Source organism: Leuciscus leuciscus (genome assembly GCF_965113295.1).
Source record: "Leuciscus leuciscus genome assembly, chromosome: 6".
Lineage (NCBI taxonomy): Eukaryota > Metazoa > Chordata > Actinopteri > Cypriniformes > Leuciscidae > Leuciscus > Leuciscus leuciscus.
This window is the reverse complement of record NC_138730.1, coordinates 27,257,880-27,402,058: the sequence shown is the minus strand read 5'-3', so window position 1 is coordinate 27,402,058 and position 144,179 is coordinate 27,257,880. Positions and strand designations below refer to the sequence as shown.

Genomic DNA, 144,179 nt, shown 5'->3' with positions numbered 1-144,179 from the left:
TTAAAGTCGCATCTCTTCAGCCAGGCATTCTTATAATCCTACAGTTCAAACAATGTTTGAGACGTTTTTGGGAGATTGGTCTGGCCTCGGCAGGACTCAAACTCTCCCTCTTTCTACCCATGAGCCAGAGGGGGGCGTATGTTTTGCAGGGGAGCATACATACAGTGGACTCAAAACCAACGGAGCAAGCTCTCAATGAGAAAAAATCACGCGGGCCGGTCCATTTGGTGCATAAGCACAGGAGGAAAAAAAGTATCTCTCTGTAAAATGTGAGTCACGCGGGGGCGGGGCCGGCATGGGCTCACCTGTTTTTGAACGCTCAATAATACTCGAACACCGCCGTTGTGAACAGAAGGGCGCGAGGGGCGGGGTCGCTTTCTGTACGTAAGGAAGCTGGCCGCGAGCGCAGTGAAGAACAGCATAATTGTCACCTGCTGCCAGAGCCGGGATTCGAACACGGGTCTTTGACGCAAAAGCCTTAAGATTCCACCACTGAGCCACAGGGGGGGAATGACGTAAGATAATTAGTGCGAGCAGAGAAGAGAGCTGCATGTTTTGTATCCACTGTAAAAATGGCGTTTGTTTGCAGGTGTGCATGTTATATAACAGGCTTGTTTGCTGCAATATTGACATTTCCAGCCACCTTAACTGAAGAGGGGAGTGGGAAATGTGTGAGAAATAGAGGTTGGTCCGGCCTTGAGTGAGCATCGTGAACTCACTCAAGTGTCCGTCTGGGTCATGCAGAGAGCTCTTCTCCCCGAGAAACGGGGGCGCGAGGGTGGGGTAGCTCTCCGAACGCAGAGAGAGCTAGCCGCGGGCGCGAGGGGACGAGCGGCATCATTCGCAGGCCACTCGTTCCGTTGAAAGGCTATGTCATCATCCCGTCGTAGTCAGGGCAGCCGCCCTTGGCGAGTGTTTGTAACACTCCTCAGAATTTGCAACAACGCCTCAGAAACTCACTCTTTAAGAAGCGCGTCGCAGTGGCGAACACACTATATTAGCTTTTTGAAAAGGATATATAGCGCGCCGAATGGCACAGCAGGACAGCGAGCTGAAGGCGGCATCCAGGAAAACGGATGCCGGCGTCCTCAGAACTGCAAGGCAGGTGGCTTGTCCCGCTGAAGGCTTTTCTACGGCGGCGAGAGGGCTTCTCATCCGGAGGTCAGCGAAGTGGTGAGTTCGCTGAAGGAGATAAAATCTGTGTCTCCTAGGCTAGAAATGGGTTATTTATAGGCAAAAGCCGCACCCATTTTGGCGGGCTCTGACGTGCCAGGGCGGGAAATGCACTGATTGGTTCACGCGTCTGAGCCGCCTCGCCATAGGTTCGTGCAGTTGCCGCAGCACAGCCAATGACTGCGTTGACGCTCATCTGTGTCTGCTGTTCAGCTGCACTGCGTTTTAAAGATTTTGCTTCAATATTCTCGAGAAAAGGAGTTTTCCCATAGCGTAAGCTAGCCTTACGCAATAAGAGAGACCTCTTGAAAGGGAACAATTTAGTTTCATATTTATGTTTAAATAAAAAATAAAAAAAAATAAAAAATTCATCTATGTTGATTATATGAAAAGTGAAAAGCATGAGTAAGATCATAAGATGCGCAATATATCGGGAGACAAATGGAGTGGGCAGACATGATTTTGACCACTTCATTAAGTTTGTTTTTGTAGAAAGCCTTTCTTTAAAGTGAATTTCGTTTTGTATTAATTGTATCTTAATTTTAATCAATGTTTCATTGCCTGGATTTAATAAATAAGAAGTTAATATAGCAGGCAATATAATCAGGACACGGAGGCGCCAGCGCGTGAACTGGAGCTCGTCTCATAAATGAACCGAAACTCAGCGTATAAGCTACTTGCCTCACAGACCTGAGAAATAGATCTATAGAAAGCTTGAAATGTGTACTTTTAAACAAAACAATTCAAAACGAAAGACAACAGACTGTTCTCTGCTTATGTAGGCTAATCCGTATGAAATGTGCATTTCTCTCTGGCGCGTTCACTACTGCGAAGATCGCGAGCAGCATCGTCAACTTTATCTTTGCAGTCGACACTGACACAGAAAACACTTGTTTATTAATAAACAATTGAAATGTCTCCTTGCTATATTTGACATATTCATAATCATTACTTTTGCCGGTTCTTTGTGACAGCTTTTAGGTGCGTTATTGGCAGAGCCACCCTTACATGTTACATGAATGCGTCACCATTGCTCAATATTTAATATTGTTCTTTGGTGTTCAGTTTATACAGTTTTTTTCAAATGTTACTTAATAAAAAATAAATTATTTCTCAAAATCTCTCTTTTTTCTCACGACACCGCTTTAACTTGGCACGTCACGATATGCAAATTTGTTTAAATTCATACCTACATAATCACCATGACCAAAATTGTAAATTTTTTCTTTTTTTACACTGAATCTTAAAAAAAAAATATAGACCCTTTTTTTTTTTTTCTGTTACTGCAAACCAAAATATTTTTAAGGATGGCCTCATGTACAAAAATCCCACACCAAAATGCAGGCCCTGCTTGTTATGTACTTTTTTCACTTCTACATCTTTCCTGATGGATTCCCCTATTGGTCACAGGTCCATCTGCATTGCCTATTCTTTATATACCCCGTATTTTTGTCCCTGAGGGCAAGCATGAGTGATGCTTCAATATTTCCCTTCACCATCTCCTCAGAATGTTTCCACCTCATTGGTGCTTATCGGCTCTGACTTAGTGACAGTGAATTTAAAAGAGAACACAGGAACTGCACATTAAAAACCTTGCTCGCTATTCACTCTTTCAAACTAATTTCCTTATTTCTTTCATTTCCGAAACCTCAAAACCTGATTTGACATACCTATCAAGATCACAGAAGTCCCTTTGGCTATTGCATTAGCTCCAGGGGTTCCTACCAGGGGTCCCTGAAGGTACTCCAGAGGGGCCATGGAGAAGATATCATTTTTAAAACTGTTGAATTTCATAGCATTTTGAACTTATGATCCTCTAAGCTTTATATAATGTAGTAATGGTAGTTTATGAATGAAAGTTATTATAAAGTGTTAGCAAATTCAGTTGGGTAAGGGGCTCTTTGGGTTTGTAAAAGTTGAAATCTTGTCCATTAGTCAGATGAATAACACACAGATTGAGGACCTGTCTTAAAAAAAAAAAGATAAAATATCATAACAATATTCAATACCAGGGTGGTAATCCTGTATTCTGGTCTTTTAATAGGAAGAGCTTAGAATGGCATACAAAGCCCCACCATCTGCTCGGCAATGGCGGGTGACTTCGCTAGACTATAATCCACAGATCAGCTGCACACAGAAATTAGGGACATAAAGCACAGTAGAATGGACTTCTCTCTCGCGTCGTTTGATGGAAATGAAGCTGAGAGCTTATCAGCTGTGGTGGCGTCTTAGGTGAAGATTGCAGTGCAGCAAAGCCGAGCTAAGTTCTCAGAGGAGTTCAGCAGTTCAGTCTGTGAGAGGGGAATCTTTTTAATTGGAGATCGGGAGATGGTGACCCCCCACCACGAAATCCATCGAGCCTTGACAAGCTGATGAATATAGTTCCGTGTATTCACACTGGTAGGCTTTGAAATTCAAATGAAGTCAGGGAAGGTACTGATGATGTCACAGTTTGAGTCTTCGAGAAGGCTTGACGGATCTTCTTTGTGTGCTCAAAATCAGCGGTGGAATGATCAATTCTCCTGAGTCCTATAATGGCAGTGATTTTCCAATCTCTGCACAATAATTTGGATTGTATGGGTGTTGTAATGTCATAATGATCACCATGGGAAACAGAGCTGAGGGGAAAATCAACATAATCACTTTCAGTGCTTTTGTACCTCATGCAAAATGCTCAAAAACCAGGTGTTGTTTTGAAGAGCGAGCTCCGTTGAATCCCATCATCGTCCAGACGGTTTCTTTCAAATCCCAACAGCATTCGTAAAAGCACAGCGAGACGCCGGCGCTCTGTTTAAGTGATCCAAGTGGGACGTTGATAGAGCGCAGTGTCGCTGTGGAGTGGTAATGTGGCCACTGCCTAGCCACTGAGCGATGGCTGCTCCTGTTGTCAGCGCTCCCTGCGCTGGCCTGATAGATGCGTTCCCGCAGGGCAAGAAGAAAGCCTTATCTGCACAGATAAAGCCTGCTTTCTCCGGGGGCTCTTAGTTTAAAGGTCGCATTACGTCGGCACCAGTAAGACCAGGGCCTTTGGAGTGTACGCAGCATATCCACAGTATCTATATATGAGTCACAAGCGTGGCAGGAGATGGCAAAGGCACCCTTTGTGGCTGGCCCTGAATAGCATTTCAATATCAACCTGTGCCTGCAGGCTGTGCTCAAACCCTTTGGTGTCAACAGAACATCATATTAGCTTATCAAGCCCGGTTGGGGGTCAGAGATGGAGAGACAGGTTGACACTGCTTGCTACTAAAACTGTTCCACGCAGTCAGGGAGGATGACAAAAGTGTCAGGGAAGAGGGAGGCGGAAGGAGGGAGGTATCGGAACGTCACATCTCTCCCTCGGTCACGGATGCGCGGGCCACAGTAAGCCACCGCTATCGGGAAAGGTATTCCAAGCCAGTTCTCCATAGGATGACTTTTCTGCTTATTATTCATAGAGGCTGAAGGTGGAGAGATAAAGTGTGCATTGCTGCCACTGTGTCCTGTTAGCATGGGTAGCTGCTATGAGGAAAGGCCATCTGTGGAGATGAATTTGAAAGAGCATGAGAATAAAGGTGGGCACGCACTCTCACGCTGGGTACGGCCATCGCTGCCAAATGCCAACTTGTTATGATACAAAATATGGTGGGCCATGGCCAACAAAACCTGAAGGAAAAGGTTTTTTTTGAAGAGAGCGGTGCTAACACCCGCTGGCGTGCACGGGAATGATTGATCTTATCTTCTGCTTCTTGAACAGATTGGAGTGTCGAGTAAGAGGTGTGATGCCTTTGTAAACTGATGTGACACAAATAAATAAATAAATAAATATATAACGGGTTCTGTGGAAAGAATGTTAAAGCAGTGGTTGCGCCTTTTCCCATGTGCATTACGTTCCATCTGGTCCATACAGCCGACAGATGAAAGTGCTCTCGCAGCTCAGCTTGGGCCTCAACAAGCAGATGTTTCACCCTCTGTCTAGCTATAAACACAGTTAGCCAATGCACACAGAAACATTTTCTCTCTGGCCCACATAAACTTCTAGACTACTGAAGGCCAAGCGTAGCCTAAAGACTCTGAGGCTGCAGGAATGTGTCAGAGCGAGTGATGAGTAATGATGGGCCACCTCAGGGAACACTACTGCTTCCCTTTCCCTTTTACAAGGTTATTACAGTTTTGCATTTAAAATTTTGTGTTCATTTTTAAAAGCATTTTTAATTTTAGTTTTGTTTTAATATGTTTTAGTTTTGATTAATTATACTAGAGCAATGCATTAAGTTGATAATCATTTCTATGTGATAACTGATTAACCGATGACTTTAAAAAACAATACTATTTTGTTTAAAACACAGTAAAATCAATCGTTTTTGTCAATGTCAAATAAATGTTGTGATGCTTAAGTGAATTTAAGCATTATTATATACAGTATAAAATGTAGCTTTTCATTTTGAGCTTAAGAAAATGAAAAGGTCATTATAGGCTCTTTAAGAAATAGTTTGCTTAAAGAGTTTCATATTTGTCATAAATTATCACTATCCTTTTTAGTTGAGAGCAAAAGATTGTATAACACATTTAAATATGCAAAAACAGTATATCAGTTATCCATGATTAAATATCTTATATATATATATATATATATATATATATATATATATATATATATATATATATATATATATATATATATATATACGTATATATATCCTATAATTCTGTATTATACATTTTAAGGCCAGACAAGTAGTTTGTTGAGGGTTGGTTTGTAGGGAAGGACTACACTACACGCCTGCGCACATATATTCAAACGTGCATACCTATAGACTGAACTCGTAATACGCATTTGCACGCCATCAGCGTTCTCACAGGTTCGCGTTTTTAAAGTTTGCGCAGAAAGAACTTAAGAGTTTTCTGTTAGAACGGTGCCGTGTTAGCGGCCCCTAAGTTAATAACTAATGATCGTTGCGACGGAAGTGAATCAATCAAAACTAACTTTAGCTGGACAATAACTTTATTCTAGAGCTGCTATAAAGCCAAAACAATCTATGTTACTTTAATTTCCTATTATCAATGTAAAGCCGCTTTGGAACAATCTACATTGTTAAAAGTGCTATATAAATGATGATGACTTGACTTGACTTGACTAGCAGCTTTAGCCAATCTTAACAAGGGATAGTTCACACCAAATTGAACATTCTCCCATAATTTACTCACCCTCTATCTATAGATAGATAGATAGATCTATCTATATATCCTTGAGACTGAACTGTACACATACTGCATGGATATAGAGGCAAATTCTGAAACCATAAGAGGAGATTTGGATTGAGTTGGACCACAGCATGCTCTCTCCTTGTGTGGTTGAACCCCCCTCTGTTTGAAGCTCTGTTGGAGAGCTCATTAAAAATATGATGGACACTGTCCTCTGCTGGTGAGACAGTGAAAGTCTGCTTTTATAGCAAATATACTACACTCTGATCTACATGTGTGCTACAAAACCAAACATAAGATATGCCATATATCAGCTATAATCATCATGTGCATCGTCCACAAAGCCATTTGGCAAATTAGTGTTACTAATCATGTAGCCTTGGCAAACATGGTGAGTTTTAAAAAAGGCTACAAGCTTGCAGTAAAATTCAGCCCTCAGATACCCTTAACTCTGAGACAAACTTTACGATTGTCAAGTTATGAGTCTGTAACTGACATACAATAAGTTTGAGATATCCACCACCATCAAAGTTCAATGGATACACACAGAATCTAAGATAACAGCTTTATTAAATCCTGAACAGGAGAAGGAGGAAAACGGGCAAAGGAATAGAGATTTAGATGTTCTTGAAATGAAAAGGCCAAATCAGACGAATCAGTTAAGAAAACAATTGCTGCCCTCATAAGACTTGGATTTCTGTACTCTTACATTTCTCATCATCTCTTACTTTCCTCGTCTTATTCATTTTAAGCAGATTTTTGTATTAAAACTGACTACTAATCTAGCCGTACATACTTTTTTTTTTGCATACTGATGCTGTAAAGGTATCAGTCCATTTTCTCCAAAGCTGACATTTTTTGAGAGATTACCATCAATAGATTAGTCAATTATGTGTTTAAACATTATAGATTAAGGCAATAGGTTGATCTGCAAGGTGGTCCGAGGTGTTTGTGAGGAATAAATGGGAATTAAATATTGGGCAGGCAGCCTCACTCCTCCTTTATTTTCCATAAGTCATCCACCCGCTCGACAAAGCGACATCTAATACCGCAAAACAATTTTATGATATCTAAACAATCAAGCATACATCACAATGTCATATCAGCCAGTTACATATTTTATACATTCACCACCACATTTCAGATAGGTGGCATAATCAAACCAAAACAATAGAGCTATTTTTTTGACAAAAACCCAATCGTCATTTCGATTTTTCCAGCTAAACAGATGGTTTCAGCAAGGATAGATATCAAACCGTCATGTCTTCTAGCAGCTGACTATGGGATTTCCAAATCTCTCTCAACAAAAATATGAAAAGATCCTCTTTTGTAGTGGTATGAGATCTTCACATGATAAAGTTGTACAGCTGAATTATTCAGGCTCTCTGGGATGTCTCTGCCCCTGTCTAAGCAGAAACTTGAGTAAGTACAAGCTAATACAGAGAAAGATAGGGAAAAGCACTAATCTTGGCATAAGATTTCCTTTTTAACAACTCTGCACACAATAATACTGCCAAGTCTGCTTCTTTATAGCATCGGAAACACAACGTGGATAAAAAAATATGCCTATGTTGAGACTATAATTTTTATGCATTATTTTTGTTTTGGGCTTTTCCGTCACTTTTATTCTTATGGATTAGGGATGAAGGACAACGGGCTTGAAATGATGGAGAGAAGAGGAAAATAAACAGAAAATATTGCAAGCTAGAATCAAACTTGCAGCGTTCACAGCTACAACACATCTCCGACAGCGCCAGCTAATCTCGGCGCTGTTCTTTCTCCTAAAGCAGTGGTACATTATGCACTGAAATACATCAAATCCAATAAGCTAGCTAGCATTAGCCTCCATATACTATGTGCATTTGGGTGATGGGCTGCAGGAAGACAGATTTGACAGGACTGCAGGTTACCATAGTGAAACATTCACAAGAATCACTGTGATTACTGTGTCTCGGGAAGAGAAAAAGTGTTGAAGCCCACTTCAAAAATTCTCTTGGACTCAGTTGTGGAGCCCCAGCATTTGAGCACAGTCTTGGTGCTGTCTGTCGCACTCCCTCCAGTCAAACCGCCACCCACTCACCTACACTGGACTCTTTGAAACTTCAGCCAATCAGGATGCCCCAGGAGGCATGTGTCCTCAGTGGTGGCGGATGTGACAGGGGCATTCATGCGATATGGGAAGAGCTGTAAAGCAGAAAATAGACAGAGGGAGAGGGAACGAGAGAGACACAGAATAAAAAAGAGAGGGAGAGATAGCATAAAAAGAAATAGCAAAAAAAAGCAGTTAAAGAAGGGAGCGAGCATGGCTGTGAAAGAGGGAACGAGCAATGAAAAAAAGGAGGAAGGAGAAAGGGGGAAGGGATGGGAGATAGACAGAGAGAAAGAATGGGAACATTCTTCCTTCAACACCTCACCGTGTTTCTAAAAATAGAACAAACCTGCAAAGATTCTGGGACCTTCTTGACATTGATAAATTTTCCCTGCTCTTCAAAAGGGCACAATTTGCCCGTGCAGTGGGCCATGATGTAGTCTACTACTCAAAGCCTATAGAAACAGCCCATTAAAATGTACAAAAATTTCGTTCTTTCATAAAACAAATCAAATGTGCTATGATTAACAGTAAGATTGATGAGACCTACAGAAAACAGAATGCTCATAATGATTGTAAAATATAGCATGGGGGGAGTTTGCGATTACGTTTGAACCCAGCCAAAACGTTTTAATGGCGTTTTCAAACATTTAATTTAATATAAATGTTAAAGGGATAGTTCACTTTGAAATAAATTTTTGGTATGTTTTAGCTTACCTGATCTGATCTGACGTGTGCGCAGACTGGTGCATAGATATATACACTAGATGTCGCCTTAAAGACATTCGTTCCAATGAACTGCCGTAGACAAGGCGACATCTAGTGTGTATATATCTATGCACCAGTCTGCGCACACGTCAGATCAGATCACTCGGACATGGCTGTGTATAAGAGGTAAAAACTATATAAATACTGTTCGTTTTCTCACACAAACCGCTCGTTTCGTGTCTTAGGCCATCAATGTGTACTTACGATGGGGAATTGTTTAGTTTGGACGACGGGGAATTGTTTTAATTTGGACTCTGTGCTTGTGTTTTGAGACCGTGACCATAGACCTGCATTATATGACTGACAGACAAGAACGGTTTGACCTAAAAATATCAAAATTGAAACTACTGCGGAAAAAAAGACACCTACATCTTGGATGCCCTTGAGGTAAGCTAAAACATACCAAAAATGTATTTCAAAGTGAACTATCCCTTTAAATTATAAGTTAGCACATATTTTCAAATAGACGCAAAACATTAATATGTTCATATGAGGAGGTTACCATAGCAACAGTACACTGCTCCGATGGCAAATCAATAGTTACAGTTGTAGTTTCTTACTTCATAATAGATTTACAAATCAGACAACATTTAGGATAGGACCTAAAAAGCTATTTGGGTTGTTCGAGACAATGTGAACAGAATGTGATCGAAAAATAAACGGTGCAGTGCAGTGTTTTTTTTGTTTTGTTTTTTAATGATTAAAAAGGCTTTACATAGGAATATTACAAATCTGACCAATAACAATAAGCTGATAATTATTTACATGTTATGACTGATAACCGATAAATGGACAATATTTAAATTCTGTAACTTTTCCTAAAAAAAAATAAAAAAAATGCAACCCTTCAATGTAAATTAAAAACACAAAAAAGTGCATCACAACATTATAATGTATGAAAAATGTATATTCATTTTTACATTTTTAAAATTGAAACGGTTAAATTATCAGTGTTTTTAAAAATGATTTTTACATGAAGGTAAGGAAATGAGAATGCATAATTATATCCAACATTGAACAATACTGATCAATTATAAAATCTATAATATCAGCGATAATCACTGTAGTCGTGCATCCCTAGTTTTACAGAGAAAGAAATATGCTTACTATCATCTCATAAACCCCCTGTTATTGCACTGTTTTGCAATAATGACTCACTTCGAATAGCACGTTTCTACAAAAGCATCAGTAACTGAATGTTTGTTTTTGCATAATGCTATCTATGCCACTAGGTGTCAGTTTAAGCCTAAAATGAATCAAGCTGTATAGGGCAACAACAAAAAAAGCATTACCAAGTACACCTTCCAACCGGTTGACCGCCCAGAAAAGTCATTATATTATACATTCTTCAGCAGAAGACGACACAATGTACATCGCAAATTGAAGCCTTTGGCGAGGCAACACAAAACAGCAAGATGATGGAAAACGCCTCAAGGACCAGCTCACATGCAATGTATAGAGAAAGAGAGAGAGATAAGAGAGAATAAGGGAGAGGCCAAGAGAGACAGCTGGAACGAACAGGAAGAGAGCATGGAAATCCATCAGCCCATCATTATTTATTCAGCAGAGCCCTGACAGAGAGTCAGAGCTAATAATCCAGCTGAAGTGAATTGAGCACCGTGTGTCCTAAAGAGCAGCGAGCAGCACTGCACCGCTTCACTCGGCAAATCAGAGTGGCACAGATCATGGTGCTGAGTTGCACTGACTGACTGACTGCACAAAGTTTCCACCTTCTTCTCTCCACCTGCCTCACCTACTGTGAACTTCCAGGCAAAAGTTTGAGAGAAAGCCATATAACCCGAGGAATAATTCAATAAAAGAGCTCTCCACAGCGCCTTCCGCTCCAGAGTGAGCTTTCCACTAACAAACCCTCTGCAGCTGACGTGAACCCAGGGCCAGCAGACGGGCTGCCCCCGGACGTGGGGAGGGATGAGTGGCGGCGGGCCCAGCGTGCAAGACCTACCGCCTTCATCATTAGATTGGGTCAAAGCCAAAGGCCTCTGCATTAATCATGGAGGAGATTGAGCACTGCATCTAGCAACACGTGTGCGTCGATATATTCCAATGATGTGAACCCTACAGCATTTCTCACAGCTCCCAATTAGTCGGTTTGGTGCCGTACCATGTGATATATGTTGTACAAGTGCTAACAGGTTACAGTCTAATTAAAGAGTCAAGGCTATGCATCAGCGCTCATCAATAATTTCAATGAGAGTGAAGCTAACTTCCCCAACATGGTAGAGGAGACCAAACGTACATTAATAACTGAGAGTATTAGAGTATAGGTTACAGCATTTGCAATCAAAAAACAAATCAAGGACAGCATTACATTACATTTAAAATGTAATTTTTTACATTCTAAGCAAAACATTTCAGTGGTATCGTCTGTGTAAAACGGCCACAATGCTTTGGCGTTTTGGTTGGTTGACAGGGTGTTGCTATGGAGTTTCTACTGCGTTCTTAGTGCATTTAACATTTATAACTTTTTTTTTTTTGTTGAGTCACCGACCTTCTGGTGAAATTACAGACTTTTCTCCAGTTGAGTATGCCAGACTTCTTCAGTCATTTAGTCTACTTAAACCCCGCCCCTTTCTTACAATCACAAATCTGCCATTATCCAATCACTGACTTTGGATGTGCATCACAATATGAAAGAAAAGATCTGTTGCTACTTTTGTTACATAGCGACTTTACGTGTTTGTCAACCAATTGGGATATTTTGGCAGATATCTGGCACAGATTAGTATGTGTCTAAACACCAAGAACCCATTAGATTATACATTTTTTTGCATACAATCTGATTCCCTTTTTAAATGCACTTCTAAATTCAAGACATATTCTTATTTCACAATTTTATGTCAATTATTTTTTAATAACCAATGTAACTATATCATTAAAATGTAATTATGTCGGTGCATGTCTAAATCTATGTTATAATATGTAAAGCAACTGTGAAATGTATTTTGCAGCAAGGAGATGGCAAAGATATACCACATTAAAAACAATTAGCATAAACCAATATGTGCACATTGAGTCTTTGATACACTTAAGGCAGGTTTTGTGAGCACATATTTGAACATTATGTGAAGGCCATGAGAATTATTTCATTAAACTGCTGTGCAAAATCGAAATACAGCATAAGAAATGGTATGAGCAACAATCTCCAGTATTTCCAGAGGAGAAGTGCAGGAAAAGAACGAGCAAGTTTATTCAAAAACTTCGAGAAGCATTTGAACCATTTTTAACCTCTCCAACTGCATAAATCGCAGCCTAAACAACCTACCTATGCAGCTGCAAAGGCTTTACATGAGCAGGTAACTACAGCAGACCACAGGGACACATGCTTCCCCCTCCTGTATTCACTTACGAATAACCGTGCTTTCCTATAATGCATCAGTGAAATTGCTAAGAGTGAAATTTCAGAAGAAGCCTCCCTGGACTTATCTCTGGGGTGATGATGCAATAGGGCCAAGAGACTCAAGCAATGCAGCATTGGTAATTTACTTCAGCACACATCCCTTATCATTCCCCTCCCTGGAAATAAAAGATCACTCGTCAACAAGGCTACATACGTTTAAATTCCCGGGCATTATTAGTTCCAAAGCTCTCAAATGGTACAATAAACAACATTTCCATTGCCAAAAGAGAGAAAAGCAGGAAAGCACCTAAGAATATTTCCCCTAAGACACATTCATCCTCTTTAACAATATACCAAGAAAATCCATTAGCCTTATTACTCACTGTCTTTACTGGGCTGTACCTGCCAATTCCAAGAGCAAACTGCAATGTATTCAGACCAACACCTCACGTGCATTTCAGTAATGATCTGCAAGACTTTTTGGTTTGGAAGCATGCAGTCTAGATCATTGCTGAAGCCTTACACAATGCCCCTAGTTTAGATTTTAAAAATACTTCCTCCAAAACAGGTAAATTGTAAAATTGCCAGTAAGAACTGAAACAGCGTGTCCCTGAACACTTTCTGACAATGTGGTTTATAGTGCACTCATGCCATGAGAGATTGAATTTTATTCATTACAGTAACAAGAACAATCTCTCATATTGTGCGGGTCCTAATAATATGCTTTCGGTGATGAGAGAAAGCTTGTTAATGCTACAGAATTATGTGTAGTGCTGCATTAATTCAGTCTAAAGCATGACCGTATCCGCAAGCAAGCTGTATCAACATATTAGGAGCATACACTTTCACATACTTTAGTGTTTGAAAACACCAATTCTATACTTGTTAGAAAAATATACAGTACAAATCTGGAGACTTTGTGAAAAAGAAGTACAATTTAGTACACCTTTTTTTTAAGATATTACTAAAATGATACTTTTAAAGAATATTTTACTTTAAAATAATAACGTGAACTGAATGCACTTGATCGCATGTTAATTGCAATGAAATGAAAATGTGTTATAATTTAAGTTTATTATAGTTTAGTTTACTTTAATGTGATTTCTATTGAAACTTGCATGTCATGTTTTAAAATTTGGGGACTGATTTGTAGTTTGTACCACCAAAGTTGAGTTTTCGTATTTTTCGTATTTCCCAGTCATTTCCTATGTGGGTCATTTTTGACAACGAAGGAGCCAAAATGCAAACATATCCGAGTCATGTCCATGATTTTTTGTGTGTGTGTGTTCACATAGCTAAGACAAAAGTCACCAAGTGTCATCCCATTCCGATGAAGCAAAAAAATAATAATTTCAAAACGTACAATTTTTCTGTCATTTCTGACCGAAGAGGCCCAGCTGGTTAAGAAATCTATTCTCTTAAAGTATACACACGTGGACTTTTATTTCATTTATATTATGGTATCTACAAAGAACAGGACATTTATTTTTTTTTTTTTTTTTTTTTTAGTTTTAAAGTACACTACAAGTGTATGTTCAATAAAATTAAGTGTACTTCTTTTTCTCGAGAAAATAGTACCTCCAGGTACATTGATTTTGATATTGATTTTAAGCAAACAAATGCTTTCTTTGCAAGCATTTGTTAATAAGAGATATTGGTCAATTTCCCATTAAAAAAACAATTTTTGTTTTGCAATATCTGCTTCCCAAAAATCAGGCATATCCGATGGGAGGAGGCAAAACTGCTTGACATCACCATTAAGTCTAAGATTTACTTACTGGCTTTAAATGTATTCACACATTGATTGCTTCTTGTTTTGTAGCTAAAGCATTTGTAAATTGGATTCCTTTCGCTCCTGTAAAAGCAATTTTGTATAGTACTCATAAATTATGTAGAAAATCTGAAAATTACTTATGGATTATATGTGTTTACGCAACAAGATACATCTGTGTTTATTCTGAATGTGCTTATGTTTAATTGCTTAATTGCATATCACTGTCTTTCAAAAAACACTTAAACAAGAGATCAGTCTGGCTGTCAGTCAAGAAACTGCCTATGGAAAATAAGCAACTGTACATGAAGGGCAATTAACACAAGTGACCAGGAGACAATCTACGACACCAGCCATTGAGTAAGGCATAAGACGTGCCTGGAGTCTGCTAGAAGCCATGACAATGATGGGTCCGTTAAAACAATGTAATTGTGACTGTTGTTGTCCTATTGGTTATATTTCTCCATTTAATTTTCTGTCTTGTATGTATCTCCCAAAACCATTTCTATTTTGGAAATGGCCTAATTGGTTCCCAACCCTACAAAGACGTTATGCCTTCCTATAATAAATATAAGTCTCACAGTATAGTCAAAATTAAGGTCAGATGTTATTAAATGCAAACTTTTAATAGAAAATTGAGTTCCCTTAAAAGTTAATCTACATGTTTATCCATGTTTATAGATAGAAGATGTGTGTGCTTTCTATTCAGATGGAGAGGTCTGGTTTTGTTACGTCATAGATGGGGTTTTGTTGCGCAGCAGGCTAAAACAAAACCTGAAACTCTTGTAATAAAACTGGCATCTGATGAAACCTGAGTCAAGATGATGTGCCTTTAGCATATTCTATTCAAGAGACATGCATTGAATGGCCTCAATTTGACTTGGCATACTTTACTCAAAAACATTTGCATATTTATATTTTCCACAACCCTTTGTTAAATTTATTCAACGCATGCAGCACATCCATGTTAATTAATTATTGTATTTCATTATTTTGTTATTTCTCACATTAATCGACTGTGGCTGCTATGACTTCAAAGGCACTCAAAGGCGAACTGTACAGTACAGTGGGATTTGCGAAGACTTGATTTGACTGCCTTGACTGACATGCTCAAGGTGACATGTTTTGGGTTTATAATCTAAATGTTGAATGATTGTGTTATTCAGGGAAGAAAAAACACTTCAGGGGTATACAATTGAGAGATATACCCAGAACAATATGTGAAAACTCAAGGGAGTGAACTGAATACTTCCTGAAGGCACTATACATTTCATAAATGTTAAACTTCAGCTCAAGGACAGCCAGTTCACTCTTCTGGAGTAAAATTTGCCAATGCAATATTGATATATATAACTGACAGACCAATGCAAGAGCTGTCTGTAGATCCGTATAGATGCTTCTTCACTTGAGTTTTTGTGACCTATAGACCTATCTATGCTTTTTTCTTGGCATAGTTTTATTTGGATAACCACATAATAGCAATGGCACTGCTGAATCTCCTCTATTTGTACACTAGCCTATATGCCTAAGCCTAATTATATATAATAACTCAAAAGTGATTCACATTGACTGAGGCATTCAACTCAAAGGTTACTTTAATTAACATGGATGACTGAATATATTGTCAGAAAAAGGGTGCATAGTAGCTTATATGATACATATTAGTACCCAGCCACAAGCTGTTGTATACCAATAAAATACTTCTTAATTTTTTCTAATAGTGAAGTTATGCTTGGGTTAATCTCTTTAACAAAACCCTGTTTTTATTTTATCCTCAGTATCCATTACTGCGATGTAAATGAAAAGTGATTTTTTCTTTGAAAGGTTTTATGATTCAGTTTTCTGCCATAAGGTATAGGGTAAGATTGGGGAAGACACCCCCCTTAATAACAATGCGGATTTACTTTTAAACTTTTACTTTTAATCGTTTAAACATATTTAGATATACGTTTAGCATACAGGATGATGATGCATCAGCCAATGTGTTTGCTAATTTAGTTGTTATACCACAAAATGGAAAATATTAAAAGAGGAGTAAGAAGCCCCCCTACATAAACTTTTACAGAATTAATAAATTGATATAATTCTTATTAATATATATATATATATATATATATATATATATATATATATATATATATATATATATATATTTAAGTAATTAATGTCATTAATGTAGAATACTAGGCTAAATAAACTATTGCATTTAAAATTTTATATTGACAATTTAGTTAATAATAATTGAATAACCGATGACAGACAAAGCACAGTAATTATTCTTTGACTTATATACAGGCATATAAATATTTACTTATTTAATTGGCCATATTTTAATTGAAGATTGTCATAATAGCAACACTATGAATGCAAATTTAATGATTTCACTCAACTAACCTATAGGTTTTAATGAAAGCAAATATGTCTGAAATCAAATGTAGATATAATTCATCGAAATACTGAATAGTAACCTCATTAATTACAATAATTATTCATTATTAACATAACTTTAACTTTTACATTGTTTCCTCAAATCCATTATTAACACAAACAAAAAACACTTTGATATTCAACATAATATGTCATATATCACTATTTTCCAGAGACACAAAATTGGATAAATTTTGAAACCTCAAAACTGTTTCGACTGACTAAATCTCACAAATGTTGATATTCAGATGAAATGCAAAATTAAAAAATTGCGTAGCCACTGGATAATATTCTGATTTACAACAGTATCAACCCCATGCTGTTCCATACATGCGTTACTTCCTTTCCTCTGTGGAACACAGATGTTTGCCATTTTATCGCCGCCACATCATTCAAATCAGAAACATTTATCTGAATATATTCAGCTATATTACCTGTCTCAGGCTGGCTTGTTGTAGGAATTCAAAAATTGCTCGAGTTGTTTCCACCCGGTCGAAAAACAAGGACGCACAGTGCACCACTTGCAGCGGCATATCATAACCCTAATTAATCTTACAAATACTGTTATAGTTTAAAACAAGACAGGAATTAATAACCACTCTTGGGGGGAAAAATGAGCTCTCCTCCGCAGAAACGCGTGTATCCTAAACTACCCGTGTGGATTGTGGAGGATCATCATGAGGTAGACAGGACATAACTTCAGTCCTTGCTGATTTGGGGCTTTAACTTAAGTCTAACTCCAACTAGCAGCTAACGTTACTGTAAATGACTGCATATAAACAATAAAAGAAAATAAGACGGAGGTTTTGAATGATATGTCAGCTACTAAACGTGTAAAGCAATTATGAAAGACAAAAATAGTTATTGATATGTAAGTTAACGTTAATTTTTCCACCTGCTTTAGGTTGTACAACACATATATCGTGCCATCGGCTCTAAACATATTCCTATGAAGGACATTAAAATGGTCCATTTGGACTCACATCCTGATCTCCTCATCCCTGTGAATATGCCTGCTGATACGGTGTATGACAAAGAGACTCTGCTCAGGTGAGTTTATAAGGGTTTTTCATCAACTTTGGATGCTTTTATAGATCAGATGAGATGGGTTTTGTTTTTAATTAAAACGGATTGAATTATTTTACATTAATCTTGGAAACATTTTACTGAGATCATAATGTGTTTGTGCTACTTTTTAATTTGTAAAATACATTTTATGTACAGATTTTGTTTTTTTATATATAAATAGGATATAAAAAAATATTTTTATATATATTTGTGTTATTCATCATTTCCAATCAAGTTATACTTTTGTCGAATTATCCTCCCTCAAAAATGAAAATAAATATTTAATTGATTGTATTATGCTAGCTAAGCATAATGATTTAGCAGGAGAAAGAAGTCATCCATTTTATTCCAAAAACATTTAAAAAGTATTTTTAACCAGATAGTGCTGTACGTCATTTGAGATGTGGTGGGAATGGTCATGATCTTTAGAGAAATTACAAAGCTTTGTTATTTTAGTTTTTATAAAAAAAAAATATTAGTTTTTATTTTTGTATTTTCCATTGAAATTTTCATTTTAGTTAGTTTTAGTATTGTGTTGTGTGTTTTTGTATATATTTTTTTTTTTTTTTTGTACGTCTATATAGTTTTTATTATCGGAAATGTTGCCTTGGAACTAGAAGAAATTAATTAAATTCAAATTTTTTACGTTTATTTTATTTCAAGTAATGAAAATGTTTGTTTATGGTTTTTATTTGAGTTGTTACAAAGTTAACAAATCAGTAGACACCGAATGGTCCGCTGTTGTGCTTTATTTGTCAAAGTCACCATGAAATCAAAATTGACAATTCTTATTATGTTTTGGAATATTGTTGTTATTATGATAAATTATTTATCTGTGCACATCATTATGTTTATTTATTTATTTTTTCATTTCATCTGCCCTCATAATCTTTAATCAAAATAACTTCCCCTCCCTCTTGCATCGACTCTTCTTCTCTGATGGCTTGTTTACTGGCGCGAGGGCGGGACAAACCTGTCACTCACATGAGATCACAGCAATAGCAAACCACAACGATCCAATCCATTTCCAATGGACAAAATCAAGTTCCACCCTACATTTTTTTCTTAGTTAAGATGCTGGATATCTGGTTATGGACTTGGATATGTCACAATAGTGAAGAAAAGACTACTGCAACTTCTGCTTCATGTCAGTGTATACAAAGCCAAATGTGCTCATAGTTAAAGAGACAGCCATAAATGCCTGTACAAACGAATAAAAAGCATGAATATTCCTCCGTCTATTAGAATCAGAGAAACTTTAAAAAGGCAGTTCATGCTGTTGAGACTAAACCCCACTGGTATGTGTTCACATTATTAGTTGCAACAGTGAATATACAGATTGACATGTTTTTGTTTGCTCTTGCAGTGAGCTGAGCATAGAGAATTGGATTATGCCAATGGTCTATGCTGGACACGTATCCCATGTAGCTTGGTTGCATCCGTACTGGGCTCAGCAGATCAAAGAAGGGGAGCACTCCATGTGTGTGGGGAGAGATTCATCCACGACCACCATCAGGTCAGGTGCAGCAGATCAGCATGTAGCCATGAGATGGCAGCAGACCTTCATTTACTATTAATAAGAATGAGACCTCCTCCCTGTCAGGAAAAATTGTACTGTTAGAATCGTGTTTAAAAAAAATATATTCATAAGAAATCTCTTTCTCTTTGCAGGGTGACAAGCAGAGACGATTACTTTTTGAGTGACGCTCTTTACGTTCCGCTGGATCAGCTGGAAAACCCCCAAAAATTACATTTAGATGTCATTCGAGTGGATCCTGCCAACAGTTTGCAGAAAAGAAAGCATAAAAATGGACAAAGCGGTGCTAAAATACCCAAAGCAGCTGTAAAGGAAGACGGCGATGTGCCGTTCAAAAGGGACACCCCATGCACTTCCTCTTCTCAACCGCTTGATGGCAGCACAGCATCAGGAGACGTCATTGACACGGTCATGAAGGCTGATGAGGGCTCAACCAGCTACATCACTGACAAGCTTTTAGCAGTTATAGAGAAAACTGACCCTTTCATACTTGACATTGACTTGGATTTTTTCTCCTGTAAGAACCCTTTCAAGGAGATGTATACACAGGTAGAGTGAGTCAGGCACACAAATCTGTATAGTCTTTTTTGTTGTTCCTCAAGCGATAACATTTAACTTTCCGTACATTCTCACACCTACACACTGATATAGAAAAAACTTTATAGACAAATGGAAGGTATTGATTCCACAGTTTAAATGGAAATGGTTTCTTCACGACTCATATGGAGTCAATATCTTTATATGTCTATTTATATCTATATTCAATGTCTTTTTTCCACTGTTGTCATCTTACAGGAAGAGTTTGATCTTCTTCAAGAGTTATACAGCTTTAGCAGGCCACAGCAGGATCCAAGTGAGGTAATGAAGATTCTTAATCAAATGTACCATAACTAATCATGAGGCATTCGTTCAGTCGTGACTCGTGAGGCTTTAGAAATTCCTAGACACCTTCAGGGAGTGAAGCTAAATCTCTCTCGTTTTTTTTACTTTTATAAAACGGGCGGCAACCACAATAATGTTTTGACAACTCCTTATTTTTCCTATGTTTTATGTCTCTTGATTTGTTATATTTGTATTATATGCTTTATACATATGTATTTTATGTCTTTTATTTATTTTTCTTTCCAGCACTTTGGTCCACTTCGGTTGTTTTAAAGTGCTTTATAAATAAAGTTTGATTGATTGAACTCTCTAAGTTAATGTTTAATTCAACTGATGTGTGGTAAAAATTGTGTATATATTAGCTGTTACAACAGCTTTTATCAAAATCATTGAGAATTGTTTTAATCATTTGTGCTTGAATTGTTGAAATCTTATTATCTTATCACATTTGAATGCTGACAAATACTTGGGAAAATGCATCTGTTTTGCATTTTTCTAGTTTAAAACTATTTTAATTGCAAATTATATTATCGGAATGACAATGAGAGAGTTGATTCAGAGGTAAACTTAAATTACTTAATGTTGTCACAATCACAAATGTACAGTAAGCCTACACTACCATTCAAACGTTTGGGGTTGGTAATATTTTTTAAACAGTGTCCAAAATCTTACTGATCCCAAACAGTAATGTACTTAATTTTGATTAGTCGCATAGAAAGTGTAGAATCTTAAACATTTATTTTTCATGCAGGTTTATTTCTTGGTATAAATGCTATCCTCTATGTTCAATGTGGTCTCTGGCTTTTGGACCTCATTGTATTATGGCGAATACAGGACAAGAAGGCACATTTTCCAAGCTGGCAAATACAGGTACTACCAAGGTGGTCTTTACATTTCCATTTGTTGGTTTTCAGGAGGAGCTTTTAGATTGTGTAGAGAGACGCACACACCAGCTCGAAGACCTTGAGGCTGCATTTGCTGACCTGGTGGAGGATGACAGCCAGGAAACTGTTGAACGTTTAGCAGCAAACCCAAGGTATGCATTACTGATCTCATTGAGAATGTAGAGCCACAGGCTCTGTGCTTTTTGATTATAGCCCCATATCAGCACACCATTGGACTCGATTGATTGGTATATGGTCGATGTGTATTTGATCAAGCAGGAGATGACAGCCTCGTGCATTGATTTTTCCCCCCACTTTTCTTTCTTTGCAGAATGCAATCTCTAGTCAGACTTGTACACAGCCTTAAGAATCGGACACAGTCACCGGACTATGAAATGGTGAAGAGTGTGTGTGTGTGTGCGTGTGCGTGTGCGTGTGCGTGTGCGTGTGCGTGTGTGTGTGTGTGTGTGTGTGTGTTTTAATCATGTTTGAAATGTCTGTAATTCCAGATATCTCAAATAGTTCTTAAGATTTCAGAGACTACACTGATGTATGTCTAAAAATGGAATTAGTTTCCTCTTATTTGACCTTCATATTTTTTTTAAAGTTCCTCTGGCATAATTGTAACCCAGTTGGCAGATGAGATCCATCTATTTTACTGTAGAGCATGCATGCAGTTTTCAGAAATGTGGCTCATATCCATTCTAGTCACGTTGTTTCTGTTTGGGGTCAAGTTGAAATTGAACAATGTTAAAAAATAAATAAATAAAAATAATAAGCTGTCATATGAGACCCCAAACATAAACAGTGCAAAATATTTTGATGGAAGATGTTTGAGGTATATTGTCAAGTGAAACATCTATAAAGCCTCCTTTTCAATTTAGATGACAAGAAAAATATAATATATATAGTTTATGATAAAACCTTAAGAAAAATAAATGTAATTCAAGATATACTTTACTTTCTTAAAACAAGTAAATATCTTAGGTAAATATATCTTGTTTCAAAGATGTTTCGATATTTTTTATGAAAAATAAGATGCACAATACTGATTAAATTATTTTTTGCAGTGATGAGGAGAAATAATGAAGTATCAGCCTGATATTTAATTGTTAAGTATGTTTTTGAGCTATTGACAGGGTTCCTACGCAGTTTTATCATACAAGCAGAATGTTTTTATGGCAAAAATTTTGTGATTGTTTAGTAATTGTCAAACACGACTGAATGAATTCAAGGCACACATTTTCATTATGCAAAACTGCGAGTCGCTTTTGAACTTCACTGAACGAATGTGCCACTCAAACAAGCAACAAATAAAGGAACAAACAATCATCTAAATCCGACTGTACTTTGCTGTCTGGTGATCGTGCAACATCAAACCGCATTTTACAATATAAAAGTGATGTGAATATGTGGATGCTATAAAGCGTTTTAGATTTGTTTTGATCATGGAAGTGCATTCATGTTCATCACTTCAAGAAAACCAATGGAAAAAATATAAATGTTGTATGGACTGTTTTTGTTAAATATGGTCCAAAAAAAAGTCTACAGAGGTTCGTAAATTTGAGTCTGGAAACATTTTGAAATGGAAAATGTGTAGGAACCCTGTGTTGAGGGTCCCAAATAGAACATGAATGATAACAAATTTGTTTCATTTGGTTTGTAGTGCTGAGGCACGTTGCCAGCGCCACAGACTGATATAATTTATGCCTGTGGTGTTGAATCTAGGTGCATCAAGCAGGCTTGACCTGTGATTTCTCTGAGCTCCCTCACCACATCAGCAGTGAGGAGGAGATCCAGCAAATGATCACGGCCGTGCAGCTCTTCCTGGAAGCTCTGCCCAAGCCCACCATTGTCACTGTATCACGGTACATTAGTCATTAGAGCTCATAGCTGTCTGTTCTGTGTCTCCTTTTGAAAAGTACATTGGGTCCTTTAATCTTTCACTAATGATTTGTAACATCCTCTAGGGTTAACAGCATTTGGTTTTGTTTTTCCCCCTCAGAGAAGCATCAGAAAATCATATTTCTTGTTTTCTTTTCAGTCTGCATTAATTAGCATTGAAATGTATGATTTGATGAATGTTCTTTGGCCCCAAAAGCAGATGCTTGTATCTGTGCAGTTGAGACAGATGGTGTTATGTGAGACTTGTGTCTCAGTGATCTGTTAGTGTGTTTTTTAATGAGAATAGACTCAACATTACACTCATCAATCACACTCTTATCTCTGTCAGTCAGAGGGAGCTCAACCCTTCATGGTCCATGAGAATATTTTTCATTATCTTTTAATACCCAGTTCTCTGACTGATGGTGCATCACCATGGCCGACATGCACCATTCTTTTTATTTATTTAGTTATTTTTTTGAGTGGCCACTAGTGATGGTCCTAACCATAATGCAAGAGGACCTGTGTTAAAATTATATTAATATATATATTAGTAACATTTTATAATATTTTAATATGTATTTATTATACACTTCAAAAGTCTGAGGATTTTTAAATGTTTTTGAAAACAGACTCTTATGCTTACAGAGGCTGCATTTATTTGATCAAAATACACTAAAAACTGTAATATTGTCAATTAAATATTATTGCGATTTAAAATAACGGTTTTCTATTTTAATACATTTTAAAATGTAATTTATTCCTGGTATGCTAAAGCTGAATTACTCCAGTCTTTAGTGTCACGTGATCCTTCAGAAATCACTGTAATTGTTAAAAACAGTTGAGCTGCTTAATATTTTTGTGGATGCCATGATACTTTTTTCAGGATTCTTTAATGAATAGAAAATTCTAAAGAACAAGAATGTATTCTTATTATTATAAAAGTTTTTAGTGTCCATTTTGATCAATTTAATGTCCTTGATGAATAAAAGTATTTATTTCTTCAACAAAAAAAAAAAAAAAAACTGGCCAAAAACTTTTGAACAATAGTGTATGTACATGTATTATTGTTTATTTATATATGTGTGTGTGTATATATATATATATATATATATATATATAGTGTGTGTGTGTGTGTGTGTGTAATCAGCTGATATAATTTCCATCTTGTAATATACAATAAGATTTAAATGTTTCTTCAATTTCTTGTCAGATCCAGTTTGGATGAGTATTGCCCAGCAGAACAAGTGGATTCCATCCAGAACAGTGTACTGAACATTCTAGAGTCCCTCTTCGGCTGTTTAGATGTTCACAGAGAGTATGAATCAATATCATCAGAGAGCACATCACAAACCCCATGAAGACAACAACAGCTGCGGCACATTCTTTATCAAAGGCTTTTTTGAGATTGGCTGTGTACTCATTAGTATTGTCTGCATCGAGTACATGTGTAATAAGGTTAAGATGTATGGATGCAATAAGGAATGTAAATTAGCTTCCAGCTGGGAAATGGGTTTTTAATTTAAGAGGTTTGTAGTATATATTTGAAGTGCATTGTTGTCGGTCGGTCGGTCGGTCGGTCGGTCGGTCGGTCGGTCGGTCGGTCGGTCGGTCGGTCGGTCGGTCGGTCGGTCGGTCGGTCGGTCGGTCGGTCGGTCGGTCGGTCGGTCGGTCGGTCGGTCGGTCGGTCGGTCGGTCGGTCGGTCGGTCGGTCGGTCGGTCGGTCGGTCGGTCGGTCGGTCGGTCGGTCGGTCGGTCGGTCGGTCGGTCGGTCGGTCGGTCGGTCGGTCGGTCGGTCGGTCGGTCGGTCGGTCGGTCGGTCGGTCGGTCGGTCGGTCGGTCGGTCGGTCGGTCGGTCGGTCGGTCGGTCGGTCGGTCGGTCGGTCGGTCGGTCGGTCGGTCGGTCGGTCGGTCGGTCGGTCGGTCGGTCGGTCGGTCGGTCGGTCGGTCGGTCGGTCGGTCGGTCGGTCGGCGCGCTCTGTGCTCCGTGCGCGTGCGTGTGTGTGTGTGTCGGCTCGCTCTGTCGTTAATGGCCCAGCAGCGGCGAGCTCTCCGTTCCGTGTGTGTGTGTGTCGGCGGCTCTGTCGTTAACGGCCCAAAGGCTTCAATCATGTACTAAGCACTGGAAAAGTAAAGTCCACTCAAGTAACGTGAAATTTCTCTGTTGACTTCTATTTGCTGAGCTGGTATAGCCATGCTGGGCAACAATGGTAAAATGACCTGCTCTGATCACATGCTCTGGTAATAATAGCTTTGTAGGACTATATTTTGTTTTAATAATTAATAAAATAATAATAATAATAATAATCTGTTAAATTGATTATGTTGATTGATTATTGAAAAAGAATAATATATTGATATATTTGTAACCAGAATGAGTATGCTATGCCTTTAAGTGGGCAGGTGGGGTGATTGGGTCGGCCGCATTTAAAGTCTCGCGGGTGTCAATGAAAGAGCGTTTGTTCTCATTCTCCGCTTAATGCACGAGTGTGCGTGGTCTCTCCTTTTACTGGCGCGTTGGAAGAACTGCTTGTGTGTTAATGCTGTACTTGAATTCAATGTGAGTAAACAAGTTTTTTTTATGAGTTGATCTTAATAGGAGATAAGTTAGTATAATGTGCCTGCAAATGTGTCTTAGGATTATTCCTGCGTTGAAGACCTGTTGATCGGAGAATGCAGTGTGCGTGTCACCCTGCGTCTGGGCTTGGCTACCTGTGAATGTATTTTTAGGATCATTCCTGTGCCGATGACTTGTTGATCTGAGAACGCTCGACGTGAGTGCATGGTTAAGTTTATTAATGATTTATGTAAAGGGTGGTGCTAAAGACCTAGAATGTGTATTTTTAGGATCATTGGTGTCTATACTCGGCTGAGTTACGAGTGCCAGCATTGACGGACGTTTGTAAGGAATAGACTGCGTTACAACTCACTCTTGCCGCTTATTGAGACTCTTATGTCTCAGCCAACCAAGTGAACTATAGTGTATTGAGTAGGCCTACGTGAGTATTTTACACGTTTGTTTTAAGGTAGAATATGTTGATTTTTATGTGTAATAAAATGTGAATTGGTTTTAATTACAGGTTTCGAAACCTTCTTTGGGCGGTGGTCATCGTTTCTTTTCCCACTGAAATTTTGATTTATTTTGTTTTCTTTCGTTAATTGGATAATCATGTCATCGTTGTAGCGTTTTATGGTATTCATTTTTTTGAAATCTTTCTGTCTTATTTACTGGTGTACCACTGTATGGGAGGCTTTATTGGTTTGTGTGTTTGATATATGGTTTGATTGGTTTTGATTTTTATTGGGTTTTGATTTTTGTTTCCTCCCATGTGGTGTGTTTTCCAGTTTATGATTTCAGTTTGATTTGTTTATTTTGAGTGCCATATCTCTCATTGTCTTCTGTTATATAATTTAATTTGCATTATAATTTTCCAGTTTATGATTTCAGTTTGATTTGTTTATTTTGAGTGCCATATCTCTCATTGTCTTCTGTTATATAATTTAATTTGCATTATAATTGTCCAGCTTAATTAATTCAAAGGTTAGATTCATCATTTGTTTTCTTTAATTTATCATTTTTCTTAAGTACTTTAATTCTGATAGTTTGGTGCATTGTTTTCATTTGTTTTGTTTTCTTTGTTTGATGTTTTCTTAAATTGAGTGGGGTTGTTGTGGTATCTGTTTTTGGTTCTTTTGAGGTTTTGGTTTGTTTTATTCTCGTAAGTTTGTGAAACATTTTCTGAACAACAGTGCTACCAATCAGGTTATTTCAACCACCATATCTGTGAAGGATTGTATCTGTCATTTTAATAAAGCATCAACTTTTTGCACTCTGACTTCTGGTTCATTCATTTGAACTGCCTGTGTTAAAGTCATCATTGTTAGGGTCCCCCATCCCATAAGTGGGGGTGGCGTAGTCAATTTGGTCAAGGTCACACTTGGCGTAGTCGGCAGGGTTATATATTAAAGAAGGCTGAGTGCAAATGGTTGTGTTGTTTTAAAGTGTGTATTTTGTGGGGTGGGGAAAGAAACGGTGGTTGCAAAAGACCGAAAAAAATTATTTTGTTACGAGCAGTGATCCTCATCCATCGTCAGTTGTTTTCTGGGTTGCTTTTGTGTGTATGTTACAGATCACTATGGAGGAACAACTTAAAGTCTTGACTGAATTGGTACAACAATTGCAGACAGATAACCAGCAACTTCGACAAGAACTCGTAAGGAGGCCCGTGGAGGTTGTTGGTGAGGCTCAATCTGCTAGTCCTAGACGTGATGTTGGTGCCCGTCCATCTGCTAACATTCCGGTATCTGAACGTTATGTTTGTGTTCCACGTGAAAGAAAGTGTCCCAGGTTTTCTGGGAGGAGGTCTATTGATTTATTGACGGTGGAAGATTGGGTTTAAGAAGTACGTCGGTCTTTGATAGTTCGTCCAGTCCCTGTGGCCGAGAAAGCTTTGTTCGTCTATGATCTTTTAGATGGAGAAGCTAAGGCTGAAGTAAAGTTTCACCCTTCTAGTGATAGGGATGATCCTGAAAAAATCTTTACAATCTTGCTTGATATGTATGGTTGTTCTCAGTCTTTGGTTGGTTTGCAGAAGCAGTTTTTTCAACGCCGCCAGCTGGAGGGAGAGTCGCTCCGTGAATACTCGCACGCTCTCATGGCTCTAATGGAGGCAATGAAACGTAAGAACTTGACAGGTATTTGTAACCCAGACCACACATTACGTGATCAGTTTATTGAACATATGCGTGATAATACCCTTCGTAGGGAGCTGAAACGACAGGTGCGGTTAAATGCTGAGATGTCATTTCTGGAGGTTCGTGCTGAGGCTATACGGTGGGCAGACGAGGGAGACACCCCTAGTGTAAGATCTCGAGCTCATTCTTGCGCTGCAGACGTTCAGGTGGTGGAGACGTATAGGTCAAATCGATTTTCCTCCGAATCCACTAATGAATTGGGCGAGCTTAAAGATTGTCTCCGTAAACAACAGGCGCAGCTGGATGCTATTTTGAAGCACTTGAGTATAAATCCATCAAATCCTGTAGGGGGTGCTGTTGGCTCCCGGCTGGGTTCTGCCCGTTTCCAAGCCGATGGTAAGCCGATCTGCATGCGTTGCAATAAAGCTGGTCATATTGCAAGGTTTTGCAGATCTGACTTAGCAGGCATGCACGTGAGTGTGAGAGAGGGGGTAGGAATTGGCCAGGGACAGTCATCTCAGGTGCGAGATCAAACAGTTGTACAGGAAACCCCAGTGCAGCCGGGAAACTAGCACCCTCTGGTGTTGGGAGCTTGGCACCAGAGGGGGGTCCTTTTGGCTCTAAAGGGGTATTTGAGGAAGATGTGGTCCAACTTATTGGGCAGTGCCCTATAGTGGAAGTTTGTTTTGGGGGTGTGAAAACTCCCTGCTTACTGGACCCTGGATCTATGGTGTCAATGGTCACAGAGAGCTTCTTTGAGTCTGCATTTCCATTGCATATCAGGGAATGTTTGAAACCTTGTAGCTGGTTACGGTTGAAGGCTGCTAATGGGCTGGACATTCCCTATTGTGGCTACTTGGAGCTGGAAGTCGAGGTTTTGGGTAAAATTCTACCTAAAATGGGGATACTAATTATGAGAGATCCACTAGATCCTCTTATACGGCAACAAAAGCTTGCAGTCCCAGGTCTCTTGGGCATGAATGTTTTGAACTGTTGCTATCAAGAGCTTTTCTGCCAATATGAAGAGCGTTTATTTTCCTCCCTCACGGTTAAGCAAGCAGGGAAGGAGTGGAAGCAGGCCCTTTTGGAGTGCCAAAGTTTAGCTCTGACTGCTGAGTCTGGGTTCTTGGGGAAGGCAGTTGTAAGGGCAGGACCGGCTATACGAGTGCCAGCGGGTTCCCTTCAATGGGTTCCTATAAATGGTTGTCAAGGTATGGCACGTGTTATTACTTCTGTATTCTTGGAGCCCCCAATAGGTGAGGAAGGGGCACTACCTGCGAATATCCTTATCTCAAAGAGTTTATTACCAGTAGAGCAGGGTGTAGTTCATGTTCCTGTAGTAAATTTGGGAGAGAAGGACCAATGGCTTAGGCCAAAAACTCTTTTAGGCCAGCTGTATATGGTCAATCTGCAGTCAGTTCTGGAACCGGAGTTGGAGGAGAGTGTGAATAGTCAGGACATGGTGAGTTGTAATCAGGTCATGGAGGCAGGTAGCGGGTTATCCTTGGATTTTAATGAGGCGTCATGGCCTTCGTTATCCACTGCTCAGTCTCAGCAGGCTAAATGCCTTTTGACCCGTTTTAGTTCCGTGTTTAGTAAAAAAGAGGGTGACTTGGGGTGTACTCACCTAGTCCAACATGAGATTCCAGTGCTAGACAATGCTCCTGTTCGGCAGCGGTATCGTCGGTTGCCTCCCTCTCAGTATGAGCAAGTTAAAACTCATATTAGTGAGCTGCTTGAACAGGGTGTAGTTCGGCCTAGTTGTAGCCCCTACTCATCACCTATTGTGATTGTGCAAAAAAAAGATGGGAGTATCCGTCTTTGTGTTGATTACCGCCAACTCAATGCAAAAACACGGAAAGATGCTTACCCACTTCCAAGGATTGAGGAATCGCTTGATGCGCTAACAGGTTCTAAGTGGTTTTCTACTCTTGACTTGGCGAGTGGGTACAACCAAGTTCCAGTGATTGAACGGGATAAGGAGAAGACCGCTTTCTGCACTCCATTTGGGCTTTTTGAATACAATCGAATGCCTTTTGGTTTGTGCAATGCACCCAGTACTTTCCAGAGGCTTATGGAGAGGATTTTTGGTGATCAACGGTTCCAGTCACTTTTGCTATATTTGGATGACATCGTCATCTTTTCTGGTTCCTTTGAACAACATCTTCAGCGGTTGGAGATGGTTTTGGGACGTCTTCAACAAAATAATCTAAAATTGAAGTTCCAGAAATGCCATTTTTTCCAAAAAAGGGTTAGGTACCTTGGCCACATAATTTCCTCCCAGGGAGTGTCTACTGACCCAGAGAAGATCAGCGCTGTAGCCAACTGGAAGCGGCCCAGTAATCTTTTGGAGTTACGCTCCTTTTTGGGTTTTGCATCATACTACAGAAGGTTTGTAGAGGGTTTTGCTCAATTAGCAGCACCTCTACATCGATTAGTAGGGGAGCTCCAAGGTAAGGGAAAGAAGCGAGGTTCAGGTACTAATACTCTGTTGGAAGGACGGTGGACCGAAGTTGTGGAGAATGCCTTTGTGGCTTTGAAGAAGTCGCTGGTAGAGGCCCCAGTTTTAGGCTATGCTGATTTCACTAAGCCATTTGTGTTAGAGATAGACGCTAGCCAGGTCGGCCTTGGTGCCGTATTGTCTCAAGAACAGGAGGGGCAGCGGAGGCCTATCGCTTACGCCAGTCGGGGTCTGCGCCCTGCAGAAAGAAATATGTTAAACTACAGTTCAATGAAATTGGAGCTCTTGGCCCTTAAGTGGGCCGTCTCCGAGAAGTTTCGGGAATACTTGCTTGGTGTCAAGTTTGTGGTGTTTACAGATAACAATCCTTTGAGTTATCTGCAGACTGCCAAGTTGGCTGCCGTAGAGCAGCGGTGGGCCTCACAGTTGGCGTTGTTTGATTTTGAGCTGAAATATCGTCCTGGTACAGCCAATCGCAATGCGGATGCACTCTCCCGCCTGCCTGTGAATCCAGCTTCTGAAAGGGTCAGGGAAATTGCTTCTGGTATAACCGTACCCCACGAGCTTTCATTAGTTCAGTGTTTAAGCTCTGCTTTGGACTGTACCTTAGCCTCAGAAATAGCAGTTCTGCCCTCTCGTGAGAAGGCAGATATGCAAGCTCTTCAGGCGGCAGACATGCATATTTCTGCATTTTTGAAATATTGGCGAAGAGGAGTGGTCCCTACTCGTTATGAAAGAGCTAGGGAGTCTAGGGAAGTAATGGAGCTTGTTCGCCAGTGGAAACGTGTTCGACAGGTAGATGGAGTTTTGTATAGGGAAGTTTTTTTGGCTCCAGGAAAGGTTAGAGTGCTTCAGGTGGTGTTGCCTGGGGTTTTACGGAAGGAAGTGTTGGAGGGCCTTCATGACCATCACGGGCATCAAGGTATAGAGAGGACAACCACTCTGGTGAGAGAGAGATGTTTCTGGCCCAATCTGCGTCACGATGTTGAGCAATGGTGTATCAAATGTGAGCGCTGTGTGGTCGCTAAGGCTTTACGCCCTAAAGTTCGGACAACTATGGGACATTTGATGGCTTCAAAGCCTTTGGAAATTCTCGCGATTGACTTTACACTCTTGGAGCGGGCAAGTAATGGATGTGAGAATGTGCTCGTAGTTACTGACGTGTTTTCTAAGTTTACCCAAGCTTATCCAACTCGAGACCAAAAGGCAAGCACTGTGGTCCGTATCCTGACTGAGAGGTGGTTCTATGTTTATGGGGTGCCAAAACGCATTCATTCAGATCAGGGGCGGAATTTTGAGGGAGAATTGCTTAAGCGACTGTGTCATCTATACGGGGTCCAGAAGAGTAGGACTACAGCATATCATCCTGAAGGGAAATGGGCAGTGCGAAAGGTTTAATCGCACTTTGCATGATCTATTGCGCACTTTGCCCATTGAAAAGAAAAGGGTATGGCCTCAGTCTTTACCACAGTTACTTTTTGCCTACAATACCTGCGCCCATCAATCCACCGGCTACTCTCCCTACGAGCTTATGTTTGGCCTGAAGCCAAAGCTTCCCGTGGATGCCCTTTTAGGGATAGAGGACGGGAGTACACCAGTGACTGTCCAAGACTGGGTGGCGAGTCATCGGGACCATTTGGCCTCTGTGTACGTTAAGGCTAGGCAGCAGCTGGGGGTGGCAGCAGCCCAGCGAGCACGTCACCATCCAGAATCTGTGCCTCTTTTGCCAGTTGGTACTCGGGTTCTTTGTAAGAATCATTTCCCAGGCCGGCATAAGATTCAGGATGTGTGGGGCGCGAAGGTGTATGAGGTAGTAGAGTGTTTGGATGGGGTGGGCACTGTGTATAAGGTAAGACCGCAAGACACCGTGGGGTACGTGAAGAATGTCCACCGCTCGGAATTGCGAGAGCTTCCTGATGGGTATGTACCCTTGGATGAATGTGAGGTTGAGGCAAATTGTCCCCCAGCAGGATTGCTGTCGCCGGAGCATGGTCATTGGAGGCAATTAGCTGAGGAGGATGAAATGTCAGAGGAGGAGACTACGGTTCTACGTGTAGCCCAGGAGGGAGGTCCAGCAGTAGTTGGGCAAGATGTGGGTGAGCGGGAGTTGGGCAGGTGTTTAACTGAACAAGTCATTGATCCCCCAGATTTCCAGTGTCCAGTGGAACAGGTACTTGATTCTCCAGACTCCCTAGAGCCAGTTCCTGGACTTTACGATCATTTAGAACGGGAACCTGAGCCGGGGCGGGCAGAACTTGGTTTACGTCGGTCGGTTAGAACGAGGGCTGGCCAGCATACAAATCCATTTAATCTGCCAAGGCCGGTACAACCCTTGGAAGATCAAGCCCCCCAAAGTTCAGCCTCCGTAAGTTGCCTATATGTCCCTTTTAGACCTTGGGACTAGGATGGGTATGATGGGGATAAGCGCTGTCACCGGGACGGCGACTTTTGAAAGAGGGGGTGGATGTAACCAGAATGAGTATGCTATGCCTTTAAGTGGGCAGGTGGGGTGATTGGGTCGGCCGCATTTAAAGTCTCGCGGGTGTCAATGAAAGAGCGTTTGTTCTCATTCTCCGCTTAATGCACGAGTGTGCGTGGTCTCTCCTTTTACTGGCGCGTTGGAAGAACTGCTTGTGTGTTAATGCTGTACTTGAATTCAATGTGAGTAAACAAGTTTTTTTTATGAGTTGATCTTAATAGGAGATAAGTTAGTATAATGTGCCTGCAAATGTGTCTTAGGATTATTCCTGCGCTGAAGACCTGTTGATCGGAGAATGCAGTGTGCGTGTCACCCTGCGTCTGGGCTTGGCTACCTGTGAATGTATTTTTAGGATCATTCCTGTGCCGATGACTTGTTGATCTGAGAACGCTCGACGTGAGTGCATGGTTAAGTTTATTAATGATTTATGTAAAGGGTGGTGCTAAAGACCTAGAATGTGTATTTTTAGGATCATTGGTGTCTATACTCGGCTGAGTTACGAGTGCCAGCATTGACGGACGTTTGTAAGGAATAGACTGCGTTACAACTCACTCTTGCCGCTTATTGAGACTCTTATGTCTCAGCCAACCAAGTGAACTATAGTGTATTGAGTAGGCCTACGTGAGTATTTTACACGTTTGTTTTAAGGTAGAATATGTTGATTTTTATGTGTAATAAAATGTGAATTGGTTTTAATTACAGGTTTCGAAACCTTCTTTGGGCGGTGGTCATCGTTTCTTTTCCCACTGAAATTTTGATTTATTTTGTTTTCTTTCGTTAATTGGATAATCATGTCATCGTTGTAGCGTTTTATGGTATTCATTTTTTTGAAATCTTTCTGTCTTATTTACTGGTGTACCACTGTATGGGAGGCTTTATTGGTTTGTGTGTTTGATATATGGTTTGATTGGTTTTGATTTTTATTGGGTTTTGATTTTTGTTTCCTCCCATGTGGTGTGTTTTCCAGTTTATGATTTCAGTTTGATTTGTTTATTTTGAGTGCCATATCTCTCATTGTCTTCTGTTATATAATTTAATTTGCATTATAATTTTCCAGTTTATGATTTCAGTTTGATTTGTTTATTTTGAGTGCCATATCTCTCATTGTCTTCTGTTATATAATTTAATTTGCATTATAATTGTCCAGCTTAATTAATTCAAAGGTTAGATTCATCATTTGTTTTCTTTAATTTATCATTTTTCTTAAGTACTTTAATTCTGATAGTTTGGTGCATTGTTTTCATTTGTTTTGTTTTCTTTGTTTGATGTTTTCTTAAATTGAGTGGGGTTGTTGTGGTATCTGTTTTTGGTTCTTTTGAGGTTTTGGTTTGTTTTATTCTCGTAAGTTTGTGAAACATTTTCTGAACAACAGTGCTACCAATCAGGTTATTTCAACCACCATATCTGTGAAGGATTGTATCTGTCATTTTAATAAAGCATCAACTTTTTGCACTCTGACTTCTGGTTCATTCATTTGAACTGCCTGTGTTAAAGTCATCATTGTTAGGGTCCCCCATCCCATAAGTGGGGGTGGCGTAGTCAATTTGGTCAAGGTCACATATTGATGTTTAATATTTTAATATAGGGCTATTTTCTGTTCCCTTTTTTTCCTGTGTTGTTTAGGTGATTCTAAGTTTAAATATTGATGATTACAAGCTTGGGGGAAGCGCAATTAATTGCAATTAATTACAGAAATTGTGCAATTAATTAGTTAATTTTTTTTAATCGATTCCCAGCCCTAATAATTATATAAATATTTTATTTATATTCAGAATACTAATCTAAGAGGTCAGCCTAATGGCAAACCGGCCAGTAAGAATATGCAAATGAAAACCGGCCAGTAAGAATATGCAAATGATTCACAGTCATTTGTTTCTGTCAAAAATGTATTAATAAAACCGCATGTCTCCTGTAAAGGAACTCTGTGATAAATAAGGATGTCCAAGATGATGAAAAGGAGAACTACTTCAACAATAGTCCAAAACACAAGTGCCAAATTCTTGAAATTCTTTGTGTTCCTGGTAGTTTCATACATTTTTAAATCAATAAAAATAATAATGTTTTAAATAAAGTATGATCTTTGCACTTTGAGTGCACAGGAGTATACACAACTTGTTTTTGATATATATTATATTTGAAAATATGATATATTAATATATATATATATATATATATACATATATATCAAATTTTTTTTTTCAAGGTAGTTTGTTTTTTACATGTATCATAACATCATGTTCCTGTTTACTTTAATCTGTATAGAATGTGCTTTTTCATTGAAAAGAATAAATACTATACCGTATGTGATTATATTTGAAAACTCAGTGACCTTGACTCATCAGTCCTCTCTCGTTTATGGTTTTCCTGTGACATGATATATTAAAGTGGCTTCCTGCATGTTATGCCACACTGACATTGATTTGGAGGTCAAATAGTTTTCAAGTATTTATAATATTTTAAAATGATATTGCTTCTTCTCTCTTTTTTTTTAAGATGATGATTTTTGCCAAAAAAAATCAGCTTTTTAACTTGACTTTTTTTTCTTGTTTGAACTTTTATACAGCACCTAGGCATTTTTAAATGTAAGCATCTTAAAAATGATCAGACTTTTAATTCAGAAATTGAAAATATGTTCATCATAGAAGTGGTATTCAAGTCATTTTCATTGTCACTAAATGTATTTTTTTATCTATTTGAATAATAATAATAATAAAAAATTTGTGTGACATCAATTGCAAACAATTATCAAATATTTTTACCTGAGGCAGAGCCAACAATAAAATTCACATATGCTGCGTCCGAAATCGAATACTTCCCTACTATATAGTAGGGAAAAAAGTACACCAACAATGTAGTCCAATACACATAGTATTTGAAAAACAGTAGGCAAAAAGTATCCGGATTAATACTTCCGCCGATATTCTGAAGTGTGCATTCAATGGACAGTTTACTATCCCATGAGGCCACGAGAGGATTTGTGAATTGACGCAAATGACTGCATGTCAAATGACAGTGATTGACGTAGTACTGTATGTCCAAATTTTATTACAGATAATACTTTTTTCAAACCACACAGTGATAGTCTGGGACATGTTTTATGGATGAGCCTCCCATAGTGGCCCCTCCCCCCATCCAGGCCCCGGGAAAAATCTCATTCACAATGACAGCTGTGGTCCGTGATTAATGGCACTGCATGATTTGTTCGATCAATTTCAAATGTTTACAAGTGCTGGGTTGGTAATCAGAAAGATTATAACGTGTCATTAATAATCAAGGCTATTTCAAGCTTTCAGAGAGTGCATGTAAGCATAATTATCAGCTAAATGACATGATGGAAAACATACTACAATATTTTATTCATGCAATGTATGGAGAGCAGGTTTGATCAGTATTAATTTACACTCCAGCCAGCCTGGAACATTTATAAGTATTCATTTGGCATACACTTTTATCCAAAGCAACATAAAGTTGCTTAAAGTCCATTTTATGAATGTGTAGGCTATAACCTATTCCCTGAGAAATTGGGAATCAAATCTCTTAACGTTGTTTAATGCCGGGGACACACTTAACGACTTGCTGAAACACTGAATTGAACATACAGACTGTTTCCACGACTGCAGCAAATTTTAAAGGGATACTTCACCGTTTTTTCATATTAAACTATGTTATTCCCTTAACTAAAACGAGTTGATACATACCTCTCTCGTCTCAGTGCGTGCACTAAATCGCTCTGTCTTGCGGCGAAACTTTGTTAGCACTTAGCTTAGTCCAGTTCATTCAATATGGGCCAAGCAGAGAAGCTACCAAACATCTCCACGTTTTCCCTATTTAAATACAGTTACTCGCTTAGTGTAACTCGACCTAGGACGGTGACACAAAACAAAACGTTGCGCTTTTCTAAGCGTGTAAAATGGATAACTATATTGTATGGCGGAATACCATAGCAAGTGCTTGGAAGCACTTCGACTTCGGCGCAGTAATATCTTCACTAGAGGGAGCGGGGGCCGGTGAGAGGATTTTTCACGAGTGAAGATATTACTGCGCCGAAGTCGAAGTGCTTCCAAGCACTTGCTATGGTATTCCGCCATACAATATAGTTATCCATTTTACACGCTTAGAAAAGCGCAATGTTTTGTTTTGTGTCACCGTCCTAGGTCGAGTTACACTACGCGAGTAACTGTATTTAAATAGGGAAAACGTGGAGGTGTTTGGTAGCTTCTCTGCTTGGCCCATATTGAATGAACTGGACTAAGCTAAGTGCTAACAAAGTTTCGCCGCAAGACAGCGATTTAGTGCACGCACTGAGACGAGAGAGGTATGTATCAACTCGTTTTAGTTAAGGGAATAACATAGTTTAATATGAAAAACCGGTGAAGTAACCCTTTAAACACCAACTGTGAACACCGACTGAACGCGACTCAGCACGTTTGGGCATGATCAGTTGTACTGTAAGTATCAAATTACATTCATAATCGGCCTTACAGTTGTTAAGTGTGTCCCGGCTTAAGGGCCCTGATGATGGTTGTCAATCAAAATCCAAGTCATTTAAAATGTGCGATGTAAAGCAATTGTATATAGGCTACATGAGACTAAATGTCATTTGGAAACTCCATCTCAGAGGTGTGTCAGACATTATGTCTAAGGGGGTGTTGTGCCAGTATTTGAATGTTCTCATCTGTACTAAATATCACTGCGATGAGATGCAGGCAGGCATCTCAGAGAACACCATTCCCACAGCGTTTAAACTCCCTAATGGATACATTTTATTCACAGCCATTCCCTTTTCCTACAAAGTAATAATGTAAGGCAGAAATAGACTTTCCTCAGCGGCTCACCGTGATTGTGAATATCATCTTACGGCATTAGCCTAGTTATCTTGCAGGGGTAATTGAAATTGGTTCTCACTTTCATGGTTCATTTTGTTTAGAAAAATAATTAAATAATTTTTTGCCATTTTTCTTTCATTCACCTTCGGAATGTCTCTTAAATATTAATTTCAATTGGAGTTTCCTTCCAAAGCTAATATTATAATATTCCACATTATGCTAATGTTGTAAAGAGCATGTTGAATGTTTTGCATTACTTTGGCCTATTTATTATTGTAAGGAGGCAAGGAAGGCAGGCAGACGAGGAACTAAGTGCAGGTATTTCGATTAAAAAACAGGAAACATGAAGGGTAGGAATACAAGCAACAATAATATGAGAAACAACTTACAAACTAATAACAAGGCACAGGTGCAAACAATCAAGGGAAACCAAAAGAACTACAAAAAGACTACAAAACTAAAAACGGGAAACGGAAACAAACTAAACATAAAAGTCCACACAAGAAACAATTAACATAAAATGCACAACAAAAATGTCCTGCAAACTCACTGCTTCAGGACTCAGAAAGGCTAACAGGCAAAATATTAATTAAATATATTTATGATATATAATATCTGATATTAATATTTTGGGTTCCCTTTGTCTATACTAAAACGAAAATACTTTAGGTCAAAATGATTAAACATTGATCAATCTTATATAATATATAGTAAAAAAAGTTGTTTTTTTCATTCATAAATTGAACTAAATAAAACAATAAACTGATACACACATCTGCCTTTACCAATATTAGTTATTCTGTCACAGCGCAGTCATCAGCATATGGAGTGATGGTGTCAGTTGGCTCAGTGGTTGCATGTCATCATGCTGAACAGCTCAGCTGAGCCCAGATGGATGATGCTGTTATCACAGAAGTCCACATTCATCAAATGTATGTAAAAATCAATCCATTAAGGAGATGTATGCTCTATACTCAGCAGAATTTAATGGAGTATCTTGTCAGGTATTCAGATAGCTCTTAGTGACTCCATTTATTGAGCTGGTTTGGTTCTTTGAGCATAAAAGCGCATGCATTTATTTTGGTTTTGCAGTGCCATTTGCTTTAAAATAGACAAAAAGCCTCACAAATCACAAACTCATAATCAGAAAAAGCTTTATTATGTGTTAGCACACACAATTTTGTTTTGGTGACATCCGAAAAAGCTTCCAGTACAAAGAGACAACAACAGTACACAGATAGTATAAAAAATATAGGTAACACTTTATTTGGATGGTCCCTTTAGAACATTCAGTTAACTATGAGTAACTTTGCAGCTACATGTCAACTAACTCTCACTAGAGGATTAGTGGAATATCTGCTTAATATCTGCAAACTCTTTTTTTTGATGGTCCTCCACTGACACTGTACTGACTATAAGTAACTTTGCAACTACATGTCAACTTAGTCTAACCCTAACCCTACTAGTCTACTCATACTCTACTAATACTCTAATGAGAGTTAGTAGACATGTAGGTGCAATGTTTGTTAGGATAGGACAATATTTGGCCGAGATACAACTATTTGAAAATCTGGAATCTGAGGGTACAGAAAAATCAAAATATTGAGAAAATCGCCTTTAAAGTTGTCCATTTCTATTGGCGATAGTGCTGCATCCATTCACAAAAATAAATGTTTTATATATTTAAGGTGGGAAATTTACAAAATATCTTCATGGAACATGATCTTTACTTAATATCCTAATGATTTTTGGCATAAAAGAAAAATCTATTATTTTGACCCATACAATGTTTTGTTGGCTATTGCCACAAATATACCCGTGCAACATAAGACTGGTTTTGTGATCCAAGGTCACATATATTTAAATAAAAAAGAGAAATTTGTATGTACAGGTGTGCTATATACAAATAATGGAATAAGAAGAAGTAGGGTATTGTCAAATAAATATAAGTGATATTGATCTTTGCACAGTGTTCAAATCCAGTGAGGGATCCAGGGTGATTTTCTTAGCCCTTTTTCTCACTCTGGATGTTATTGGAGCACTAAAAATCCTCTTAGCAGTCTGAACCGTCCTCTGTAGTCTTCTGATGTCTGATTTTGTAGCTGAGCCAAACTAGACAGTTATTGAAGTGCAGAGGACAGACTCAATGACGGCTGAGTAGAACTACATCAGCAGTGCCTGTGGCAAGTTGAACTTCCTCAGCTAGTGAAGGAAGTACAACCTCTGCTGGGCCTTTTTCACAATGGAGTCAATGTGATTGTCCCACTTCAGGTCCTGAGAGATGGAAGAGCCCAGGAAGCTGAATAACTGCTGCCACAGCGCTGTTCATGATGGTGAGAAAGCTCGTAACTCGACTGGATCCTCAAACTGTCAGCAAAACCTCATTCAGTAGCTCCACCCGCCTCAACCGTGCATTTTGGACACTGTCTCTGCTTGTTTGCAATGCAAGCAAGGGTAAATAAAAAAACTGGTTCTTTGAATAAATACAGCATTTTTTTTATTCAAAACACAGTGTGTGTGTAAGTCATAGCCAGCCATGCAAAGCACTTCATCTTTTATTACACAACATTTTGGCCTACATTTAAACGACAGGAAAAACTGAGCACCCACATAGCTACAATAACCTTTTTAACCTGTAAGTTGATCAAACTTGATACGATGCACTTACTGCCTCAAAAGCGAGTCATATAAAAAATAAATAAAAATCCTGAATAGTGGTGGTTCTACACAAACCTGCAATTGTCGCGGCTTTCAAAAATACACCTGCCACATATCAACATATTAGCTAATGCCAGCACCTTTGCGACTAGGATGACAGACGTGACAACTGACATTTCACTCACGTTGGATGTGCCAATATTTGTGTTATATTTCCATAGGCCGTATTATATTTGAATTCATGATTGGTTGACTGCAAAATTAAAATCTTAAACAAAAAGATAAAATAACGTTACTAGCCGATGCTAATTTCAAATAAGCATTTCTGTTCAGAACGTTTAAACTTGATTTCGTTTTTGTTAATTCTCCTGTTAAAATTTCGTTTGTTTTTGTTTTTGTTCTTTGAGCCGGTTCAGAGCCCTGATTTGAACTTAACAGATATCCCAATGTAACAAAGCACACATACGTTGTACATTTACTTTAGACATTTACTTTTACCTTAGCTTTCTTTTCCTATATTGACAGTCCTCACTTTTGTATGAAAATAGTTAGCTCGTGTTTGAACAAGGTCCAGCTTATACTTAGAAGGAACATTATTCTCCATTATGGTCACTTTAAATTAAAGCACCTTCCAATAATTTAACAGAACAGTAAACATTCTTTTAATTACCAATTATTTACAGTCACTTAGCCTTCATTATCTGCCCCGCTGAGAATAAAATGAATAAAAGAGTTTAGACACTCCACCAAAACAATGCACAAATTCACTGACAAGACTATAGCTTAAACAGTTAAGTTCTTCTGATTAATGTACATTTATTGAAAGCATGAAGAATATATTTAGCCTATATCAAAAGTGCTCGCTGTCATTTAACAAAATGAATAACATCTTCATCATAAGAGCTATAAGAACAAATTAACAAAGGGTCAGTGCAGGGCAGGCTTTATTGTCAAGACCAATCATGATGCTCTAAGGCTCATTGCTGTATCTTCCCCTTCTTTCTTTACCAAATAAATGACTAAAATTATACTTCTAAAGTCAAGCTTAAATTGCTAATAAAAGGAGCCTTTCACAAATAATTTCAGGTATTTCTGAGGAAGCCTCATTTACTGAGACATGGCCAATGCAGAGCTAATATGTGAATGACCATGCTCAATTATAGGCAATCAATTCCAGTGACCAAATAGGAGAAATACAGATAAACCCCTTGTGCATCTCCTTCCCTGTACAGGATAAAATTGTCTCCATTTTACATTTGCATTTTTATTTTTAAGATATCTTTTCATGCAGACCTAGAAAGCATTTCATGCTGTGTAAATCTACCGTGTGCGTTGCAGAAGCATTTATCATGTCACGTGTTCAGAGAAGGTGTTTTATTCAGTGATGAAAATGTGAACTGCGACCAAAGAGATGATTGTTAAGGCACTTATGAAGCAGCAATCTGATACACTCAATCTTGAAATTTAATGAGACTTATACATGTAAATGGATTGTAATCACTATCAGGAGAAAGGAAGCTCAAAGAAGGGCTTTGTGTCACACACAAACTGATCAGTATTACTCAGAGGTGATCTGATGATGAATCTGTTTTTACCAAATGTAATGGAGCAACAGTCAAGGATATAGTCTCTAAATAACTTTTATGAGTTGTGTAACATAAAAAACAAAGATAATGAGCACTATAGACATTGCTATATCTTATTACATTTATTTTAAAAAAAGTACATTTTAATTGATTGATTGCACATGCTAATGTGTGGCCAATACAAACTGAACACCAATCTACATGAATAGATGTGTTGCAGGGGTGAGAAGCATTTAATTTCCAGTGAAGACTGAAAAAAGAACTTTGTTACAATAGGATATATAGGTTTCCATCAGACTGTCAGGCTGTTTTCCTAATTTTCCAAATATATATACATATTATGACATGTCACAACTAGTGAAGGGTTGGTGTCACCAGCTTGTAGTGCCATTAGCTAATTGGTTTTGTCATGTCATCTTCAATATGGCTCCAGAGAGATTCGCCAGACAGCCTAGGTTGGCTCAAAACCACATGCAATTAGGAAAAAGTGTCCATGGTCAAAGACGACAGAATTGAAATTGTGTATTTACAGAGGGTCAGGCACCAGCTGAGCCATTAGGCGGAGCGTGTGTGTAAATTAACGGGGGCTTTGGCCAAAAATGCAACAGCACATTTAAAGGACAAGTTCGGTATTTTACACTTAAAGCCCTGTTTACAGATCGTATCTGATGAAATAGAACGGTTAAGATTAAAATTTGGACACATGCTCCTGTCCCGAGAATTTTAGGTTTATTTCGCTTTTGTGGACCTATTTTGCCAAACGCGTCACACCCGTGATTCTTCCGTTGAGAGCTTGAATAATAGACACTCCAGCCCAGTTGGTGGCGATAATGCACCTTTGCCAATTGCAAGCAAACCACGGGCATTTCATTGAATACACAGAAGAAGCAGAAGAAGAAGCGGCGGAGTAATATCGTAAAGGTGCTACGGTCTCACAGCACGTCCTATTAAGTCAATGGAGCTGGACAAAAACTACGATAAAACCTGTTGGAATGCATCTTTTTCAGCGGTTTTTGATGGAACATATCAGTGAACACCCCCTGACCACTCGGTGAGTTTCACGTCTTTGTAAACGAAAGTTTAATGTGTTTTTAGGACGGAATCTTCCAGTGCATATAGACAACCATTGTGGGGGTGGTGGGGGGAAGCGAAATAAACCTAAAATTCTCTGGACAGCAGCATGTGTCCAAATTTTAATCTTAACCGTTCTATTTCATCAGATACGATCTCTAAACAGGGATTTAAGTGTAAAATACCGAACTTGTCCTTTAAACTAAATCTAGTAATAAAGTTAAAGGGATGGTTCGGAGTAATTTCAACCTAGGGTCCTTTGCACCATGACATCAAGCCAAAGTCCTTTGTATTAAAAGTGTCGATTGGGGCATTCAGTTTAGATCTGCTCATGTTGTATCATTATTTTCTAGCGTTTTACAGTGTTGCGCACTATAACCAATCACACACACGACTCTGTTGAGTTTATGAATGCAATGGCCAATCAGAGATGTTAAGATTAGTAATCGCTGAAACACTGGATGTTGTATTCAGTGCGCGAGCTAAACTCTGAAGCCAATCACAAACATTTCTGATGATTTCTTGAATGCAATGGCCAATCAGATGTGTTTAAGTTGGAACCCCGTACCACTCAAAATGCCGAAAAAAGTTTTCGTTCAGTGCTTAGATCTGCACACTCAAATCCTTATGCTTGCACTCACACTCATATGCTTGCATGTACAAATCATAGTGGTTTGCGAACATAACCACTTTAATAACAAGAGCGTTTATGCTGTGATGTGTAGGTTGTTGATAGGCAACACGTAACTATTTCATGAGATTCTATTTAAATGTGTTTATAAGGAGGAATCGCATCTAGCCTTACCCTAGAGTTGGTTTACCCTCCGCCTATGCTAACAGGAATGCCAAATGATGGCTTTATCCAGGTAGGCTAGTATAGACCTCAGCATGCTGAGAGAAATAATCATAATATTTTTTTACGTACATTCAGTGGATTTGGCTTTTAAAGGTCAAGTAATATTATTGAAAGAGAGGAAAAACATGGCTATAAATGAGAGCATGTGAATGTGCAAACATATGCAGTTGCACGAGATGAGAGACTATGCAGCACAATAGGTTAACCTTTAAAAAAGACTAACAAAATAAATAGCTTCTAAGACCCTGTAGGCAATCATCTACTAGATGATATGGAGATTTACCTTTTGAGCTCCATGACACTGACACAGAGGAAAGAAAAGAAAATGTAAACCAAGACAGTGTAATATGAGTGAAATCCACAAGAAAATTGATGAGGCATAATTGCTCATTTTTATGTTTTTTTTAATTGCACAATCAGATGGCGTTGCAAAAAAAAATAATGATCTTAACTTACAAAATATAAAAATAAATGCAGTCTGAAACACATGTATCAAGCTGCAATGGTCCTTGGGCTGGATAATAAAGGACCAACCTGCTAACAGAACATAATCACAGTTGCCAAGCACATTGTGCATGTGCTTGAGTCACTGAATCACAACACACAGCATAAATTTCATAATGCTTTAAATATTGGCACTTTTGATGTCTTATTCAGCAGATAAAATGAACAAGTCTGGTATATATATATATATATATATATATATATATATATATAAACACCAAAACAATATGTAAATTAATTACAAATATTTGAACCGAATCCTTGAGTCATTAAAATTAGCTCATCTCGATGAGGTTTCTTTTTTATGTTCAGCACAGCCATAGTATCAGCTTTCTCTGGGCATCAAATAAATGTGCACAGCTATGCAGTGTAATTAGATCTCCTACATTCTCAGCATCATCCACTTGTTGTCTTGTGCTATCTTGTAAGCCAACGTCTCACAATCAGTATCTTAACGTCAAACAGAAAACCTTATGCACACAGAGAGGTTAGTCCATACCAGCAGCAGCAGATTTCCTTGAAGGTCTTCCTCATCTCTTGGCTCCTGAAGGCATAGATGAGAGGGTCTATGACTGAGTTACACATAATGAGGATCAGATACATGTTGAAGTGAGACATGAAGCAGACGCAATAGGGGTTCCGGGGGCAGGAGATCATGAGGATGAGGTGCAAGAAAAACGGAGCCCAGCACACTACGAATACCCCCAGCAGGATAGTGATGGTGATGGCCCCCTTCATATTTGCTGCCTGCCAGATAGGGCCATTGCCAGGGAGAGCAGCAATGCGCTTCATGTGCAGCCGGGCTAGAAGAAACATGTGGACGTAGAGCGAGGCCATGAGCGCCAACATGGTGAAGAACATGCTGATAAGGCAGATGAGAACGGTGGTGCTCTCCGAGTACACGATGAAGAGCACGCCGGAGACCGTGCAGAAGGTCCAGATGCAGGTTATGATGGTGCCCGCCCGCCGCTGGGTCATGATGTTGTGGTAGCGCAAGGCGTAGAAGATCGTGATGTAACGGTCCACCGCGATGGCCAACAAACTCCAAATGGAGGCTAACAGCGAGCTGCAGATCATTGAGTCAAAAATGTTGTCCATGTTTTTGATAATGCTTTCGCGGTTGGTCAGGTTGCCCCCAGTGATGAGCGCTATCACGACCGTTTCTGAAGCATTGGAGACACTGACCAACAAGTCTGCTACGGCTAAACTGCAGATAAAGAAATACATGGGAGAATGAAGGTTCTTGTTCTTGACAATAGCCGCAATCACCAGAATGTTCTCCAGGAGACTGACGAGCCCGAGCGCGAGGAAGACCTCTGTGGAGATGAGCAGCTGCTCATAGCATCCTGAGGCTGATCCTCTCTCGCCCTGACCAGGCTTTCCCACCGGCAGAGCTCCCTGGCTGTGATTCCGGTATGAATGATGCAGTCCATGATGATGTGAGGTGTTCATTTCCCTGAATATCTGTGGTCAGTGGTTTGACCAAAAGAAAGCAAGCAGATAGTGAACAAGCATCCGTCACCTCCCCTCTGTGATAACTCTTCCTCTAAAGCAGCAAAAACATCCAACAAAGGGCTGCAAGAGCCTCCTACATAAGAGCACAAGATAAAAAATAGTGATAAAAACATGCAGACAGAGAATTAGACAGCGACAGCAATATCTGACTGAATCTGTAAACACTGACTCTGTTGAAGTGCACACATGCAATATGCAGTATTCAAAGTGAGGCATTCAGCCTCCAGAGTGCTCCGGGCACTTGGCAGGCAGGCGAGTGAGATACTCTTGCTCCCACAGCCACGGTCTGGCTTGCTGAGTGTAGGCCCCTCCCCTAGCTTTCTCCACCAATCAGCAATGATGAGTGAAGGCAAGTATGAATGGTGTTGCCTCTATCTAACAGATAAAATACTCTAAAGAGGTTGTTTTCTAAGAGCATTTTGGTGGCATGTCGTTTAAATAATGAAGTGACTCAAGTAACAAGCATTCAGTTTACCTTGTGAGCATGTTTGTGTTTAAGCATTTGAATTTGAATTTATTTATTTTAAAAGGGACAATGCACATTAATTAACATGAACACTCAAGTCCATTGTGTAAATGTGCCAGATTTAGCCATACAGGCTATTTTTCATCTGTAGTCCCTGGCAGGTTGATGGTAAAATCCACAAGTCCACAAAACATATAAAAACCATATAAAAACACATTCCAACAAACATGACCATAATCAAAGCATATTAATACAAATACAGAATGACTTTAAATGTAAGGAGACAAAAACAAGCCACTACTCCAAATTATGAAAATATGATTGATTATCCAATAAGCACTGTTTTATGGATGCAGAAAAAGAAGTAAAAGATGTCATATCTCTTAATTTTGTGGGTATATTCCAGCATGTGCAGCTCTATAAGAAAAATCTGACTGACCAAGCACTCCTTCTATGTGGTATTATACAATCCCCTCTAGTAGGCTAGTGGCTCTAGTAGATGAGTTAGGCCTATGATTTTGTCTAATAAACTCATTAAGTGGAGATGGGGCCATACCATGCAAAATTTTATACACAAGTAAAATTTTCGCAAATTTAATAATATTTTCCCTATTTAAAAAATCATGTTTAGTTAAAATTTTACAATGATGATATAAATTAGACATTTTATCCAATATTTTCAAAGCCTGCTTATAGAGTCTTTCTTTTGATTGTAATGTAGTCGCCCCCTGTCTGTGTGTCCAACTGGTAAGGCAATAATTCATATGTGAAAAGATCATGGCAATAATATAAAACTTTGAAGCTTCAGAGGTTAAATTATTTATAATGTGTCTAAAATTGACCAGATTAAATTAAATTTTATTCCCAAATTTTTTACTTGTTTTTTTAAATGCAAGTTGTGAATCTATTATTATGCCTAAATACTTGTACTCATGGACTACTGATAATTTTATTCCTGATACTATGACATCTGAATCTGGATCTCTATTTGCAGACTTTGATAAGAACATGAATACAGTTTAACATTAAGATGTAAAACATGAATTTAACCAATTAGAGACATTGAACATTGCAGCTGATAATTGTTCTGCAGCTTGCTTTTTGCTTTTAGCATGCACATACTGTATATAACCGTATCATCAGCATACATCTGACAGTTAACAGTAGATGCACAAACGTCCGGCAGGTCATTAATGTACAAACTGAACAACAACGGTCCCAAGATTGCACCTTGGGGTACACCAGAATTAACAACTATTTGTGAAGTCTTATTGCTTACCCGGACACACTGTTTTCTATCAACAAGGTATGATCTTATCCATTTAATTACCTCTGGTGAGAAATTATAATTTGATAACTTATTAATTAAAATCTCATGATTTACTGTATCAAAAGCTCTCTTTAAATCTAGTTACAAACAGCAAAGCAGTGTTACTCGTCTCCAAGTAACACACAGTGGTATTTCGTTACTGAATTAATCAATGTTTTGAATGAATTGGTTAAATAAATGATTCAGAGTCACTCATAAAGGCAGTCACTTGATTCGTTTCTGAATGAATCAGTGTTTTGAATGTATCGGTTAGGCTATTTGAATGATTTAATTATTCACTCATTAAAGGGTTAGTTCACCCATGCAAAAAAGAAGTTTCTGTCAATAATTACTCACCCTCATGTCATTCCAAACCTGCAAAACCTGAATAAAGTCTTTATTTTTGTTTGTTTTTTTGTGCACAAAAAGTATTCTCGTTACTTCATAACTTTAAGGTTGAACCACTGTATTCACATGGACTATTTTAACAATGTCTTTACTACCCTTCTGGACCTTGAAAGTTGCAATGACGTTGCTGCCTATGTGGGGTCAAAAAGCTCTTGGATTTCATCAAAAATACCTTAGTTTGTGTTCCGAAGATGAAGGTCTTTTATGACAGATTTTTTTTTCCTTTTATTTTACTTTTATGAGTAATTTATGACAGAAATTTCATTTTTGGGTAAACGAACCCTTTAAGACAGTCACTTGTTTCGATTCTGAATTAAGTAATGTTGTTGCTGAACAAATTGAATGAGTGGCTGGTTCGCAGTGCTGTCAGAACTGAATATACACTGCTCAACCAATCAAATTCTATAGGACCAGAACTAACTGTTGTATAATATGCAATATTGCCTGTAGTTTTATTTACAGGTTTGACAGCATCTAACAAATCACCTCATTTGCATTTTACGGATGCTTAATGAGGCTCATGAATCAGAGCTGACTCCTCTCTCTTTAGCCTTTTGATCATTCAGTTTTATGTCCAAACGTAGAAAATCAATTACAGTCAGAAGAGCCTGATTAAAGGGATTGACCCTTTCTGTGATCACTACATGGGAAAAGACACTACGAATACTGCACAAACAACAGCTAATCCTGCTTCGTGAAGAGGAAATACAAACAGTTTTTCAATGAGCAAAAAAGAGAAACAGGAATAGAACAAACTGAACGGAATTTGCTGAGATAACAGTTCATTACATTACACAGAACCAATAACAAAATAATCTGTATAGCCTATTGCCTAAGTAATGATCCTAAAGTGAATGAATAAAATATCCACACTTTTAATCGAGCCTATTAATATAAAAAAAAAAATTGGTCACACTTTAGATTAGGGCCTCAATAAACTCCTAATTACTGCTTATTAATACAGTAGTTAGTTAGGTAGTTGTTAAGTTTGGGTATGGGGTAGGATTAAGGGATGCAAGTACTAATAAACAGCTGATATCAAAGTAATATGCATACTAATAAGCAAGTAGTTAATAGTGAGAATTGGACCCTAAACTAAAGTGTTAGCAAAAAAAATATTGAGCCTATATTAATATAAAGAAAAAAAATCCTAATTATATGTTTAATCAAAACTCATTAAGGCTAAATGAACTATTTTCTTTCAAATGCATTTGATGTAGTAAATAAGTAGTGCATGGTTAAGCGCTAATGCAAAGTAGCGAAATGATAATGGCACATTTACAATTGTATGTGCAAAAATCATCATCATCATAATCATCTTCTTCCACTTATCCGGGGCCGGGTCGCGGGGGCAGCAGTCTAAGCAGAGATGCCCAGACTTCCCTCTCCCCAGACACTTCCTCCAGCTCTTCCGGGGGGAACACCAAGGTGTTCCCAGGCCAGCCGGGAGACATAATCCCTCCAGCGTGTCCTAGGTCTTCCCTGGGGTCTCCTCCCAGTAGGATGCGCCCGGAACACTTTCCCGGGAAGGTGTCCAGGAGGCATCCGGAACAGATGCCTGAGCCACCTCAGCTGGCCCCTCTCGATGTGGAGGAGCAGCGGCTCTACTCTGAGCTCCTCCCAAATGACCAAGCTCCTCACCCCATCTCTAAGGGATCGCCCAGCCACCCTGCGGAGAAAGCTCATTTCGGCCACCTGTATCCGGGATCGTGTCCTTTCGGTCATGACCTATGCTCATGACCATAGGTGAGAGTAAGAACGTAGATTGACCGGTAAATCGAGAGCTTCGCCTTACAGCTCAGCTCCTTCTTCACCATGACAGACCGGTACATCGACCGCATTACTGCAGGTGCTGCACCGATCCTTCTGTCAATCTCCTGTTCCATCCTTCCCTCACTCGTGAACAAGACCCCAAGATACTTGAACTCCTCCACTTGAGGCAGGAACTCTCCGCCAACCTGAGAACCATGGCCTCAGATTTGGAGGTGCTGATTCTCATCCCAGCCGCTTCACACTCGGCTGCAAACCGTCCCAGTGCATGCTGAAGGTCCTGGTCTGATGGGGCCAGCACGACAACATCATCTGCAAAAAGCAGAGACGAAATCGTGTGGTCCCCAAACCTGATACCCTCCGGCCCCTGGCTGCACCTAGAAATTCGGTCCATAAAAATTATGAACAGAACCGGTGACAAAGGGCAGCCCTGCCGGAATCCAACATGCACCGGGAGCAAGTCGGACTTACTGCCGGCAATGCGAACCAAGCTCCTACTCCGGTCGTACAGGGACCGGACAGCCTTTGGCAAAGGGCCCCGGACCCCATACTCACAGAGTACCCTCCACAGGATGCCACGAGGGACAAAGTCAAATGCCTTCTCCAAATCCACAAAGCACATGTGGATTGGTTGGGCAAACTCCCATGAATCCTCCAGCACCCTGGAGAGGGTATAGAGCTGGTCCAGTGTTCCACGACCGGGACGAAAACCGCACTGTTCCTCCTGAATCCGAGGTTCTACTATCGGCCGAATTCTCCTCTCCAGTACCCGGACGTAGACTTTCCCAGGGAGGCTGAGAAGTGTGATCCCCCTGTAGTTGGAACACACCCTCCGGTCCCCCTTCTTAAAAAGAGGACCGACGACCGCCATGCAATGTTGCAGAGGTGTGTCAGCCAAGACAGCCCCACAACATCCAGAGATTTGAGATACTCAGGGCGGATCTCATCCACCCCCGGTGCCTTGCTACCGAGGAGCTTCTTGACTACCTTGGTGACTTCAGCTTGGGTGATGGACGAGTCCCCCTCCGAACCCTCAGCCTCTGCTTCCTCAATGGAAGACACAGTGGGATTGAGGAGATCCTCGAAGTGTTCCTTCCACTGTCCAATCATGAGCTTAGAATTATAAGGTTCTATCTCTGTTTAGGGTAGTTCTGAGATATTGAGCATCAAAGTTTTTTACATCCCAGCTGGCAATGGAGAGATGGAACCTTTTTATTTTATTAAAGGGGTGGTAAAACGCCTTTTTTCGAAGGCTTGATTGTGTTTGTGGGGTGCACTGTAACATGTGTTCATGCTTCGTTTTTAAAAATTTGCATTATTTTTCACATATTTAACCATTATTCTACACTGCTCTGTCCCTCCTTGTAAAAACGGTCGGATGATTTCCGCGTTCTATGAAGCCCCCCCCTTCAAAATACGCAATGGGCTCAGATTGGTTAGCTGGCCCAGTGTGTTGTGATTCGCTAACCTCCAAGTGCACGTTGTTCGGAAACGTCACGCCCCCTTATCTTTACCGGTAGTTTGTGCTTCAGTAAACAACGGCGTAAATATTGCCATACCAGTTTGAGCCCGAATCAGACCCAGAGAATGTTAGTGGAGAGGATCGAGCAGAACCTGTTCAAGAACGGCTGTTAAAGGACGTTTCAGAAAGGTATGTTTTTAAGACTGCAGATCGCTATATGACACTGTTACTTTTGTATATTTAGAACGATTGTAGCTAAATATCTGTCGCCTGAACTATTAATCCAATACGAACACTAAACATTGGCTTTACAACAGTAGCCAAATCAAACACAAAACCATGTTTAGCATGCCTGTAGATAAACAAGCATGTAGATAAACAATACATAAAAGCTATAATCAAAGAATAATTTACATTGATCACATAAACGACAACAACCACGAACATTCCAAGTTCGTTGCGCTGGTGATATGTTTGTCGGATAAGTATGAATTAACGTTAGCATTTAACAAACTGGTTTGTGGAGCCAAACAGCGTTGTCCTTCGTTTACTTCCTTGCTACAACGTACAATTAACAATACGAACTATTACAGGAAAACACAACGACGAAAAATAAATCATACTTACAGGTTGTGGCCCGTAAACAGTTTCTGTTTTTAAAGTTTGAACTGCTCCATCTTTCAGGACTAGCCGTTGTGCGAATCCTTCATCGGAGGAGGGGTTTATGTAAATATTGGGCTTAGTGATGTCAGCAAGCCCGCAGGAATGTTGTGTAGTCCCTACTGGCCGTTTTTTGTAGTTCTTAGAAATTGATTTCTTTAAAAGCAAATATCTCCCTTTGCTTTAAACTTTGAAAGTTGTAACTTTGCAGATGTTGTTTATGCTCAAACAGCAACATTACACACTAACTAAAGTTAGAAAAGTGAAATCGTGTTTTACCACCCCTTTAATAACTACTAACAAAATATTTTTTTTACAAAAATAACACCACACAGGCATTAATAAACACCTAATGGATCAGATTATGTCAAAAACTCAATTTCGACCAAAAGTGGAGATAGAACCTTATAATTTTAAGCTCATGTAATGACATCCCCAGTTGTGGTCAACAGCTGCCCACCTCCACTGTAAACAGTGTTGATAAGGCACTGCTTCCCTCCCCTGAGGCACCGGACGGTTTGGGTGAACTCCAACACATGGCGGCTGAGATGGGGGGTATAAGCAAACCCACACCAGCCCACCGCCTCTCACCATGGGCAACTCCAGAGTGGTAGAGAGTCCATCCTCTCTCAAGGAGTGCGGTTCCAGAGCCCAAGCCGTGCGTGGAGGTGATCCCGACTATCTCTAGTCAGTACCTCTCAACCTCATGCACAATCTCAGGCTCCTTACCCGCCAGCGAGGTGACGTTCCACGTCCCTAAAGCTAGTTTCCGTGTCCAGGGATCAGGTTATCGAGGCTACGCCATGCCGGGCGACGTCACGGTCCTCGTTTTTACTTCTAGCATAAAGGGTTTATGAACCGCTCTTAGTCTGACCCATCACCTTGGACCTGTTTGCCTTGGGAGACCCTACCAAGGGCATATAGCCCTGGACAACATAGCAACTAGGATCGTTCGGGTACTCAAACCCCTCCACCACGGTAAGGTGGCAGTTCAAGGAGGGGAGGTGGCAGTTCAAGGAGGGGCAAAATGAGCAAAATGTAAAATCAAATTAATTTTGAATCTTCCTCTTCTCTCTGGGTCAAGAGTGTCTCATCTATATTACAGGGACAAGTAACCACAAATGTATGCCTCAAAATTATTTGCACATTACATATAAATTAAATAAATGTAGTCAACTTTTACTAATTTTGCATCACTGGGTCACTGACTTGGGAATGGAGAAGGATACGTGAATATTAAATGGAAGGGATCTTAATTTAAACCAGAAATGACTAACATATATCTTTGATGAATCTATGACTGGTTTTGGACACTAGCTTTTTAGGCAAAAATGTAATTCTGTCAGGACCACTACCGTCAAATATGATTGACAATTAGCATACAATTTGGATTGGCGGTATGGTTCCGTTCTGGGCGAGAACTCCCTGCGCATCCATGCAGCCTAGCATGGATAAGAGCAGGGAGAGCAGCAATAACCCCCCTTGGGGTAAACAGAACAGAACCAACATGAATGTATTGCAGATATCATTAATTCAAGATTTTAAAGTACGACATAATTCGAGAATTTATTCTGATTCGAAGGGAATCAGAATGCCAAATCCTGACTGACGAGAGGAGAAGCTGGGGATGGAGGAGGGTAATTAGCTCCTGAGAAACGCGATAGCAGCTGATAATACTGAAGGAGCTTATATATGTATACGGTGATAGGCGTCGTATTCCTATAGGTAGATGTGGATCAGCTGATAGTCAGCTGATGCGAGCTTGACTAACGTGACCTGCCAGAACTAACGCTACGCTTGATTTCTGTCAGGACCACTACCGTCAAATATGATTGACAATTAGCATACAATTTGGATTGGCGGTGTGGTTCCGTTCTGGGCGAGAACTCCCTGCGCATCCATGCAGCCTAGCATGGATAAGAGCAGGGAGAGCAGCAATAACCCCCCAAAACACAACCATATGCCAATATCCCCCCAAAACCAACTGACAGCGCAATCTGGATGCTTTATAGTTACGTGAGTGAGCCAGGGCAACAAGCATGTTGCCAATACCTGAAAAGCTTGAGCAACAGCATGCTACCAACAATACCGGAAAGCCTTAAGCAACAAGTATGTTGCCCTTACCTGGATGACCTAAACGAGTATGTTGCCAATACCCACATAAGCCATAGCAACAAGCATGTTGTCAATACCCGAAATGCTTAGCAGTAAACATGCATATTGCAATGAATGACATACCACCTGAAATGAAAAAGTGAAAATTGTGATATCAAAAATGTATCAGCTGCTGCTTGTTGTATATCCGCAGTCCAGTTCCAGTTTCGTTGAGTGACGACTGTAAATGACATCATGACCTTGTTATACTTGGATGTAGTTTACTTCTGTAGAAAACAAGAAAACAATTTGTTTTTGTTATTTGATTTTTAACATCTCCCCACACTGGAGCAAGCAAGACGCATTGCAACAAGCGTGTTGCTGTAGCCAATTTAATCATTGTACGGGATCTATTGGGGGAAGCTTACACCCCTAGCAGCAGCAACTACTAATACAACAAGCATGTTGTATAATCGCGGAACTATTGCTAAAACTAGTGTAGTTTGGCAGGGGAAGCCTACACCCTACAGCAATAATTTTTGGCAAATATATTTTGTATTCATACATGTTTGACACTGAAGACAGCAAACTGCCATGTCACGTCACCCACCCATATATGTATACGGTGATAGGCGTCGTATTCCTATAGGTAGAGGATCAGCTGATAGTCAGCTGATGCGAGCTTGACTAATGTGACCTGCCAGAACTAACGCTACGCTTGATTTTTATATCACTTTTATTTAGCCTCTGTCCCAACTCTTTTGAAGAGTGTTGCAGCCATAAATATCAAAATTGGTTTATACAATTAAGATGGTCAGTGAAAAAAATGGAAATAATTTTTTTGTAGTTTTGTAGTTAAATAAAGGACTGAAAGAATTACCAAATCACAGATTCTTGATTTTATTGCATTTTGCTAAATGTCCCAACTTTTTTTATTTATTATATTATTATTATTATTATTATTATTACAAAACGGTTTCTTACATGTTATGATGTTTACGTATAGGCCATACCGTTTTCATTTCGGTTGTTCTACAAAGTGGCCACCACATTTAAGTTATGAGTGTGGCTACACCTTCTTGCAGATTATTTTCAGCAAGCCTTGAGAGTTTTAATATCCACAGCTCCATGTATGCAGTATGTCCTGTCCTTGAACAAACCGGCACATAGAATGTTTTGTTTTAAAGAAAAAGAGGAATGCTCTATAGCAATTGTTTACTTGTGAATGTAAGAAGTATTTCACAAATAAAACCAGCATAAATAGAGAATAATGTTCACAAGCATGCCAGTACAAAATAGCTTTCTCTTGAGGCATCGACACTGCTACTAAACACTGATTCAGATTTGTAATTAATAATTGTAATAAAAAAAAGTATTTATTATTTCTTGAGGCAAAAACAGGTTTTCTTAAAAGATAAAAGAGGACCCTGAAGCTGGTTTGTCATAAAGGAAGAAACCTGAAAACAAATTCAATATTGTAACATATAGGACTATGTGACGAGGAATAAAGACTATTTGATTTACTAATGCTTTCATTGAATGCCAAGTAAAATACTCTGGTGGTGATGGCATCTCTGCCTGTTGGATGGTACAGGGTAATGGGTTCAACCTCACTGGGAGGCTGTTGATGTTCTGGTGGCACTCGCTTATTTCTGGTAGGTCAATTTCAGAAGACAAAACATTCCCACATTGTCACAGCTACATGCCATGAAGACATGCCTCTGTGATGCCAATGCCAAAGGTAATTTCAATCTACCATCCATGCTTGTGACCACACTCTTGAGTCATCTGCAGATAACATGCTGCTTAGTGTTGAAAAGAAATAAAAATGTCTGGATGTCAGATTAAAAGACAAAGACAAATGAGCTGTTATTAAAAACGTCCTGAGGCTATGAGTGGATTTTGTTGACATTAAAATGAACATCATATTCTCTGCGATCTGTGTGCAAACTATATTGCAAATGACTCTCAAAACCTAACATCATATTTTGTAACATTTTAAAAAACAATCATTATTGATAGGAAATGTATTATATCTTACTACTTTTTTGAAGCTAGAATGTTTTATGGCCAGAGTGGATGAATGAACAAGGAATCCAGTGAAAGTAGTCTGGTGGTAGATTATCAGTGGGACAGTGTCCAGCACTGACTTTATGAACATAATCAAATCATAGTCAGAAACCTTTTTTGTAGTTGAGGGCAGAGGCTTAAAAAATCATCACAATATTGATGCCGAAGTTAGGAATAGGTTAGGTAAAGGGATGTAAAGATATGGGTAACACTTTACAATAAGGTTTCATTAGTTAACATTAGTTAATGTATTAACTAACATGAACTAACAATGAGCAATAAATTTGTTACAGTATTTATTAATCTTTGTTAATCTAAGTTAATAAAAATCCAGCTGTTTATTGTTTGTTCATGTTAGTTCACAGTGCATTAATGTTAACAAATACAACCTTTGATGTTAAAATTAATATTAACTAAGATTAATTAATGCTGTAGAAGTACTGTTCATTCTTTGTTCATGTTAACTAATGTAGTTAACTAATGTTAACTAATGAACCTTATTGTAAAGTGTTACCAAGATATGTTCACTGTGTGACAAATGAACGAAAGAAAGAGGTTAACTAATTATTTTGCGTTTCTCATAATTTATCTTTGCCTGCATTGTAATGATTTCCTATTTTGTAATATGGTCAAAGATTGTGTATGTGACGTTACAGAGATTTTGGCTGTTGAAATTATAAAATGTTAAAATTCAAAAAAACAAAATGACAAATAAAAAATAGTTAATTTGTCGAACGAGAGCGTCTGTAAATGAATTAAAATTAATTAATAACTTCTCATCACTAATATAAACCGCTCTATTTCTTATTTTTATTTTGATAATATAACTTAGAGAAATCTACAAAATATTAGTCACAATGAAATCAAAATTGACCATTCTTAATTTTTTATGGAATATTGAAGTATTTATTATACGTCTTGTTCGAGAAGACGTTTCACATGCATATACATCACAATAGGAAAGAAAAGACTATCGCAACTTCCATTCCATGTTGCCTTTAAATATAACATATCTACAAGATAGTGGTAGTCCCTGGTGTGATATAGGAGACATGAAAGTATAGTGCCAGTTTCAATAAGGAACATCGCCATGGATGACGTTGAATATTAGGAAATTTCTGACAACTGGATGGCAAGATTGACAAAAAAAAACTATTCCAGAGAGCCGTGTAATAAATATATTAAATAACCTGCCAAATATTAAATAAATATCCCAGGAGGGGATGTTCTTGCGATCTTGCGCAACGTTCCCTAAAAGTTCTCTAAAGGTGACGAAAATCCCGAACCTTTACAAAACATTACGGATGTTCCTAAACCGTACTCTTTTTGTTATGAAAGTGCTGCAGTTCAAGGTTCGTTGTATAACTTTAGGGGGACGTTCCATTTTGGTTGCATTGTGTCATAAATGACGGAAAATTTCATCAATGGTGGGGAAAGAGTTAATATGATTGTGGCAAGCAAGGCGGGGCCGAGAGTCGTGGGAACGGAGCGAGGCTAGTGGCACAAGTACTAATGAGCATCACCTGCATGTCATGTATTTGTCTCTTGTTTTGTGTGCAAACACATGGTTGGTTGTTTTGACTATGTGTTTGCATTGTCTTGTGTTTTGTTTCGTTTCCATGTTGTTAATGTTGTATTAGTGTCACCTGTGATTGTGATCATGTGTCCTTACGTTCCTTGTTCCCTCGTTAGTATTGATGTCATCAGTGTCACCTGTACCTTGTAATTATGTGTTCTATGTAAGCTCCCGGTGTTTGTTCCTCAGTGCTGGTTCGTCTTGTTAACATTCAGTTCTGTGAGTATTGTGGTCTGTCTGTGAAAGTTCCAGTTCCGGTTTATTGTCTAGTTATTGTTTGTTTGCCCCATCGTGGGTCTTTGTTTCTAGTTGTAAATAAACCGTGTTTTGTGAAAGTTACTGTCTGCGCTTGGGTTCTATTTAGCGTAACGTGACACTGCACTGCGCACCACACCGGTCTTGAGCCTTACAGAGGAGCTCCAGAAGGATAAACGGATCAGGCCTGTACTTTATTTTGCATTTTGTTCATGTTTGTGCAGCGGTCATCTGTGAGAGGCTGCCTCTTTAATTTTTCATTTTGGTGTTTGTTCATTTTTGTATTAAATGTTGTTTTATTAACAAAGTTCGGGAGGAGCACATTCAAATGATCTACCCAATCAGCATGAGAGGAGGCCTATAAATATGTAGCTGACTCACCTACGGTCCTCAACAGTTTTTTCTGCATCCTTCCACCACCCTGTCTCCTCACACTTGCCTGGTTACTATCCTGACTAGAAATACGGGGAGTTCTCTGGGTTTGGGCCACATTCCGAGCTCGGAGCCCTCCCTCGGACAGCACACCAAATACACATACTCTTTTACTCTATCTAATCATTTGTAAGTGTGAACTTGTGAACGTTTTATGTTAAAAATTCACTGGTTCCATTCTCCTTCTTCCCTTATTAACGAACCTCGTTACAATGATACTTCATTATAATCACAAAGTGAAGAGATGAGACGTTTTTGATTTTATTTGTAGTCCTTCATGATGCAGATGAATGGAAAGGGAGCGTCAAAAAGGATGTCTGCCTCAATGCATTGTCCACACAAATTGTGGTGCTTTTGCAGAGCCACAAGTGACATTGTTTCACAAAAGGAAATAGTAGGGGAAAAGGTCTTACCATTGAATAACGCACCAGCACAATTCTCTCTCCCTCTACCCAGCTGAAATTATCTGGTTGGTCAGCAGCCCACTTACTGTAGGACTGAGCCTCATTCCAAACCCCATTAGTTATGGTTGGTATAGTTTCAGAATCACTTGAATGCACAGCACTTGGTTGGTTTTTTGTCATATACTAAACCTTGTATTGGTCAGAAAAGTCCATTCATGTATTTTACTGTTGTAAGGCATATACTTTGATCAGTTCCTTGACAGGTTCTCACTGGAGGTATAATGGTTGTGGTATATGAAAAGTAACTAACACAGACCTTTATTCTAACCCGGTTGGGTATTATCACAGTTGTTAAGGATTTATTATCGTTAATTTATTACATTTGTAGATTTTACATATTTGTACATGATTAGTGTGCGCTTTTTCATCATCAGAGCTGCTGTTTGCTTGAGTATAAAATAATAAAAGCACTCACCTTAACCAACTGTTAAAACATAGCAATCAAGTCACTGGCAACTGTGGAAAGTGCTAATGAAATTAAAGGGATACTCCACTTTAAAATGAAAATTCTGTCATCATATACTCACCCTCATGTTGTTTCAAACCTGTATGAATTTCGTTCTTCTGCTGAACAGAAAGGAAGATATTTAGAAGAATGTCAGTAACCAGACAGTTTCTGGTACCATTGACTTCCATAGTAGGAAAAAAATATATACTATGGAAGTCAATGGTACCAGAAACTGTCTGGTTACTGACATTCTTCTAAATATCTTCCTTTCTGTTCAGCAGAAGAAAGAAATTCATACAGGTTTGAAACAACATGAGGGTGAGTATATGATGACAGAATTTTCATTTTAAAGTGGAGTATCCCTTTAAGGGGGGAAAACACACGAAATGTGACTATTTATTGACCAAAGTGAACATAAACTGTAAAGGTGCTTCTTACCGAGTACTTAAACTATCTGATTATACTCTTTCCTTAAACTACTGTAGCTAATGTACAATAAGCACACAAATTAGTACAATTAAGCATCATGATTCCATTAAAAACCCAATCTATTTACCTGCCACTTAGGCCATGGCCCAGAAATAGTAATGTATAATGCTAGTTGTATCAACATTTTTAAGCTATAGTCTCCTTTATGAGATGGTCCCAGGCAGGGATGTAATATTCGGGTCCCGGTGCAGGTTGTTGCGAGTTGCTTAAATTGTCTGACTTATTTCATAAAAGTTGTTCAATCCATGCTCAGGGCAGCTAATAAAAAGTTGTGATTGACTGACTGAACACCACAAGCGGCTCCTTGTCTCTGTTGAATTCCAAACATCAAGGATTAATGATGATAAGACAGCTTTAATGAAAAAAATACCAAGAAATATTTTTCTTTTATAATAAATGGTGGGATTACCATATATGCAATATAACATGCACTATCTTCACCTGGTCAAATTCTTATTTTGCTTAAGTGTAACAGAAAGCATACAGTCAGAGTTCCCAGAATGTCAAGCTACAGCTCTGCATCACATAAACAAAAGATGATGCCACGTGCTCCACACTTGGAACGAAGACAGTTACATCAGAATTCTTATTAGTGGCTACAACTTTGCCTTTAACATCCTATTATCCTATCTCACACCTCAGGCTATAGATTAGGCAACTAGAGCTCCTCCATTCTAACTAGCGTTTCATACTGAGCACCCAATTACTCTCTCTTCAATCTTCTACAAACTATTAACCTGTCCCAGCTCCATTATAAAAGCATACAGGGTCAGCACTCAAGAAATATGTCCAGAACATCATACAATGGTAAATTGAGTACAACCTGACCCTTAGCACAGAGCAACAATATAGAGCATTGTGAACTTCTGGAAGCCACAGAAATCACCTGCAGGGATCCATATTTTTTAGACTTCAATACCTCCACCACAACACATGAGCACATTTACTTCCTAAAAAGGCTAAAAAAATATCATAATAAGAGTGAAATACTTTATTATGCAGAATATCTATTAAAAGTATAGACATGGTCAAAACTCTGTGGGCAGTGAGCCTAAGTAGATTGTACAAAATATCAGCATCACCAGGCTTACAACATTTTGCGGAAATGCATCTCTGTCTGTTTGGTCATCAAAACCAGACTGACAAGTTCAACCAATGGGGGGTGCCAGTGAAATTGAAAAGAAAATGAAAACTCAACTTAATCTCATCTTATAAACAACCATCCAAACCTTCAACAGGCGATTGTACATAAGAGCTTATGTAGAGCAACCTGTTGAAAGTATTCAGTTTAATTAAGTTAAACTGAAATGATCTCTTCTTTGAAAGTCACACAAGATGAGGCGTCACTGCTTTTCAAATGAAAAAGAGTCAAATAAAAATATCGGAAAAGAGTGCCGGAATAATATATGACATTCTGAAATGACCCAAACATTTAAAGAGTTTATTCTGTTTTGTGTTTAAAAAAAAATAAAAAAATGAAAAGCTACAGGATCAGTACATGCAGTATTTTAATTAGCCTTTCAAATATGTGGAATTTTTTTATCAAAAATAAGTGAAATATGAAAAATATAACAGTGTTTTCTCCTCACGGGCTGCATGCAAAAACAAACAAACAGTGCAACCATTTGAGTCTATTTAATGAATTGCTCAAAAACAAGAAGTTACTGGTTTCTGACATATCTTTCACTGAAAAACCTCACCGAATCCTTCAAAGTGGCCTACTGAATCAACATCCAACTTACTGAGTTGAATTGCAACTTGTGCAATCCGCTTCACAAACAAATGTCTGTTTATGAGTCGGTAAATTTATGAATACCTTAAAAAGACTCACAATTTCAAGAGTTTTAGTCTGACATATTCTTCTGTCAGATCCTTAAATGAACTCACCGAATCCATCAAATACACACTTAACTTATGTTTTGAAACTGATTACCTGTTTAGTGGGTCCTAAAAGTTTGCCAGCTCTGCTATAAGATACTATAGGCTGAAAGATCTGATATAAGAGCTTCTGACTGAGAGAATAGAAGTGGTTGTATTAAAATATAAAACACTTATGATTATGCAAAATATTAATAAGATATTCAAACACATTTTAATTTATTAATCTGATCTTACGCACGTGATCTGATTTTGGGTGGGTGACGTGACAAGGCAGTTTTGCTGTCTTCAGTGTCAAACATGTATGAATACAAAATATATTTGCCAAAAACCTTCTCAATATTGTGCAGAACATTATGCTTTATGTGAACATATTCAACAATAAAACAGTTCATCACTCATTTTTTCAGAATTTTCAACCAAACATAACAAAACTCATATGGTGTGACTGTCCGGCACTTGTTTCTCAAAGTGAGAACTTGAATAAAACAAAAAAAATGGTTTGTCACAATAAATAGAAAATATGTTGAAAGACCGACGGCATAGGTCTCACATTGAGCAATGTTTTAGAAAATAATACACAAATTTAATTAATTTTCACAAAACTATAATGGATCACAGTTTAGTTATGATAAATGACTTTGATAAAGTGAGTAACTTAAGAAAGGTATAATCCATTTTCAGTTTATATACAATTATTTTCATGTCACACCATATGACGATTGTACGCACTAATACAACAAATTGTCACATAAATTCTGATTCCAATTGAAAATTTTGAAACAACATATGTTTCTATAAAGATGAGAGTTAGTAGAACAAAAGTCAACCATTTGTATGCCTGTTCTTTGAAATTTTTGCGACCTTTTGCGAAAAAACACGACCTTATACAAATACATTCTGGCAGCATTTTTCAAATGTTATTCAAGTTTTTCAGACATCAAAATATAACTATTCTTCACACCTAAACACATATCCTGTGTATGTACCGTTTGCAGAAACCATATCCTGTTAGCCTCACACTTGCCACATGTCACATCTCAATTAGAGGTTGTGTCCAATAGAGATTCTCCACACTATTTATTTTACTTATAGACCACCCACTCACACAGAACATACCCATGTTCTTGACATCAGAATATCTCAGGATGTACAGTAGAGTAGGACCTTTTTTATGTATGTATAAAAAAGTATGTATGTATTTTTTTATGAAATTTTATGTATCAAAAAGCACACAAGAGTGCACACCTATTTGTTATATCATTCTGTGGGACATAATATTTTTTTTTAAATTGTTATAAGGCAAATTTTAGAGCTTGCATTTAAGTATCCCAAATTCACACAATTTATAACAACATTAAATCATATTTTAAAATTTTTTGCGTTATGTGAAAAAATTACAGCTTGTTTGGTAATTATAAAAAAAAAAAAAAAGATTTGCCTTTTTTTTCAATATTTTAATTTTTTATTTCTTCAAATATCAAGACTCATGTTCCATCTCAAGGTCTTCACTCTCACTTTTGTGTCATTGGTAAAGAAGTAAAATAACTTTTGATAAATCTTTACAACAACAACAAAAAAGTAAAATAAACTGTATGGCAAAATTGCGTGTTGTTGTGGAACTTATGCCACAACTGTGGCATTGTCAGGTGTATGTCAGTTAGTTTACTATGCCCTTTAATTCGTTGACACTATATCACAGCTATAGTGGAAACATAAATAATTTCAGACCCATTGCTAAAAAAAAAAATCTTTGTATCCACACTAATAGTACCTATTTTTGAATCATGAAGGTTTGAAGATTCGTTCAGCTCCACTTTAAATCCAGGCAGATGTGATGATTGATTTGGGCTAAAATTGCATGGATTGATCTTCTCTTCCTGGTTCCGTTCTGTCACTGCTCATTAAAGTCATCTATCCTTTTAATCTTAAATCCAGCACAATTAGGTGATTAAAAAAACTTAAATTAGGTTTATTTATATCCCTTTAAACCATACACATCAATCTAAACTATGATGATGAGGACTTAACCAAGACTTTTTTTTCACAGGAATTTTAACATTTAAAAAAAACGTTCCCTTTATACGAGAAGTTGTAGGCTTAGAGATAGGAATAATTGTCTTATTGTTACTGGAGATAATAAACAATCAAAAAGCAATCTACCATCAGCTCTGTACAAAAACATAAATTCTGTTGTTGCGTGGTTGGTGACCTGTGGTGACCCTCTGATCTGGGTCATGTCTTCCACTCATATATTTTTTGTGTCTGCACTTTACTGTCTTAATGAGAAATAATATTTCAATTTTTACCCAATAAGTGCATACCATGTTTATATCCTTGGCAAACCAGCTACACAGAGACAAGGATTTATTCATTGTCGTAATATGACAGTTGTTTCAGAGCAACATTTTATTTAAAGATAAACTCTGATGGAAGCAACTTTTCCATGACAGTAGTGCTTGTTGGTAAAAATTGGCAGTTTGACTGGTAATGTTTTTTCAGGAAGAAAATTACATCTCAAAATAACTGAAAGACCCTCAATCTGTCACGTAATGGCGGCTGTAACGAGCGTGTGACCATATAGAATCAAACAAATAGTCTTTATTATAGATCCACAAGGTAAAATCAGGAGATAAACGGAGAAAACACAAAAACTAAATACAGAGATCGGACCAAGAACTAGAAAACACTGGGGGTATGAGGGTATGTTTACACAACAACGATGTACTAAAAACAGACAGATCAGCGAAAATGACTAAAAGGGCTGTATTATATGCATGCCAGGACAGTAGATGGAGATGTCACTTTGTTAAGAAACACCTCACAATGCATGTGCACCATTTAAAAAAAAAAAAAAACGTTTTTGTTGTTTACATGAAGACGGTGAAAGCGTCGTTTTTGTTCTGCATCGTGCAGTTCTCAGGGAATCTCTCCCAAGAAGCAAGGCCGGAGGATCTCAGACAAATTCCATTGAGAATCCCACCAGAAAACACGGATACAACAGTTTTTATAGAATCGAGACAACATATAAGATTATAGTGACTAACATGTCACCTTCAATATGATTGGTTCAATTGGTTCAAAAGCCCCAACCTTTTCCCTCTGTCACTGGCACAAGCAAACTCTGTTTTTGTGATTACTTATCATAAGGTTTGAGAACTAGTCATCTGTCTAGTTTCACTTCCCCTATTTGTTATTTATACACACACACACACAATCAAAGTCACAATTTTTCCCCAAAGAGTTTGGAAACATTTAAAAGCATATGAATGTTGTTCCTGCAAGAAAAACAAATGTTAGTTGATTAATTAAAGTTGATTAATTAAAAAATCCATCACAACAGGTAGTGAACACATCTAATTAAAATGTATAATTAATATTCGGCTTAAATGTTGTAAGGATATGTAACAGAACAATATGTTTACACAGCATAACAAATAATATCAAAAAGATATAGCCTATGTCCTGCCTGTTGTTGATTAATACCAGAGGTGACATCTTGTATGTAGTCATCTGTCCTAAAATGTTGTGAGCCAGGGTCCTTATTACCAATGCCTGGATTTGTGTACACGATACTGATTCACAAGCTAGGGAGCTGATTGGGACGCACACATAGTGAGCATGATCCCTATACATTGTGGGACCTTTTAGGGAGCAAACATTCAGTGCACTGGTAGGATTTTGCGATTGAGAAAGCCATTAAAGTCCCCCTTGCAGTCAATAATTGTATCCCTTAAAACAGTGGTTCTCAACCTCTCCTGCAGGGACCCCCTAACAGGCCATGTTTCTGTTTTAACCCTGGAATGGCACACCTGATTCAATTAATGAGTAGTTATTAGAGTAGGAAGAGTAGGAATTAGTCAATTAATCAATTAGTCAACTACTCATTAAGCCTTTAATTAATTTAATCAGGTGTGCCATTTCAGGGTTAAAACAGATAAATGGCCTGTCAGGGGGTCCCTGCAGGAGAGGTTGAGAAGAACCACTGCCTTAAATCTTATCTTTGATCACCAAATTACATATTTAAACGTTTTATGTAACTCTACAACATTTCCGTCATTTAGTATATGCTGATCCATGAATATGCTAATTAGCCCCGCCTCCACTCATGCCAGCTCACAGATTCACTCGGCAAACTTACTGAGGTAAATGGTGTATATTGCACAATGGTGTAGCTCTTTACAACGTCGGACACATAACGGTAATTAATATGATTAGCCTTTTGCTGGACTATGTTATCAAACAGCTAATAGTGTGTTGTTAATGTTTCATGAACCATGAATTGAGAAAAAAAATGATTGAACGTCAGTGGAGACAGGCATATAGTTCATCATACCATTGTAATATACATCATACACCCACTATATTGCTAAATCTATCCCGATTTTTCATATCAACAAAAAATATATACGGGGATAACCTGGCATCTCTCGAGACTCCCCTGCTTCAATATTCCTTTTCACTGGGAAATACGTCACCGCACTGGAGAAAAGTCGTTTTTCAACTTCCTGTTCACGCGGACTTTAAAGTTATGCTAGTTATGCATTAGTTATGCTAAAGTCAGCCGGCACGTTGACGTGATTGGTTACAAGGTAGTTTGTGACGTCAGAAACATCAGCGATTTCAAACTGCGTTTTTGAGACTGTCTTTTTTTCACTGCATTTTTAAAGAGAAAATACTCAGCAATGGTGTTGACATGAATTTGCACATGATTTGTCTTAAAGCACATTAAAAACACCACATATACATTGTAAGAAGTTGCCCTTGGTGGGGATTGAACCTGGATCTCTGGTGCTTTAAGTGTGAGTGGTTACTCACTGAGCTAATTCCCTAATACTTAAACCCAACAGCAGAAGATCAAAAGAGCCAGTAGACTTGAGTCTTCAAAAAATAAAAGTAATCTTTACTAGAGAAATAAAAGATACAAATAAACTAGTAGTGCCGAGCTTCCATAAAACAGTGAAAACAAAAACAGACACGAGGGTCCAAAATATTCAACAAGTCACTCAATTCATATTCATTCAACTCAAAGACAGGCAGCAGTATACACTGGATAAATGGCTCAAGACTGAACACAGTAGCAGGGAACAAAGAGACTTATAAAGAGTCAAACACAGGTTTGGGAAATCAGGACTGATGAGAAGGATTTAAAACATGGTTAGGGGTAATGGCGCCTCCTTCAGGAGTGGAGAGTCAAGTGTTCATGATACAAGCGCCATCCACAATTCTGGAGTGAGCATGATATGGAGAGCTCAAGGAGAGTTACCCCTACTGGCCAGGATGAAAATAACGCTCTGGAGACAAGACCATTACATACATATAGCATTAAAAACTTGATTTTCACCACAGGTGGGCTTTAAAATGCCAGACTCCCTGATCATTGTCCTGACTACTGAAGGGAGGTGATTGAGACTTATGTATATTTAAGCCCTCAGTTTCTGTTAGCCTATTATCCTGTATTGTCTATGCTGTTGCATAATTTTGCTCCTGTTATTTATCATGTCTTTCTGTTTTTGGATGATCTTCTTTTTGTTTTATAAAATGAGTATGGCTGCAATCTGGATCCACCTCTCCATTTTCTCTTCTTTGCCTGTCCTGCACGCAACAACTAAAGATCCCAAATCTTTTAGACATTTTCTCATTTACAACAATAGAACCATTAGCTGCATGAACAAAATTATTATTAAAACCAAGCATAAAAACGATATAATGTTTTTATAAGCTAATGATTACCATACACTTTCTAATCAACATAAAAATGTGATCGGCCTCAAGTTATCAATTGCAAGAGTCTAGGGACAGTTTGGATCACAGATGGCTGGCTGTGATATCACAAATTGGCAAAGCTTAACTCATAAATGTTAATTAAGTAAAACATAATTAATTAAACATGATATTTGTTAATGCTTTGATCAGGTATGTAATAGAATTGTCTAATTGTGCACTTGTGTATGAAACAGCTCTCCTAAAAAACTGCACAAAATATCTCAGCTTATTAAAATGCTCTCAGGTTCAGTCAGGTTTTCTTATCAGCATTTAATTAAATACTTTGTCATGTATTTAATCTAAAACAAAACCCTTTAATAAACTAATTGAATGAGAAGTTTTTGTGAGTAAAAATCATCCAACAAAAGCAAACAGAGTTATCAAGAATAAGTAAAAAATGTTGTATGCTATAAAAACATATTAAGAATTCTTAAACCTATGACTTAGGCACCACATAGGATTCAAGATATGTAACGGGTGGTTAGAAAAACTCCTTTCCTAAAGTGATTTCCCATGAAATGAGCCAGTCAAACAAATTCATGTAAATAGTTTAAATAGCAAAACACCGTTTTCAAATGTCTGTGTTTGCTTAAGTGACTTAATACTTCATTAAAACCATGGTGCATAACATATGGCAAAGCCATATTAGACTGTTCGAAAAGTTAATTTTTAACCTGATTATCCATATATCTGCCATAAACAAATTTAACAAGAAAGTCAGTAGATCCTAACTTATGTAAATAGCTAATTAATCCTCATGTCCACTTGCCCAATTTGAGATTGAAACTTTAAAACCATAAAGGTTTGCATATGTATGGAATAGCCTATTAAATTTTCACTGTGCTGTGCTCAAGCGATTGTAACCAGAGCGGTATTTTCTGTATAATTAAACCCAGATAACACTGACTACGCCACCCTGGGATTTGCACCCAAGGAAATACAAGAAACACAGATTCGGTGGTGCAATGAAAAGACAGAGACGTGTTGTCCAATTTATCAAATAAATAGTTTTATTCAAAAAGAAAAAAGATAAACTAGAATCATCTTAATCATGAAATAAATCACTAGCAAGTGTATTATAACAATAAAATTAAAAATCACAACATTAAAAGACCATTTCTCCAGACATCTGAAATGCAGAGGCCAAATCAAGACAAACCAACCTCAAAAATGAAAGAAAATACTATACAACAAAAATTGTTACTTTACCAAAAAGAAAGAAACTGAGAGCTTACCTTAGGGGTGGCAAACTAGCTGGAAGAAATTGTGCTCTCAACCACATATGCGTGCACAGCAAACAATAGGAAGAGTTGCTCAAGCCCTGGTGCTCCAAACTCACAGCAATGTCCTTCACCCAGGTACCTCCCCCTCAGCGCACTCAGCCTTGGCTCAAACTAGAGAAAAAGTAGAAATTTAGTGGGTCCGGTACAAATACAAAATAACCAAATCATACACATAAGAAACAAAAATATAATGTTTGACAGAGTCAGTTGGTACATGAATAACACGTCCTACCTCGCTGGCAAACCCTCAGATTACTCAATGGGAGTGACTGTTAGATGAGCGCACTACAAGCTGGTAGATGGACGCACCACTCGGACCTTACGGCCCAAGTTACTCTAATCAAACCAAACTTCAATACAAAATTAACCAAATGAAAACAATCATAATATATTTTCAAAATAGGAAAAATAACCCAAGTTAAGAAAAACAGCAGCGCGACCTGCAGTTAACCACCACGTGATACGCGGGAGACCTATGAAAATCACGCATATCAAGGTGTTAGCATGCAATCACGAATGTTCCACTAAAAGCTTTCAGTGAGCGCTCGACGCAACTCCCAGGATACATAACCGGAATGGCTACAGCAACCATGATCCTATAGACACTTTAAAACACACAAAACCACACATAAACTCCTCCACCACCTACCTCAACTATAGTGACACTGGAGACCGGAAGAGTGGCGGGCATGACAAAGCCTATGTTCTAGTGCCTCCTGTCTACGCATTTAAATACACAGGCCCTAATTATGCCATATACACATTCCCATATGAGGGTAACCAACGCGAAGGAAAAATCCCACACTACTACACAAGCATACCAGACTGCAAGGCCTGCTGGGATGTGATTACTGAATGCCTGCTTGAGAAAACAAACTGCTCTTCAACTTGAACTGTGCACTGGAGGAATGATTTTCAATAAACCGACCCCCTGCACTGAAGTGTAACCATTAGACCTAAGAAAAGGAATAGAAGTGTGGTGCAGCCTTTTTATGACTACATTAGACAGTATTACAGAAGGCTAAACCGCAGGCCAGCTCTTACATTTTTGAGCATTCTGGAGCCAGATTGCATATATCCAGGGTTCCTGAATCTAATGCCAGCAGCGCATAGGCCACATTCAGACAGTAGCATTAGAATACAGTTCTTAGCCCTGTTTTCAGTATATAATTCAGTTACGTTCACAACTCACACCTGTAAACCCGACTCACAACCCATTTTCACAACTGCTGTGTGAACGCAACCATACTAAACAGACAGCTGTCCCGTCGTACAGTATACTGTACCTGATTGCCACTAAGGCTTTTCACACTTAGTTAACCCTGGGTCATTTCTATAACACGGGTAAATGTATTCCTGGGTTATCTTGCTTTATGTTTCATATTATTGTTCATAATTTACCCGGGGTTAACAATTAATCCTAGGAATTCATATGATCCTGTTTCACACTGTTCATTAAGCCACGGGCATATTTGCAGTTTCAGTGTCATTGAATGGACGAACGCAGCACTCAACCTGTTTGCATAAGGCTCTTGCATTCCGCATCTTCATATTAGATTGTGCGTTCAAGTCATGTCGGAAAGATCGTATTTACGAGTTCAAGACACATGAACGCCACCCCAAAGTCGTAAATGCGAGAAGGATTTTCTTTAAGCTTTGAGTTTACAAGTTGGGGGCGTGTCAGTGAGAAACATGGCTGCCAATTTTTCTAATGAAAAGCTATTACTATGGCTGATAATTTTCTTAATCACAAACTATTTTGGTGCTAGGCCAACTAAGCTTTGGTTACAGAGTAAGCAGACGTTTCATCCCTGAGTGAGCTGTACACAGTCCAACATTGTTTCGACGCCGGAGCAGCTGTAGACAAGAATGTATCGTAAGCGATTGAGGTGTTTTGTTGTTGTATTTGCGGTTGGCAATGTCTTGTTTTTTTCCACGATGATGCTCTCTGGGAGATCTTGATGTTTAGGCAAGAAATGCTGTCCAATGATTTTGGACTTACTAAATCTTGCGCTCGGAGTAAGCAGATTCAAGATGCTGACGTTGAACCAGAGATTGGTTCGTGACCATCGGTCTAAGGATGCGTACTTCCACAACCAGATCATCAAGAGACACAGGAAGTTCCTCAGGTTTGCTTTAGGAACAAAGCTTACCAATACTGCGTTCTTCCATTCGAACGGGCTATGGCTCCTCAAGCGAGTGTATGGACACGACTCTGGCCCCTTTGTGGCCCAAGGGTGTCTGGATTTTTAATTACCTGGACTGATTTTAGCTCAATCACAGGGTTCAACAGGAGCTCATCGAGACTTGGTACTGGAAAATTGAGGAGTCTAGGATTACGCGTCTAGAATGTATTTTCTAGGCGTGGAGCCGTGGACTTGGATTCTTCCACGATGCAGGCACGTCGGTCTCCGGCACGTGTTAAGTCACGACAAATCTGTCTGAGCCAGATCAGAACAGGACGTCAAGTCCACGCAGGTTTATGCCGCAGACAGATTGGTCTCATGGCAGCATTGAGACTGATTGGTCTCATTCAGTTATGCTTGCTCCACATGAGGACATTCCAGTGGTGGATCAAGAGCCAATGGGATCTCGCCTCACTGCCACACTCTCTGCAGAGTTGTGATTACACGGTTTTCGCGCTTGTGTCATTGGACTAGGTGTAACAGGTATATAAATGATATTGTTAAATGTATGTATTATGTATAATTCACACAAAAGTGCTCATTTACTTATACCTGATATAGCTGCCTGATTGAATTGTGAGTTATTTCCCCCTTTTAATTGTTGTGATGTCATCATAAGCCAACATCATTTCCTGTTCTGTATCCTCCTCCTCCCTTTTGCCTGGTTAACTGCATTGAAAAGGTAGGATATAGGCTTATCTCTGACTGATTATGGAAGTTTTTTTTTTCAGCAATAGGATTAAAATCCTTGATGGGTAAATAAATCGTCTGCTCTGTAGTGGGAGAAAAAAAAAAGTGGATACGAGGGGTAATTTCAGGAGTACCTATTGACAGTTGTGTAGCAAGTCAGTCCCAGGCCCATATGCAAAAAAAAATGTACGGGCCCACCCTAACCCTGCAGACGTTCACTGCAGCGCATCAAAAAATGTCATACCAAACAATACCATTAAAAAAAAAACACACCCAACAACTTTTCACAACCAGAACGGCCCCAAAAAATGTTTAAAATAGCCAAAGCTCAGCCAATGTCAATTATAAATTGCTTCATGCCAAACGATCTTGGCATAGCTGCAAATGTGAAAGCACAAAACTACTCACTCATTGTAGTTGCATTCTCCGGGCATTTCTTTCGGGAAATTCATTCCTGATGTCCTTGGTGTTTAATTCACAGCTTTGTGCATATTCTCAATGAAAAAGATAGTCTGTTCTGCGACATGGTGCTCCGCAAATTTTTGTGAAAGTTTTGAAAATTAGCGCTTCTCTGACAGTAATTTCTCACACACGCGACGATGCAGCCTTTACACGTACTGCAGCGTCGTTCTACGACAGCCGCGGGGTGCAAAAAATAAAAAAAATTTGATCATTATGATACCCACATATGATACCCATTGACTTTGTCACATTTGACAAAGTCAAATTTATTGCATTTATGGTAATAAACTATTCAGCCCAAACAGAGAGTAGAACGGAAAGGATAAAAATCATGATTAGGGCAGTCTAAAAAGACTTATAATTACAATAGATGAGATAAGTGAAATGATCAAAGTGCAAACTACAAACATGGTGGATCTTAATGCTGTTGACAATTATACAATGGAATGCAAGAAGTTTATTAGCCAATGGGCAAGATTTTAAAAAGTACATTGATGAACTAAATAGTAAACCCATTGTTGTGTGTACAAGAATATTGGTTAAAGCCACAATTGAAATTTATATTACAGGAATAACGTCATACACAGAGATATGGAATTGGAGGTGGGGCAGCAACTTTTATAAGACAATGAATAAGATTTAGGGAAATAGAAGTGAAAATTTGCATGAATCAGTGGTAATAAAAGTCTGGACTGGAACACAAAATATAAAAATAATGAATTATTAAAATCCATGCAACAGGTTGAATAGAGGAACATTGGAGACAGTTTGAGGAACTGTGGTAGATTAGTGTGGTGTGGATACAGTACTTTAACACAGCACAATGTGGGGTAGGGTAAATAATGATCATAATGGGAATATTATAGAATATATGCTGGAGTGGAGCAGTTTAGTGTGCCTGAAAGATGGAAAATGATTGATGTAACCCGTGGTCACATTCTGAAATAGATTTAATGTTAGAATCAGAAGACTTGGCAAGGAAATGTACATGGCAAGTGTTAAAACCACAGTACTATAGGAAGTGACCGCTTCCCCATTGTTGTAAAATAGGATTAGAAGTGGAGCAAATAGGTTAAAAAAAAATTCTTAGATGGAGGTTTAAAACTGGGAGAAATTCAAAGAGATGTGTGAAATAAGAATGCTAGAAATGTACGAAACATATGAGAGGAATATACTGAACAATTAGTTCAAATAGTATATAATCTAGCAAAAGTTGTTATTGGAAAAAAGGAAGGAATGAAAGAAAAGAAAGCAGTACCTTGGTGGACAGACAAATGCAGTGATGTCATCCGAATTAGGAACAGAATGCTTAGGAGGGTCAGAAGGTCTATATCTTTTGATGACCAATTAATTATAAGAGAGCCCAAGCAGTTGTAAGGAAAGTTATCGGAGCATGTAAAAGAGATTACTGGAGAAAATTCTGTAATAATATTGGAGAAAAAATAGAAGTCAATGAAATACGGAGTATGATTAGGCAGATGGAAGGGATACAAAAATATAACAAAATACCATTTCTAATAAGCGAATAAAGACCAATAATAACGGATACTGAAAAAGCAGAGGTGTTAGCACAAACCTTTTTTAAAGTGCACAGTAAAAGCAATATTTCTGATGAAATGAGATGATGCAGAGAATCTTTAATAAAATAAAATCCTCATATTAAAACACAAAGAGGTTCCTCTGGTTGTACGTTGGATGTGAAGTTTACATTATATGAATTTAAAAGGGCTCTTGCTGGAGTTAGACAGACATCACCAGGAAAAGATGAGATTAAGAATTTATCAGACGCATCACTAAATGTTATTTTGTCCCTTTTTTAATATGGGAGTAAGGTAAACTTCCATCTTGGAAGCATGGAATTATTGTTCCAGTTGCTAAGCCAGGGCAGGATCACTCACAAGCATCCAACTATCAGCCCATTGCTCTAACATCAAATTTATGTAAATTAATGGAACGTATGGTCATGAATATGCTTACTCATGTGCTAGACGCAGTGGTTCCCAAACCTGTCCTGGAGTACCCCCAACACTGCACGTTTTCTTTGTCTCCCTAATCAAACACACCTGATTCAACTCATCAACCCATGTGATAATGAGCTGATGAGTTGAATCAGGTGTGTTTGATTAGGGAGACAAAGAAAACGTGCAGTGTTGGGGGTACTCCAGAGTAAAGGACTAATATCTCATTATCAAAGTGTTTTTTTGTTTTTTTTTTGGAAAGGGCGAAACACTCTGGATGCAGTTCTTTGTTTGGAAGATGATATAAAAAATTCACAAATAAATAAAAAGGTAATAGTGGGAGTTTTTTTTTGTTTGTTTTTTTTTACATCAAAAAGGCATACGACATGCTATGGATAGAAGCTTTTATATTTAAATTAGACAGATTGGGCATTAAGGGCAGAATGTACAATTGGATAATGAGTTTTTTTGTCTGACTGAATTATACAAGAGTAGTTTCTTCTTATTCAAAATGAAATTTAATAGAAAATAGAACACATCAAGGGAGTGTATGCAGCCCAATACTTTTCAACATAATAACTATTGATATATTCTCTCAAATTGGAACGGGAATAGGAAGATCGCTGTATGCTGATGACAGAACATTATGGATGAAAGGACGGAATGTTTCATATGTAGGGAAAAGCATGCAGATGGCAGTTGAAGTGGAAAGATGGGCAAGGAAATGGATTTGTTTCAAATTTGATTACGTGTTTGGCCTCCCCATTTATGTTACGACCCCCAAGGAGTAGCAACATGAATGGGGAGGCCAAACACGTAATCAAAGTATTTAATCAAGAAAACAGACATAACTACATCAAACAAAAAGTCAAATATAAAGATGCAAAAACCAACAACATCAAGCCATGGACTGGAGAGGGTGAGAAAGCCTACATGAGAACCACAGTGACCAAACCCCAAGCTTTTGACTCCAGAGGGTGAGAAAGCCAGCATCTTATAAGCAGCATGGTTAATCACAGTCAATTCTCCACACCTGGGTCACAGCATTTAACCTGAAGACACACAAGTGTTTCCCAGAGACACCTGCTGGACAGAATAAAGTACCACAGCCCCTTGGATCGTCACAACTGTCAGTGTCAAAAATAAAAGTCATCTGTTTTTCACAAAAGAAAGTAACTCCCATAATCAGAATACAACTATATAAAAAGGTATTTAAGCAAGTCTCAAATATAAGAATTTAGGAGTATGGATGGATACAAAACTGACGTCTGCGGTACAGATACAAAAGATAATTGATAAATGCAAGAAAGGAATAAACATATTAATGAATGAATGAGGCATTTATATAGCGCTTTCATATGTACTACTGTACACCCAAAGCGCTTTATTTATATTAAGATGTTTAGCAGGGGTGGAATGGGGTGCAAGACATCATTCATTATTGTGTGTTGATAAGATCAACAATAGATTATGGGTAGTGTATAGATCTGCTTCAGCAACGTTATTGAAAAAGATAGACATTATTCAAGCACAAGCCTTGCTAGTATGTTGTGGTGCATTTAAAACCTCAGAATCAGCCATTCTAAAGCTAAAAAGATACTGATGGAGTGTTGGGAACATACTGTAAATCAAATAATACAAGTTTTGGATGGACGGTACAAAAAGAGGCTGATGATATAAGACTGACAAGAATAGATTTAAAGAGGCTACATGCAACTTTTTCCCCAAAATAAACGTAACAATAGCCTTTTTATTTGACCATTTATGACTCAAACATCTCCTGATGAGCATACTGACACCTTGTCAGCTCACAGTGGGTGCACCTATAAGCCTGTATCCTATTTTTCCTATTTTCTGTCGGGTCGGATTTTTCGCGCGCTGTCTGCGGATGTGACGTCAAGCGCGTTCATGTTAAACATTTCAGATCACTCTGCCACCACCGCTAGTCAGCAAACAAACTTAGTTTCTCAAACAATATATGTATTTGACTGTTCTTACCTCTGTAAACATAATGTTGACTTCTTTGCAGCGGATGACTTGTGAAGTGTGCACGTACGAGAGCGAGCAGAAAGGAAGAGCAGTTCCGTTTTTTGGCCACAGGTGTCAGTCGCGAGTTTAAATTTCAGAAAATCGCATGTAGCCTCTTTAAGTCCTATACAGTGACAATTCCAACAATACCTCCATTCCAATGCCTATGGTTGACCTTAATAGTAGAAATTAATAACAAAAGGGATATATTCAGAATAAGGTTGTACAAATATACATGGATACAAATTATAGTCAGGAAATTGAAATATTTACAGATGGATGGACAGACCCTGATTCAGGACATACAGCAGCTTTAGTATGCATTCCCCATTTTAAAATTAGAATTCCTAAAAGGACAAGTAGCCTAACCATTTATCAGTTTACTCAGCAGAAATAACCCTTCTGATAGCTCTTCATTGGGTGGAGGAAAGTCAGCCATTAAGAACAGTCATTTGCTCAGACTCATACTCTGTTTTAACAAGTTTATAGGAAGAAGGATGCTTATTGTTGTCCCTCCAGACTCAGAGGGCTATACTGGCAGCCTTATAAAAATGGCAAAAACCACTGGAAGAACAGCACTCTACATGGTCCCTCTTCAAGATGAGTTATGTCTTGATCCTCTTCCATTCTCTGCAGAGAAGTTTGCGAAGATGCCAAAGGTGGAGTGTCGGACATGTAAAACAGCAATGCCACTGCAAGTCTTATACATGCATGTCCAGTCCTGTGGTGGCACACAATCAGCTGATGATGAGGTATGTTATTATACAATAGCGCACAATTGCAACTGTCTACATTTAAACTAACTTTGGTATTAGGCAGCATATATACCCAGTTTTATTTCAGATTACTGATGATGACGATGAACTAAAAAATAGTTGCTGTGACAGCCAGTACTGTGACCTCTGCCACCCCAGCCTTAAAAGTCACCGCTCACCATTGCTGCATTCTTGTGTCTTTTGGGCGCAGAGTGACCAAGTAAGAGTTTTTTATGTAAGAGTCATTCTGACTCATGGAAACAAGTCAGACCTGAAGTAGGCAGTTTGTTTCTTGATATTGTGAGTTATGATACTACAGAGTATCAGCTTGGGAGACAAGGGAGGAAGTTTTGTGTTCTGAAAGTTACAGTACGTTTTTTGAACTTTTGAACAATGGACTTTTATCTCAAAGATCAAGAAATATTGAATTCCCTTTTTAAAAGGCAGAAATGCTCAAACTAAAATAAATGTACTTATTTTGTGTACTGCAGTTTGTGCCCTAACATTTTTACTTGGTACATACATTTTAACCTAATTCTAACTTTATTTGAAGTCATAATCTGAAGTAACAATTGATAGACTATTTTAAGTTTAAAATTTACATAATTTTTATTTACTGCTTCTTAACAAATACAATTTTCCTTTCATCAGACTCTTAATGATCGAGGTACAGTCAGCACTTGGAATGTTTGAAGGAAATTCAAATCATTATTTTGCCTTTCAGACTTGGAACAGAACCGGTTTTACACGTGTGGAAAACTCATTGCTTGGTCACTGGTTCATGGAGTCCCAGCCCAGGCATTAAAGCTCTTCATTCAGCTTTATATTTGTTGATGTGGATGAGAAGGGCAGTTGGTTTGATTTTTCAAGACCTGCCAGATAATGAAGTGTCGTTAAAGTTGCAACAGGTAGCCTATTATCACCTCTATATTTAACTTGATGAGCAATTAAATGCTAATCTAATATTGTCTAAAACTGGTCTTTTTAGATCCAACAGTGCAAAAGTGTGGGAGACCTTCAGTGTGGAGATGCCTTTCTTTGTGACTAGATTGCAGAATGTGGGGTACCCTGGATCTAGGCAAGGCAAGGCAAGTTTATTTATATAGCACATTTCATACACAATGGCAATTCAAAGTGCTTTACATAGAAGAAATTAAAATAATAAAAAGAAATAAGAATAATTAAAACAGTTTAGAAAAATAAAATAAAATACAGTACTTAGAAAAAAAAGAAAAAAAGAAAAAAAAGAATATTATTATAGATCTTTCCTTCAAAAGGATTCCCTTAAGACTTAAATCTTTCAACCTTCTTTTAACCTTCAATCTTCTTACGACTTCCATCTATCAACTATCCTTTAACTTTCTTTTCTCCCTCATTTACTCGCACGTTCTTTTCACTTTCTTTAGCACTGCGTTCACATTCTTTCTCAGACGAAAACTTTATCGTCTATATCGGTTGTCGTCATTTAAATACTGTTCTACTTTCAAACCCACATTAATACAAGTCACTTTCACATTATCACTTTCTTTTACACCTTCTGAGTGGGCATTTACAGTTTCGGGCTAAATGCCCTGCTGACCATAATTAAAACCCTCTCTGTCACCTTGCCTATTGTTTGATCATTGAGCTTACTTTTGAAAGCAAAACAAACAGTCGGACGAACAGCGGCACAGTGCTCATTCAGTAAATGCATAGCTAAACAGAAGTGTTTTGAGTCTGAATTTGAATGTGACTACTGTAGGAGCACATCTGATCTCTTCTGGAAGCTGGTTCCAGCTGCGGCTGGCATAATAGCTAAAAGCGGACTCGCCATGCTTAGAGTGAACCCTTGGTATTTCTAGCTGATATGATCCTAATGATCTGAGAGATCTGTTGGGTTTATATTCAGTGAGCATATCTGCAATGTATTGAGGTCCTAGGCCATTGAATGATTTATATACCAGTAATAATACTTTAAAATCAATCCTAAATCTAACTGGGAGCCAGTGTAAAGACCTGAGGACTGGTGTGATATGTTCATATTTCCTGGTTCTGCTCAGAATCCTGGCGGCAGCGTTCTGTATGAGCTGCAACTGTCTTATGGTCTTTTTGGGAAGGCCAGTGAGGAGTCCATTACAATAATCCACCCTGCTGGTGATGAAAGCATGCACAAGTTTCTCTAAGTCTTGTCTGGAAACAAAGCATCTAATTCTTGCAATATTTTTTAGATGATAGTATGCTGATTTAGTTATTGCTTTGACATGACTACTGAAACTAAGCTCTGACTCTAGTGTCACACCAAGATTCCTGACTTGATTTTTAGTTGTTTGACCCCTAGAGTGAAGGTATGCGTTCACCTTGAGAACTTCATCTTTGTTTCCAAACGTAATGACTTCAGTTTTGTCTTTGTTTAACTGAAGAAAGTTTTGGCACATCCAATTGTTGACTTCATCAATGCATCGGCACAGGGAGTCAATGGGGCTGTAATCGTTAGGCGATAGGGCTAAGTACAGCTGTGTGTCGTCTGCATAGCTGTGGTAAGCAATTTGGTTCTTTCTCATTATTTGGCTCATTGGGAGCATATACAGGTTGAACAGGAGTGGCGCAAGAATTGAGCCTTGAGGGACTCCGCATGTCATGGATGTCCACTCAGACTTATGGTCTCCTATACTCACATAATAACCTCTCCCATCTAAGTATGACCTGAACCTGACCTGATCTACAATGCTGGCCTTCCTGAAATGCTCAGAGTAATTACAGCGTGGTCATTAAACACTTCATTTATCATTTATCTAGCCTACATATCTTAAAGGTGGGGTATGGGATTTGCAAAACGGCCGGCAGATTTTGAAAATACACAACTCAAATGGTCCTACCTTCTTTCCTCCAACGCTGGCCCTGACTCCACCCATTCGAAGAACATGGAGGGGGATGGGGGGATGGTACGACCGTTTGATTGACGCACTTACTGTCCAATGATTCTAGGTGGTCTTGGAAATGATTGGCTGGAGTTTTTCGAGTCCTTCCCGTTCCACAGATGATTAAATTGCTTAATTTTCATTTCAGTGCTTCTAACTCAGTGGCTGTAAGTGGGTTAGGAATAGGATTTAAAGTGATTTTGAACAAATGGACAAAAAAGAGCATCACATACCCCACCTTTAAGTCAATATGAAACTGTAATGTAGTTATCAAACCTAAAACAATTTTATATAAACAGATTTGTTTTGTTTGTTTGTTTGTGACCCCAGGCCTGCTAGCATGATTTTATAGTTTAAGGCAGGAATGAATTCATGTGGATCCATTTGGCAGACAGTGGAAAACAACTGGATGGCATTCAAGCCTCTGTTCACTAACACACAGAAGCCACTGTCAATAAGTTTTTGATTTTAGAGGACACCATCTTTGCTTAGGAATGTTTACTCCACAGCATTCAGGCTAGGTTGTAATTTAATTAATGTATTTTGATTTATAATGTTGGTTTATGAGCTAAGTTGTTGTTTCACTTGGGCCTGGTTTCACAGACTGGGCTTTAACCCAATTTATACTTCTGCGTCAAACTCACGGCATAGCTATGTCGTAGGATGTGTGTAGAACACAACCTACGGCGTACCCTGACATGCACCTCTCCAAAAATGTAACAACACGTCAATTCAGTGCGAACTGCAAGCTGTGATTGGTCTGCTAGAACCCGTGCCTCGGGTTTAACATGCTCCCTCTGCTTGTGCAATTTGCATGTCAACATGGACAACGACGCAGAAGTAATGTATAAATAAAAACCGACATGTAGCCTACAACGGCATAGGTGCGACACAGAAGTATAAATCAGCCTTTAGATTAAGCCAGGATTAGGCCTTAGTTCAATTAGGACATTTAAGAAGATTTTATAAACATGCTTTTTAAAAAAACATTACTGGTATGTGCAGTGCAAGTTGCTTTCAGTTAAAACAGCTCAAACGTGCATTATAGTCGTCCAGGACTATAGGCTTAAACCTTGTATTTGAAACCGTGGGTTGATGTTGTTTAATGTATTTAACAGAAGAGACCTCTCTGGCGTTTGAGGATCTTTTGAATTACATGACTGGTGCTGATGCCACCCCACCCCCATAGATAGCAACGTCATGGCCATTTTCAAGGCCCAGAAAGGTAGTAAAGACATCGTTAAAATAGTCCATGTGACTACAGTAATTCAACCTTAATGTTATGAAACGACAAGAATACTTTTTTGTGTGCAAAAAAACCCTAAAATAACAACTTTATTCAACTATTTCTTCTCTTCCATGTCAGTCTCCGCTGCTGTTTATACACGTGTGTGGTGCTGACGCAGGAGCCAGCTGATACTGAGCCGGCGTTCTGACGTAGAACCTGGAAGCGCTGCACTGTGTTTACAACGTGATCAACATAGGAGACTTACATGGAGAAGAAGAAATTGTTGAATAAAGTCATTATTTTAGTTGTTGTTTTGCGCAAAAAAGTATTCTTGCCGCTTGATAACATTAAGTTTGAACCACTTTTCGCCCATGATGAAAAATGTGCTGCTGCTGCCAGATTTCGATCAACGAAAATCATATTGTGTTTGATACAAGACTAACTAGACTAAACCAAGTGGGGGGAAAAAGTCATAACTGAAACTATTTTCATAGTATTTTATTTTCTCCATTGGGAAATTTATTTATAACGAAAACTGTAAGCAGACCTGTAACTATCCGAGGCTGTTAATCAAAGTCTAAGCATTTCATGTCAGAGTTCTGCCCTGGCAGCTTTGTCTGTGTTGTCTTTGTTTCATGTCTCTTTGTGTTGTGCTTGAACATATGGCTCTGTCCTTGTTTTTGTTGGCCATGTGCTCCTCTGTTCCTGCCTCCTTGTTTCCCACTAACACGCCCTCTTGTCTAGTTGAGTCCTCATTTGTCTGACGTTGCCAACAACGTTGTCACCTGTTCCTCATGTTCTCGGCTCCCTTTCTTGAGTCCTCGTTTACCTGAGTGTGTTCACCTGTTCCTCTTGTTCTCAGCTGCCTTTATATGTGTTCTCTTGCCCTCATGTTTTGCCAGTTCGTTATGTACTTTCTGTGTGCTACATTGTTTGTTTGACAGTCTACTGTAGTTTCTAGTCAGAGCTTACTTTTGTTTCACCTTGTCGTGTCTTGTGCTTGCTGTGTCTTTTGTCTTCCCTAGTTTGTCCTTCAAGCTGAGCTTCCCTGGCCGCTTACGTCATCAGCCAAACAGCAAGTCCGGTGCAGTAATTGTTCGTGCCCTGAGAGTCGATCCCCTTGTACTGTTTGATCCTGCCTGGCACTTACTGTTCTCCTCCAGTCTCTTGCTGCCATTCTGTATCTACCCTCCCTCCTACTGTCATCCTGGGTTGGATTCAGCAGTTGCTCTCTCAGCCTGCCTTGTCTTTGTGCCTCATCCCTGCCTACTGTTTGGACTGTTCACCTCCTTTCCCTCACAATATCCTTTCTTGTCTGCTGTCTTTCAAATAAACCCCTGATCACTCATTTCTGCATTTTGAGTCCTCCCTCATAGATCCGTAACATTTAGTCATCAATTTGCATTATTTCAACTAATTTTTTTTTAATAATTTATTTATATTATACTTAGGCTACATTTATTCTAATGATATTCTACTTATAATAGGCTTCTTATATTTATTGTATTGTATTTATTTTTAATTCTGAATAAAAATGACACAAATACAGCATATTTTGCGAACGCACTTCAACTCAACACAACAGCTTTTACGGGTGCTTGTGAAGGCATCAACAGGTAAATGTAGGCTACTTTCAATAAATGGTCAAATATATTAGGAAACTTTTAGCTGTGTTGCCATGTATCATAAGAGTAAGCAACTGAGCAGCTAAAACTATTATAAACCCATCCAACATGCAATTTTTGACACAACGTGTCACCCAGCATACAAGTTAAAAAAGTCACCGCTCACCATTGCTGCATTCCTGTGCCTTTTGGACTCAGACCAAATAAGAGAAAGAGCATTTTGACTCATGGAAACAAGTCAGACCTGAAGTAGGCAGTTTGTTTCCTGATATGAGGTATGATTATATTGAGCCAAACCTTGTCCTTAATGCATCTGACATAGAAGACTACGGCATTGACATTGTAGGTGAATATGATAATGACGCACGGGCCATCTCAATTCCAGAAAGCACTTTTAGAGTTAGTGTTGCAGATACTGATAACCTTCATATCTTATTTGTTTTTTAACTATCCATCATCACACTACACATAATGAGAATTATGGAATACAGCCATTATGAAAACAATTATAGAAACTATGGAATACAGCACTACTTGTTTGTTTTTAATATCTACCATCACACTACACATAATGAGAATTTACACACACAACACAAAATTTCAGTTACAAACTTTAATTTTAAAATGGAATTTTCAAAATTCATTAGATACCACATTTTGAACCTTTTTTACGATTAAAATGAATCCATAAAACAGTAAATATTTTGTACAATTTTCAATATTTTGGTTATGCACACTTCTTACCACAATGAAACTTCCTCGGTCTGTGCCTCTTCTTTCTATCATACTGTGCAACATATACATTTTCCAGACCTCATGTCTCCCCATACTCTTAAAGGCAAACCAAATTGAGAAAAACTGTTTTACAGTAAAAATGTACAGTACTGTGTTGGAATGATTGTTTGTGGCACATCTCAAATAAATAACTGTTCTGCTGAATCCACCCATGCTGCTGTGAAGAACAAATCTCCATGCAATCAGTTTGTGGTTAGAGTCAATATGCCTCAAGGAGAAAGAAAAAGGTTTAATTAGACAATTGAAGAAACTGAAGCATATGTAACGTGTAGAAATAGCTCTTTAAGGTAATAATTGCAGGTAATTATTTCCCCTCCTATAATTAGCAGTTCAATCTACTACTTGTATAACTGTAAACAACATAATGTTTAGGCAACTTTTATTATTAACAACAAATCATTTCGGTAATCTGTCAGTGATGTTGAGAAATTAAATTGAGACAAATACTGGGACGCACTGCAATAGGAACAATTAAAAAAATATATTTTCTTACTATTGATTTGTCAGAATCAGTTACAATATTGCATTGTCCAGTTTACATCCCATAAATGATTTGATCCTCTCACATTGTACACTCTTCTTCTTATGAGACGTCTTCTGCAAATCAAAGTTGGGTCCATAAGACGGATCCTCTCTCTAACCCGATGCCTTTAAACTCTAAGCTCCCTGTAAAATACATTTCTGGAATATCATTTATAAAAATATAATTGAAAACCGGTTATTTCAAATATTGTTTAGTTAATTAGAAAATGATTGATTGTTAAATAATGTGCAGCCTACCTTGTACAAGTCTTTCACCAACATTTAAAGCTATTCCAGTGATGTCTCCAATTATGTCATCCAGCTGAATGTTGGGAATGACATCATAATTGTCGACTAGTCCAAACACAGCTCGCCTTCGAGAGAGGGTCAACAAACCAATGCATGACATAGGCCTACTAGCTGTCCTCAACTGTGATAGTTGTTCAGCAGTGATGTGATATCTGGAAATTGGAACTAAAACCATTTTTTATGGTTTCACTCTCCTTTTCTTTAGAGTAGGCTACGTTTGGGTAAGTGTTTGGTTTGCGCTGCGCTATTGTAATTGGTCAGCGCTGCGCTGGTGAGATCAATATTATTTGTCTGTCATCCCGGAGGCCGCAATTTCGGGACCGCAGTTATAGGACCGCATTTCTTGTTTTAGTTTTGGAGGACTGAAAAAAGTGCAACCAAGCCAGTATTTCCACCCAATTCTATTTTATTTTAAAGGTTTATTACACACAAATGCTACTTTCTTTCTTGCAATTTAACCTGGTTGCTAAGAGCTGAATGTTGAGTCATTATTGTGACTAATTAGCATAATATAATAACTCAAGTAAAAATATAATCAAGTAAAATAAACAAGGAATCACGGTATAGCCTTTTCAGTCACTAGATCAACCACACATTTTAAAGTACAGAGGGAAGACACAAGGGTTACTTTGGGGGTAGATTTAAGATTGTGTATATTTTATCAAATAATATAGCCTAATAACAGTTGAACACACACAAAAACGAATTTGTTCATGATGTGAACCACATAGAAAGAACTTCACCAACAACGTCTTCACTGACTCCTAAGAGAGAGAAAGGCAGAGAGAGAAGTAAATGAAATAAGGAACATTTAGTTGAACCTGTTCAACTTTAAAATTTTAAATTTCATATTTAAAAGATCTGAGTGACCACAGAGCACACACACAATATATACAATACACACATAATTGGGGGGGGGGGGGGGGGGGAATAAATTGATGGGAACAAAAGTTTCTTAAAACTTTCAAGTCAATAAAGCCCCTCTGAACTGAGAAAAAATAATAATAAAGAGAGATGCAAGAAATATGAATAGAAATGACATGTTATTGACATGACTTTTCCTGACCTTTAAATATTTATAGCCCAGATTGTGAAGTATGCAGAAGCACTACCTACCAATTGGATGTTCTCCCCTCTTTTCTCAATTGTTTCTCTATCACTATTAAATTCTTCCACGTCACTGAAATAGTAAATGGAGAACATAATCACTGCAGGGTTAACAGAAATAATGTTAACACTTAAAAAGGGATAAATTGGACATTGTGTATAAAATTACATTCTCTACTCTTACCTGTGATTATAATCCAGACCAGAGAAGAAGGCCTGCTCAGCATCCTGCAGTGACAAATTCTGCAGCCGACCAGGACCAGCCTAAGTCTTGTACTTGACCGACTTATATTATTATTATTTGTTTTCATACTATTGCCTACACTGAGCTGTGTCTTTGAAATCACTTCATATAGACTATAGCCTACAGTACATGACACAATCTAACACATAGTATTTTAACAGTCAATTATTATGATGGCCTCTCTGTTATGTCAGAACTATTAAAAATGTCAAATGTCTCATTCTAGGGAGAGGGAAGTCTGGGCATCCCTGCTTAGACTGCTGCCCCCGCGATAAGCGGAAGAAGATGGATGGATGGATGATTGATAAACACGTCTTTGGTATGTTATTAAATGGGTGTCTTGTTCATTATAATTATTTTCCTATAAAAGCAACAGAACTTAAATTACATCCAGTTTATTAGCAACATTGTGCATGAGCGTGAATCCCCTGAATCCCGCGATATCCATCTTTGATCTCACAGGTGCAAGATCCACTGTGAGAAGAGAGAACTGTCCGTCTTGCCTGCACTTTTTTCACTCCTCCCCTCACTGCAGCCGCCTACTCTCGCATACATTTCAGGCGAGGCTAGGCGCATCTCAAACAAGCCTTATGTGTTTGTGGTACAGCCGCGGATCAGTTGCTCACTGCAAACGCAGCATGTGTGAAAGCACTATGCTGCACCTTTTTCACGGAAGTTAGAATGCACATCCGGTTCAGCGTTTGTTGTGTAAAGCGACTTCCGGTCGAAACAACAATGGCTGAAGCAACATCGAGGTGTCACTGTAGCGTCCCTCATTGCACAAATAATAAGCAGTGACAGGTCAAGGGTCTGTCCATATAAACTTCCCTCATCCACTTCACAAAGTGGAACGCACTTCAAAATGGCAGCAGGGATTCCCCCAAGGGGAAGTGCTTAGGGAAGTTCGCAAGTGCGTGAAAGTGGACTGGAACGCAGCTGTGTGTTTGGCTTCCCATAATGACGTGTTTTGGCACGAGGTGCAGGACAAACTGGCACTCTTTGACCCTAATTCATCTAAATATTCGGGTGAGGCCGATAAGCATCTATCTATCATCACGAGCATCACACAACAAAAATGGCAATAACCTCGTATTTGGATATAGGCCCTAATAAGTGATCAAAATGAAGCAATTTCACAAAAAATACTTTGTTCACTCTCTAAAAAAACAGCTGTCCATTAGCCAGCGTTTTACCAATACATGAAATCTTCATATACAGATTAATGTGCAAAGGGACTATTTAATTCAATGAAGTTACCATGGCTGCATCTGTTCCAGGCAAGGTAATGTTCAAGGACTAAACATAGATTTAGCCGACGAGACTGATGGAAGCAACATGGTGAGCTTAATTAAAAGCCATGAAAATAAAAACAAGCCTTCATATATTGCTATTGCCTCTATTCACTTTGCCTAAGCTATTTACACACCATTTGAAAGACCGAGCTCTGCTGGCCTGCTCTTGCTGAAAGGCTAACTTCCTGTCTTTTTAGACATAAAAAGAAAATAATAAAAAATTTTAGACATACCGTATAGACAAATTTTAATAAGAGATATGAGTCAAAGACAAAACAAATCTGAAGAGGTTTTACATGTTCCCTCAATACTGTGATACGTTTTAAAAGGTATACACTTCAGTTCATTTCATTTAATGTTGCTTTATAAATAAATTGAATTGAACTGAAGTGTAAGGGGTTTTACAGTCAAATAACCAGAACCAGATATGATGAATGAAGACCCGGAGTCAGAATTATAATAAATTAAATAAAAGATTTACTGAAGATAGTTTGCATTTTCATCAGCAGAAGTCAGCTTCAAGACTCACACAGGAGTTTGTAGGCCACCCCGCTTACAGTTACAAAGATCACAGCAATTATACCCTTCACCAAGGTCTAAGCTACGTCATTGCTTCAGGTTGCAGTTTCTGATTGGCTAAGAAATAGATAAACATAGCAATTTTCCACACATATACAGATAGATTTAATCATTTCTCCATCGATTATGCAGCTGACACTTGGACCCTGAAGTTAGGCACGTCGTGACCTTCCAGTTCGCAGATTTGGGTTGCTGGGCGCCAGCATGTCCCGAACAACAACTCAGTCAATCTCCAATAATGCCAGTGGTTCCTTAACCTATAACCAAAAAGACTAACACACACCGTCACACAGCTTTTCCAGGGTTGGATTCGGCCAGGCTCTAACTATAAACAGGATAGTCCTCTCAAAACATCAAGATAATGCGTTTTTTCTGTCAAGGAGAGCTACACTTTAGTCCAACTGGAAAGTAATCCCTAATTTCCACCAACTGCGGATCCGCTCAGGAACGGCGGCAGAGTCAATAGGTTTACATTAAACTCAATGTGTGTATTTTCACTGACTGCAGAAACGGCTGCGTTCCGAGCAGATTCGCAGAGCTTCTATTTTTGCCGGATGCCGGAGAGCTCCGCAGCAGTTCAGCACTTAAATCGTGCGATCATACGTGAATTCGCGAGATCTTGTGCAGGGTCCTCGTGACTTCAGCTGTCAGTCATGGCCGCAGCGTTCCACAACAAATCCGGACCTGGTGGGTATTGAAGGACGGCGGAGCACGGAGCTGACACGCAGTGGAGCCGATCCGCAGCCGTTCCGCCGGTGGATGGAAATCCGGGGGTAAGGCTTTAACAAAGAAATGGTCTCTTAACTATTGGCTTCAATGACCCCTAAATGTTTTAACACGTTGAAGACCTTTCTCAAACACAAAACAAGTCCCTATTTCATTTCTGGAAGCCGGGCTGAATAAGCAAGCACTGTGATTGCATTCAGATATCAAATACAGACATTAAAGAATACATGAAAAGAACATTTCAGTAATCACACTGGTAACTTCTATAACAAAGTAAAATCTCCAGAGAAGTCATTCAACTCGTTTAATATTTAGAAGGAAAAATATTGATTATTACCTTGATTATAATCACTCATTACATATACATTGAAGCAGCAGTGGATTCCAATCCACCCCCTTCAGAAGGTATACATGAGCCTTAAAAAAAACAGCACAAATGGTTTATTTTTTTAGTTAGGCCTAAATTTTGTCAGTGAGAATTGAGTTTTAGATAGAAGCCTTTCTGACAATTTCTATATAAAAGAAATATTACTGGTCAAAGATTTAGTTTTTTCATTACATGTACAGCATGTCGGAAACAAGCCAGCAGGATTCATAAAGGGGAGAAATTTGGCCTTGCAGAACAGAGTTTCCACTGTCGGGCCAGAAGCTCTGCTGTGCTTCACTAAAACACGCCCGTAACACGCCTCTCTGGAACAACGTCACACAAATCCATCATTTCAACAACAAATGGACGTTATATCAGAAAACGAATCAGAAAGAAATCACTGGAAACAGTGTGATCGCAAAACAAACATGATAAAAACGACCATTCCCTTTCGAGAGTAAGGCTCGTTTTGTGTAAGGCGAGCTTACACTATGGGAAAACTCCTTTTCTCGAAAATATTGAAGCCAATTTTTTAAAACGCAGTTCAGCTGCACAGCATACACAGATCAGCGACTAGCGCAGTCATTGGCTGTGCTGCGGCAACTGCATGAACCTATGGCAAGGCAGCTCAGACGTGCGAACCAATCAGGCCGCTTTGCACCCTAGCGCATCAGAGCCCGCCAGAATGGGCATGGCTATATAAGCACTCAGGTACTCAGATTTTATCTCCTTCAGCGAACCCTCCTTCAGGACTCCACTTCGCTGATCTCTGGATAGAAGCCTTCGCCACCGTCGACAAGTTTTCAGCGGAACAAGCCTACTGCTTCGCAGCCCGCTGTTCTGCTGTGCCATCCGGCGCGCCATATCCTTTAATGCCAGTGTGTTCGCCGTCGCATCACACTTTTTCTAAGAGAGCTAAATTTCCGAGGCGTTGCTTCAAATGCCTCACCACCTGCGCCTCATGCCGAGGCCCTCTCTTCGGTGGGGACCATCACATTCTCTGCACTTCCTCTCTGGGCCGCGACCATGCAGAAGCTGCACTCGCCAAGGGCGATTGCCCTGAGTGCGACTCGATGGATCTCCCCACCCTACGGGCTCGACTGGCTGTTTTCGCCGATGACGACCCCGCGCTTCTCGCCTCTCTCCCTTTGCTCGAGCCACGCATAAAGAAGCGCTGTTCACAAAGGATGCCAGAGCAGATGGATGCGAGCTAACACACGCCGGCCCAGTCCTCTCCCAGAGAAACTCCCTCGCCGGTCCTGTTTACAGAGGCGGACCAGTGCCCCTCTCTGTGAGCGGGGGCATCATCAGTACTCCAGCTTGGACTACAGCACATGCGTCGGCTCAAAACCCTGAGTACCGGCTCACGCGTGGCGATTTGGCCACTTACAAATCAGAGCGAACCACGGCTGTATCAAAGCCCTGGCTCCCTGGAAAGCAGCCGACTGGTATCAGTCAGGCATGAGTATGGGTGTGGTTTTAAGGAGAAAAGTAATCTCGACAGACGTCTCCAAACTAGGTTGGGGGGCCCTTTACGAGGGCAGGCCCATCTCTGGCCTATGGTCAAGTCCGGAGAAGCGCCTACATATAAACTGTCTAGAGATGAGAGTGGTTGCTCTATCACTGAAAGCTTTTCTCCCATATCTAAAAGGCCACCACGTCCTGGTCCGGACGGACAACATGGTAGTGGTGTCCTACATAAATCACCAGGGCGGTCTCAGGTCAAACAACCTGCACACCATGACCAGAAGTCTCATTCCATGGGCTCAGCACAACCTGCGCTCGCTGAGGGCAGCGCATGTGCCAGGTATTCTGAACCAGGGTGCGGATATGCTATCCAGAGACAATGTTCCCCCAGGGGTATGGTCTCTTCACCCGCAGACGGTTCAGCTGATATGGAGCATCTTCGGCGAGGCAGAGGTCGACCTCTTCGCCTCAGAAGACAACGCTCGTTGCCAAACATTTTTCTCAAAGAGAAAGGACGCGCTAGCCCACGACTAGCCCAGCTGTCCGCTATATGCATTTCCTCTGGTCACGATGCTACCACAGGTCATCGAACGGATCAGGGAAAGCAAGTGTGCAGTGCTACTAATAGCCCCTTTCTGGAAGACCCAGTTATGGTTCTCCGAGTTGGCACAACTGCTGGAAACAGCCCCATGGCCAATACCGCTGAGGAGAGATCTCCTCACGCAGGCGAACAGGAAAATCTGGCATCCCCGTCCCGACTTGGGCCATTCATGTATGGCCCCTCAACGGGTACCTGGGTGTCTCCCAGAAAGGGTGCTAAAAGCCATCACTGAACCAAGAGCACCTTCGACTAGGCGCCTCTATGCTCAGAAATGAGTGGTGCTCTCAGGCTGGTGCGCAGCACGGAGCCTGGACCCCTATTCGTGCGAAGTACCAAGTGTTCTCGCCTTTTTGCAAGAGCTCTTGGATGCGGGTCGCACCCCCTCCACGCTCAAAGTATATGTGGCGGCCATAACAGCATCTCACGCTCTTCTCACTAGGAAGAAACGACCTCATCGTGCGCTTCCTTAAAAGGGGCAAGGAGGCTGTATTATCGCGCTGGATAGTTGATGCTATCACGCTGGCTTATGAGTCTAAGGGCCTTCATTGCCCCTTAGGCGTCAGAGCTCATTCCACGAGAGGTATGGCCTCGTCTTGGGCTTGGTCAAGTGGAATACCTATTGAAGATAGATGTGTGCCGGCCGGCTGGGCCTCGCCATCCACATTTATGAGGTTTTATTACCTGGAAGTTCCCGCTTTGCAAGTGAGGGTTCTTTCAATACAAGATGTGTAAGCACAAACCCCCTGAGCCTTAGGGCCCGATACATATCCGGTCCTGGTTAAATTCGAACTACAGTTCTCATTTATATACTTTATAAGGGTTTGGCCCTCATTAGGCCCATTCCTTGTTTTTCCCTATATGAAGCCCGCCACAGACTGGCTTTTATTGGGTTCATACTTTACTCTTCTATAAGCCGCATCTTGCCTTGGGCTACTGTACGGAACAAAGTTTAAGCACGCACAGCATTTTGAAAGAATGATAACTTCTACAAACATGCCACTAAAAATACCTGAGACCAAAAGCGACCTGAGGACCTTTAGCACTCTCTCCCAGTTGGCTAGTTATATTTTCAGTCAGAGAAAAAGAGAAAGCTGCCGAAAAAAAAAAAGTTGCTTTATTTTATGATAGTCCGGTATGAAGAGTATAGGCTACTGACAGATAAAATAAAAACATGATTGTGATAGGCATTATGATTTGTCTGATTTCTTCTAGCGTTCATATTTACTGTTTACTATGGTAGCCTAATGGTTAGCGTGCATAGTCTTTTGCATCACGTATAAATATTTCTACAGTGATCAGAATCCACATCGGATCACAAACAGAAGGCATTCAAACATGAATGTGAGTTTTGAGGTAAATTATTTTAAAAGTCTTTAATGCTAACAGAATCATCCGGTGCTGCCGTCTCCTGACTCAGGTAAACTCTGCCTCTGTTCGTAACCACTCCTCAAGCCCGAGCTAGCCCCCTTTGGATCAAGGAATTCGGCCGGCCAGAAAATCCTGATCGTTGGCCCAGAGGAAGCCCCGGCGAGGCTCGATCAAGTCCCGGAAATGAAAGTGGAAACGCGACTGGCCCTGGCACGCACTAACACGCCTGCTTTTGGCCCGACAGTGGAAACGCGGGGATAGAAAGCCGTGCGCTATGACCTCACCACTGATCTATATAGACTGACATAGATCAGTGGACCACGCCTATTTTTACTGAAGATAACAGGTAGTTGATTTTCAACCCTGGGGTGGAGGCTGGAGCTTTTTTTGACTTTCAGCCATTTGGCACAGACTATTAACAGTCAACAACAGCGGATCCCTCAATGAGAAGGTAAACTACACTGACTTATTGTTCATTATTATATTTTACAAACTTAACTTACAATGCCATTCAGTGCTTTTAATTTCATCATATTCTAATCTGAATCTGCAGTATTTTGTCTTAACATAATCAGTGATTGGTGTTCAAATAAGTGGTTGTTTACTGTGATGTTACCCAACCAATTCGGTTTTGATTTTTCATTGAAGTGGTATCATGAAATTTCTGATGTTTTGTGTGTCAGTGTTGTTATTGTAAAAAAAAAAAAGTTACTTTATTGTACTAAAGCTGAGTTAAACTAAATGTTAGATGAAAACTGAAACTTAAAAAAATAATAAAGTTGTCAGTTTACTGAAATAAAATAAGTTGAATTTGATTAACTGAAGTGACTAAAATTTAAATAAATAAAAAATAAAGCTATATAAAATTTGAAATAACAATAATAATATGACAAATTGACAAAGAACAATATTACTTAAACTTAAACTGAAATATACATCTAAAAACTAATTCAACATGAATAAATAATACAAAATAATAATGTGGGTGTTTGGGATGGTGTGCTGATGTGTGTGCAGGTCTCTAGGAAACATTATGGAGTTCACACAAGCTGATAGACGGCATTTAGACAACAGCAAACAGGATACAGGTTCTTTAGAGAAAGCTGATGACGCCCTGAAATATGATAGTCGGCACGCATCCCATGACTTCAGCTGCATCCACAGCAAAGGTACACCAAACACTCAGATGAAAGGGTGGTGAAAAGTCTGAGCTTCCCCTTGCATTACAACAATGGTACTAGAAACGATTTTTGAAAAGGAATACAGCCCAGCATTGTGGGATATTTTGTTCTTTCCAGTTTAATACCAAATGTAAAGAATGTGAACTGAAACAAGTTTAAACTTGTTCAAAGCAGGCGCAGTTTGTTCTGTGTGATTTGACATTCAATTATCTATTCAAATATTGTTCCAATGGAGCAAAATTATATAATGTATAACTTTCACTCTAAGCCGTTTTGGATAAAAGTGTTTGCCACATGAAAAAAAAAGGTAAATGTAAATATTAATTTAATGTGAGCTTTCAAACGATTCATTTTTAATTCTGCTGCGATTACTTCAACAAAGTAAATATTTTTATCCAGTAGAGTGCATTCAAATTATTTCCAATCAGAGCGCTTTTAAATGTGTTTACATTTTCAAATGTAAAATGCAAATTAAACCACAGAACTGTGTTGCAACTGCTCTGGATTCAAGCTTCTGTAGAATGTAAATTGCTGGTATAAATTATAACCTCCATGCATTGATTGACCAACCTGTTAATGTTCTGCATCTGTTTTCAACTCCATTGTACCTGAAGCACAAATCATCATCATTTGTGAGAATGACGTGCATTTTGTGTTTGCTCAGATCTGCTCCCTGCTGAAGAGGGAGAGGAAGCAACCAAGCACTTCCTGCAGGAGCTGGTAAACATCTTGCTGGCCTACATTAGTAAATCTCTGAAGCGCAGCTCCAAAGTTGTAGATTTTCACTATCCTCACCAGCTTAAGGAAGGTCTGGAGGGATTCAGCCTGGAGCTCCCTGACCAGCCAGATAACCTGGAGCAGCTATTGGTGGACTGCAGAGACACACTGAAATATGGAGTTAAAACAGGTAAGAACAAGCAAAATAACACAGTTGTGTTTAGTGGAAGCTTTTGTTAATGTTGTTCTTTAATGTTGTTAGGCCATCCGAGATTTTTCAACCAGCTGTCAACCGGACTTGACATTATTGGTCTTGCAGGAGAATGGTTGACGTCCACAGCAAATACAAACATGTGAGACTCATTCATTAAGTTTCATTCCTTTAACATTCAGATTTTAATTATGAAAAGAGAAAATAAATGTAGGAACACTTTGAAATTTAGAAATTAGGTATAGGTATGCAATTTTTGTATTTGACATTCATTTACACAGTTTAGAGATACACTACTGTTCAAAAGTTTGGGGTCAGTGAGATTTTTTTGTTTTTTTAAAGAAATTAATATTTATTCAGCAAGAACACATTCAATTGATCAAAAGTGACAGTAAAGTGTGATCTTGCAGTATATTGTAAGAAAGGAGTGAGTTTTAAGTGGACTAAATGATTGGAGAAGTCATGGCATTTATGACATTTTGATTTGAAAAAAACTACATTCATTGAGATATAACGTATTTAAAAAGTGAATTTCCATTTCCATGCTGACTTTAAAGCAAAAATGTTACAGTTCCCACTCTTCTCTATTTCTTCAGAAGTTCATCAGGGCATGTATGAGTCTGAGTTCTTCTCTGCTTACAGGTTCACTTATGAAATATCCCCAGTTTTTATACTCATGGAGGAGGTAGTTCTGAGAAAAATGCATACAATTATTGGATGGCAAAAGGAAGATGGAGATGGCATCTTTTGTCCTGGTAACAAGCTGAAAGCACAAAAATACATGAAGCATTAATATTGTGTTTTGAAAAATGAAAATTGGAACTATTCAATCATTAGTATTTCATTAAACAGCTAATGGCTTTCTCCGCAGGAGGCACCATGTCCAATCTGTACAGTGTGTTGTTGGCTAGGTTTCATCTCTTTCCGGCAGTGAAGACCCATGGGATGTCTGCGATACCTCGCCTGGCGCTGTTCACCTCCGCGCACGTACATGATCTCATTATTGTTACCTCCACTCTCAGCAGGCGTGCTGTGACAGTTCCACTTACTCAATGAAACACATAGCACAACACATTTCAGTTATTACCTCCTGACCCACTGATTGGGAGGTCAGACGTTACGTGTCACAGCAGTGTTTTAAAAGTCCTGATAGACTGCCGTTAATTCAAATATTTCATGTCTTGTTATGGTAAACCAAAAGGTCAGATCATGTTAGCTGTTTGCCTGTGCATGTTTAACATTCGCTTTCCTTATTAGAGTCATTATTCAATCAAGAAGTCTGCAGCAGTTCTCGGCATCGGCTCTGAAAATGTTATAGTCATCAGATGTGATGAAAGGTAAGATTGGTGGACGGAATCATAAGTTCATAATTTGCAGTGTGTCCTGTTTAGTAAGATGAATAAAACGTGCTGGTGTCTCTCTGTCAGGGGGAAGATGATCTCTTCAGAACTGAACTCCAGCATTGATGCAGCAAAGTCTAAGGTTGGTCAAATGAGCTGATATTGAGCTACATATTTAATAATATACAAGTTTGTTTTCGGTCCCCACCATTTACACATAACATAACATATCCATATAACATATAATTATATTGTCTAACATGCAGATTACTCCAAATCAATGTCTTATAGGATGCAATATTTCACAGTTGTAGCCTACTAGATATCAACTTGTGACATCCATTTTAGAAATGTGAGATGTGGTTATCCCAGTTAAATAATATGTTTGTAGCATGTTAAATTTGCCCCAAATAGGCTAGAATATAAAATCAAACATTAACATTAAAAAGTTAAGCTTAAACAATTCTGACCTTCTTCTCTGCTAAACTTATAAAATCACTATGTATCATATTTAATAGTCCTTCAGTGAGGACTTGGAAACAATATGAATGTATCTCTCCATGTTGCAATTAGTAGTAACTAGGTTACTATGAGATAGTTGTATCACCAACAGATTAATTTGAAAATAAATGCCTGTTCTACCACTTTAAAATACAAGCTTTACATGCAAAACAACAAATCGTGTAGGTTGGTTATAGACAAAATTTAAATATAGCTAAATTTAAATTGCTGCAGTGCACACATCAACAACAAAAAAAGAAAAATTGATTTAAAAAAAAGATTCAAGGCTAAAATTGAATAATAAATTGACCAATAGCTGTGCATCTGACCTGTGAACTACATGCAAATGTGCTGATATTCAGATGAACAACACATCTACTCGTTTGGCTTCTGCACTACGCCATACCATAAATATTGAATGATTGTGTATATGTCTTTAAAAATCCTTGTATGCTGTCTGTAGGGTCTGGTCCCATTCTATGTCAATGCAACTGCAGGAACCACAGTCTACGGAGCATTTGACCCTCTGAATGAAATAGCAGACATTTGTGAGCGCCATGGCCTATGGATGCATGTGGATGTAAAATGTTTTATTATTATTATTAAGTACATTTTATTAAAAATGATGCAGTGCTTTAATGTTCTCACTTCATTTAGGCTGCCTGGGGTGGAGGCTTGCTTCTGTCAAACAAACATCGTGTGAAAATGCAAGGAATTGAAAGGTAACCTAAATCAATCATTTTAATTGTATAATGTGTTCCTGTTGCTCAGTGGCACTAGAAACTCCAAGGCCATGGGTTTGATTCACCAGAAAAATTGGTGGCAAAATGTATACCTTGAGTGCAGCACAAATAGTTTTTTTTTTAAAGCCTCTGCTAATGTGCTAAATGTTGATGGATGTAAGGTTCCTGTAGACGCTTTACCTGTTTATCAATGAGTTGAAATCTCTAGTTGCTTTTAAATCTTATTGGCTAATGCAAGCATGGGCTCCTCCATCTACCTTAAATGTCAGCAGTCGATTCTCTGGACACTTCTTCAACATCCCTCTGTTTCATTTTATTTTAATCAACACAAAGTGCTGCCTTCATTGCCATTCCGTTTGGTGCTCTGCAGGGTGATTCAAGTAATTTCTCTACAATTTTAGCTGCAAAAGGAGTGTGGTGAAAGCACATTGACATTTACTCTGAGACTGTATTAAAGCATATAACCCCCGTGTGCTTAAAAACATTTTACTTTCCTTTCTTTTGTACTGATGGTTGGTCAGAACCCGCAATTACAGGATTGCTTCTAGCGTACATCAAACTGATAAAAGTTTCAGTCTAATGGATTCCACCTCCACTTTCACCTCTGTTTCAAAAATAATTTTATATTTTAAATATGTACTTTAAATTAATGTATTTTTTTTTATGGAACATCTAACATCATCATGCTATTCATATGCTTTCAACCAGAGCCCATTCTGTGACCTGGAACCCACACAAGATGATGGGTGTCCCACTGCAATGCTCAGCCATTCTAGTGAAGAGAAAGGTGAGCTGAGATGGACAGTTTAATCTATGATGTTAAGCTTAAATAAATAAATAAATAAATAAATAAATAAATAAAGGCCTCTAAGATAAAGAGATATTATATTCATTACTGCTCTGAAGAAGCTGTATAACATAAATGTATATAACAGCAAGTGTAAGATAATTTTCGCCAGTGTTGTTTTTGTATCATTGAGATACTATTATAGTTTTTATTAGTATTTTGAATCAGTTTTTATATTTTTTCTGTATTCATTTTAATTTTGTTTTGGTCATTTAAAAAAAAAAAAATTTTTTTAAATGTCTTTATAATTTGTATTAATTCTTTAAATACATTTTTGTTTTAGTCATTTTAGTACATCAAGTTAAACTAAATTAAAATGAGAAATGTTGCCTTGGTATTCAACTGAAATAAAATAAATAAGTTTAAGTTATTTTTATTTCAGTTAAAGTTTTTATTTGAAGTGATGAAAATGTTTTTTTTTGTTTTTTTTATGGTTCAGTTTCAGTTTTAGGTAACTAAATGTTGATTGACAAGCTTTACACAACATGCGTATAGAATTTCCTTAATGTAGCAAGTTGTGGAGGAATTCCAGTGAGAAAAAGAAAGTAATTTTTCATAAACAACATAAAACAAACACAACAGTACTATATAAAGGCTTTTCACACGAGTAGGCTATGTTTAAACTAAAGGATTTATACTTTCATTAATTTGATACGCAAGTCCACATATGAAGAACAAACATGCCAATTTACTGACCTGCAGTTCCATTTTTCACCACAGATTTACATAGGGTAAACTGTGAGGCACGGTGGAACTGGGGAGGGCTCTGGCACCCGTTGCCCTGCTTATTATCATTGTATGCCTGCCAAAGCCATACGTTAAATTTTTATATATCCTGCTCACTTTATGACTTAAAATATTCTGGAAAATCTCATAAATATTTGTCGCAGAATGCTGAACACATTTACAATTTTTTATTGATTCAGCTTATATAGAGGTCTATGTTTTGGATGAATATTCCCATACAGACGAGCCGCGGCTGAATAACGTCTTAAAGTTAGGATACCTCCAAACTGTCTTAAATCCCCAAAGTTTAGATGTTTAATGCATTTATTGGGTTGTTTCAAAGATTAAGCATTGCAACATAACACAAGCTACATACATATTACGGTAACACTTTAGAATACTGTTCCTTCATTAATGAATAACTACACAGGAACAAATGAGTAACACACTATTAACATTCTAGTAAATACTATTAACTAACAAGTTGAATGTGGTAGTTCATATTAAATAATCAGTAACTACTATTTTTTTTCATACATCCCGGAGAACTACTATACAGGTTCATAATTAACATGAATAATGCATAATTTATAATAAAAGGTAACGGTAACCCACTAGTAATGACACAAGTGTTACTACATCCTTCTAAAGGAACTACTAATTATTTGGATCAGTATTCTAAAGTGAAAAACATGATAACTACCTAATATTGACTGAAGTCATTGTAAGCTTTTGAGATTTTTGTAAGATTTTGAATAGTAATTCCTTCCGATGGATTTGGTAACACTTTAGTCATTACTAGTGTTTTCCAATGAGCTTCACTTTAGAATACTGATTCAAATAATTAGTAGTTCCTTTAAAAAAAGATGTAGTAACACTTGAGTCATTACTATCCAACACCTTACAAAAACCTCAAAAACTTACAACTAAAGTCAACATCCTTTAGTTATCAAACTTTTCACTTTAGAATACTGATCCAAATTATTAGTAGTTCCTTTAGAAGGATGTAGTAACACTTGATTCATTACATTATGTATTATTAATATGAATTATGAACCTGTATATAGTTCTTAGTCTTCAGTGAGTTAAAATAGTAGTTACTGATTAGCTAATAGTGAACTACCATATTCGACTGAGCGCTATTACTTACTAATTTGTTAATCAGAGTTTCTTGATAGTTTATAGTAGTTACAAGAATGTTAATAGTGGGTTACTCATTTGTTCATGTGTAGTAATTCATTGCTGAAGGAACAGTATTCTAAAGTGTTACCTAGTACATGGTATGTGGACAAGTGCAAAAAGGCTTTGAGGTGTTTTTCAGTCAGAGAGCCTTCAGCAATAATGGCCTTTCAATCAAATAACATCAAAGCCTGTCATTTTTTAAAGAAAACATTTGTGAAATTCTTAAGACTTTTTCAAGAGTTGCCTTAGGAACATTCTTATAAATTTATATTTTATCTTAAGAATTTCCGTAACTTTTTTCTTGGAGTCCTTGTCAAGAACAGAGGGTAGCTTCACTGCTCAGGACAAACCAGGGACTCATCCATTATCACCAAAGGCAGCTAACAGTCCTTGATGCTTGAGGAGGTTTTGAAAACCAAGGGTATGTAAAGGTCATGTGTTGTTCTCAGGGCCTCCTGCAGGAGTGTAATCAACTCTGTGCTGAGTATCTCTTCCAACCTGACAAGGCCTATGACGTGACCTATGACACCGGGGACAAAAGCATTCAGTGTGGACGGCATGTGGACATCTTTAAACTGTGGCTCATGTGGAAGGCAAAGGTAACGTTTATGGCAGCTATTATGGCACTATTCAAGACACTGAAAATCTATCACTATTAAAGACACTGAAAATTGTGGGTCATCCATATTTTTATCTCAGAAATGCAGTGTAAGTGAAAAGAAACCTCCACATTTTGACCAGGCTTAAAATGGATTATAAATTTGAGAATTGTCTGTGTAAAAGTGATAATTATGCCTGAGTGATCTTAAGAGCAATCCAAGTGGAAATAAATAAATGCTAAAAAGTAAGAGGCCTAAAATTAAACCCTGGGGGACACCAGTATAGACTGAACCAATCTCAGATCTGAAACCACTCATAAAAACAAACATAGGCAGGTCATAGAGATAAGATCTAAACCAGCTTAAAACAGTCTCAGAAAAACCATAGACGTTTGAGTAAAAGGTTGTGATTGACAGTATCAAAAGTGGTACTAAGATCAAGAAGGATAAGAATGGAGAGAGAACCAGAATCTGAAGCAATTGACAGATCATTGGTGATCTTGACCAAAGCTGTTTCTGTACTATAAAGTTTTTGAAAACCAAACTCAAGGGCCTCAAAGAGATTATTAGCAGTGAGATGTTTGTGCAGCTGCAAAGCCACAACACGTTCACATTTTTTTGCCAGAAAAGGAAGATTTGATATATCAATAATTGTTTAAACTGTCCAAATCAACATTATGCTTTTTTGGAACTGGGGTTACAGCAGCAGTTTTCAGTGCTGCTGGCACAATAGCAGTGTGCAAAGAGTAATTTATAATGCTGAAAACAGCCAGGCACAAATAGTTAAAACAAGATTTAAATAAGCTTGTAAGTGCTGGTTTTCATACGTGATACCTTCCTACTCAGCAACTCGGAGTCAATTTGAGGAAAATTTGAGAAAGACGTGCCAGAGTAACTAGGGAAATTAGAGGCAAGAGCATTATTCAACTGTAAAATCTCGTCTTCAAGAGGAGCTGACGAAATCTGTCTGATTAATTGATTTCCATTTACGGAAATGAACAATGTGTGAAGATGATGTACTAGGAAGAGGCAATTCCACATTAAAAAGGATCGCCAGATGGTCAGAGAGACCAATATCAACAGAGGACAGCTGAGACACAAATGAATCATTTGCGATCACAAGGTCTAAAGCAGGGTTCCTTAAATCCTGTCCTGGAGGGCCACTGTCCTGCAGAATTTAGTTATAACCCTAATCAAACACACCTGAACAAGCTAGTCAAGGTCTTCAGAGTTACTAGAAAATTGCAGGTAGGTGAATTTGATCATACTTTGAGCTGAACTCTGCAGGACAGTGGTCCTCCAGGGCTGGATTTTAGGAACCCCATGGTCTAAAAAGTATGACCTTTGTTGTGAGTTGAAGTTGTTGTTGAGTTGTAAGATAAAAACAATCAAGTAAAAACAAAAGGATTCTCTTGAATTTAAGACACAACATTGACAGCTGGTTAGCAAACTCAGACATAAAAGCTTAATTTGCCTTTTTGTTGGTCTATGTAGTGATAGTTGCTTTAAACTCAACACAAGGCACGATGTAAACTGTGGTACACGCGGAGTGCTGAACAATATTTTTAAGAACAATTTAAAAGAAAACTAAAAGACATAAAACAATTAGACACAAACACAAAATTGATGTTTAAATAAAGGCCATTTGAATTATAAGTCTTCTCAGAGAGTAGGCTGTTCCACAGTTTACACTCTAAACAAAAATGGTGCTAAATAGCACTAAAAGTGGTTCATTGGCTTGTAATCATAGGGGAACCACTTTAAGTGCCATATAGCACCTACCTTTGTCAAATGGTGCTATGTAGAACCATAAGAGGTGCCATATAGCACCTTAACCACCCCAAAGAACCGCTAAAGAACCGCTGAAGAACCAAACTGGGCTTAACAGGTTCTTTAAATGGTAGTGGTGCTATATAGCACCTTAACCACCGCAAAGAACCCCTGAAGAACCGCTGAAGAACCATTTTTTTTAGTGTGTAGGGCCGGCTATGGCAAAAGCTACAATCTAGCTTTTGAGAATGTCGTTGAGAATGTCTGATTCGATGACCTTAAACATCTAGCTGGAATGTTTATACTCAAAAGGTCAGAAAGATAAGAGGGTGTCAGGCCATTTAAAACCTTTAAAAAAAGATAAAAAAATATAACTCCATTCTAAAACAGACTGGCAGCCAGTGCAAATAGAGTAAGACAGGGGTGATATGTTGGTGTTTACAAGTGTCAGACAGAAGTCTAGCAGCTGCATTTTGGACTGTTTGTAAGCGATTCATATAAGATGAAATGAAAGCATGTATAACTCTCTCAAACTCAGCAAACTTGAAAAAAACTCTTAACCTTAGCAAAAAAAACCTTGATTTAACTACTGCATTTACCTGCTTATCAAAAAGTCAAAGCAGAATCGAAAACAACATCCACATTTTTGACAGGGCACAATTGCCTCATTTAGATTTAAGACATTTTGGGACATCCAAGCTTTAATATCTGACTGACAAGCTGTTAAAGCACTCAAACTCTGGTTGTCATTTTGCTTAAAAGGCACATACATTTGAGTGTCGTCAGCATAACGATGAAATTAAAAATGGACCCCACTGGGAGCATATATAAAGAAAAGAAAATGTGAGCAAGGATAGATCCTTGGGGAACACCACAAGTCATAACTGATTTGGAGGATGAGCACCCATCCACAAAGACTGAGAAAGTTCTATTATTGAAGGATGAAAAATTATTCCCCCACCTCTTCCTAAGGGGAGTCTACTAGTAAGGGGAGATCAAACAGCCTATAGCCCTCTGGATAAAAAGAAGTATATCGTTTTGTTTGTGCCGTGTTTGGGTTCAAAATAGTAAGTCCAGTTCTCTATCTGTGATATATCCGATAAAAGCAAAGCCTTATTGTTTACTGAGCATGCATTAAATAACGCAACATATTAACCGGGCTCTGGGACACAGCAGAAGGCAGCTCCGATCAGGCAAGCGAAGATGAAGTACTGAGGTCCGCACCAGTATGAGAGACTCCTTTAGTCTGTCGCAGACTCATAGGGACATACAGAGCCGGCTCTCCCTATAAGCGAACTAAGCGGCTGCTTAGGGCCCCGCCGCCACTAGGGGGCCCCCTAACTACAGATGGTACTCGCCGGTGTCGCCGCATTTTAACAGTCAACCAACCGTGTAAAATCGTTGTCTTCCCTGGACTTGGAAATTTGACCGCAAAAATTAAACGAGTCTATCCAACGGGTGCAGAAAAAAGGAGAAAAAAAATCACATTATAGTAGAGCTACTACTCTAACGAAATCCAAATTTTAAGCAGTTTTTACTGTAGAATTCTTTTTGTATTAATTTTTGAACTTGGCACATTACACAATGCACAAAGAGCGGCCTATTGCGTTTTCTGTACAATTCGCGGCGCTGTTTCTTGGCAACCAGAGGGTGCGTTAAAGTGGACATTATCCCATTAAAGTAGAGGTAGCCTACTCAAACGAAATCCACATTTTAAGCAGTTTTTACTGTAGAATTATTTTTGTATGAACTACATGTAACGTGCAACAATGACTGTAAAATGTAAAAAGTGTTACCTAGAGCTTTTATTAGATTTATGTATATATTTTAATACTAAACATTTTATATACACATTTGGCTAATGATTGTTCGCTGAAGTAGTGTTTTTGTAAATAAAATAAATACCAACTCAAACTAAAATCTTTTGCAGAATTTTTTATCTCTTTGATAGATCAATATAGAAGAATATGTTTAAATCACTTTAGAAGGAAGCAAAGAAATTACTGGTCCAACTTCTCCCTCTTTTTAAAGTATGGAACAGGGAAAAGAAGTTCAAAGATAGAGACTCCAGCATCACCTGTAGTAGGCCTATGCAACAACTTTATTGAAGATTTTTAATACTAAAGGTTTTAAGCTGTCTAGTGGACAAAAAACAGTTAGTGCTGTTTTAAAATTTACAAAGCATTCAGACAGTAATAAAGTAGATGTAGAAATTTGGCAAATCTGTAATCTTTACTTTTACTGTTTCAGTGAGTGTACTTTAATAAGCAGTAAAATAATTGTGGGCAATCATGTTAAAAGAGGTACAGATGAAATGTGTAAGGGTTAGATTGTATACAGTTGCTGGTTTGCGGTGGCAATACTCCATTATTCACTGCAAGGCAGGGCCCCAAAATTATCCTGCTTAGGGCCCCCAGATTTACAGAGCCGGCCCTGGGGACATAGATGTTAAAAGTAGAAGAAAGGCTGGAACTGTGTCCTACATTTCAATGAATATACCGCCTTTGTCTCAACTGGCCAGCATTTCGAGTTCATATGTTCATAAAAATAATTGAGAAGTAGAAATTGTCCCCCAGTTACAACCAAAAAATATTCAAAACATATTTGTTATTTAGTATTTTATATAATCATATTCTATTATTCTTTTCTGTGATTTAAATATGACAAAATGGCAAAAACTGCTCTAAACCTTGACACACAACAATCCAAACACATTTTTTCTTTTCTTATACAGGGCTCCGAGGGTTTTGAAGCACAGGTCAACCACTGCCTAGAAAATGCAGAGTATCTTTACTACAAGCTGAAGAGAAGGACAGATTTTCAGCTTGTCTTCAAAGGAAAAGTAAGTGCCATGTGTTTGTTTACTTTCCAAAATTTTAAAGATGGAAATTACTGAGTGATTTCAACAGTTGAATTTCTGCCTAGCCGTTACATACACATTCTCGACGTCGGTTTATGATTTTATATTTTCTGTATTTTTATTTCAGCCTGAACACAGTAATGTCTGCTTTTGGTATCTCCCAAAACAAGTGCAAAGCATTCCTCCAGGTCCTGAGCGAGACAGAGAACTTCACTTGGTAGGTCAAAAAAATTGAGCCTTTTTCATTTCTTAATTAACCAGTAAATTAAGGAAGACACATTAGTCTTCATTTAGTCATCCCATTATCTGCTTTACAAGCTGACATTATGAATTCCCACAGGTGGCTCCAAAAATCAAAGCAAAGATGATGGAGGAAGGATTCACAATGATTGGCTATCAACCTCTGGAAGACAAAGTGAATTTCTTCCGTTGTGTTTTCTCCAACCCAGCCACCCAGAGGGAGGATGTGGACTTCCTATTAGACGAAATTGCTCGTCTGGGCTGTGAACTCTAGTTTGCAAAAGACGTCTTTTTTGAAAAATCACTATTTATAGCCTTCTTTCTTCATACCTCTGATGCCAGTTGTCATTACATACAGTCCTGAGTAGAAGCATTTACATTACTTTCTTTTTTAATTTATCTTTGAACATTATTAGCCATTATTAATAATTTATCCTTTGTCTAGGTGCTATACTTGATCTCTTTTGCCAAATCTTGTAGCTTATGACTGATGTAGCATCTGAACTAAACTGAAAATGAGATTTGAAAGACATAATAGTGGAGCCACATTGACCAAAGGGAATAGATGATCACTCACTGATTTTCATTAAACCAACATGCCAACAAGAGGCATCCCTTACACAGTATACCGTGACTAAATTGCACCTGCTCTTAATCAAGTTGTACAAATAGAGGGAATTCTGAAGGGAAATTGGAATGACTTGCTGTTTTCAGATAGCTCAATTGTTTTGCAGTCTACTAGTGCCTCCTGCTGGTGGGATCTTCTAATACAAGACTGTACAAGTGTTACGTATTTATTCATGACATTACGTCTAAATATAATTCTTATATTTAATATACACATTATAAAATATATATTGAAATTAATTTTGGTCTCTGTACATCCGAATTTATTTGCGGCTTGTTGGTTTTTATGCTTTGCTCTGTCCTACACGAAAGGACATTTATGTGAAAGTGATTTTACACATTATTTATTTGTACACCACCTGCTATTCTTGCTCCATTAGTAATACATTTATGTAACATGCAGGTTCCATCGAATTTGGTTTTATTACTGCAGCACAACCTGTTAGCTGGGATTAATTTGTCTTCTAGCCCACAAGTGAAGTTCACAACGTAATTTGGGGAGGAGTGGACCCATCTAATATTTCAGTTAACTGCCATGGCATTTAAGCAGCCGCTCACCTTGCTCTGGCATCAGTTGTTTTGGCATCCCTCCACCTCCCCAACTCCACCATAATTTAGGCATCTTGCTACCATACTCATCATCCAAGCATCAGTAGTCCCACTGGGGGGTCTATCTAAGCTCAAGCTGAAGCTGAAGCTGCTTCCTCGAGCCCCACCACTGCGGACAGCAAGCCAAATATACTTAACCTTATTAGCTTAAAGATTATATGGGCAAAGGAACTCGTGAAATGACACTCAAGACTGAAAATTGGTCAGAACTGATTTTTTTTTTTTTTTTTTTTTTTTTTACCCTTTTATCCCAAGCTCTTTGTTCTGACAATATTTGTATCCCTATATTTTCCTAATATAAATTTCAAAAGCTGATGACAACATGCTTGTGACTGTGACTGCCAAAATGTGTTGTGTGTTAATGGCCTGTTAAAGGCCCCTTTGGATAGGTGATTTACTAAAGTTAGAGGAGAAACCGACATGTGGACAACACCATCAATCATGTACAGTGCAGCCTAGTACTCTTGCATGATTTCAGCAAATGCGTGCAGTTCTGTAGCATGTTGACAGATGCAGGCCAAGGTAAATGAGGTGTGCTCCTTTGGCATTGTTAGGCAGAGCTCTAAATATAGTGGCTGCCAAACATATGCCAAAAGTATGTGGATGTTGCTGGAACAACACCACCACACCCATATTTTCTTGGTAAACATTTACTTTCAAAGCACTGGGGATTAATAATGTGTTGTTCCTGATTTTACTGCAATAACAGCTTCCACTCTTCTGCATTTACACATTTATTCATTGAGCAGACGCTTACAGTCAAAACAAAGCCCTTCCATGGGATGTACAGGCAAAGTCTTTGTTAAAGTTATATGTAGCCTTTTCACATTTCTGGGTTTGAAATGTGGAAGTGAACTATAGCAGAAATCTTTTAATAGACATACGCATGAAAGCCCATTTCCACGACATTAAAAAATCATAATCAGTTTTGGGGGTAACGCATTACAAGTAACTTGAGTTATGTAATCAGATTACGTTTTTCAAGTAACTAGTAAAGTAATGCATTACTTTTATATACAACAAAATATCTGAGTTACTTTTTTAAGTAACGCTTGTTTTCCATTTATTGACTGACACCTCTCCTGTCCTCATGTTGAGAGAAATCGTGACGCGAGTAAGTGCAGTGGCATTGTGTGCACTGTGAACACTTTCAAAAGAAAAAAAAAGAAAAAAAAGAGAAAGAAAACTGATTCAGTGTTATTCAAAATCAATTTAAAAAAGGCAAATGCAATCTCAGAATATTAGGCAAATCTTCAATAATTGAATATATTAAATGACACAAATATACTTAATGTATTTAATCTTACTTTATTAACCAATGTCTTTGCTGCTGACCTTTGATGATCCACTTCAACCATACTAATAAGCAAAAATGACAATAAATAAATAAACATCATATTATTTTTTTTAAATTTTTACTACTAAGGCCCTGTCCCAAATGGCACACATCATATGCACTTTCGGTCTTGTGGACTTACAATGGCTGCCGCGTGTCCGTTAAGACCGTAGGGTGTCCTATTTGTCATTTTAGGCCTCAGAAGGGTGCTCGCGAGCGCCCCCTTTGCGGTCGATATGCGCCCTCGATGCGCACTTTTGCCGAGCCTGGACTGATGCGGACTCCGCAGCAGACTTCTCGACTTCTTCCCGACAGTGGCCCTGTCCCAAATGGCACACTCCGGACTTGTGGACTTCCTCAGAGTCCACACTTTGGTGACGTCATGTAGTGCAGACCTATAGGGCCCTTGGCGCGAGTCCACGAGGGCGCATTGAGAGGTATTTTTGGGACAGACTCGCTCGGCATGCCGGAAATAACGGTCTGGTTGTTGTTGGACAGGAGAAATCACATTTTTGCGCTCCGACGTCTTATCTGCATGTCCACTACACAGCCTAATTTTACAGTTCTATATTTTGATATTATGCATATCACCTGGGCATTAGACAATAGATAAATCATGCTTATTTAAATGATGTATACAGTTGTACATAATAATACATAATGTTCCATTTGAACTATGATTACAATTTTAAAACATAATTTAAATATATTTTTTTCAATTTACAGGTTTCAATATTCATACTATGTTTACATATGACTCAGTAAAGCCCTGCCATTCGGTTCTATTTATTTAATGAATCATAATGCGATCGTATTATTAAACACGCTATTATTATGTTTGAGACATCAACCACTGGTCGATGACCATAATGTTTGTATAAACTGTAGGTAACAACTGGTAAAATGTACATTTAGGTCATAAAAACAGTAATATTTTCTTCTCAGCCATGTCAACAATTATCCGTGAGTGAAATCTCCTCCCATCTGTTGTCTGATTGGCCTTTCGCAAGGATTCCTGGGTAGTTAAAGTGCGTGGAGCCTGCATCTATGCGGGCTTCGTGGAAGACCGCTTCAAGGGTACAAAGGGGGCGCTGCTGAGCACACTTCGGTCCTGTCCCAAATGGCACACTCCGGACTTGTGGACTTCCTCAGAGTCCACACTTTGGTGACGTCATGTAGTGCAGACCTATAGGGCCCTTGGCGCGAGTCCACGAGGGCGCATTGAGAGGTATTTTTGGGACAGACTCGATCGGCATGCCGGAAATAACGGTCTGGTTGTTGTTGGACAGGAGAAATCACATTTTTGCGCTCCGACGTCTTATCTCCATGTCCACTACACAGCCTAATGTTACAGTTCTATATTTTGATATTGTGCATGTCAAGTCAAGTTTATTTGTATAGCGCTTTTCACAATACAGATTGTATCAAAGCAGCTTCACAGTATTAAATTAAAATAATACAACAAAGTTTGTTTCAAGAGGAATTTATTGATTGATAAAATTAAATTAAATATCCCCAAAATATCCCCAACTGAGCAAGCCAAAGGCAACATATCGCCTGGGCATTAGACAATAGATATATCATGCTTATTTAAATGATGTATACAGTTGTACATAATACATAATGTTCCATTTGAACTAAGATTACAGTTTTAAAACATAATTTAAACATATTTTTTTCAATTTACAGGTTTCAATATTCATACTATGTTTACATATGACTCAGTAAAGCCCTGCCATTCGGTTTTATTTATTTAATGAATCATAATGCGATCGTATTATTAAACGCGCTATTATTATGTTTGAGACATCAACCACTGCTCGATGACAATAATGTTTGTATAAACTGTAGGTAACAACTGGTAAAATGTACATTTAGGTCATAAAAACCCATAGACAGTATAAGAAATGGACAGAGTCATCTCATTGGAACTCAATTGAGGCAAGTGAAGCCCATTTTCAGCGATTTTTTAGGACTTCCGTTCCTGACGCGCAGACTCAAACTGAGCTTGACGGCGTAGATGTGACGTACGCAACCCGTCTGTCTTCTAGTGGCTGTGGCATGAGAAATCTGAATCATTCCCTTCCGAATCTTGCAGAGACGGAGATCGTGAGTAGGAGGTGTCCATGAGCTAGGAGCAGGAGAAACTTTTGCTAGGTATTCTGATGAATTATTTTGTCATTTTGCCTCCACGTCTCCCCGATTGCCCGCGAGCTTCTCCTCCCGTCAATACGGTAATCTCTCTACTGTGCGACAGAGAGTCGCGTGGTTATGACGCAATCGTTAGCCTACTTTTACAAAAACTGTTTTTACGGGGCCATAACGTAAGGTACAAGGTAATGGAGCATTTTATACATTGTCGTGTTTCTTTAGAAATAAATAATGGACAAATGGAGTCTTCAAACACCTCAGATGTAAAGTTATTCGCTGTCAAAGTGACGCCAAAATGAATGGGAGTCAATGGGATGCTAACAGCAGGTGAAGTTCTGCTACAAGATGGTGGCACGCGGCCGGCTTCAACTTCCGGTCGACTTCCTTCCCGCTTGTAAAAACCGTAATATTTTCTTCTCAGCCATGTCAACAATTATCCGTGAGTGAAATCTCCTCCCATCTGTTGTCTGATTGGCCTTTCGCAAGGATTCCTGGGTAGTTAAAGTGCGTGGAGCCTGCTTCTATGCGGGCTTCGTGGAAGACCGCTTCAAGGGTACAAAGGGGGCGCTGCTGAGCACACTTCAGAGCGGTAAAATGCTGAATGGGACAGCCTACGGACTCGTAGACTCAGCGAGCACGCGCAATTCAAGTCCACGAGACCGAAAGTCCGCTTGAAGTGCGCCATTTGGGACAGGGCCTTCAGAGCGGTAAAATGCTGAATGGGACGGCCTACGGACTCGTAGACTCAGCGAGCACGCGCAATTCAAGTCCACGAGACCGAAAGTCCGCATGAAGTGCGCCATTTGGGACAGGGCCAGTCAAAGCGGCATTACGTCACGAAAGTGCGGACTCATAGGAAGACCACGAGTGCTTAGGGTGCCATTTGGGACAGGGCCTAAAAGTAAGCGTGTTGAACTTTCTTCTCCTGCATCCCATTCTTCATCAGGTTTGTTTGAGCTGCGCCCTCTACAGTACAGGCGTGAATTTGCATTTCTTTCATTCTGAGGCTTCTTTCTTCATTTCACTTTTAGTGTGAAAGGGCATTTACATCGGCAAAAAATATAACTTTTTATGCTGTTTTTAAAAAACAAAGCAAGCAAGTGCAGCCCAGAGCTAACACATTACTTTCCATAAAATGTAACTAAAATGTTACACAATTAGTTACTTTTTTAGGGAGAAACGCGATATTGTAATGCATTACTTTTAAAACTTCCCCAGCACTGACCATAATTATGACATAAAAGTAGAAATTATGAGATAAAAAGTCATTGTAAATTTTTGACTTTTTATGTCAGAATTGTGATTTACCAAAGCATTTTTTTTTTTATGTGACAGAAATAGGCTTCCATAGAAATGGGGTTGTAAGAGATCATAGCAAATATTTTTTGCGCTCTAATTTGCTCCAACAGTGATCAAGAAAAATCCACTCCTGCATTTGCATGATTTTCTTTAAAAAAAATAAAAAAAAGAAGGAAATAAATATATAGAGAAAGAGAAGGCCAGAAGAGAGAAAGATGTCAAATTTACCTTCACTCCCTCAGCTGAATTTGAAGCCCTGTTGTAGCAGGGTCATAACACTCAAAGTACAGTGTTATGTGTACATAAAAAAATAAAGAACACAAACAATGTTAATTGCTGTGGAATGCTCGTACATAAAATGTTGTTCTAATGTAAATGTTTGTGTAAGGAGATTGCATGGCTATGTGCTTGATTTTATGGACCTGTGAGTAAAAAGTGTAGCTGAATCAGCCAAACCTGTTAATTACAATGTTGAGCACTGACGTATGCTTGTCATTCTTAATGTTTTTGGGATCACTCAAATGTGCTGATGTCTTTAATATCAAATGATTTTTTCCATATACCATGCCTATTTATAATCACACTTAACCAATAAGATTACAATTTAAAAGCATTCAAGTGATGGTCTAAAAAGGAATGCAAAATGTATACTATGACCTTGATGAACAACTGATCACTAATAATAATTTGTCTTGTATTATAATCATTTGATTTGTGATTTGTCACATAAACTGCAAAAGCATTCATCCACACATTACATCACAATGTGGAATGTTAAAATGCATGAAACTGAAATGCATGCTATTCCAGGAACGATAGATGATCTTTCCCCCAAAACAGCAAAGACGCTGTCATCAATCAAGTGTGATGGGTAGTTGACAGCTTCTGATGCAAATGGTGAGCCACACCGGACCAGAGCTCATCACACATTTGGATATCAATGTACAAATGTTATATTTGCATATCTCTGCAGAACACAAAGAGGAAGATTTTTAGAAGAATGATGGTTAACCAAACTATTGACTTCTATTAAGACATTTCTCAAAATATCTTTTACATTTTCGGAAGAAAAAAAGTCATACAGGTTTGGAACTACATGAGGGTGAGTAAATAATGACAAATTTTCATTTTTGGCTGAACTATCCCTTTAAGTTTCTTTTTTGCATTTTATATTTTATATATTGTTTATATTTTTTTGCAAAAGCATTTTTGACAAACACTACCGTTCAAAAGTTTGGGGTCAGGAAGATTTTGTTGTTTTTGAAACTGAAAGAAGTCTCTTATGCTCACCAAGGCTACATTTCATGATCATCATGATAAAAAATACAGTAAAACCGTAATATTGTGAAATATTATTAAAATGTATATTAAATAATTTCTATTTTAATGTGTAATTTATTCCTGTGATGGCAAAGCTGACTTGTCAGCAGCCATTACTCCAGTCTTCAGTGTCACATGATCCTTCAGAAGATTTTCAGGATTCTTTGATGTACAGGGGGAAACAAAAAGTTTTTCTGTAACACTGTAAAAGTCTTTACTGTCAATTTTAAATGATTTAACAAAAAATCATTACTACAGACTCCAAACTTGAACATTATTGTATTTGTGCAGCTTTTTAAGCAGCATGTGTCAAATGGTTATCATATTAATAGCTTTTAAATTACATAAATAGCGCACAAGTCAAGATCTGTTATGATTAATAACCAAATCGATCAGAGACTGATTTTTTCACTTATTTAATCAAAAGCAAATTCAAAACCCACAAGTAAAAAAAGTAATACAGTTTGTTACCATTGAAAACACTTGATGTGGTATTTTAAAGAAACTGCCTCAAATGAAACTCACCTTAAAACGAGGACTCAATTTGATACATATAAAGCAATGCACATTATTCAAAGGCAGTGCAGCTACATTATTAACATAGTATGCACATTATTTCATTTCTACAATTTAGTGTTGCACAACCTCTACAAAATGCACAACCCCTACTGACTGTCAATAACGCACAACTCTGGTTTAGTATTAGAGACCAAGTGAAATTCCCTCAGTTACATACAAGACATGCAAATACATGGAGTCAACACTGCTAGATTCTTTAATGACATTTCTGCACATTAATTGAACAAATTCCACAAGAATGAATGAATCAGAGCTTTCATAAACATTTGAAATACCACAGATTACATAGACATTGCCCTTGACCATCTACCATATATAGTTACAATCGTATTTGAAATCACATAAGAGATTTCAAGCCACATTGGTAGGCCCATTTCAATTCTTCTGTTCTATCCATCTCATCCACAGGAAATAATAGTGAAGCGTTTGGACACGCAGGACATGTTATGCAATACGATACCCAGCAGAAAAATCAAAATAAACGCCACAAGTAGCACAGCGCAAACCCCAGTCCATGCTGTGGTTTTTACCTCCTCCTCCATCCCCTCCTCACCCATGTCATCTCCCAACATGAGGCTCCGCCCATCAGAGACGTTTTCTCCCTCAACGCTTTTAGGGCCAAACCGGCATGCCGGTTGTCCAGGTAGCAGTGCCCCGTCTGCGTCCATAGGGACGGGCAGTAGGTAGCAACCGTTGTTGGGTAAGTGTATAAAGATAGGGGTGTGTTCAGAGGAGTGAGAAAGACTGATAATGGAGAGTACTTCCGGGTCATCGGGAAGATGCGAGACCGAAAGGCCGCTGGGGATGTGTGTCACGCAACGACACCAAGGACAGCGGATCTCCCTTTGGCTGAGCCTCATATGGCTCAGACATACGGAGCAGCAGGTATGTTGGCAGTGCAGGAGTTTAGGAAGGCGCCGTTGGCTGAAGTAGTTGAAACAGATTTGGCACTCAAGCCTGGAGCTCTGGGACAAGGTCTCCATTGACCCTAAAACGTGGATGTTAAACATAAAACAAATCTCCTTGGTTGCTTCAATGACAGTATCCTTGGCGATTTGTAATGCCAGTGCACTTCTCCGTCGACCAATCGGTGTTGATCAGGCCGTCAGCGCTTTAATCCATGTCTGGCTCTGCCTGTGGAAGTGAGACAAGGACGTTGCGTCAAAACAGACTGTCAAGAATTTAATCCAAAGGAACACTTTTGGCACATACACAAGCAGGCAGAGGGGTTAATTTATTATGCGCTAGCTGTGAGCTGGATCTAAACTCTTGTCAGGCTTGACTTAGATGTAGATGTCCTGGATAAGTAAACAAATCAGCAGGGATTAGGACTGTCCACAGTCACCCTGCGCTTAGACACGGATCGTGATGAATGCTGAGGCTAAATTGTGTATGTGAACTAAAAACAAAACAACTTAATTGGTTAATTATCTGTGATTACTTCTCTGATTATGTGAAATGACTTGATTGCTTCACGGAGTAATTCTTACCATGGGTTTAGTGCAGATCCAACCAGGGATTTAAATCAGTCAATGAGCACAGCTGGAAATGAAGGCAGTCCAAAGGAATATCCTTCCCCATCTAATGGAATAACTCTGTAAAATAAAGGAAAATGCATGATAATGAAAAACAAAAAGAATAGTTATAGTGGGGCAGGAATGACGTATTTTTGTAGGATGACTCGGTTAGCATCACCCTGGTTCCCTCAACAAAAACCCAATAGGATTTTTCCAGTGACTTTTGGACTATTAACAAAAGCTTATGATTCTTAAGAGCATGATTGTAAACACAACAAGGCTGTGAGTGTGACTAGCGAGTAGATGAGTTTATCTGTTTGGCTGATGTTTAATGTCCCTGACAACCTCTGTAGTCCCATTTAGCCACTTGTTGTCAGGCGCCTTTTACAAAACAAGTTCAATCTGACAGACTGTGATTAGCAGTAGGCTGAAACCATAGACTGAATAAAACAGTCTGCATTTCATAATTAGCGTAACATTTACTAACACAGACTATATTGGAAGTATTCGCTTTAATTGTTGACATGTCCTCAAAAATATGTGTAGGTAATAGGCCTGTATAAAACCAGGCACCTCAGCTCCACCCACATCCCGCCTCTTTGCCCAATTCCGGTTATCTGGGAGTGACGTGCTGCCAAAATGGCGGCGACCAGCTCCGCCCACTTTGGCCTTCAAAAATGCTCTTCAGAAACCTACGGGTGACGTCACAGACACTACGTCCATTGTTTTATACAGTCTATGGTTTTGGCCTAAAAAAAATCCATCATCCTTGTCCTTGCAGCACTCTATTTAGGGGTCGTACAATTCATCCATTCTTTTTAGGGAAAGTGAGGTAATATGTGCCACTTTTGAAGATGTCGTCTAGACCAGGAGAAATTAGAGGTAAATTTTAAATGGGAAGAAAGCATCTATAACATATGACCACAGAATGTTTTCACAAAAAAGTTTAAATACATATATTTGTTTGGTTTTAGTTACTTATGTTTCCTGTTTCGTATTTTTGGCTATACATTTTCCATCTAAATACATTTATATTTCATATTATATATTATATATATATATATATATATATATATATAATATATATTAAATTGTATTTGAATTTACCATTTTGTAATATATTTTGGCATTGGAAGGTTTAAATTAAATATATTTATTTATAATTACTTTGAAAAATATGACTTTTATATTACTTTGAAAAATATATTGTCTGTAATATGCACTGTTTACAACATATTTAGTATATTTATTATTTGAAATACATATAGCTAGAAATGGATATACTGAATGGATATGGATGGATATATTATTGCTGTACGATTTTTTTTAATACGTTTGGCATAAATTTCATTTTATCTGTCACTTTTCACATGTGCATCTCTCAACCACAGGCAGCTGTGTAATATGAGTAATTTCTAAATGATCATGTCACCTACAGTAAGGGGGTTTCAGACCTCACCCACTGACACATCTAGTACTTCTCCTCCCTTGACTGCTAATCTGTGTCTTTTGTGCTCTTTTGTTCTGCTTTTTTTTCTATGCCTTATATCCCTCTTACACTGGTATATTCTTTTATTTAATGTTTTATATTTATGATAATATCATGGAACTTAAAGTGTCTTTATGTTTGGAAGGACACTGTATAAATAAAATGCAATATTATGTGTTCTGTTATCAATATAACCCTGTAATCAGGGTTGTTTCATTGCCATAAAATGTTGTTCAACCCAATGGGCAGCATAATCCACTTAGAGCAAGTGTTTATGTGCACACATAATGAGAGTACACATTTTCACTGGATGAAAAAATTCCCCTTACAAGCAACAGCAAAATGTGACCTAGTTTTGTTGAGCCCGCAGGCAAAATTTCTGAAACCTGCATGACACATGACTATAAGCATGCATGAAGCTGACCAGTGAATGAGAGTTCAAAACCCCTCCGGCACTCATGCTTCCTTCTGACCTTAACCAATTCAGAGCTTAAAAATGTTTCCTAACCTCATCTAAAATTGATTTGAGGGCATTCGTTTCCTTCAGGTACTGTACAGCTAATATGCATTTTAATTGCTTGGCTCAATGCTTGTCACTAAGGGAGGATTATTCAAGGGAATATTCAAGACTGCAGGTGCTACACATGTCAATCACCTGAGAAAGGAATGAACACTTATCAAGTGACAAAGTTAAAGTTAAATGAATTGTGTCCACATTCTCAGCATTTCACTCCAGACTTCCTTTTGTTACACTTACAGCAATAACATAATGATGTGACCATGGCATACAAAACAAATCAGTTATCGCAGTGTGCTCTTCTCTTTCAAGTTCAAAGGTTTACACCATGCAAGTAATTGCTCATATAAGTATAATTTCACTCCATCCCGTAAGGGGAAAAATAATTAATAATGCAATTAAGCCTGCTATTGTGGTATGAATGGATGGACGCCCCTGAGGGCTTATCCATTATTAGGTGCACATTATCTTGTGATGGAGAAGTGGAAATATTTCCTTTCTCTTTGGGATTTCCAGTCAAAACACATTATAGCAATCTCATAGATGGCTTTATGGACTTACACACACAAATACTTTTAATTTACTAATAAATCTAAGGGGCTTAAAAACGTTTTTGCTAAATAAGACCAGTTTAACGTATTAAGTCATGATTATTTCATGCTCATCAAACTAGTATCATTACAAAATCAGAAAAAAATTTGCATTGCAAACGAAACAAATGCGGACACTACAAATCCATCTTGCTGTGATGGAGAATTCAAGTGATCCATAGTAATTCAGTTCCCATGAAAACAACTCCAGCTCAATTTCACATTGCATAATTTCCTTCAGCAATGCTGGTATGGCACGCAGGGGAGAAAATGTGCCAATCTATTAAATGTCCTGTGGGCAAATTTACCAAATCAAATGAAATACTTGTGAAGGTGTAACCTTGAGAACATTTCCTAAGAGTTCTCACTTTTGTACTCGCATTAATCTCTGATTGTATGCCAAGCAAGCTTGCTTTCACCTGCCATATTTTCCTACCTCGACTGGAAATACTTGTGGGTTTTTTTTTTTACTTTTACTTTAAAAAATAGGAGGATCAAGTGCATTACGAAATACAATGGAATTTATACACTAGATGCACCTCAAGTGATATTATCAAATGTGAAACTGCTTTTCTGATTTCAGCTTTAAGAAACGTGAACCCCATGGTGGAAGCTTCGTTGAGTGTCTCTCGAAAACTAAGACAGTGAAACAAGCAAATAACAAACTGTCAGCTGCACGCTACGGCGAAGCATCAACCTGATGGATGCAGCTGAATCAGGGGATTTGTCAGAAAGGGGACAAAGCAAAAAATGAAAAACGACACTTAAAAACTGAGACCGTGTGGCATTCTCAAGGACAATGCGCTGATTTGAGCGGGCAGGGAGGGGAGCCATTCATCCATGCTCTTGGCCTTTACTTTTTGATGCCTTTTATTTTCAGCCAACATAGGACATCTGTGGGATATTGGTGTTAAAACTTTGCACCTCCAACATTAACCTGTGTAAACAATGCAGAAATGTGAAACATCCCAAGGCGATACATAATTTACGCAGCAAAGTCATACAGATTTTCATTTGTGTTTGTTTTTGTACTGAAACACACTGGACTTCAACTCATCTGGGTGTGTTTGTGACAAGAATCAGATAAGCATTTAACTTTGCACTGAAATGCTGTCTGAACGGGTGTCAAATTAACAGAACCCTTACAGTGACTTAAGTACAACGGCGATCATCTACACAAACACACGTTAATAAGAAACCAAGCGTATAGAGAAAAGGCCATTTGAATACTGAGTGGATCAAGCAGCGTCTGATAGCAATGCACTAAGATGAGATAATGTAAGATAATATCAGTGGAATTTACTAATCCAGACCCAAGGACACAGTAAAGTCAACCAGCATCTGATATCAACATTTCTGTTAAAGTTAAATGACATAAAAACAGATTATATGAGCCAAAGGTTGGGTTTTTAGGGATAGCCAAAATATTTTAACATGTTCAGGCATTATCAGGGCATGTCTGTTTTCAAAGACAGATATATTTAGACTAGCTGTCTCTCAAAACCTATTAAGGTGCCTACATAACATTTCTGGGCAGCATGTGCTTTTAATGTCCAACGCGCCTATGCTACCCATAAAGGGTGCCATGGTAGGAAGCTCACTTTGTTTTGACACGCAGCCATTGTTGCGTGCCTCTAAACAATCAAAACAAGACTTAAACCGGAACAGAGACAGAAAGCTGCCCGAGATCATTCTGCTACTATGTAAAAGAGAAAGTAAGTTACCTAACGTACTACACTGATGCATAATACTACAAAATACAAATCTTGTACAGAGGATGAACTTGCTTTTAACAGACTTATTACGTGTGCTCTAATGAAGTCACCTTGAGCGAAGTTTATAATACCGCAGATTAAAAAAAACGTAATGCAGCAAATATGCATCAATGCAAGTGAACAAAGACTGATCGAACATGTCTTGTAAACTCTGTTTAAGAGTTAAAAAAAAAAATCTCAGCACTAAATTTGATGCGAATGCACACATCGAAAGCCAGGTCGTGTTATGTCTGTATCTTTGAAAGGAGGGATGAAAAACTCACCTTCTATTTGGAGATCTTCTTTGATCTATTCTATGCAAACGGTGAACATGGCATGCAGAGCAGACCGTCTCATCTGTCATACTTCCCTCTGCCTTCTTCAAAGGCTGTAGGCTGTACTGTAAACGCTCACTGCTACTCCCACAACGCAGCCAATAGCGAGCGACATCTGCGAAGAGAACAGCCAATAAGGAAGCCCGCTGCATGTCGGGTCTGAACAGGTCTGATCAATTTAGTCGTTTAAGGCGGATTATATTTGTCACAAAACAAATACGTACTTGCCTTGCACGATAAGTAAAACAAATATTCTAAATCATATAATCCTCAATTTAAGTAAACATTAAACAGAAATATTAACGATATACAACAGTTTCCGTGTTTTATGTCTTTATAAAGTGGGATTTATAGCACTGATATAAATCTTGAATGGACTAAACTACTGTGAACCAGTGAAGATATTGACAATGCTGTTAGTGAAGTAAAAACTTTTTGTGCATTCTTTAGTAGGCTTAATGCATGACAAGTTGTTTATCCATTTCTATACCACCACTCCTCTGGGCAAAATAAGATTAAATTTAGAGGAAGCCATCAAAACAGACTATTCAAATGTCAAAGCTGTCATTCAAAGTGACATAACGTATCACTTGCAACACTGAAATAATAAAATCAAATGGAGAATGAGGAGTCCGTGTGACATTGGGCTAATATGGTAGGCCTACTTCTGTTTTTTGTAAATATATAATTGCCGATGTCACTTTTGTAAATAGAATTATGGTCGGTTAAATTTAAGACAGCCATCAGATAGGCAAGCCTTTTTTTGGGGATATGATTTGACTAATTTTACCACCCTTTTAAAGGTCCACTTTACTAATCAGTGTTCAACAGATATTCTGGATCTCACAAGCCCATACCAAAAAAATATTTAAAAAAAATGAGGGGAGAGCCAGACCATGGCTAAAACTAGTAGCCTACTAGACTAGAGTTCTCATTTCAAAGTTCACCTGCAACTGAGATGCTGGAATCATGACAAGTCCACACTAATGATCTGTCCCCCACATAAATTAAAAACATGGACAACAGCAGCAAACAAATTTGGTGAAGGTTTTTTTAAAAGGGGGAGGGAGAGAGAGAGATGAGAACCACTTACGAGACATAGGTCAAGTGCAATGCCAAGACTTTAATGACACAATAACACTGTACAGACAATTGGAGTTTTGCATGTCAAACATTACACGATGTATAAAAAAAATGCCACAGTAATAAAAACAAAGACACATCTGGACTAAGAGTGGCCAAACTGCCAAATTGTCCACTTTATTTCATCCTTTTTTCCCCCCCTTGCTTCACCCCTTAAACCAGCTGCATCTCCAGTGTCAACATTTTTTGAAAAGGTCTCAGTGGGCCATTCCTTGACCATGCAAAAATTCAGAGCCCTTACACACAAGACACGATCTACACCTCCCAGACTGCGGCACATGTGAAAGAGGCCTTGTCGGCATGGGTCAAGGCCTGGTCCAGTGAGAGCGGTCTCAACATAATATTAAGATGAATGCATTGCACCCAAAATAGAAAGTTAACTTGAGCAATGGAAATGCAGCAAGGTGTACATCACTGTCATACTTTTTAGTTACATACAGTCAAGAACAGTGTCCATGTGTACATTCATAGTGAAGTGCGTTTTACACAAGTTTAGGGTAATACATTAAGTATTACAGCAGTGCAAAATGGTTTAGTATCTTGTGCCTCTTTTCTTCATAGCACCTGATGGGACAAAGATGTTGCACAAATAAAATAAAAGATTCAGAAGCAATTTTATTAACTTGATTAAAACCCCTAAACTCACCTCTGCCCCTCTGGCAGTAGGTAAATTCGGTCTCATCATAGTCAACATATTCACTTCTTGGCCTTTGCTGATGGATTGTTTTACAAGTCGGCCTTCTCAATGGAGTTCTCCCTTTAGAAGTCAAAGAGAACAGAGTTTAAAAGACAAAGCATATTTGACACTTGTAGTGAATAACTTCAGAAGACTTCAGACATCTAGGTATGCATTGTCTCAACATTTAAAATATATAATATAAAACATCCTACCTTGATCTTGATGTCCACTAACTTGCCTCCGCGACCTTGGTTTGGCACCACAACTTGCCCAATTCTCTTGGTCAGACACAACACCCTCTCTCCACTGTCGTTCTAAAAATATTTTTTTTGCATGAGTTGACCACCTTGTGATGGCATTAGAAAGGAGAAAATAAATAAAAATAAAATAATCTTACCAATACAAGGCCTGCACAGGGAACCCTTTTGAATTCTCTTATCGGCTTTAGCCAGAGCACCATACTCCTCACAGCATTCTCCTTTGGGATGCACCCGAGCCTGCTCAAATAGATCACAGCTCTCTTGGCCGTCGCACAGCAGCTTCCTGTGCCTGTGTTTGGCACTGTGATGGCCACAAGAAGGTAACGCGTGCCTACTGCAACACTTCCTCTTGGAAACTCTCGGAGACTCGCAGTTACTCCGCACCTCTCCTTCGATGTCATACTCGCACTCTTGATCAGACACCTCATTCCTCTCAGGATGGCTGTGTTCAGCCATCTTACACATTCCTACCTCATCCTGCAAGCTTGACCCGCAGCACGCACAGGTTTTCTGGCAGACCAAGCACGTTTTTTCCATACTCAAGAGCTCTTTTCGGGAACGAACGGGCACATCACTTTCAGCCAGCCTGCCACCACCCACATACACGTGCCCTGGAACAAGATCCAGATCCTCCACGTCAGTGGAGAACATTTCATCTCTGGAGGAGAGCTCATCTATGGATGGACTCAAGACACTCTGGCGCTCTTGGGTCACCTGAGGGTAGTAGCTGTAGGAATATGCGCTGCCAACTGAGGAGAGATAGTTTTGTGGAGGCAACAGAGCAGATGGAGAATCAAAGTAAACAAGTGGGTCAATCTCTCGTTCAAGACTGAGACCAGTTGTAGTTTTATTGCAGGGCAGGCGAAGGATTTGATACGGCAGGTCAAAGTCTTCTGAGAACTTTATAAGAGGCTCCATTGCTGCAGCAGCATTAGTTGACACTATATTCTGCAACTGCTCATCACCTAGTTCCTCTAAATCACAGCTCTCTGTTGGATCTGCAGTGCTTTTGACTCCACTACATAACATATTGCCAGTTGCACTGGTCACAGACTTCCCATTTTGGCAGCATTTTTCATCAGCAACACTCTGCTGGTCATCTTCCTCATTGGCATCCTCTTCCTCATGGACAGAGGAACTGTCAAGGGGCAGCACATCTGATAACACGCATTCATCCAGTACACCCTGGCTAGACTCTGCATCATACGCAGAGTCGCTGTAGGTTGTGGGCCTTGTGACCTCACTGACCTGCTCTTCCTTGCCTTCCTGAGAGGTAAGCTCTAATTTAGAGTCCTCGTTTAAACAGGCCAGCTTCTCTCCCTGCACTACATCAGGGGTAGAGGAAACTACAGTGTTAAGCCCCTTGTCACCTTGTTCACAGGCCTTAAGACTCTCAATTTTGTCTATCAGTTTGTTGACTGAATCACTAGGATCTGTTTGGACCTCAGAACAGGCAGTCTCCCTATGCATCCCAGCATGTTGAACGTGGTGGCGGACGCGCAAGTCGTAGGATGCAACGGAGGGATAATGGGGGTTGATTCTTCTGTAATCGATTGGCTGCATGGGTGCATGGGGAACCACGTACCCAGGATACTGCATAAACTGATAAGGGGCCATGTAGGGACGGCCATAGTGCAAAGCTAGAACAAAAGAGAGCAAGAGAGAAAAAACCTAGAGGAAATCTACAACAATAAGCAAAGTCTCAAACAGACTGAAAAAAAACCCACTAACCTGGCCCTGGAAAGCCATAGTGGCCATACGGATTCATGGGCCATTGATACATGAAATATGGCTGAGATGGTGGCTGAACATAGAAAAAAGGTCTGGTGTGGTTTACTGGATGGTGAGGTTGCCCAACTCCCATGGATTGTGAAGTGTTGTTTATGCCTAAAAAAGAAAGAAAGAAAAAAAACGATATAGTATATACATAATTACAGTGTTCCTGTAGCTCATACAGTAGAGAAGAGCATGGAGTTAGCAATGCTCCAAGGTCATGACTCATGGGTTTGAGTTCTAGGAACTGCATGAACTGACTCAACATACAATAACATTGATAATGTCATCATCTGGTTTAAGGTGGGCTCCCATCCTGACCAGCTTAAAAGTACACACAAAAGAAGTCCCCAAAGGGTTTACCAGGACACCACACACACACAGCTAAAAAGCAATAAAACAACTTAAAGCTTTTTCATTGGTAAGAGAGAATAAGTTTGAGAATGTTACCTTCCATTTCTTGTGAGGAGACAAAGAAAGACAGCACAGGATACAAAACACCGCAATACTGTAAAAGACATGCCGGACTCAGAACATTAATTAAACTATAACAACGTCAGAAAAGGGCACAATTAGCCCATCTTAAAATAGACAGGCATGTAATAGGCCTACTGTTCAAACATAAAATGCTTTCATATTGAGACAAAAAAACTAACCTTAGATGTGACTGTGACAAAGTGGACTTAAATGTGTATACAGCGAGAGCGACTAACTCTGTCGTAATAACTTTGCACTTCAGATTTATAGATTTCATGCCTGTTTCCAGAGATCCACATTAATGCAATCAAATGGCAGCCAGCAGGTGTATCCAATTTGTCATATTCAGCAAAGCGCTCACGTCAGTTTTCATTATCATAAGCAGATTAAGCTATTTCTCTACATATAACATATAAAGTAACTATCATATTATTATTACAATGTTGCTCAATTTATCACACGTGTCATTTGTTTGGTATTACAATTAAATTTCACACGACTTTGTTTTCTTTTGACACTTCTTTTTACATTTCGGTAACTCTTCCCGTCAGTCATTCATCCCTCTTTTGTTATCTACTCATTTATCCATTTATAAGAATTGGTTTGTTGATGAAATGCAGTTTGTATACGTTCTAACCATAGGTCCTAACAGTCACAGCGCCTCTATGCGGGTAAAGTTAGTGTTATGTTTAAATTTTACAGATGAGTGAATGAGAGCGCTGCTGCTCTGTCAATACGCGGTGAGTATGTTAATATTTATCAACAGTCCATAAAATACTTAAGACAGTTGACTTGACTGCACAGTATTAACAGAGACACATCTAGACGTTTCTCTGTAATGTCGCTGACGAGTTTTTGGCGATATTTCCTAAGCGTTAGCCTGCTATCTTACGACTGGTAGCAGACGCGTTAAACCAAATGTATTTGTTTTATTTGAGTATATAAATAGGTCTGCCATTAAAGGTTATACAAATAACAGTAAAACATAAGTTTATCCAGAAATGTATATTGGATTTTGAAGAATGGTTTAGCAAACTAGCTTCGGGTGAGTTATGGTTTCACTTTCCATTCACTAGACAGCTAACGTTAGCGTATTAGCTAACATGAAAGAGGTGTAAAAACATCCATACAGGTTTTTTGAATGATGTGACAGTCGTCCATATCTATAAATTATTAGCATTAACTGTAAATAAACGAGAAAATGACTCCGTATGTTTGACAAGTGAATCGCCAAACGTGTTGTTTACTATTGTTTATGCTTCAGACATAACAAATCAGTAACTTAAGCCACCTTGTCTAATGCCACTAAACTTGAACTGTAAACCCAACTATAATGTAGGCTAGTTAATTTGTTTCCTAATGCTTTGGCATGAGAAACGATTGTCACAAGTTATTCAGGCCTTGTGTGTTTTAAAGCTTTGTTGACTTTCACTTTTAGCTATGGCGTCTCTCAGTGATCAGCTGGAGGAGGTGAGGGTGAATGCGGAAGGCAGCTTATCTTCTCCAGGCTCTGCCCAGGAGATGAGGGCAGGGGTGGCAGCCATGGCCAACATCCCTCTCCCACCCTCCAGCAAATATCGCTACATAGCTGCTGAAAGCATGCTGACGGAGAACAGTAGTGGAAATAACAGGAATGAGGTGAGAGCTGGTGTAATGATTCATTTTCTTCTGCAATCCAAATAGTGTATGATTATACAGCAGGAAGCAAACGTTTGACTTTATGAACCGAGCTCTTGCATGTAGTGATCATAAACATGGGGGGTGGGGGACTCCGTTTATGCTTCGTGTCTTGTCACATTAATTTATGAATTACATTAATCACTTAAATGATGAAATTTTACCAAAAATTTGGTAGTGGATGTTACCATTTCTATCATAAAACAGGCATCAAATATCAAGGTATAGGTAAATATCGGAGTGCCGGTTGCATAAACCTCTACAAGTTAGACATAAATTTTTTTTCTTTACTGTTCATAGTTGTTACTTAAAAACGTAGATTAGCTTAATTTGATACCGAAAAGTAAGACTGACTGCCCCTGACTAACTAGAACTTAAGACACTGTCATAATGTAATGGCTATGTTTATGCAACCGGCATATTTTACAGACATATTTTAAGATATGTCAGTGCAAGTTGCTTTCAGTTAAAACAGCTCAAACATTCATTTTAGTCTTGGACTAGCTTAAGCCTTGTCTGTGAAACTGGGAAAGCTACTTTTACATCTTACCTCATACTCTTTCACTGGTAAAGCTGAAGATTTTTTCCCCTTTTTTTATTGTACATAAACAAAACATGTTTTATAATTACATTCGTAAGTGTAAAACAACAACAAAAAACAGTAGGCTAACGCAAGGCACACAAATAAATGGTGGGGTGTTTCCATTCATCTTCCTGTAAACCAACTTTTATCATCCCAACAAATTTGCAGGCCTGTTTAATCTCCATAAAATGTAATGATGAAAAATATCCACAAAGAAAATCACTTTTACTTAGGCTACTTAAAAAAATACTTTAAAACAAAAGGTTAGGTTTGGTCTTCATTATGGATGTGCAAGACTAGTCGATTAAACAATAGCCTTCTGCTGCTAGTCGACTTGAAAATACTATTTTTATTTATTCATTTTTTTGCGCATTTAATATTTTGCTTTATATTTTTACTAAGGCAGTGTTTAAATTACCGCCATGTTAATGTAACATTTTAAAATTAATATATTATTTTGAAAAGTGTTTATCTGGAGCAGAAAACTAAATTTCATATTACCTCAGATTTTGCATGCCTTCGTTTTCTCTGTGGCATTCACAGCGTGTTCAGAGAAATGTCCACTCGTTAGATGAGCAATGTGAGGGAGTTTTTTGACAGCCTAACAAAACTTCTATGTCATGTCAAACTAGTAATAACTATTAAGCTTGCTTTTAGGCTTTTTATACTACCGGTTATGAGAGACAGCACTGTATGAAATGTGTTTGAGTAGTCGGTTGCAAAATTTTTGTTTAAATGTTAATACAATTAGTTGTTGCACATGCATCAGTTCATACGCTTCATACGCGTACATTTAAGGATAAATAATTTACCCAGAATCAACATTACATTAATGAAAAATTCGACTTTTTTGTCTTCCAACAACATTCTGATAGTTTGTAGAAAAACAGTAAGGCAGTGACTGAATCTTTGTTTTCAACCACTGTTAAAACTTAGTGGTTCTGTGAACAGTGAAGCCTGGCTTCTTTTATTTGATTGGTCATCTCAGTTATTTTGACATTGACGAGCGATGTTAGACTGTTTAGGCATACCTGTCTAAACATAGGCCTAGATCTTTTTAAACTTTTTGTCAGTGCAGCAGAATATAATTATTTTTGTAGGGACAATTTGCCCGTATCTGATCATTGGGGGTAAATGTCTATGGTGGTTACGACCCTGACCGTATATAGTAGGAATGTTTGGGACTATTTTGGCAGTGTGAATGACTGACATAATGCGCATAATAATGCATAGCGCTGGGTAATCTGTCACTGTTTCCTCAGGTGTTTCTAAAGAATTGGTCCTGTTTCCACTCATATGCACATAACATTTCTTCCTAGTTCATTTTTACCCACTGTTGTTGTTTCTAGGTTGTAATGTATTCTTGTTCATACTTTTCTGTTGTACATTAATATCTCCTGATCCTTTTAGTCCCTCAGCCTCCTGCAGAAACTTTCGACCGCTCTTAACATCTTGGAGAAGTATGGCTCCAACCTTACCAACCCCAACAGGCCGAAGTACTGGCGTACAGTCAAGTACAACAACCCTGTCTTCAGGACGACCGTAGACTCTATTCAGGTGTGTGGTGGATGAGATTATGAGGCTTTTTGTGTGAACCATACATAATATTTGCAGTAACTATTCTTTATCTTCTTCTTTTAGGGTGGCAGAGCAGTACTTAACCTGTACGGCTACACCAATCAGCAGCATGATGGCTTGAGCTTTCCTGATGATGTTGTCCAGCCAGATGTTGAGAAGGTGGCGTCAGTGACTCTTGAGATCATGTGTCTTCGTATGGAACTGGACATGCTAATCAAGGTCTGCGGCTGTGAAGTAAAAGCATATTATGAATTCATCACAAATTAACGTTAAGCTCACATATAGAGTTTGTTCCTTTTCTGTAGGGCACCCATTCTCATCCAGAGTTTTTTGAAAGACTTATTCCCTCGCTCACTGTGCAGGTAAAGTTTTCTTTTTCTTTTTTTCTATAAGAAATTACATTGACAGTAAAGACATTTGTAATGTTACAAAAAAAATTATAATTCAAATAAATGTTGTTTTTTTGAACTTTCTATTCATAAAAGAATCGTGAATAAAAAGTATCGCTGTATCCACAGAAATATTAAGCAGCACAACTGGTTTAAACATTGATTATAATAATAAGAAAATGTTTCTTGAGCACAAAATCAGCATATTAGAATGATTTCTGAATGATCATGTGACACTGAAGCCTGGAGTAATGATGCTGAAATTTAGTTTTGCCATCGCAGGAATAAATTACATTTTAAAATACATTAAAATAGAAAAGTTATTTTTTTAAACACTTTTACAATATTCATGTTTTACTGTATTTTTTACAGTATTATGTTTTACTGTATTTTTATCCGATAAATGCTGCCTTGGTGAGCTTAAGAGACTTCTTTCAAAAACATCTTACCACGCTTTTAGAGAAAAGTGTTTCTTTTAGATTTCTTAGCTTTTTTGCAGGTCACTTAAATACAGTGTCCATATAATGTCTGTACAGGATGATGATGGAATCAGCACAGATGCAGTTGCAATCTCTCCTAGTGAGAGACCATGGGAAAAACAAACTCCCTCATCTGTGTCTCCTTCTCAGCCTAAATCTCTATTCAGTCCCGCTCTTGCTCTCTCTTCTCTAGTGCCATCTACACAAACAGGTAAAGACATCATGTTTACCAACCCTGGCTTTCCTTTTAATGAATATCTTTTATTGTGAGTGTCCACTTCTATCGTTTCCATTCTACTTCATTGATTTTCAATTGCTTTGCAGAAAACTGCACCATATGTGGCATCTTTCCAGTGTCTGCTCACTGCCCCACCTGCACTCAGCGGCTATGCACAGAATGTGACCGGCTGTATCACTCCCATTCAGGACGGTCCACACACATCAGGATCCCTGTAACTTCCTCAAAAGCCACAAAACGGCACAGGTTAGCGCTGAGCAATTTAAGATGTTGAGAGAACATGTTTGTGAAGAGGATTTTGTCAAGCAAATCTGTATGTCTTTATTTCTTTCCTTAGCTCATCACTGTCAACATGGCAGTGTAAATACTGCACTACAGTAAATACGTTGCAGCAGGTTTTGTGTGAAACCTGTGATCGTCCCCGTCTGTCCTCTTCTGCTCCATCTCTACAGGAGGAGCCATCACAGCCTTCTACAATATCTGGTTAGTCTGTGCAGGTTTTTTTTCTGTCACTTTTTCAAATCTAAATGGACCATCACTCCTGCTTGACCTTTTGAAACATCAAGGTGGTCATTCAAACTAACAAATAAACTCCTAAATTTGAATATCATTGTGTTAATTCTGGTGTTTTGTGCATTACTTTTGTCAATTAGAGTGGCAGTGTAAAAGCTGCACAGTGGTTAATGCTGGCAGCAGCATTCTTTGCGAGGTGTGTGATCGCCCCCGTCTGGCCACCCGACCTCCTGTCGCACCCTCACGTCCGACCCCTTCTGCCACAGGACTAATGGACAGCCAGGTGCCAATATTCAGTGCATTCCAAATTCCACAATTTTCTGGTTTCGTTTCAGTACAATAGGGGCTTTCTCGCCTGAGGAACCTTTTATAGTTCCTAGAACTAATGGCATAAGTACCGCACCGCACAAACTGGGAACGCTTTTAGTTAGGAATCATGTTGGGTGAACTAAATTAGCTCCTACTTAAGATTAGGGTCCAACCCAGCACAATATGAACTACTAGTGACATAAGTGTATGCTGACTGGCCGAACGCACGTGAAACACCAGCACCCGCCATGTACACTAACAGTTTTCAGCCTACATATTTACTCAACGAACTAACTCTACAAACATGGAAAACAGTGATAGATGGACCTCTCAACCTTTATACTAAGGAGAAAATCCAATGTGACTTTGAGGGGACCAAGCAAAACATGATTATGTATTTCTGCTCAGCTAGCGACATTGGGAATTAACCACATGGCAAAAGCTAATACTTCTTCATATACTGTTTACTTTCTTTGTATAACAGTTCAATCTAATAACATAATAGACAGGACTGTTAAATAGATCGTAAACTAATGAAGATGGAGCATGGTGTGCTCAGGCTCTGGCTTTTTCAGCGGCATCAAAATAGAGGTCACTTTACAGTTTCTACTGGCGGTGCAAATGCTACCAAGAAAATGGCCCTACTAGGGGAACATTTAGTTCTTGGGAACTGCCCTGGTGGCTAGTGCCTATAACTAAGTTCCTATAACTAGCCGGTGCAAAAGCCCCTATAGTTATTAACACTGCTATATTTTAAAGTTCATCATTTCTGTGCTAATAACATGATCGATGTTGCAAAAAGGAATGTAGTTCAGTTTTATAAACTGAGTTTTGTCACCTTTAAAGCGATAGGTCACCCAAAAATGAAAATTTGGTCATCATTTGCTCACCCTCAAGTTGTTCCAAACCTGTTTGAATTTCTTTCTTCTGCTGAACTCAAAAGAAGATGTTTTGAAGAATGTTGGTAACCAAACAGTTGATGGGCCTCATTGACTTCTATAGTATTTTTGTTCCATACTATGCTTCCAACTGTTTGGTTACCCATATTCTTTTAAATATCTTCTTTTGTGTTCAGGAGAAGGATGAAATTCGTACAGGTTTGGAACAAATTGAGGGTGAGTAAATGATGATAGAATAAAAATGTTTGGGTGAACTATCCCTTTAACCTATGCATATTCTGATTTGTCATTGCTAAAGAAATTAGCATAATGCTGAGTTTTATCCTGAATACAGGTTCCTGTTTTGACTCCTTTTTTTTCTATCTCATTTAGTGGATTTGCCAGTTTTGTACGTACGTCAACCACACACCATCAACTCTATGCGAAATGTGTTGCCTTTCAAAATCAGAACCTGCCCTATCACCCTCTAAGTCCCTCCCACTCTCTAAGCCCCTCCCACTCTCACCGGTCAAGGATGTAACACCGCTTTCAGTCGCACCTAAAGTCATGCCCACTGAGGACCCTGATTTGAAAAGGCAAAGACTGATGAAGGAGGAAGGGCTTAAACTTATTCAGCTTATTCGTGTAAGTCTGATATTTTTTAATGTCGTTGTAGCCTGGGCATCATCCTCAGAATCTTACAAGCATTTCTTATTGTCTCTGTCTTTTCTCAGGAGGGAGAGAAGAAAGGAGTGAGTCCAGAGGAGGTTTATACCAGCATGTATGTGTCGGGAAACAGTAACGTAATGCCATATGACTGGCTGAAGGCAGAGCTACCGCATGTGCTTGATGAGATCTGTGTGATGGCTGCGTCCTGTCAGCAAGAACCCAATGCACAATCAAACTCTTCAGGGGGGAACGATGGCCAGGATGGAGAAAAGAGCAATGCTGTCCCCTTGTCCAGGGCAGAAGCCAAACGGGCCTGGCTGGCAGCAGGGGGCGATAATGAGAAAGCTGTCAGACAGGCTCTTAGAGACCGCAGAGTTAAAGTGAGTTCTTAATGGGTCTTATATTTGTACTTATCTGACTGACATCAGCTACAGGCCTGTTAAGCATTATATATTTAATTATGTAATATATTTTTTCTTATATTATTACACACACACACACACACACATATATATATATATATATATATATATATATATATATATATATTTATAAATATTATAAAATTATATTAAATTTATCATTTATTTGATAAAAAAAACAATAAAAAAAAAGTAATATTGTGAAATATTATGACAATTTAAAATGACTGTTTTCTATTTTAATATATTTTAAACTGTCATTTATTCCTGTGATCAAAGCTGAATTTTCAGCATCATTACTCCAGTCTTCAGTGTCACATGATCCTTCAGAAATCATTCTAATATGATGATTTGATGCTCAAGAAACATTTATGATTATTATCAATGTTGAAAACAGTTATTTACATTTTTATTTCATGATGCTATGATGAATAGAAAGTTCAAAAGAACAGCATTTATCTGAAATCTAAAGCTTTTTTAACATTAAACACTACCGTTCAAAAGTTTGGGGTCAGTAAGAATTTTAATTTTATAAAAAAAAAAAAATATATATATATACTTTTATTCATCAAGGATGAGTTAAACTGATAAAAAGTTACAGTAAAGACATTTATAATGTTAGAAAATATTCTATTTTAAATAAATGCTGTTCTTTTGAACTTTCTATTCATCAAAGAATTTAGAAAAAAAATTGTACACAACTGTTTTCAACATTGATAATAATACTGAATGTTTCCTGAGCATCAAATCATCATATTAGAATGATTTCTGAAGGACCATGTGACACTGAAGACTGGAGTAATGATGCTGAAAATTCAGCTTTGATCACAGGAATAAATTACAGTTTAAAATATATTAAAATAGAAAACAGTCATTTTAAATTGTCATAATATTTCACAATATTATTATTAAACTTATTTTAAAAACATAAAAAAATCTATTATTCAACCCCCATTGCAAATCAGGTTTATTGGCAAAATGTACAGACTTTCAGCTGTTTGCAATGAACAATTCAAACCAAAGTAATTGAAATAGCTCAACACAACAAACGTTTCAAGTGGTTTCCCCAAATTCAACTGAAAATGCAACTTTTAATGACTTCTGCAGTCTCAAAATTATTTAACCCCTTCATGGCAAGCATCTTTACACCCTTTTGCTGTTATGACCTGCTGCAAACAAGCGAGATGTATAACCAGACACCAGCTTCTGGCAGCGTTTCTGAGGAATCTTAGGCCATTCCTCATGAACAATGGCTGGGTTTTGCTGCAACTGCCTTCTTCAAATCCCACCAGAGATTTTCTATGGGATTCAGGTGACTGTGATGGCCACTGTAGAATCTTCCAGGACTTCTTCTGCAACCAAGCCTTGATGGAATTTGAGGTATGCTTGGGATCATTGTCCTGTTGGAAGGTCCAATGACGCCCAAGCTTCAGCTTCATCACTGACGGCATGACGTTTTTTTGCTGATTTCCTGATACTTCATTGAATCAATGAATCAGCCTTCTACACGCTGCAGGTTTCCAGTGCCAGAGGTTGCAAAGCAACCTCAGAGCATCACCGAGCCCCCAACATGCTTAACTGTAGGCAGTGTTCTTTTCAGCATATGCTTCATTCTTCTTCCTCCAGACAAACCGCTGATCCATTGGGCTGAAAAGTTCCAGTTTTGTTTAACAGAATCCCCAAACTTCTGTGCCTTGTTTATATAATTTTGAGCACTTTTCTTGTGCTTTTGGGTCAGTAGTGGTGTACGTCTTGGAGTTCTGGCATGTGTTTACTACTCGCCATACAGTGCAAGCTGAAACCTCAGTGCCTGTTGCCACCAAGTCTTGCTGCAGGTCTTTTGCAGTCACTCAAGGGTTTTTCTGATCCTGCCTTCTCAGAAAACTGGATGCAGCCATTGATGGCTTCCTTTTTCTGCCCATCCAGGTAGTGTAACCACTGTTCCTTTAACTTTGAATTTGCGTGCTATGCTTCCAACAGTGTCTCTAGGAACATTTACTGCATTCACTATCTTTTGTATCCTGATCCTTGTTTGTGAAGGGCGATGATATCTTCTCTTAACTTTTTGGACCATTCTTTTGACTTATTTCTAAGTCAAATCTTATTGACTTATTTCTGAGCCATATTTCTAACATGCAGTCAAACGTGACACTCAACAAACCTAGGCTACGTCTACATTAATCCGGATACATTTGAAAACGGCGTTTTCGTTTAGAAACGCTCTCCGTCCACACTAGCGTTTTCGGACGTTTCAGTGTGGATGAGAAACTTTTGAAAAACGCCTGAAAACGCTCAATTCACCTTTACTGCGCATGTGTAAAACCCCACAAAAGCTCACTGATATGATTCAGATGGAAAAATAAATAATGAAGTTATCGCGCAATTCTTCTGACAGGATAATTTTATTTAGTAAAATATCTCACCATTCACTGATGCGTCCAGGTCGCACGCAGACACCATATGTTTGGTCTAAAACGCGACTGCTCTCATGTATCACCGCAGGACAGCAAATGTGAGTAGGCTAAATTCTGTCATCTTTGCAGGACTGTGATATGAAGAGTGTGCAATGTAGAATATTTTTTAGCAACAGTGTGAAAGTGAATAGCACATAACAGGCACAATACTGGTATAAACATGAATATCTATTGGTACAATATGCGTCACATGACTAAATTTACGTCATCGTTTTTAAATCCCTCCGGTTTCAGAGTCCACACTACGACGCAAAAACTGCGTTTTCAAATGTATACGCTTTGGAGTGCGTTTTCAAAAAGCTTCGTTTTCATTAATAATAACGCCGTCTCAGTGTGGACGGAAGGCCAAAACGGAGAGAAAAAGATGCGTTTTCAAACGAAAACGTATTAGTGTGGACATGGCCCTAGCCAGTTCAGATTTTTCATGTGTTCTAGCTCAAACACACCTGGTGCAACTAATGAAGCCCTTGATTAGTTGCACCAGGTGTGCTTGAGACAACACCTGTTTTGCAGATTTGTGCTGTAGTAAGGGATTCTAGTCAGGGTTGAATTGTTTTTTTTTATTTTATTTTTATTTGGGGAAACCACTTAACCACTAACACTCACTTGAAGGAATTTTTTTAAATCACTAATAATTAAATTACCCTGTTAGATGTAAATTATCTTTTATTAGATCTCAAAATTAATATTCATTTTCCATATTGTACATTATAATGATGTGATGCCTAGTTTATAGTGTTTTTTATTTTTTTAGACAAATTAATGTAGAAATGTAATATAATGTAAACTTTCACATAATTAAATTATGTAATTATTTCTGAAATATTTTCATGTTATGGCCAATAACCTGGCAACATTATCAGCTTATCCGTATCGCCAGAATCGCATAATAGTGTATTTCTAGTAAATATATCTAGTAAAAATGTTGTATGCTAAATATGACTTTTTGTTTGTTAGGTAAAAGAGCTTGGCTCTCTGGGCTTTAATGATGTAACCCGCTGTGAAGAAGCCCTGAGGCAGAGTGGAGGGGATGTGAGGGGGGCTCTCGTCCTGCTGCAGCGCCCTTTACTGGAGCCATTCCATCAGCGCATGTGGAGCGACGAACCAGAGCCCCCCATTGACATCAACCATCCAGATAAACAGGTGACTGGCCTTTTACAATAATGTAAATAATGAATGCTTCACTGAGAGACTGTATTGCTTTCTCACCACTAGATGTGCCAAACAGTTTTTGCAGCTTAATCTGCATAATCTTTTGTGTGATAAATAAGTATATATTTATCTTTAATTAATTGCATAATGCTGGCTGACGAATGTATTCAAGGTGGTCATTAGCAAATTGAATGTAATGTTATCAAACATTACTAAAGTTACTTATCCTCTGTCTGTGTAAGCATGTTTGCCGTAGGCTGCTAGCGGTGTTTGAGCTGCCCAGCTGGGGGCGCTGTGAGCTGGTTTTGTCTTTGCTGCGAGACCCTACAGCTACATACACACTGGAGGACGTGGTTCAGGCTGTGCGTGAATCACCTGACCGGGACTTCATTCGCCGTGTGCTGAACAAGGAATGCCCTATCTGCCTGTCGGTTTTTCCCCACAGCAAGGTACTTTGCATCACCTCAGAATCTTGTATTTTTTACACCAGAGTGTCCTTATCTTATATGTACTCATACTGTTAAAGGGACAGTCCACCCAAAAATGTAAATTCTGTCAATATTTACATATAAGAGAACATAAAACAAGATCTTTTGAAGAATGTTGGTAAATAGTTTTGGTTCCTATTGACATCCATTATAATTTTTGTCCATACTACTAAAGTCAGTGGGTTCCACAACAGTTTGGTTCTTCAAAAGATATTTTATGTTCCACAGAAAAAAGAAAGTCACACAGATTTGGAACGACATGATGGTTAGTAAATGATGATAGAATTTTCATTTTTGGGTGGGCTATTCCTTAAAAGGGATAGATCACCCAGAAAGCATCATCAAGTGATCATTTACTCGCCATTGTGTTTTTCCAAACCTGTATAACTTTTATTTCTTTAGTAGAATCATAGAATGCAAAAGAAAACATTTAGAAAACTGACTACCTTTGGACAGTTTATATTGCATGCAGCCCAGTCTTACTGGGTCCTTTTCATAAATGAGCTCTAACTTGAAATGCTGTTGCATTTTTGGCAAATATATGTATATGAAAGCACCTTAGATTGAGTCAGGAGTCTATTTCTTGGTGTATTTTTCAGATGCAGTCGCTGACATCCTGCCAGTGCTCTGTGTGCTGTGGATGTTTCAAGCAGCATTTCACCATAGCGGTGAGGGACAAGCACATCAGAGACATGGTGTGTCCTGTCTGCACAGAGCCTGACATCAATGACCCTGAGCACCTTAACAGCTACTTCTCCACTCTGGACATACAGGTACTGCAAAAGAGCAAAAAATAAAGATGGTCAGTTCAGTACTGGGACTTGAGTTGGAACACAGCAGCATATAACTGGGCTTCAAGCTACTCACTGTGATATCTGAAATGATCTTGTGTGTGTGCGTGCGTGACTGCCCAGCTCAGGGATTGCCTTGAACCAGACGTGTACGATCTCTTCCACAAGAAGCTGACTGAGCAGGCTCTCATCAAGGACCCGAAGTTCCTGTGGTGCAGCCATGTGAGTGACACTGCACTTCCTAACTCTCTCTGAGAGAGCACTCTCACACTCAAACAGCTGTAGTCTCATTCAAGAGCATTTACAGTGATCTGAAAAGAGGTGCATGATGTTAGGAGTCTTTATTTGCATCTAGTGCATCTCTTACTCTTATCTCGTTCCCACAGTGCTCATATGGCTTCATCTATGACGGCGATCAACTCAAGGTCACCTGTATGCAGTGCAGGAAAAGCTTCTGCGCTCAATGCAAAAAACCGGTAAGTGTTTTCAGAAAGCAAGAAACAGATCTGCGGTGACCTTGCATGAATATAGGAGATGAGCGTCAGTGTTGGGGAGTAATTCAAAGTAGCGACACTATCAACTCACCTATGATTTTTAGCAGCATGAAAGTAGTATGCAATATATATTCCAGCAAATCTGAAACAAACTCTCTCATATTTATGTGTAATGAAAGTAAAAACTGATTCGGTGTTGTAAATCGTTTATCCAAAACTTATATAAGTCTGATGCAGTCTAGTGAATCATGAGAGAGTTTGTTTCAGATGAACATGTGTAACAAAAGAAAGTTTCAAAGATTCATTCTGGTGGATTGTTTTGTTGAACAGAAAAAATTCTTAAAAGATTCTCTGACTTGTGTCCCTATGCAGCTTTTTAGTTATTTTTTGTGGTGGAATATTTAGTGTAATGCTGCTGTTTATTACAGTGTTTTTTTATTTTTTTATATACATTAAGCTGTATTTTGTGTCACCTTGATTGATATTACTCATTAATTTAAAATGTTGATGGTAATGAGTGTCTTATTCTCGATCGCTCTCTGCAGTGGGAGCCGCAGCACGTGGGCCTCTCGTGTGAGCAGTTCCAGCTGTGGAAGCGAGAGAATGACCCTGAGTACCAGAAGCAGGGTTTGGCCGGATACCTGCGTGACAATGGGATCAGTGAGTCACCTTTAGATCTTCTCTAGAAGCCTAATCCACACCTACCCACAGCTAATAATTCTGCCCCACTCTGACTACTAGAATTAACCTTAGAAAACATGTTGTCTGCTCATACAGTCTGTTTGTTTTGTTGTGTTTGGTCAATTGGTGAAGAGAAACCAAATCAAATTTTAATGTGGAGTATTTCTCACTCACAGGCATTTTTATTCACACTTCGTGAGAGAGTTACTGATCGCACAATAGTTGTTTGTAGAGTTGCATCTCACTTAAGACTGTCTTTCTCTGTTCTATTGAATCGATCCATTGGTCTGGTGTTCTTTTTTTTCTGTAAATGTATCATCTGTACATCTGTTGGATATAAGAATTTACTGATTAAGTATGATGAAATATAAAAATATAAAGTTCCTATAGGTATAGATTTTCCATCCATCCATCCATCCATATGGGTTTAGAATTGTTTCATTATTCCAAATAAATAGATTAATATTCACAAATAAATGTAGAGAGATAAAAATTTTCTAAAATAAAATTCACAAATAAAAAGATTAAGATCCACAAATAAATATAAAGAGTTTCACAAAAAAATATAAAATTCACGAATAAATCAAATGAGATTGTTTTATTATTTTACAAACACAACTCTGCCTGGCATTTATTTGTGAACCGCTTTCTGTACATTTGTAAATCACTGCACACATTTGTGAATAGCTTCTTGGCCATTTTTAAATCCCCTCACGCATCTGTGGTTTTTGAAACGCTTCTAGCTTATATATAATATACATACACTGTTTCTGATCCCTTGGATTTACCTGGATTTCTTATAAATTGTTCATATTTTACAGCAGTCAATTTGATGATAATCACGTCAATAGACAAACATAGACTGCTTGACTATGTAAATTATGTTTTCATGATTTTATCGAATGCAAAATGTAAACATCCACAGTATGGGGTGGAAAAACTGTCACACATTCTTTCTTTTATACAATGATTTTATCTATTGTTCTTATGTCTGTCTTGTAGCTTGTCCTAACTGTAGGTTCCAGTATGCTCTGGCCAGGGGGGGCTGTATGCACTTCAGTTGTTCCCAGTGCAGGTATCAGTTCTGCAGTGGATGTAACAACCCTTTCCACACAGTGAGTTCCTGTCTGGTCTTGTTGTCCTAGAATTATTTGTGCCTATTTGTATCTCTATGTGCATGTTATACGGCTCTGTACGTGACTGATATTCAGTTTGAAGCCAGCTACGGTTGGGCTAAAAGTAGCAGCCTTCTCCGGAGCACGATTTCTTCTCTCCTTTTTATTCATCCTCTTTTTCTCTCACACTCTTGCTCACTCCTTCTCTGGCAGAAGTGTGCAGTGAACCAGTGTACTGTGACAGGTCTGCATGCCCATCACCCCAGAGACTGCCTCTTCTACCTTCGAGACTGGGAGCCTGCCAGGCTTCAGGCCTTACTGCAGGTACACACACACACTCGCGCTTTAATACAGGCACGCAAATTTCCTCCTACACATCCACACGCACAGCACTTGTGTGCCAGGGTTGGTCGAGAAATATCACTTCACATCTCTATCGTTTTGTTTCGAATACTTGTTTGAACGTCATTTTGTTTCCTCAGAAAAAGGCGGTGAACTACAATACTGAAACTGCAACAGGAGCACAGACTGGTATGTCTTTTAGTATCAATGCTTTTTTTTGTTTGGTTTATTCTGACCATGTGGCCATATTTTAGTCTGACTTATCTCCCCTAGTACTTCTGTGATCTGTTTGTCTGTGTCTGTCTCTTCATCTTATTTGTCCGTCTCAGTCTTAAAGTCTAGTTTGCTTCCAATTTCACTCTTTATCTCAACTGCCCAGTGGAACAAAATCGCTTTTACTGAAATGAAAGCATAAAAGCTGAACATCCTAAAGCAATGCACTGTTTTCCTACTAAAACAGCCGTCCAATTACCGCGGCTATATTTGTACCATGAAATCGTTGTCAAACACACACATACACCTACTCCTTACAGCTTTATTTCGCACTCTGTTCCACTTCTCTTTACTGAAAATATCTCCCTCGAAAACTGCCTTTCCCCCCAAATGCATCCCTGTTTTTGTTTTTTTGTTTTTTTGTGTCAGGTGTGTGTGGAGTGATCGAGCAGAAAGATGAAGGGCCTCGACCGACTGATTCGCCGTGCGGGGCTCAGACTCAGCCGGGACAGGCAGGACTCTGCGAGTGAGTAACATCGTTGTTACCATGATGACTGCTCCCTGCACTCTCAAATCTCTCAAACTCATCTCAATTTTTTTTATCAATGGCGTTGTAGGGATTGTAGAGATTGGAAAAAGTACCTGAGTACTCAAATTACAGCCCATTGATGTAACTCAACTTGATTGCTTGATTTAACTCTACTCAATTTAATCTATGTATATAATATAATATAATATAATATAATATAGATTATTGCAGAAATAATCTCTGTGAGCAATTTTTTTAATGATTTTTAAATGTTTTGTTCATCAAGACCTTCACAAATAAAAACTTTTTGAAACATAAATACAATCGCCAGAAGTAAAAAGCTAAAGGTAGGCTATAAACGAACTACACTACAGTTTCATGACTATAATGTCACCAACACTAAGCATCTGACAACTCTTTTGATCTTTATTTAATGGGGTTATCGGATGCCCATTTTCCACAAGTTGGTATGATTCTTTCGGATGTTCATGTAAAGTTTGTAATATACTTGTAATATAATTGTAATTATTTGTTAATAATTGGTTGTTAATATAATTTTAACCAATTAAATGATTTATTTATATATATATATATATATATATATATATATATATAATATATATATTAATTACGAGTGGGGTATTGCTGATGTATTTTATATTGTAGAATAAAATTTGAAAAGGTATTTAGCTTGAAACCTGAATCCTGTTCAAAATACCCATTGTCTTTGTGACAATAGAACCAGAAGGGCAAAAATGCAAACTCATTTCTTGGCTTTGGACTTTAGCACACTTTAAGAGACAAGCACCATCACATTTTTAAATACTTGGAAAGTGCAAATGCAAATATGCAATATAGCAAAGATCAAAAGTACAAAATTAGGAAGATCAAATGTGAGCTGAAGATCAAATGTAAGCTGAATTTGTAATCATGTTTGAATTTTGATCACAATATGCTAATATATCTAGTCTTAAGTGGGATTGGTGAGACACTGGGGGAAAAAAACAGCAAGATGCGATGCAATGGCCAAAGACATTAAATGCTGTAAATAGAAGTAAAAAAATGGTGAATACAGAAGATGGTGTACTTGACAAGACATTATGACACACATGCCTCTCCCTACTTTTTAGGGGTAAATAAAATTGTGTTGTGTTTCAGTAAGCATTATCGAGAGTACCTGGTCAGCCTCATTAATGGCCATTCTATTGACCCCGCCCTCCTTTACGCTCTTGATGAGCTGATCGTGGCCTGCAGGAGATACCATGTGGACGTCACACAGGGGGAAGGAGAAGATGAGAGAGCATACTTTGCCAGACTTAAGGTGGGCTGATGCTGTCCTTTCTTCAGTCTATAAACATGACCTCTTTTTGGTAGTTATCAAACTTTCTTTACCTCACATCTGCAGAAACTCATGGATGATGTGCCTCTGGGTGACAAGGTCCTCCGCAAGAAGTGAAGATGTTTTTACTTTGTTCATTTAACCTGTGCTGACTATTTTACCCACGTGCGCCTGTAGCTCCGCTTTATGATCTGAGCTGAGAGGCTGGCAGAATTTTAAACACAGTGCTTCCCTGTTCTCAATGTGATGTAGTTGCACACATTTGCACAATGCACACACTGTTTTTTTTTTTAAGGTTTTGTGATGGGAAATTCTTCATTTTAATCACCCTCTAATAGCGTTATAGCTGTAGCTTGATTTAAATTATATATAATTTAAATTGGTTAATAATTATTGGTTAACAATTATTTGTTAATAATTGGTTAATAATATAATTTTAACCAATTAAATTATTATATATATAATATTATTATATATATTAATTATGATTGGGGTATTGCTGATGTATTTTATATTGTAGAATAACATTTAAAAATGTATTTAGCTTGAAACCTGAAACCTGTTCAAAATACCCATTGTAATGCACACACTGTTTTGTTTTTTTTAAGGTTTTGTGATGGGAAATTCTTCATTTTAATCATTTTTTTTATTTGAATCACCCTCTAATAGAGTTATAGCTGTAGCTTGATCATTAAAAAAAAAACAGACTAAGACAAAACACTTTGACAGCTATAGTGAAGCCATTTAATGTTTCTGTGAATGCATATAAACAGGTTTTATATTTCATTAAGTACATTTTAAAATTAAACAGACAAAAATCGTAAACCAACAGCGTTTTAAATGATTTTATGAGTGAGCTTTCTGTTGATTGTACCTCAGGCTCTTCGTTATCAGTTTATTCAACCAAAAACTAAATCTGCACATTGATGGGTGTCAAAAGACGTACAATCATGGGTTTATATGTACATATATATATGATTAAACATAATTTATAAAATGTTGAATCTAGTGAGTCTTTGTGTTTCAAAGAGAGCAAAATGATCATTAATAAGGAAAGCAGTAAAACCACCAGTCATGTTGATGTCACTCGATCAACATCTAAAAGACATGTTCTTCATTCCTATTCCATGCAATTGTGTCACGGTTGTCTCTGAGATCAGAGCCCTTAAAGCACATATTTGCTCATCAAGTCTTAAAGCCATTTACAGTGGGGCTGTAGTCAGGGAAACCACTGATCAATTTCTATTTTTATTCTGAGGACATTTGTGCAGCCAGAAATGTTTTAATATAATTTTTGATATGCATGATCATGGAAAAGCACAGGCCATTTTAAGCAGAAATTAAAGGCACACACAATGAGAAAGTCGATGATATTTTTAAGAGGTCATTATTCCTGGCAATGAGAATTACATGCACTGTAAAGTTTTATGATGCTGATTGGTCACACATGCAGTGATTTAATTTTTCCCGTAACTTATTGTTGCCTTAAATCTGCCATCACTTTAAAAATCACGTTACATACAGTATATAATATATAATAGTCTGTTTTACTGAGGTTCACCAATGGCAGGTTCTTCACAAGCACACTTAACCTCTCAGCTGTAAAATATTGTATTTCCTATCAGGATATACAATATCCTACCAGCCACTAATCTCGGCCTAATGAGGGTGAAGCACAAACCGCTTGCAGTTTGCTGCATGACAAGGTAAGATATAATTGATGGACACACACCTTTTGTCTGACAACTATTCTTTTGAGTGTTCTTCTATAACCAAAACCTTGATAGCCATAATCTAAAATGAATCGTAATCAGTGTGTTTTAGGCTTGTTTTTCCCTATTGCTTTGATTGGCTATGCAGAAAGCATTAACATAGGAAATGCATGATGGGATATGGTGACAGATGAAACCCCATGAAGTGCTGAGGAAAGACATGGTTTGAGGTAATTGTCTGTGTGAGAGCACAGCAGTGAAAGAGGTGAATATTGATAGCAAAGCTTTTAGAATTATCATTCAGAGACATTTTGGTAACACTTTAGAATAAGTTACATTAGTTCATGTTTTTTAATGCATTTACTATGGTTAGTTCATGTTAGCTCAGGTATTTAAAATATAAAAAGATAAAACATTGTTAGTTCATGTTAACCAATGGAACTTTATTTTAAAGTGTTTTAAATTTTTTTGCAACATTTCTCATGTTTTGATCATTTTAGCTTCGGTACAGAATCAGCCAAAGCAAATAAATGCTGAGGTTAAATGTTAAAATGCAAAGGTAAATGCAATCGGTTACAATGCATCACCATTACATCACACTGTCTGCAGCTGAGGCCATAGTTTAGAGTTTTATCCTCCTGAATCAGAACACTCGTAGTGGCTTTTTCCTCCACTATTACGACAGTTGTGGCAAGCTGTGATGTGACGTCTAACTTGTTTTGACAGATGGCCTCTCTGGTGCGGGGACCTGTGTCTCTGGGGCTTTTGGGATAGATGAGGTTCTGGTCTTTAGCAGAGGAGGGAAAAGAAAGAAAGACAGAAATCTACCCCAGCCCAGCTGGGTCTGTAATTTTGCTGAAGTGTTTCCACATCTCTGACACCCAGAGCTGCCACTCCTTTAGTGAAATGGAGCTAGTGTAGTGTGCAGTCACAAGATATCTTTATAATGAGCTCTATTGCTTATTTTCATGTTTCCATTTCATATTCTCATTGATTTGCATATTTACTTCCTTATTGCTTGATTCATTGGTGCGTGTTGTTTCAAATATACTTTTGAGTCTGCTTTTCATGGTCCAGTGGATAAAATCAAGCCCTGCCGGGCCTGCCCTATGCTGAATATCCTGTTTCACTTGGAAATATGTCCAATAATGGAAGTAAACTGGGTTGTGAATGCCTTCATGTTGACTAAGGATTCCTGCTAGCTCTTAGTGTAGCGGTGTAGATACTGTATGTGTACTGTATGCCCTCAGTAGACAGATGGGACCAGGAAAGGGGCCCAAGGAAATGGGTTATATACATCACTAGGATCATTCTGATATGTCTTAAGGCCGCCTTTCTTTTTTAGTTTTCAAATCTGGATTGAACCATTAAGAGACTTGTACACGATGTACAAGGTCCTCACATTTTTTATAAATTATATTATATTATATTATATTATATATGGGCTCAGGGGAGGCAAGCACTGTAACTTTTTTGTATTTGCTTTAGTTTTATTTGGTAACATCCAGTTTTGAGGAGACACTGCCTCCCTTGCTTCCTTGGAGGAAACGCCCCTGATGGACACCTATAGTAGGCCTATATTTGTAACCAAAGTCTGAGTGGCCACAACATTAAGGACTAGTTAAGGGATACTCCACCCAAAAATTTAATCTCGCATCATCTACTCCTTGTGACAGTAAACGCATCATCAGAGAGGACGTTGTTGTAATTAAAGTTATTTTGATTAAAGATTACGAGGGCACACAAAACAAAAAACAAAAATCACAGATAAATCATGTAGCCTAACCTAAAAATAACGTATACAGGAGTCATTCCACGAAACCGGTACGATTTGGACTTTTTTACTTGTATGTATTACTTTTCTGAACACCCCACAACATTTATTACATATTTAACTTCCAGAAAAACATATTTTCCCACCTCAGGCATCAAATCCCTATTATTATTATTGGTAATTATTTTGAGATATGGGCATTATTAGTCTTCAACCCCGTTATGGACACTATGGGAGCTCTCTGAATATGATTATA

General features: G+C 38.4%; 6 protein-coding genes and 1 long non-coding RNA gene across 10 annotated transcripts; 4 read left to right on the top strand and 3 right to left on the bottom strand.

Annotated features, from left to right (window-relative positions):
• Positions 1–17,247: 17,247 nt before the first annotated feature.
• cUnh5orf22 (chromosome Un C5orf22 homolog) lies at positions 17,248–24,578 on the top strand. Its single transcript, XM_082172258.1, has 9 exons — positions 17,248–17,452; positions 17,675–17,820; positions 19,205–19,354; positions 19,510–19,924; positions 20,171–20,233; positions 21,172–21,293; positions 21,473–21,539; positions 22,870–23,009; positions 24,239–24,578. The coding sequence occupies exons 1-9, from the start codon at positions 17,384–17,386 to the stop codon at positions 24,384–24,386; spliced, it is 1,320 nt and encodes a 439-aa protein (XP_082028384.1). The 5' UTR covers positions 17,248–17,383; the 3' UTR covers positions 24,387–24,578.
• Positions 24,579–42,994: 18,416 nt separating this feature from the next.
• Positions 42,995–46,959, bottom strand: mc4r (melanocortin 4 receptor). The gene has a single exon (XM_082172262.1). The coding sequence runs from the start codon at positions 45,611–45,613 to the stop codon at positions 44,633–44,635; it is 981 nt and encodes a 326-aa protein (XP_082028388.1). The 5' UTR covers positions 45,614–46,959; the 3' UTR covers positions 42,995–44,632.
• A 29,491-nt stretch (positions 46,960–76,450) lies between these two features.
• LOC309500615 lies at positions 76,451–77,487 on the top strand. Its single transcript, XR_014206638.1, has 3 exons — positions 76,451–76,582; positions 76,674–76,954; positions 77,310–77,487. It is a non-coding gene; the product is annotated as an uncharacterized lncRNA (long non-coding RNA).
• A 14,518-nt stretch (positions 77,488–92,005) lies between these two features.
• On the top strand, positions 92,006–105,496 carry gad3 (glutamate decarboxylase 3). Its single transcript, XM_082172248.1, has 15 exons — positions 92,006–92,163; positions 92,730–92,881; positions 93,558–93,800; positions 93,873–93,963; positions 94,464–94,576; positions 94,693–94,808; positions 95,079–95,158; positions 95,249–95,303; positions 96,126–96,242; positions 96,320–96,384; positions 97,114–97,192; positions 99,610–99,759; positions 104,264–104,371; positions 104,517–104,606; positions 104,730–105,496. The coding sequence occupies exons 1-15, from the start codon at positions 92,156–92,158 to the stop codon at positions 104,901–104,903; spliced, it is 1,641 nt and encodes a 546-aa protein (XP_082028374.1). The 5' UTR covers positions 92,006–92,155; the 3' UTR covers positions 104,904–105,496.
• A 6,875-nt stretch (positions 105,497–112,371) lies between these two features.
• On the bottom strand, positions 112,372–118,827 carry rnf152 (ring finger protein 152). The gene is made up of 3 exons (XM_082172269.1): positions 118,702–118,827; positions 114,041–114,145; positions 112,372–113,684 (listed from the first exon to the last, which is right to left on the bottom strand). Exon 3 carries the CDS (start codon positions 113,558–113,560, stop codon positions 112,949–112,951), a length of 612 nt encoding a protein of 203 aa, XP_082028395.1. The 5' UTR covers positions 113,561–113,684; positions 114,041–114,145; positions 118,702–118,827; the 3' UTR covers positions 112,372–112,948.
• On the top strand, positions 117,101–141,441 carry rnf31 (ring finger protein 31). 4 transcript variants are annotated; one of them, XM_082172227.1, is made up of 23 exons: positions 117,101–118,378; positions 124,523–124,722; positions 126,755–126,901; positions 126,986–127,141; positions 127,228–127,284; positions 127,848–128,001; positions 128,115–128,274; positions 128,366–128,511; positions 128,682–128,824; positions 130,122–130,373; positions 130,463–130,777; positions 134,251–134,436; positions 134,688–134,894; positions 135,533–135,706; positions 135,848–135,946; positions 136,111–136,200; positions 136,764–136,878; positions 137,902–138,014; positions 138,231–138,338; positions 138,497–138,545; positions 138,999–139,095; positions 140,257–140,419; positions 140,504–141,441. In XM_082172227.1, the coding sequence occupies exons 1-23, from the start codon at positions 118,213–118,215 to the stop codon at positions 140,552–140,554; spliced, it is 3,348 nt and encodes a 1,115-aa protein (XP_082028353.1). In that variant the 5' UTR covers positions 117,101–118,212; the 3' UTR covers positions 140,555–141,441. The 4 variants fall into 4 exon arrangements, with proteins under 4 accessions (XP_082028353.1, XP_082028352.1, XP_082028354.1 ...); XM_082172226.1 differs by having other exon boundaries at positions 117,104–118,378; positions 138,228–138,338; XM_082172228.1 differs by lacking the exon at positions 117,101–118,378 and adding an exon at positions 123,692–123,824 and having other exon boundaries at positions 138,228–138,338.
• buc (bucky ball) lies at positions 119,871–123,347 on the bottom strand. The gene is made up of 7 exons (XM_082172247.1): positions 123,264–123,347; positions 123,058–123,115; positions 122,566–122,721; positions 120,972–122,474; positions 120,787–120,888; positions 120,542–120,652; positions 119,871–120,459 (listed from the first exon to the last, which is right to left on the bottom strand). Exons 2-7 carry the CDS (start codon positions 123,062–123,064, stop codon positions 120,428–120,430), a joined length of 1,911 nt encoding a protein of 636 aa, XP_082028373.1. The 5' UTR covers positions 123,065–123,115; positions 123,264–123,347; the 3' UTR covers positions 119,871–120,427.
• Positions 141,442–144,179: the final 2,738 nt, after the last annotated feature.

Excerpts from the sequence above, each read along its gene's own strand:
- cUnh5orf22 (XM_082172258.1), top strand. The coding sequence starts at position 17,384 with ATGAGCTCTCCTCCGCAGAAACGCGTGTATCCTAAACTACCCGTGTGG. Across the intron at positions 17,453-17,674 it reads TTGTGGAGGATCATCATGAG|GTTGTACAACACATATATCG; the intron begins GTAGACAGGACA and ends CACCTGCTTTAG. Across the intron at positions 19,355-19,509 it reads TCATCCACGACCACCATCAG|GGTGACAAGCAGAGACGATT; the intron begins GTCAGGTGCAGC and ends TTCTCTTTGCAG.
- mc4r (XM_082172262.1), bottom strand. The coding sequence starts at position 45,613 with ATGAACACCTCACATCATCATGGACTGCATCATTCATACCGGAATCAC.
- gad3 (XM_082172248.1), top strand. Across the intron at positions 92,882-93,557 it reads CAGCTGCATCCACAGCAAAG|ATCTGCTCCCTGCTGAAGAG; the intron begins GTACACCAAACA and ends GTGTTTGCTCAG. Across the intron at positions 97,193-99,609 it reads CCATTCTAGTGAAGAGAAAG|GGCCTCCTGCAGGAGTGTAA; the intron begins GTGAGCTGAGAT and ends TGTTGTTCTCAG.
- rnf152 (XM_082172269.1), bottom strand. The coding sequence starts at position 113,560 with ATGTTTAACATCCACGTTTTAGGGTCAATGGAGACCTTGTCCCAGAGC.
- rnf31 (XM_082172226.1), top strand. The coding sequence starts at position 118,213 with ATGTCCAACGCGCCTATGCTACCCATAAAGGGTGCCATGGTAGGAAGC. Across the intron at positions 134,437-134,687 it reads TCAACCATCCAGATAAACAG|CATGTTTGCCGTAGGCTGCT; the intron begins GTGACTGGCCTT and ends TGTCTGTGTAAG. Across the intron at positions 136,879-137,901 it reads CCTGCGTGACAATGGGATCA|CTTGTCCTAACTGTAGGTTC; the intron begins GTGAGTCACCTT and ends TCTGTCTTGTAG.
- buc (XM_082172247.1), bottom strand. Across the intron at positions 122,475-122,565 it reads CTATGGCTTTCCAGGGCCAG|CTTTGCACTATGGCCGTCCC; the intron begins GTTAGTGGGTTT and ends CTTTTGTTCTAG. Across the intron at positions 120,460-120,541 it reads CTACTGCCAGAGGGGCAGAG|GTGCTATGAAGAAAAGAGGC; the intron begins GTGAGTTTAGGG and ends TTGTCCCATCAG.